The 109,396-nt window shown below is 41.1% G+C and overlaps 1 protein-coding gene across 3 annotated transcripts; it reads left to right on the top strand.

Moving 5' to 3' along the window:
* Positions 1-22,329: 22,329 nt before the first annotated feature.
* On the top strand, positions 22,330-80,818 carry efna3b (ephrin-A3b). 3 transcript variants are annotated; one of them, XM_028581245.1, is made up of 7 exons: positions 22,330-22,415; positions 23,055-23,190; positions 23,426-23,638; positions 69,589-69,881; positions 72,852-72,917; positions 73,989-74,066; positions 80,640-80,818. In XM_028581245.1, exons 3-7 carry the CDS (start codon positions 23,529-23,531, stop codon positions 80,756-80,758), a joined length of 666 nt encoding a protein of 221 aa, XP_028437046.1. In that variant the 5' UTR covers positions 22,330-22,415; positions 23,055-23,190; positions 23,426-23,528; the 3' UTR covers positions 80,759-80,818. The 3 variants fall into 3 exon arrangements, with proteins under 3 accessions (XP_028437046.1, XP_028437045.1, XP_028437047.1); XM_028581244.1 differs by having other exon boundaries at positions 22,336-22,419; XM_028581246.1 differs by lacking the exons at positions 22,330-22,415; positions 80,640-80,818 and adding an exon at positions 76,132-76,227 and having other exon boundaries at positions 22,489-23,190.
* Positions 80,819-109,396: the final 28,578 nt, after the last annotated feature.

Below are 109,396 nucleotides of genomic sequence, written 5' to 3'. Positions count from 1 at the left end.
ACACTCTTGAGATGTGAGCAATCCAATTGTGTCATCATCACAGACAGTGTCCAGTCTGCTTTTCTGTCTTTCTCTAATGGCTTTTTCTATTTTTCTGTTCAACATCTCTCAAAGCTGCTGAGCCTGTTCTCCTTATGTTCCCTCTCACCTCCCCCCTCGTTCTCTATCTTTGATGGAGGTTGGAATCAAACTTCAATACTTTTTGTACTGATGGAAGCACTGAGTATAGGAAACTGGCACGTACGCAAAGCTGGCTTACCTGTTTGCACAATTTTTTTCCTTAGCTTTTTCTTTGATCAGACAGGTACCTACTTAGTGTGACACTATGTAACTTTTGCTAAAGAGGGGCCATTGTGGCCATGCTGAAAAGTAGTGGAAGAGTAGCGCAAAATGACTCAGTGATGTCAGGTCACAGTGATATTAGCCTATATCCTTGACGTTCCACTTCCGGGATTACTCCGTTGCCACCGGAAAATCTACCGGATTTCACTGAGGCCGGATATCCGTTGCCTTGGGCTTCCTTTGTGTTGGCATTTTAAACTCCGGTCGATTTATGAGGACTATGGTTAACCTTTTCTCAGATCTCTGCAAGGTAAATCCAGACAGCTAGCTATCTGTGAGTTTTCTGTTGCATGACTAAAACAACTTTTAAACGTACACATGTTCCACCAAAACAAGTTCCTTCCGAGCGTATTTTGCAGCGGCACCACTGCTTACCACCGCCCAAGACGATTGTAACTGGTTTACAGAAATGGTTTAAAGAAATGCCAATAAACCAGAGCATGTTTTCCTCCCATCCCCGAATGCTATGTGGAGTAGGCAGACACTCCTCCAGCGTGCTTTGGAGGAGGGTCTGGCAAAGCGAGACTACAGTGATATTGATGTAAAGTTGTAAAGTGTGCATTTCATTTTTTATAAACTCAACAGAAGAAAGGATGAGTTATTTCTTCCTTCAAAAGTTACATAATCCTGATCAGAATTCTGCCAATTTTGATCAAATGTTCAACTTGATAGCTAAAGTATGTTCACACATGAAATAATTTGACTGGTTGTCAGGGGCCCAGGGCTCTCTATATACTTACACTGTACAGATACAAATAGACACAACTATAGAAAGACATCAAACAACAAAAAGGTTTAGTATTATGTCCCAGAAAGTAGGTCACATAATGAAAACTGACCCATCTGCAAACTCTATCCACTGATGATGAAGTTGGAATGTCCAGAAAAAGTTGGCAAGTGGATCTTGAGCTATTTGTTTTCATTTTGTTAAACTATTATTTCCAGTGTCAAGAACCAACGTTATCACTCAATATATAGTATAAATATAGTATCTATATACAGGTTAAATTGTAACTGAAAACTGTATAATATACACTGGATTATTTCACAAAGCCAATATTTTCTGAAAACATGAAAAGTTGACATTTTGGAGATACATGGGACAGTGATGATATACCGTTATAGTATATAGTATATCACACAGGGTTGCAGTCTTGTTTGTAATGTGCTGTTTGTGCAAAAATGCAGTGCAAAGAATGTTTAATCCTCTTTAATTATTGCACAATGACTCTTTAATGCTCATATAATATGTATATATAAGGTATTACAGGGTGTTTTTGTGTGTAAGATTTTGGCTTTTGGTAAATGGAAAAAAAAAAAGAGTTTTTTTTGAGAAGAACATTTTTATATTCCTCAATATGAGGTATCAAAAAAAGTTAGTGTCATCTCGGCACTATCACAAACTTCCCCAATCCTTGTCTTGTGTGTATCCCACTTTAATCCTCATTCTGTTTCCATAATGTTCCTCTTTCTTTCCTGTTACCTACTTTCTGTCTCACCTGTCCCCCTCCCCTCTCACAGCATTTGTGGATGATTAGTAGAGTCAGATGGAAGCAAGAAGAGGACACGCAGCCCGCTCTGCATATTCATCTGTCCTTCTGTTCCTTCTATACATATATCATCCCCTCTCTGCGGTCTCTCTCTGCTCTCTGTCCACTTTCTCTCCGTCCTCCCTGCATGCCAGCAGCCATCCTCTCCCCCCGAACACCTTCACAATTTATCCTCTCCTCTCCCTTTCTGTCCCCTACTATACTGTGTCTCCCTCTGCTCCTCCTGTCCATTCCAGATGGACTGAGTGAACCCTCTGTGGTAAAATTAACTTTGAGATGAACGAGGCTATGGCTGTTTGCGTGCGCAGTTTGATATTCTGCCAAAAAAATGTAGTGTAGGTTATGTCTTGATCTATTTACTGTCAAGACACTCCACTTTTGTGACAATTCTTCCTGGTGCCAAAAAAGAGAATTAAATACAGCCAAGCAGGAGGCAGCAAGGCAGTCCACCGGTTGAAGTGACTGTCCCATTACAACACATTGAGGTTTCAACCCCATCAAAGTGCCTTTGAGGAGGACACAAATCCCTCACCTCCTCAGTCATGTGGCTCTGAATGAGATAAGAGAATAATTGAATAGCAGCTGTGTGCTTTGACGAGAGAGGCCAACACATACAAGCCCGCAAATGTCATTTTGTCTGTTTTGATGAATGCTTGCTTTGGATACCAATATAGAAAAGCCAAAATGGTGACAGCTTTGATGTAAAGTCATAATAGTACATATCTCATATCTATGTTTTCCAGTTTGTATCCAGTCTGTATTTTTTTGTGGGCAGCGAGCGATCTGATGGGGATTTGGCAGACATGCTTTTGTGGTAGGAACTAAAAGCAAGTTAATTGTTCCCTGAGGAAACGTTCAAACAGGCCGGACCACTTAGAATTATGAGCTGAAGATAAAAACGCAGATTTTCTTTTTTTCCCCCCCTCTGTCAATGACTTTTTTTCCTCATCAACGATTTTTCCTCTGAGTTATTACTGCGGAATCAGACACTAGCTGTGTGTGTGTGTGTGTGTGTGTGTGTGTGTGTGTGTGTGTGTGTGTGTGTGTGTGTGTGTGTGTGTGTGTGTGTGTGTGTGTGTGTGTGTGTGTGTGTGTGTGTGGAGATCTGGGTGTCATAAAAATGCCTCCTTTCTGCTGTTCTTACATCACAATGTTTGACAGGTTTACAATGAATACTTACAAAAATTTAATTAAATGGGTACTGCGCGCATGGTTTACAATAATCCCACTTCATGCACTGTAATTAACTCTGTATACATTTTAACTTAATTGCTCTAGGAGACCTGGTGTAAACGAACAAACAATATACTCAGCCTAGAAGACTACATCTATTACCTTAATCAGATAGATTTACCTCCAATGCAGACACAGAAAACTAAATGAACAAGAGCGTAACGTTTCTGTTCACAGGTTTTGTGACTCCCATGTGTTTGTTTTCCTCTGCTGGTTTGTGATTTGAATTATTAATTGCTAGTTATTGTCTTATTGCTCGAGGATATGGACTGTATCTGTCTGCTGTGGCGTTCTTCCCCTCCTCAGAAGATGGGTGAAAGTGATATCTTCTAATGATTACCCTCTCATTCTCCCCTCGCGCCCTCTCCCTCGCTGTCTTTCAGTAAATGAGTGAAAGTGATATGGTTCTCTAATGACCAGTGTGAATAATCGCCATCTAAATAAAGGCTCTGTTTGGTGCTAGAAATCTCCCAGTCTGTCTCTCACTATCTTTCTCATTCTCTCTGGCCCATTGGCTGATGAACATACTTCTCCAGCCTTGTCTCTGTCTCTGTTGATTTCACACCTCTATCTGTACTTTTTCTTATTATCTTTCATCACTCTTTCATCACTCTTTCATCATTGATCTTCTGGTTAAAGTTTTTTTTTTTTTTTTTGTTTTGTTCCGATGCTTCCCTTTACCATTAACCAGATGGTCCATCTTTTATGTGCTGGTCAGTTTTCACATTCCCAGTCCATTACAGCTGTTGGGTGTGTACGTGCATGTATTTTTCTCTCTCTACAGATCACAGAGGAGCTCAAATTGACATCCATTCCGGCTGCACGTTTAGCTTTTATATCCTCAGCCAAAGTGAACAGTGAGAGGAACCGGAAGACATGAAAGAGTAGGAGAGTGCCGGGGAGATAAAAGAAAAGCACTAGAAAAACCTTGCTGTCTGTCTGCACGTTTATTTTGTGCTTACTAAAGTTCTTCTTCTCGCACTTTCTCTCTCTCTTCATCCGGGTGAGTAGGAGCTGAGTTATTAAAACGCCAACCTTTCCAACAAGAGGCAATAAATCAAACTAAATATCCAGGGGAGGGAGGGAGAGGGAGAGGGAGAGAGAGAGAGAGAGAGAGAGAGAGAGAGAGAGAGAGAGAGAGAGAGAGAGAGAGAGAGAGAGAGAGAGAGAGAGAGAGAAAAAATAGGGAATGGATAAGTCTAGGAGGGGGATTTGATGAGCTGAAGGCTTGGGAAAGAGGAAGAGGAGACGCAATGAGCGAGCGGTATTATAAATTGATGTAGGGGATGAGAGGAGAAGAAAGTAGCGAGGAAAATAATGAGTCTCATCCGGCCGGTCTGATGCCTGCCCTTGCCTCATTCACTTTGATGACAGACAGACAGGCTGGCCAATCAGGGTTATTTTAACATTACTGTAAATCAGTCAGTCAGTGGACGACTGATTTTCAAGGAACTATAAATGTTTTCCAAAAACTGACAAAACAACAACCGAGTAATGGTGACAAAAGAGTTGGTGAATGGATGGATGTCAAGCCTTACAGCGTGATGATGATGAACAGATGATCAGTGAGGAGCTGGATATGAAGCCTCAGCATAACCCTCACACCATCTGAACCAGGAACATTTTAGCCAAAGGAAAATAAAAGTACATTAACTCGTGGACATCTACTCTAAAAAACTCCAAAAATAAAATGCTGGACGGTGGACACAGCTAGACCTGGCAACCCAGAGAAAACAAATGCTAAGTCCTAAATCCATACACTTATAGTATATGGTTTGTACGTAGTACTATATATTCATTTTTACAGTAAACTTTTTAGTAGTATACCAGAAATCAACATACATTGCCATTTTATACCAACAGGAAGTAATGCATTTTGCAATCCAACTATGACTTTGGAATCACACTGCCAGTTTAACTTTTAAAAAAGAAACCAAAATGTTTTTACAAAGATTGAATACTTGTTTGTTGTTTGTTTTATAAGATCTTTCTGGAGATGTCTCACCACACTGTAATTTCTTTCAAAGTTGTGAAGCTGTGATTAGCTCCTGTGCATCAACGGCAACATCACACTCAACAATCTGGCATTTTTCAGTGTCCATACCTGCTTAGAATTAGTATATATGATGGACTTGGGACATGGCTTTATTGTGTCAGTTTTGCCAACAACAATAGGTAAAGATGGAGCAACACTTCCAGCTACACTTCAGCCTGTGTAAAGACATGAGAGCTAACTTCTTTACCAAAAATAAAACGCCAACCAAAATTCAATGTTAAGTTCCGAAATAACTAACTTTGTCATAGAATCAGCAAAATACTTCAAAGCATGTCACAGCCTGAAGAACAATCAGCAGTTTTCATAAAAGAAGTCTACCTCCTCCCTTTGACTGTTTTCCTCTATTGTTCTCAACATACACTGCCATTACATTCAATTAAATAATACATCTCATCCTATCACATATACTCTTCTAGTTGTATGCTCACAATGATTTTCTTTTCTTTCAGTATAGTATACTGTGTAGCATATTATTCTAGTGTTGTATAGTAGAGCTGGAACGATTAGTCGATTTAATAGATTTTTGGAAACGTCCGTTGTCAAAACAATCTCACAACAAGGTCCATTTAGTAGCTTTTCTTGAGCTTTCGGTCGTATCACAGGATTTTCCTTAGCAGATGGAGTTTACTCAGTTGTCATGAAATTGTAGCTGTTCAAAAACATTTTAAACATTTCAAAGTTGAGATCCAAAGGTTATTTTATGCTAAAGAAAGAATCTATTAATCGATCTTCAGAAAATTAACGATATACATAACAATATAAATAAAGGATAAATTGTTAATTGTTGTTGTTTCATATCACTGTAAATTTTATTGAAATGGGACATTTTGCTAGACATTTTTCACAACATTTTATAGACTAAACAATAAATAAATCAAAAACATAATTGATAGCATTATGCATAATACAAATAAATAGTTGCAGCCCACAAAAATACAAAGCAGTTGTATCCCAAATCATTAGAGTGCATTGTACACCTTGTACAACATGATCATGGCAATAAAGTAGCTTTGAATTAGAGACGGAGGCGGTATAGAGGAGACACGGGACAGAGGAGGCCGTTTGAGCGTGACATTGAGAGGGCTGCAAGGTTAAGTGGTTAAATGGTTTAGGCCCTCTTAAGTTCCAGTTTTTTCCTCCTTCATCCTGTGCTCCCTCTTTTTACCCCATTCCTCTTTAAATGCCTAATATGAGAGGAGATACATCAATCATAACTCAGACACACTCAGAAGCATACACACACAATCATTATTCCTTTCCACATGCTGTAAATTACATAGTGTCCTGTGTGTGTGTGTGTGTGTGTGTGTGTGTGTGTGTGTGTGTGTGTGTGTGTGTTTAGAGATTCAGGAGACTTCCAGGGTAATCGAGAGATTCAGGGAGCGTGAAAGAGAGATGGAGCAATAAAGAGTAACACTCTTGTTCTCTCTCCTCCATCTCTTCCCCCACTGGACCATGAGATGGGCTGTATTTCACTACATGCATTTTTAAATAGAAAAAGCCATTATTGTTTGCCAAGTCTGAGAATAATTATGTAATTTTTAACAAGCGTTCTCTAAGGACAGTGTTTTGTATTTTGAAAGTGTTTGACTTTATAATGTATAAAAAAAATAGAATTTAGGAATCTCCCTGCTGAGAGCTAATTTAAGTTATAAGTTATAAAAAAAGAACCCAGCTGATCAAGACTAGGTTGGTTGTCTGAAAACTTTCAGAAGTCACAGATTTGACAGCTTGTCTCCTTTATTAACTTATAAAATGTTAGTCTTAAATTAGACTTCAGTCACAAGGACTACTATCTACCTGACTAATACAAGGTTTAACACCTACTCTGGCTTAATAAAATATTATTAATGTTCATCTTTTAACTGAAAGCCTGAGTAGTCATCTCTCTTTTTGAAATCCTGAGGAATTGGTTTGGCCTTTAGCTCAGCCAGTAAGAGTGTTTGCCCCATGTTGGCTGAATCCTGCAGTGGTGCAGGTTCAATTCCGGCCTGCTGCCTTTTGCTGTGTGTCATCCTCCATCTCTCTCCCCCTTTCATGTCTATTCACTGTCACTGTACAATAAAGGGAAAAGCCCCCCAAAATAAAAATAAATCCTGAGGAATAAAAATCAGACAAAATGTTCACCGCTTGTACCCTTCAGTTAGAGAGCACTTTTTGGGTCTTCTGTTTGTATGTTCAGACTTCAGTGTCTGAGGCAAGAGTTGACCCTTAGAAACACACTTTAAAGACGGTGGCATCATCCTTCTGCTGTGAGCATGGAAAACAACTGTGAGCGCACAAAAACAACATGATGAATAATGGAAAAGCATACAGCGAGAACATTAGCCTGAAACTACAGTTAGGCTATTGTTTGCTCTTCTATCAATTTTTGAGGTTGTATTTTCTGTGTTTAAAATGCAAAAATCCCATATTTTGATTCAGTATTTTTGCCATCAGAATCTTAATTTACTAGGTAGCGTTATATTTTACATTTGACTGTGTATATCTCTGGGCTTTTCTCTTCAGCATGTACATGTGTGCCTCTTCATGCTCAAGGATCTGAAAGTGATGTGGGAGAGGGCCCTATATTTATTGAATGGACTTAGTTCAGCTTTGTACTTTCAGTACACACACACACACACACACACACACACACACACACACACACACACACACACACACACACACACACACTACCATGTCATCCACAGGAGGTAACGGGCACTATATGCTGCTACTAATTGAATCACGTATTACATTTCCTGGAGGATTAGTTTAGCCGGAGAGACTGGTGACTGCATTGGGCTGCAAGACAGTTGGTGTTTGTGCATCTGTGTGTATACTGTGTATTCATTGGGGTGGAGAACCTACATATCAATTATTCATCTTGTGTGCTGCTCAATCAGATACTCAGGAATCCATCTCTCCCTCTTTCTCACCTGCAGGGATTATAGGAGGTGCAGTGATGGGACAAACTGGTTTCACAGTAAATTAGCATGCTGCTGTTGTGCTGGCCAGGAGGTATGTGCCACAATGGTTACTGATGGAGTGCATGAGACGCTCATAATACTGGTTTGTACTGGGTGATCTGCTGTTGCAATAGAGACCCACACTGACTCTGGATAACTGAAGGAATTTCAACCTCCATGACCTCGGAGGGGGCGCATAAATAATAAAACTAACTTGTGAAGGGTATTGCAAACTGCCAAGGAAGTATTGAACAATAATGCAAGCTTTGTTAGCTGATTTAAAAAAAAAAGATTTAGGATCAATCAGAAAGGTTTTAGTTTTAGAACAGGATCCGGCTAAGTGGGGCCAACAGATGGAAATTCCTCATGCAAGTGTCACTCAAACACATATACTTTACACATGGAGCAGAGTGGCAATCGGGAGAGTCGGGACTTTTCCCGGTGGGCTGGTAGTGTTACGAGGCTGCGAGGGCAGGGGCCCGTTTCAGGAAGGAGGTTTAACAAACTCTGAGTCTAACCCTGATCTCTGAGTTGATTTACCCTGAGATGGGAAACTCTGAGTTTTTGGTTCCAGAACAGCTGATTTGAGTTGGTTCAATCAACTCGGAGTAGGTTCACTCAGAGTTAAGCGCGTGCACCACCACTATAAAAAGGCAGCATGAATGGAGCCATGATACTACAATTCACTATGGTAACAATCACAAACAAAAATACAAACGGAAATACTCATGCGCACATACAGCGAGTTTGAACATATATTTCGTTAAAAAAGCAACACAGCGGCTGCTGCAAAAGAGAGAGAATTTGCGTGGGATAAAATTGTTGCAAGAGTAAATGCGTAAGTTCCAATATAGTGTATTAATATCCTATTTAATCATAAGTATAATATTACTGGTGAAATGGTATTGAACCTATAATTTATTTCATTTAGGTGCAATCCTGCAATCCTGCTGGCGAAAAAGTCCTAGGCCTACTAATCCCATTCTGAGGCTGCAACACCATCATTAACAGGATTATAATTCATAATCTTTTATTTCAAAGGATTTACATGATTCACATGCAATACTGTGGAACTCCTTTTTAATGGCTCTTACTGGTTTGTGTCCAAGGAACACTACAAAAAACGTTTAAAACACGTTTCGGAGCGAGTCACATTCTTCTGACTGCGCTTTGCTATACAGTGGCTTTACTAATATGCTTCGCATCATTAATGTTGTAAAGAATGTTGTTCCATCTGCACACAAAAAAACCGTGATGCGACACAAAGAATCTGTTGGGATGTAAGAGCATGTCCACGATGGGTGACGGTAGTGATATGAGGACGGATAAGGTTATGTATGCTACATAACTGATAGACTGGGAAGAAAAACCGATACCGCTCAAATAGGTAGGCTAGTATCTGGAAATGAAAATGCATCTATAGTCGGGACCTTAATATCATCTTCCAACGTATGTTTATGTTTAACTCAGAGTTAAAGACGTTAAATCTTTACCATAAGATTTTCTTCTTCCTGTTCTTTTTTTTCCATTCATGCATGTTATGAATAGTAGATGTTAAAATATTTCACCAAATTAGTGAAAACTTTGATCTGCTGGCGGCACTAGGGGAAAAGGATCACCAAAGTCATACACTGTATCCTATAGGGACCTTAAATTTATAGCAAATGTTATTGCAATCCATCCAACACTCAAGATATTTTACTCTGAACCACAATTGTCAAACTCATACTGTAGCAGCGCTAGAGGAAAAGTCAGGGGATCAACAAAGTCATTGAGGATTCTTCCCCTGAGGACTATGAACATCTGTACTAAATGTCATGGCGATCCATACTTAAACGTTGATGAAATATTTCAGTCTGAACCAAAGTTGCAGACTGACCGACAGACTGACAGACTGACATTCTTAGAGCCATAAAGATTATAGACAAATCTATAACATCTAGGAAGAATACTTCAAATTGCTTGTTTCTGAAATTCTTCCTCTGTGGAACCTTTGAATCAGCCTGACATGACTTACATTTCTCCAGTGTTTTGGTAGCTTCTGTTTTGTTTATGTTGTTGTAAGTGTAGCTGGTTCATTCCCATGCTATACAGGTGCTTTGGGGTCATCTAGACATGATGGGCAGGTAGACAGCAGCTTGTTAGTAGCACGTTGTGACCTTTGTCCTGAGTGTGGAGCTGTAAACTGTTGAGAGTTCTCCACTCTGTCTGTCTGTGACCCTGCAGCAAGAAGTTCACACAAAGTTCAGGCCTGGGTCAAAGGTCAGGCAGCAAGAAGTAAATGTAAATGTTGACTGCTTTTACCTCACCACTGCTGGTGGTTAAACAGATAACAGTAGCACCTCGCACACTCCCAAAAAATCTGTATCTTCTACTGTAATTATTTTTTTTTTGTGGGGGGCGGGGGGGCATTTTAGGCCTTTTATTTATAGGACAGCTAAAGACATGAAAGAGGAGAGAGAGAGAGAGGGGGAATGACATGCAGCAAAGTGCCGCAGGTTGGCGTCATACCCGCGGCCGCTGTGTCAAGGAGTAAACCTCTGTATATGGGCGCACACTCTACCAGGTGAGCTGCCAAGCGCCCTTCTACTGTAATCATTCGCTTTCATGTAGTATTAATCTACAGATCGCTTGTTGAGTCCAACATGGCAGAACAAGGCGTGAGTGTCTCTGTGTATTTGACGAGATGCATACATTTACTGCAAAGCCCCCCCCTTAGCTTGTGGTCTTTGCTGTCAGGGACAACACAGTGAGAGCCCAAGATGCTCTTTTTTTCTGTCCTTTGCAGTACGAGAGAAATAACATGTTCTTCTTTCTGTTGTGTAGAGTTAAAACTTTGCAGGTTTTAAACCGTAGTCTTTCAGTGTGTGACATTTTTAAATCCAGAGGTGATCTCCTATAATGATGCAAAATGTTTTGCTAATTGCTACTACACTTGGATGTTTGAGCTTCACTGTGCAGAAGAATGAACGGACTGAGTTTAACACCAGAAGGCATTTTCATGTTCATCTGCTGAAAGTTTCTCTGTGTTCCCCTTAAATCTCAGTTTAACATAGAGCTTAGATCGGGCCCAAAAAATCAAGCCCGACACTACCCGAGCCCATGCACATTGTGTCCGAGCCCGGCCCAGCCCGAGACATGTAATTGTAACTGTAATTATGAGCCCGAGCCCGATTTAAACCTGACATTTCTTTTTATACGTGGGCCGTTATAGCTGATGTTCTCAACTAGGCCTACAATTCCGAGTTGATTGAACTGCAGAAATCTGTTTAGAAGGGGTATGCTTGGAGAAGTAACAAAAGAGGACATTGAAGGATGACTATCATCTTTTCTGCCATGGCAAGCCTGCTTCATGTGTCTGTTCATCGTCCCCGTTTTTTTGCTGCCATAGGCGAGCAGCGTGCCACGCTTAATGCACTCGACAAAGCCAACACATATGTTGTCACTGCCCACGACTTGTTTAAAATGGCTTTTTTTCTTTACATCTTCAAGCTCCATGTTGCACTTAAGTTACACCATACAGCACAGCAGGCCCGGTGTGATGCGTGCGAGTGGAGGAGACGCTGCGCATGATTATGGCATAGCTTTCTCCCCACCCAATTAGGCTAATGAAGTAATGTTTAAAAAAACACAAATGCTTGATCAAGGGCCCGGCCCTGCCCGGCCCAAGGGTAGTGGTAATGTCAGCTCCAGTCGGGTCCAGCTCGGGCTCGGGCAGAGAATCTAACCTCTAGTTTAACACATGCGAGTACCAGCAGGATTGTGTGACATCACAACTGGTTTGGAAGTCCTGGTGAAACACAAGTTTGATGAGGAAGCATGAAGGCTCATAAACTTATAATGAACTTTCAGTGAAGTTGTAGGAGACATCTCATGTCCAGCAGTTAAACTTTCAAAATGAAAAATATTGAATAGTAATTATTAATATATTTATAGATTATTGTTTTATAAATAAGGGAGGATAAGTAATATATGGTAGTGATATGTAAGACACGCCTCTCTTTAAAGAAATACATTGTGATGGTGCGCTCTGGTTTGAGTCGGACCTGGGACCTTTGTTGCAAATTTGTTCTCCATCTCATCTCTCTCTTCCCCCTAATTTTCTGTCGTCTCTCTACTTTTAACTCCCCAAAAGAGGAACAGTATCCCCCAACATAAAAACAAAAATAAGGTAACTAAATCACTAAACCACAGCTGGCTGTAAGATAGAAAATCAATGTACTGTAAATATGTTTTTATTTGGATCCCCCACCTCTACAAAAAACCTGAGCAATGCCCTTGAACCTTGGTCATCAGATTTACAGTGCAAGGTCAGAAACCTAGGTGTTCTCTTTGACAGCTCTCTTAATTTTGATAAACAAGTCAGCTCTGTTGTTAAAGGTAGTTTTTACCAGCTTAGAACAGTAGCTAAGCTGAAATACTTTTTACCTAAGAACGATCTTGAGACAATCATTCATGCCTTTATTACCTCACATTTAGACTACTGCAATTCACTATACACAGGCCTAACCCAATATAATTTAAACAGACTCCAATTAGTTCAGAATGCTGCTGCAAGACTCCTCACTGGCACCAAAAAGTATGACCACATAACTTCTGTTTTAGCTGAGCTTCAATGGTTTCCAGTGAAATTCAGAATCGATTTTAAAGTTTTACTTTTTGTTTTTAAAGCACTCCATGGTCAAGCCCCTCTGTATATTTCCGATCTCCTGTCTACTTACTCTGCCGCCATGGCACTCAGGTGCACAAACCAACAACTCCTTGTCCTCCCCCGGACATGCCTAAAAACCAGAGGGGGCCGAGCCTTCTCTGCAGTGGCCCCCAAACTCTGGAATTCCCTCCCACCCCATATCAAATCATCAATTGCTAGTTTTAAATCAAATCTGAAGACGCATTTTTACTCTCTTGCTTTTAACTCCCTTTGATTCCTAATGTTTGTTTTTTTTGTTTGTTTTTTAAGATTCAGAGCTATGAACTGAACTCAACTTTTTCTTATCTTTTTGTATTTACAAACGTTCCATTGTTGTTTTATTCTATGTTACATTATTTGATTTTACCTTTGCCTAACTATATTCATAGTACCTTGCACACTTGATTATGTATCTTTAAGGCATACTGTTTCTGCCTTCCCTGCACTACCTGTAAAGCACTTTGGGTCAACTGTTGTTTGTTTAAATGTGCTATACAAATAAAATGACTTGACTTGACAATGTGAGTAAATCGGTTGATAATAGGCTAAACTTGTAAAATCAGTAAATACTTGACTCATTTAACGACATTATTGCACTCACTTGCATTGTGACCACACAATGCATATGGTATTCTTTTGCTTTATGCGGTGCATGTGTATGTCTACAAATGTCAGAAACAAGAACTGGCATGGACCACCCTGAGCTCCATTATCCCTCATTATTCCCTCCATTCCTGTAGTCTCATGAGGGGCCAAGGATGCAGACGACAACAGTGACAGGCTGATCTGCTCCTCAGTAAGAGCAGGAAATGAGGGATGAGCCAGAGGAGGACAGTGACATGATAAAGAGGACAAGAGTAGTGCTCAGAGCCTCTGTGTAAAAAAGAGAGAGAAGAGGAGAGAACGCAAGATAAGAAGAGGTAAGTGGTTTACAGTGCTGTGTATACTGTAAGTAGGAGGAGTGGAGCAGGAGCAGCAAGACTAGAGGAGGCATTGACTGGCTTGGCGAAACAATAAAAATAATGCTGACATGGTACAGTTAATGTGTGTGTGTTTGTCAGCACATATACAGGGAAATGGGAGAGGGAAAGTGGAGATGAAATCCTTCCCAGAGCACTAATAAAAACAGAAGTAATGATGTGACAACAAAGAATAAAAGTCAAAGTGGAGGAAAGGGAGAGCACAGGTTGCTTCGATTACGATTCCAGATGTTGAATCACACCTATTTAGTTAACTGCTGACGGGATCGATGGGGGAAAATTGAGAAGGCAAAGGGAAGATGGAGGGAGGAAAGTGTGATGAAAAGTGGCAGAGGAGGACCGGAGACAGTGGCGGGGGGCATGTGAGGAGAATCGTGAGAGGAAATATCGTTGCCATGCAAAAAGAGCAGTGAAGAACAGAGGCAAAGAAGGAGGGAGAAAAGAGGGATGGAGGGTTGCGATGATGGATGTGCTGCTCTCGTTTCGTGCCCCCTAACGAAGACTCTAATTAGTGTTTGTGTAATTCCACACTGTCTCCTCCGCCTGCTCATCTTAATTAACTACATTCATCTTCCCCTCCCTCCATCCATCCCTTTCTCTCGCCCTCCCTTTCTCTGCCCTCCTAAAATAACATACTGACTGTCTGAACCCCACCTGGACCAGACCTGCTTTTACTTACTCACTATCTCTCTTTTCCTCCCTCTCCTCCCTGCCACTTGCTTTTACTCCCCCTTTCTCTCCATCCTTTCACTGTATTCATCTGATGTCTCTCTCCCTCCGTTTTTTTTTCCACCTCACCTTGAAAAAAACTCTCTAGTCCTCTTCTTTTTTTGCTCTGTCTCTCTTGCAGCTGAGTGTGTTAGTGCTTGCCCGGCGTAAAAGCCTGCCCACCCCTGAGAGTCTCCAGAGCCATGTATTGTGACGGCTCATTTAGTCATTCTGGTCATTAATTTCATCAATAGGCTCAAGAAGTAGCAGCGACACCACCAGAAATACTTGGCAACTCCAAGTTAGTCATACATTAAAGCCAAATGACATTCCCCTCCGACCAAAACAGCAAGCCAATAAATTCAGCAGTAACTCTAAAACAAATTGAGGATGACACGAGGCAAACAAAACAAGGAAACCGGAGAAAAGGAGCCACACAAATGATTTCACTGAATATGGGTCTACTTCAGCTATATGAGGACCAATTGGGTTTAGGGGAGAGTTACACAAGTGTTTGAATGGCAGTCAGAGGAGGAGGAGAGATGGAGGGGGCTGTGTGAAGTGCATTTACAGATGAAGATGACAGGGCTGTTGATGACTGGTCTGTATTGTGTTATTGTAGCGAGCTGCAGATGGATCGGAGTACCTGCCATCACTTAGCTCCACAGCCTGAAATGGCTTTCCTGCTTTCAGCCTTTCAGCAGTCAGTCAGTGTGACAAAGGACTGCTGGGAGTCAGAGCCTCAGTTTCACAGCACCCTATCTCTGCACAAACGCACACGTGTGCATGCACACATGCATACACAGTCGTAAATATTCTTCCCACATGGCTACCCATACACAAAAACCCAATCAGACGAGCTGCAGAGTAGGGTCCTTAGCACTCACTGTTGCACAAATCAGGTGGCATTCTAAGTCGGTACAAGAGAAAACAACATTTTATTTATGTCTTGTGTTCTATATGTGTGTGTATGTGTGTGTGTTAACATGTTTGTGTATATGTGCTGATGCTCTGGACACAGCATTAAGCTCCAGTTTGCTGAGAACAGCAGAAATGTTTTTTCATCCTCTTTGGCATGGACACCAAAGACCCACACACCATCACAACCCAGAATGCATTTTACCCTTTAAATTTGCTGGCTGCCTGTGCTGGCCCAGATAGCCATCATACTGCCCAAATGGAGAAAAGACACACAAATGCTCAACCTACACCCACGCACATGCTACATTGATAGCAATTACAAGCCAATCGGTCTCACCTCCTGCTGCGGGTCAGAGGTTAATCTATCAGGGTTTCACTTGACAGAACTTCCTCGCAGCGGCCGAGCAAAAGGAAGAGAGAGAGGCCGAGAGCAACGGGCAAATAGAGATAGAGCGAGGAAGGAGGAAGCCAGGAGCAATAGGGCGACAGAGATAGCAGTGGAGACAGAAATAAGGGGATTGAGATAGAATGACAAAGAGGAGGCTACTGTAAAGGCAAGAGAGGAAGAAATGGAGAAATAGAAAAAGAGAAGAATGAGTAACAGATACACGCGTAGAGGACACCTACTGTCTACAAATCGTGCCCAAAATGGGCAATAATCTCCCCATTGGCTTTCAGCTTCCTTCACAGATGTGATGTCACCATAAGAAGCTCCAAGGAGCCATCCTTGAGGCTGGAAGAGTGCCTTTAGGCATTGATCTTGGATCAGCTTAGCCACTGGAATACCTAACCTTTAACAATAAAAGGAAAATGCAAATCTGACCTTAGATGACAGTGTAAGTTAAACCTTTTTAACTCTCGTAATCTCGGTGCCCACTGGGCTCGGCGTCACCTGTGCTGCTGCTGCTGCTGCTGTGGCTGATGAAATGTAGATGTTACAAAGAACGTGTGGCAGCTGGCTTTTTCAACCTGCACCTGTTCCTTTTCCATGTGTGTGCATGTGTGTCTGTCTGTGTACCCATAGGGGAGGGGTGTTCTTGTGTATGTATTTGTCCCTCCGTGTGCATACCTGCTGTATTCAGTGTTTCTGTGCTGTCGGCAGAAGTACACATGCGGGTGCTAATACAGTGCTGAGACTTGTGATATATGAGGCTTCAGGAACATTTGTCTAAATAGCCCCAAAGCCCAACCACTCTTATACACAAGCTTGCAGCAGTACACATACTTGCTAGTAGAGACACACACACACACACACACGCACACATTTACATTCTTGCCACTCTTGACGTAATTTGTACAAATGGATAACAGAAGAAAGAGAAAAACATGAATAAACTAGTATAGAAACATAAAAATGCTTACAGATTTACTGCATAATACAATTAAGCAATCAACATTCTATCATGCAATAAATTACTGAGCAAGTATAGACAGATTTTGGGTCAAGAGTAAAAAATCGTATTGACTTCATTCCGTGATGAATTTCTGATGGAAGTGGTTGCTTCCAGGGTGACATAGCTGACATTTAGGTAATGATTGGTTACAGTCAATGTACAAGTCATACAGCAGTGAAGAGCCAATACAATATTTTATATTTAGTTGATTAGACATAATGTAGAATATTTTCTTGAAGTAAGATGCACATTTAGTTCATTTTGTTGATGTTAACACTAAGTTCTCTTCGTCTTTAAGTTAAATTGGATTTTATTTTGCAACTGTAAAGTTGTTGTTTTTCATAGTAAATATGAAGTTGTTTGCAAACCGTCTGTCTAATTGGTTATTTGTACTCCTGTGTATCATTCAGTTAGATCTGTTTATTTAAGTCAGTTTTGTTTTTCTGTGCCAAGTAGCTTTTTGCAGCTCATGGTTGCCCAACACCTAAGAAAATTGATGTTGTTTTTTTCCCCTTTAACATGTCACCCATGTCTACATGTGTGGTGCATATGGTGTGATCTATCACAGTTTCTCTTCTGAGCTTAATTACATAATGGAGAGGACTCTTTCCTTCTGTGACACAAATTGTATTACTGGTATTGCAGTGGTAAATTAAAAGTATGAGCTATGAACTACAAAATGATGTCAGCCATTTTGAGTAAGTGAATAATCACCTCAGTGCCCAAAATAACTGTGTGCTAATTTCTTTCAAAAAATGCTGTCAATCATTTATCGCTTCAACATTTTGTATTCATGCGCTAAAAATAAAGATTTGTATTATTTTTAAAAAGATGTGAAAACTCACAATACCATTTAGAATGTAAGTCATCTGTTTGTTACTTTTTAGCACAGTACATCCCAAGTTATTAATGCGACCCAACTTCTTCCTCATTTTCTTTCCTCTTCAACCACTGTTAACTCATCTCTCCCTTCACTGATGCGCTCTATCTGATTTATGTCAAGATCTGGTTAGAAAAAGCAGAGGAAGTGAATGCAGGTCTTTGTGTGTGAGTGTGATAGTGGGAGAGTGGGGGGGAAGATTGTGTGTCATTCTCTGTGTGCGATATAGTCAGATATTTCTATCAATGCAATTGTTAAAATGTCTTAGCTGGAGATTACACTTCCCTACAGATCTGCACAGCCTGAATCAATTAAAAAATACATTTATTTATCCAGAAAGAAACATAAAACATCATCCCAACACTTTAATAGCAAATGACGGAGGCAGAGGGAGAGTTGACTCATCACCTTGAGCGTGGATTTGTATGTGTGAAGTGTCTTCTTAAACCATCTAAACTTTTCCCTATTTTTTTCGTTTCATTTTTCAAACAAATTGCTCATGTGCTTTCCTCAGAATCAATCAACAGTGGTTCCCTGCGTTAAAAATAATGTCTGAGATGGGAAACTCAACTGATTCCAGATTTTCTTGATCAGTGCCGGTCTCCTCTTGTTGAAATTTGGGATCATCCTCTCGTCGCTGACACTGACTTCTGAAGTTAAATAAATAAAATCATTTCTCCATGGTAATTTTCGTCAAACCTGCCAAATGCAGCCTAAATATTTGACATGGAAGGAGAGAAGATCAGTGAGAAGTGAGATCAAAGGAGGGGGGGAGGAGGGGTGTGTGAATGCGTGCGAGAGTGTGTGAGTGTGTGTTGGGATGGTGCAAGTATTGATGGAACGTACTCTGCAGTGATATTTTCAACACCATCAAATTCCGCTCCATCTCCTCCACACATGGGAGTAATCTAAACTCGAAGCAACGTTACTGTGTGTGTGTGTGTGTGTGTGTGCGCGTGTGTTGGTCTGCAACCAGGAGCAACTATTCTTCATATTACTGTCACTTCTTCTTCTCTCTCATCTTCCTCTGTCTCCAAAACAACAACACACACACACAAAACGATTGTATTTGTCTTTATCAGTCTCTCCATTTTCCTCGCCTTCCTTGTGTTCGGTCTCCTTCGTTCAATATTTCATGCTGTTGAGAGCGCATCTATTCTGAGCTCTCTCTCTCTCTCTCTCCTCTCTCTATACACACCCTCTCCTCCTTCTCTTCCTCCATCTCTCCCGTCTTCTTAAAAAAAATACTCTCTCTCCACACATCATTCTTGCTGTCCTCTCCCTCCTTCTGTGCCTCTATAAATCTCTCTCTCCCTCACTCTTTATATCTCATTTCACTCGTAATGTTCTGTGCCCCATCTAACTCTTTCTCCCAACTCTGACTTACATTCTCTTCCACCCTTTCATTTCCTTTTCCTCCCCCGCCCCTATCCTCCGTCCCCTCTGCTGGCTCAGTTTGCGTGACTGTTCAAAAGTATCAGCTCCTCTTCTCCTTCCCTTAACCCCTCTCTCCTCTCTCCCCATTGGATTCCTCTCCAACCAAAACACAGAGAAAGCCCTGTTCTCTCTTTTTGCACCTATTTCGTTTCTTGCATCCCCTCCCCTCCTCCCTCCCCCTCGTTGTTCTCCTTCTCCCATCCAATCTTAGCGGCACCTCTCCTCATCCTCCTCCCTCTTTTTTCCTCCTCTGACGCTCTGTCGTACTCAGCCCCATCTCCATCCTTCTCCCCCCACTCTCCTCCTTGCTCTTAGCCTGTACCAGTGTTGTTTTAGGCACAGCAGTGAAAGGTAAACAGAGAGATTGAAAATTCGTGTCAGTCAGTCGGGTGAGAGAGGGACAGGGAGGGAGGGAGAGCAGCAGAGGTGGCAAGGGAGCGAGAGGAGGCGGGGGGAGTGTCAGTACAATTTACTAACACAACAGTGAACAGCGAAGCAGGCCAAGACACAGAGCGAGCGGGAGGCGGAGTGAGAAAGAGACTCCCAGTTCAAGAATGCCATTGAAATGCAGCACACATACAAGTTACAAAAAATATAAATTGACTGTATATTTACATGATGTTTGTGTACATGCAAGGGTCCTGCTATATTAATATTTGCATTGTTTACTTCCTGGGGCCCCAGAGAGGGATGTGAGTCCTAAAGGGGACTAATATCCAATTAGTGCTATGAGAAAGCTCCGATTAGATTTTGAGGTTGCAGAAAGGAGCACTTGACAGATGTGTTGTTGGCCGGCTCTGGGTTGGAAATGTCATAAGAACCTTGGTGTCACAACATGCAGTCAGCCCCGAGGTCGTTTCTCATAATAACCCCAATACAAAAGTAATCCAATAGCACTGCAACCCACGCCTGAAAAATCCAACATGGATGATTAGAATTGACAGTGGCGTTTGCTGAAACAGAACATGTCAGCGTCTGTTTCAAAGAAACCAAACGGAAAAGTGAGAAGTGGATTCTTTTCTTATTCAAAAAAGTAGCAAATCTAAGCTTCCACTGGTGTTCAATTTCCAACTTTGCCTTCTGGCACTTGATTTACAGTTTCCTTTCAAATGTAGCCATACAATATATTTACAACCAGCCCCAGTCTTTGCCATACAGTCAATTGTTCATGCTCTATAGGCTGGAATTTAAAGAGTCAGTTCACCTAAATGGCGAAAACACATTTCCTCACTTAATAAGGGGTATCTAGCCATGCAAGTAGTTTCACTTTAATTTGCACAGACATTTAAAGGAACACGCAGACTTATTGGGACTTTAGCTTATTCACCGTATCCCCCAGAGTTAGATAGGTCCATACATACCCTTCTCATCTCTGTGCGTGTTGTAACTCTGTCTGGCCGCTAGCCTAGCTTAGCACAGATCCGGGAGGTAACCGGCTCCAACTAGCCTACAGCTTCCAATAAGTGACAAAATAACGCTAACATTTTCCTATTTACATGTTGTGATTTGTAGAGTCACAGGGTGTACAAATAACAAGGTCACATGAGACACAGCCATCTTCTAACCGTATACAAACTGGGAACTATATTCTCAGAAGGCGAAGCACTGCTACTTGGGCGGAGTGATTAGTGCAACACCTGAAAAGCACCGTTGTTACTCTCTGCTCGGGGCTTTGTGTGCTGCGAGCAAATCACTCCGCCCAAGTAGCAGAAGTAGCAGTGGTTCGCCTTCTGAGAATATAGTTCCCAGTATGTATACGGTTAGAAGATGGCTGTGTATCATGTGACTTTGTTATTTGTACACGCTGTGACTATACAAATCACAACATGTAAATAAAAAAAGTTGTCACTTATTGGATAACATTTGATCAATGTCAGTAATGAATCTTCTGATGATTCTGGAAAGTGATGTTTCTCTTAAAAGAATAATTTGACAGCATAGCACTAGGCTAGCTGTTACCCCCTGTTTCCATTCTTTATGCTAAGCTAAGCTAACTGTAGCTTCATATATAATGGGCTGACATGAGAGTGTTATCAATCTTCTCATCTAATGCTCTGCAAGAAAGCAAATAAGAGTAATTCCCAAAATGATAAACTATTTTATTCATCTTTTAATGTTTTGACCAACAAAAGTGATATTCCATTTATGGCACTGTATTGGGTCGGACCCAAAACTATCTGCATGGACACCACTAATCATAAAATATGTGTACACGTTTATGTGTACGTGCATATATTTGAGCATGTAAATTTAATTGTAGCAGGTGTGTGACTTTGTTGCTGTGATACTACACAATGCAGTGATACTACACAACAGTGTAGCGATAAACAGAGATAGGCCTACAACACGGAGAGACTAAAAAGAAATGATTGACAGAGGAGCGAGGAGAGGTGGCAAAGGAGGAGTGCTCATTAAAAAGTTGCATGCCTGCTGTAACGGAAAGAGATGGAGAGAGGCAGAGGCAGAGAAGACAGGTAGACCACCAGAGACAAAGCTAACAAAAGACAGAGGCAAAATAGCAGAGCCATGTATCAGGGATCGCAGAGTCAGTGGAGAAAGTTTGAATTGGAAATGGGAGAATAAGGTAAGGAGAAGAGGAAGAGGAGGAGAGAGACGGGGGGGATTAAATGGACAGCTCATGAGAGAGGTGGAAGGACTCGAGAAGACAGAGGGATTCCCCGATGGCTTCTCATCTCACTCTCTTTCTTGCTCTCCTTCTCCCTATTTCCCTCCTTTTTCTCCCAATAAATCATTCTGACTTCTCCTTAACCAACTCATTCCCAGCAGGCGGCAAGAAAACTGTAACAATCTTTTTCCTATCTGCTATCTCTCTCTTTTACTCTCTCCCTCCTCCTGTCTCTTTCCCTGTCTGGCCTGTTCTTCTGTCTCTTTCTCTCTCTCTCTCTCTCTCTCTCCCACACACATTTCTTGCATGAAAAGAACTAAATTATAATTTAATAGGCTACATTTTAGATGTGAAATTTCATTTACGGGATAATTTGCAAAATAAAACAGCAAGCCATTTCTGTTTGATCAAAACTTAGATAAAGTCACTATAACATCACTGTGAACATAGCCTACAGTAGCCTATATTATTCAGTTTGTATATTGTCTTTATGGTGGATCACGTGAGAGGACATGCGTGTGTGTGTGCGCGTGAGAATGCGTGTTATTAATGTGCAGCTATAAGAGGATCGTACACGATATTAGTGCTGTATTAAACTGACTAACAGTGTCTAGTGGATCCAAACAAGGAGGGGAGAATATAAGGGCGTGCGTGAGTTTATTGAAGTGTTTAGCCTTTGTTATAAAAATGCAAAAGTGTGTGTGTGTGTGTGTGTGTGTGTGTGTGTGTGTGTGTGTGTGGCTGGGGAGGAGAAGGGGGTGTTAACGTTAAAAAATAGGCTGCATAGGGTTGCTGCAGACGTATCTGGTAGATGGGGGATTCAAAGCTTTCTACTTTTACACTAGCAGTGGAGGTCGAATAGTTGACAAAAAACTTCCAAGTCGCAGTGATGCCTGATGTGCTGCGACTCGGCCACAATATTGGAGGAATGCGCTTTGGTCGCTCGCAGTGGGTGGAGTTAGAAAGTGAACGAGCGCTGCCTACCAAACAGAGAGAGGAGAAGGAGGAGAGAGAGAAAAAGGAAAGAGACGGGTGGGCAGGCTGCTCACCGTAAACGATGGTTGTCGGATAGAGTCTTGAAGACCTAATGAAACTGGCTGGTTGAATTGTTTGCTGCGATTATAGAGCTCCGTAGCCCGGCGTGCTCTACACCTCTCGGATCCCTGGATGGAAAAACTGCAGCAGCACGCAGATACAGAGTTTAAAAAAGAAGAATAAGAGGACTTGCTTAAAACCTATATATTATTTTACTATCGTTTTTTTTCACTCTCCATTTTACCTTACAGTAAGCCTTTTCACGTCAGCAGCAACTCTTTCGCAGCGGACAGGACCGTTTCATGTTCGGAGCAAGACCAACCTCCAGCTTGGACCCAATACCGGCCTCCCGCACTCTTCTGGCGGGCTCAGAAGCTGCAGTTCCCGGTGAGAAGAGAGGACCAGGCGCAGCTCAGTCGTTAGGATTTCCCCCAGGATTTGTTGGGGGGGGGGTTCGCAGTCTGGTTTGTGGGGGAAGGTGGGGGACCTTAGTCACTTGACACCACAATAGACTTTTACAACAGTTATCAACCAGAGCAAGTCTTAATATATCCTAGTCTTTGAACGTATCCGTTTGTATGCATGTATGAAGCTTTTGTTTTCCCCTTCTCCCGTCTGTTAGGCATTTGCTGGGATGTTTGAGTCGCGTTGTTTGGTGGGGTGAAGGGACCGAGAGAGTGGCCGGAGAGACCAAAGGGACGGAGGCCGAGAGAGGAGCCGAGAGCATGGCTCTGGTAGTGCTGTCTCTCTGGGTGCTAACGAGTCTCACCTGGGCGGACGTGGTCCCGGTGTCAGCCAACAGGCATTCCGTTTACTGGAACAGCTCCAACATACAGTAAGACCCTCATTCCCCAATGCTTATTAGAGTGCGTGTGCGTGTGTGGTTATATGCCATCTCTTTTGATCTCTCTATTCTCCACCTGTTAAAGGAAAAAGAAAAATGTCCTGATTTGCACTCCGTGTGCTGTCAGGTTCACACCATCACGCTTGTAGTTCATCAGTGGTTTATTGCTGTTGCTTGGCTTCATTGTGTCCCTCTAATGCTTTCTCATGTTTGTAGCAGCCCCCTTCCTAGTCTGTATCTTTCTTTTCTTTTCAAAAGTGGAAGAAATGATATAGATCCACACAAGCTATTTAAGCAGGCCTCTCATGTTTTCTCTGCACGGGGAAGCAATTTTTGAGTCTCAAACTGCTCTGTCAGACCCCTACTGTGAAGTCGAGGTGGCTCCAAACCATCTTTTCAACACCTCCACTTGCACAACTAGCCGGACATATTTAGTTTCTGTTCCTCAGTCCAACCGCATTGTGTACATGCTACTATTTATTCAGTGACTCCTCTTCTTTTCTCTCCTCTCTCCTTTACCTTCAGCCATGCATGGCCGAGGAGTAGAAAGAAAAGGAGAGAGATTTACATGTGATTCTTTCTCCTTTCTCCCTTCGTCATGTGTCTCTCCTCTCTCAGCCTCTTAGGGCTCTTTCTCTGCCTTCTCCTCTATCTGGTTCAATTAGGAGCACTTCTTCATCCCGACCCCATTGTGTTGTAGCAGTGTCACTATTCAATCTCTCCTTCTCGCTCCCTCGCCAACTTGCTTTCTCTTACAATCCCTTTCTAACCCCCTTTCTTGTTTACACTTAGTCCGTTGGCCTTTTTTTTGTCCTCCTAATCCCTCGCTCCTCGCCCCTATCTGGATACAAGTAAAAACGCTTTCCCCTCCTTCCTTTCTCTTTTTTTTGAAAGCTGTCTTTTTAATACTATCCTTGTGAGTCCATGGATCTGCTGCTGGATCCTTAAGAATGTACCGTCAGTCTGCTGCAACACACTAGGCTTATCTCTCTACAGTAAAATCTGGTTTCAAGTTTATGTTGTATTAACTGCATTTCCACATCTGTACATCCACATTCCTTCTCTTCTGCCCAAATATGCAGATACAAATATTGTTGATTTGCAACTGAATGGCAGATTTTAAACAAAATATTGGCCAATTTTCAAGATTCCCTTTAATGAGCAATTCTGCAAGCTGTGTGATCTAATGTATTTTGATTTTTTTCCTCGACAACAATCCACCTAAATTGTAGGTATCAGAGGTGCACAAGCACGCATGTCACACACTAACACACACCTTCATTTCTGTTCTCCATCTTGCAGTGAATCCTGTCCATGTGTAAACTATATTTCGGCTACCAGGCGGCCCTTAAATCATCTCAGTTTGTGGTATTTACCTCTTCAGCAGAATTTACTAGGCCCCTAAGATGAGCAGTCATATATACAGTGACTCACATTTTATGACTGCACTTATTAAAGACATAAACAAAATAAAAACTCATAAAATACACTGTTGTTTTTGCAGGAGGGGGATCGATGATTCTGTCCGCCGATAATATCTCCAGGCTGAGGATTTTAGTTTACAGCGTGAAAAAAACTACAAGAGGCAAGTGAATATAGGCCTCACAACAGAATAACTATACATTAAGTACTGCGTAAAGTAAAAGGAGCGGAAAACATACGATTATTTGTTGTGGTACAATAATGTAAACAATATTAGTTTTCCTGAATGCGAGAAAATTATTTTTTGGCAAATCTTTTTGAGAAACTAATATTGCTTGCACATTTGCTGCTAATGCATTTCAGCTGATATTTTTCTCTCAATGTTGAGGGTGCTCATTTTCAATTTCCATACTTTTTCTCTCTCTAACGATTTGATAATAAATGCTAATGAAATTCCACCTTAGGTTTCCATATCAGAGACAGAAGTTGATTTAGATAAAATGTGGAAAGAAAACGCTTAAAGGCTTAAAGAAAAAAAGGGAAGACGTGAACCCGGGACCTCGGTACAAGCAGCTCGTCGTGACATGAGCAGCCTTGACCTTGGTAAAATGTTTTAAGTAATTTGTCAGCTGCTTCTTGCTCTATACTCATGCTATTTGTAAAGTGAAAAACAAGCTGCAGTTAATTTTTCAGACAAAGACAGTGGGAGAACGAAAGCAGTCTGGAGCAGCCTAACCTTTAACCTGACTGTACAGGACCTGAGTACTGCAGAGCCCCGCAGTCTCTCCTCTCTCTCTCTCTCTCTCTCTCTCTCTCTCTCTCTCTCTCTCTCTCTCTCTCTCTCTCTCTCTCTCTCTCTCTCTTTTTCTCTCCCCACACTGCCAATATGCTTTTTATCCCAGCGGCAGAATATTCTTAGCCCCTGCAGTGTGAGTCTTAGTGTGTGTGTCTTTTATAAAAGACTGTGGTTAATTAAAGAACACTTCATCTCAGTGGACCTGCCGCATCCCTGATCTTCCCATCTCTATCTCTCTCTCTCTTCCTCAGTGAGTGGAAACCTACACAATGACAATGTATGAGCAGTGAGTGGGGATAACTTTTTAAATTCACCCTACTTATTGAATTAGAAGACAAAGGGGCCATGGACAGTACCACACAAAAGACAGATAAACTGCAAGATAACCTGTCTAATCCACTCTTTCATACACTTCCTAGCAAATTTTAAACGACACAGATCCCATTCCCAGCATTTATTTTAATCTCTGCACTCAACACCGCAACATCCCACATTTGTCGGGTTGGCTGGCGTGTCTCTAGCCGTTGGCAATCGGCCTCTCTGGAGTTTCTGTAACTCACAGTGTAGTGCGGAGGTTTAGAAGGCCAATAATAAGCTGTAGTATAGCTGTCAGTTTGAGTGGTAAACACATTGTAAAGCCTGAGGACCCTGCAGTTTCTCAACCAGCTTCTGACCCCGAGCCACTCATCAACCACAAGAGACAAGCTGAGACTGTTACCAAGGATTAACCGCTTCACACACAAACACAAACATGTGCATGCATGCTTATGAGTCTCACATATATCTATGATTATGGGAGTACGCACAAACGCACACACGTCCCCGCTGTGTACTTTTTTAACTTTGAGAAGATGGATCATTTCCTGCGTTCGTGTCTTGCGCAATGGCTGTTGCCACTGCCTATCTGTCATTTGTCACTGATATCCCTGGGCATGGACGTGTGTATAATGGTGTGCGTTTGTGTGTGTCTGTGAGAACCCGCGCATCTGTGTGTTTGCCCTGTTACAGATGTCTCTGCTCATTGATGGGTGACCAAAACAAAAACAAGTCCATCAGTCCGTTAAATCACACATTATCTTCCACCACCTGGCAATTAACCACTGCTGTGAGTGTGCTTGTGTGTGCTAACGAGTGTGTGCATGCGTATATATGTGTATGTGTGTAATCTGATGCAGCAGTTAACTGGTTTGCATAATAGATACCTGGTGATATCTCTTAATTTATCGGTTGTGTATTGCGGAATGCAATTATGTTGCAAATAAACAAATGCGTATTCATTTCTAGATAGTAGCTTTGTGTGTGTGTTTGCATACGTGTGCGTGTGTGTATCAATGACACTGTCACCTCAACGCATGCCACGGCAATAAAGCCAGCTATCACAAGCAGAATTTGCTTCTCATATGAATGCACATGCATGTGTGTGATAATCGATGCCGAGGTGGAACTTGTTTTATATTCATCCAGCTCGTCGGAGTGCAGAGACACGTCACGCAGGGCAGGAGAGAAATAATGCAACAATATGAGAAGAGAGAGACAGTGAGAGAGAAATGCTGTGTAACTGGTTAGAGGAGAGGGGAAGTCAGGAAGAATACAGATGGATTTTCTGTTGAATTATAATAGAGCAGGGGGAGGAGGGTCATCATAATAATGATAATAATGCTTGGCCAGTGCCCTGATCCACACACTGAGTTCTCACATTAGACACCATAAGACCATAAGGCCTAGTTTATGTGTGTGTGTGTGTGTGAGAGAGAGAGAGAGAGAGAGAGAAACACAGACTAGAGGATTAAGCAGGCCAATCAACCAACCCCTTGACAGCAACACAAAACTATCTGTCTCCCAGCCCCACTTAGGACAACAACATTTACATTTATGAATATCTGCACAAAGGAGTGTATTACTCACTCACTATCACAAGGCGCACATCCCGCCTGTGTGTGTGCTCGTGTGTGTGTGTGTGCATGTGTGTACAACCCATTCATCATAGGCGTTCGCGCCGTCGCTACATATGTCAGCTACCGCTGTGATGTGTGTTTGCACACATGCACACACAAAAATAAAACCTCACACACAGGCTCAGTGATCATCATAACAGTTATATAGACACACAGTGATCAGGCTGTTCATTATCAACGAATAATAAGGCCACATAGTGTACGGGTGAATGGATTCTGGTTTGCGTAGCGACGTGTGGGTGTGAGAGTGTGTGTGGCGTGCAGACGCTCGCATATAGACGTCATTAATTAAAAGCAATAGGGAACACCTGTATGATGGATGAGTACTATATGCATAATAAGATCCAGTGGTTCCCCCCCTCACTCTCTCACTCTCTCTCCCTCTGTGTGCATGCATAGGATTTAATACATTTTTTTGATTGGATGGGTATTGTCTGGTAGGTGAGCCGAGCAATAAGGGACATGTACAAGATAGGGGAAAAGAAATGAATTATTTTCTCGTCCTTTACCTTTTTTTTCCTCTTTGGTGATGAGCTAGATTTCAGGAGTGTGCACCTACCTCTCTGTTTTTCTCTCATCCTCCAATTGCCTGATGGAAAAGCACTCTTGGGGAGGGGGGGGGTTTGGGAGCTATGTGGTTTAATGTGAATGTTGTGAGACTCTTTCTCTGTCAAATTAACTTGGACTAAATCTTTCTAGTGCTAGAACATATGTTGCCTTGTTTTGATGTCTGGTTTTCCTTCACCTCACCTCACCCACACTTTCATTTTCTTTCCACTCACTTCTCTCTTGTTACACACTTTGAGATTTTGACCAAAGCCACCTTCAAACACACCTCCTTGCAGATCCTATGAATTTACACATACACACACACACACACACACACACACACACACACACACACACACACACACACACACACAAAAAAAAACTCCCAGTGATCTTTAGAAAAAGACAAGCCTGAAATATTGAGCACACCAAGTTTTTTTCTACATCTCCTGATTGGCTCTTTCATTTCCTCAAACGCTGTCCTGCTTACATGATCAATTAATCGGAAGCATTGCTGTGAAAATTAAAGTATTGATGTTTTGCGTTCACGCTTGCTCCGTCTTGGATCAAACACAAACTGGTCACTGTAATGGTTTGGATTCAAAGACAGCAGGTTCTTAGGGATTTTAGAGATGTAATTCTGCTAAGACCAAGCCTATATGAGAGTCGCACCAAGTTGAGCCTTTCTGATCCAGCCTGACATAAAGTAAAGGTCTTCTAGGTGTAAATGCCTGGCCCAGGATTGGGTTTGATTTAAGTGACTGCTGATTCTATGTTGGGGGCTCAGTGACGCTTTGCAGGCTGTGTTTATCAAGACTTTCATTGCTAGAAATCACACTGAATGGTTGTCTAGAACTGGTGTTTTTTCCATGAAATGTCTGACACAAACATAGCAAGGAAAAGACGTCACCATTTACAACAATAATAATCATAAAGATAAATTAATGGTGATTTTTAAGTTAATCTTAAGTTTCTACGTGGATTTAACACATTCACAACAACGGCCAGATATGATTTAGGTGCAGTAAGTCGATGCAGGAAAGATAAAATAAAATACAGTAAATAGCACATCACTAGTGCTAGTGTTTCCCACGGGTTGAGAATTTATTTTGGGTAGTCAACTTCAAGGGAGATGGAAGTGTAGCGTGGTGGGCTGCAGTGAATTCACATAAGTACATGAATGCTGTGTTCTGGCGGACTTTTCCGTCAATGCTCAATTTTTGTTCGCATTTTCACACAAACTTCAACGATGGAAGATTAAAAATACATCTGTGTGAGTGGGTCACACAAATACATTTTATGTACAGAAAGTGTTGACTTTTATGACAATGTACTCATGCTCAAGTAAAGGCTTTTTCTTGGACAGGAATTATAATGGTTTACACCATTTGACACTGCATACCTTTTTTCTTTTTGTAAGAACTCCTTTTAAATGTTAATGTCCAGTGGTTGCAGTGGCCTGTTTTTATGGTCTGAGCATGTCTGTGTGTCATTTGGCTAAAACATCAAGGATAATGCATGCAGAACAAATATGTGTTCATAATGTAATATGGAATTATTTGGAATGTGTCCTTATCAATGCCTGGACAGGTTATTTATGACACTGACAAATCACAGAAAGCCACAAATGTACACAATTTTGTGTACATTTGTGGCTTTACATGTGTGGTATTGGAGGTTGAGACGATGAGTGCATTCACAGTTGTTATGTCCCATGTAATGGCTGTATTTCTTTGTTTTCAACAAAGCTTAAATGGCATGTTTGGCGCATTATATCCCACACAAAATCTAAATTATTGAATAGTCAGTATCTTTGAATTTCTTTAATAGCTTGTTGCTTAAAATACAATTTTCAGATTTTAATATTATCACATTTGCCGAAACGTGCATGTTTATCATATCAAATGCCACCTGCTGGGAGCCCCTAATAGCTCCTAAGAGCAGCTCTGCAGCTAAATGTTTCTCAGTTAAAAAAGATGATAAAATGGCTTTATCGCTATGCCTAAAGCGATAGCCAAATATGCCCTAAATCTGAGACTATTGGGCCAGTTAGGACTAGTTTCCCAATCAGAGATGGTTGATAAATATGTTTAAAAAATGTGGTTCTTGTGGAGTTCCCTATTCCACCTGCTTCCAACAACATGCGATCAGTTTGATCGGACAGTCTAAATTACCCAACGGTGTGTCTGAGACTGTGAGTGATTGCTCTTCTTGCTGTTCTTTGTGTTGCAGCCACTCTCTTTCAGAAGTGCTGTTTAGACAGTCTGAAAATGATGAAAGGCACCTTTCAGGCGTTTGGACAATGCGTGCCTGAGTTTCCCAATTATTGTAACTTTCCAAAAACCGACAAGCTGGCACACCTGCGTCCTGGCCAGGTGTGCACAGGTGTGAAAATGGGGTTGAGCTCCAAATGTGGCGCAAATTCTTTACCGGTCGCTTCCATGTTGGCAACAGCAGAAAGGCTGTGTGCTTTTAGAGAAAAGTCGTGAGGATTGCAAACAAAATTGGGATCAGCATCTGAACGACAACCGGCACAGATATGAGTCGGTAATACAGACTCTCCCTTCACCTCCACTGTACACTACCAGATGCCCATTCTAAAGCTTTGTGGGACCACACCATTGTTTTTAACAGTAGCTACAGAACAGAGATCAATGTGTTCACTCGGAAGGAATCACTTCACATGGGTAGGCACTTCTAATTTTTTTTTCGACATTTCGAACATGTTAAAGGAGAAATCCGGGCAGGTTTTACGTTAATCTTGATCGCTATACCTATGTGAGTACTGTCGATAGCAAAAAAAACGAGCCGAATCGGTGGTAGCAAAACGGAGCTGCTGCAGCTAAATCCGAGAGCTCCCACTTAGCTAGAACAGCAGTTTTGGGGGCATAAGATAAAGAGTGCCTTTGTGCCTCTTAACAGACACAAAATGCAATTACACTGTCTGTGCAACATGAACAGGGCCCTTACATGACAACAAGATGTGTTTAGCAACTTAGCCATTATTTAAATTTACCTACCCTGTTAGCTGCTAGCTGCCGTCTGGGATAAGTGAGTGTGTTCAGCCAGGCTTCGGTAATAATAATCACGAAGCAGTTCCGTGTGTATTTGTAGCATATGTATCTTGCATATATATTTTGTGTGTGATCCATCTGGCATTGGTGAGTAGGAGTCTTGTCAGTGTCGATCGTTTTGGTTTCCTTAGCCGGGCTTGCAGGCCCGGCCGGCGTCCTTGCTTCTGCTTCCTGGAGGGATATTATTACCATTAGCAGGAGGATAACACGGCGTAGGCAGCACCGATTGTTTTCGTTTTTCTCGCTACTGACAGCACTCAAAAACAAACAACAAGAGCTACGTGTTAAAATCGACCGTAATTCTCCTTTAAGTGACTTTTGATCGCACAAAGACATGGAAGGGTTCACACAAAGTCAAACACACCAATATTGGCTTCTCCATTGGTGATTTCAAGATCTTTGGTGGTCTGTGTTCACTGTTCTGCATATAACCTGGAGGTTATCCCGGGACAGTGTCTGTTTGAGTAATATAACAGCATATAAAGAAAATGTAGAGCTCACTAATAGATTAAATAGTGACAGTAAAGTGACTTAACAGATGTTTTCAGGACAGTTATCTTAAAGATGAATTCTCAAAAATCACATTGGAATTAACAGGAGGAGCTGTGTCCGAGTCACACAGTTCTTGTGTTGATTTAAGTTCATACGCTGCCGTCTGAGGCTGATGAATAGCTTTTTTCCCTAGACAGCCAAATGACTGAATGAACGTCTTTCCACGTTATCTCTTTAGAGTTTAGGTAAAACGCAGGGCCAAACTAGAATTTATCTTTCCCACTCATGTGTTAAATTTGAACAAATTGTCCACAGAGAACAAATCCCACAGCGATTGGCTAGAGGCAATACACAAAATCACTCAAATACACACACACTCAGATGCACACACTCGATGTTGTTGTTGATATTAACATTATTCTCTGAGCCGACGCCTAAGCTCCAGCAGTGTAATCAGGTGCTAATAACAAGGCTGTGATGTTTACAAGCTGTTTCAAAGCGCTTTATGTATCTGTGTGTGTGTGTGTGTGTGTGTGTGTGTGTGTGTGTGTGTGTGTGTGAGTAACTGTGTGATGTCTACTCTATTCTTCGCCAGCGCTCTTGGGGCTTTTGTGGGGCGGGAGGGAGAGGGGGTGGGGGGGGTACTAATAATGTAGTCTGTCAGCTCCTGCACATACACACACACACACACACCAGATGCTCGTCTGGTGTGTTTGTGATGTGGCTAATGATAGCAGCGTAGTGGCAGTCTGAGGCCATATGCTGAGCCTGATCACAACAGAGCAGAGTGGTCTAGCGTTAATAAACTCTACCGACATGACAATTAGCAATCCTCCGCATTAAGACAATACAGTCACATGTGAAAATGCAGCTGTTTTCATCAAACACACTGGGAATCAACTGTCACCGGCCAGGACAGGACAGAGAAGCAGCAGGGAGGAGAGCCACTGCATTTACAGGAAGAGTGTATATTGTCACCGCTCGCTGGGCAGAATGATGCTTATTGCTGAGCTTTGATCATAAATATTGTTATCGGCTCGTCAAGCCGTAAACAACTTCAGAGGTTTTATTCCGATGGCTTTTTATAAGAAACAATTATGGCGAGATATGCAAAAGTCCTGACTGAGAAGGTTTGATTTAGCAGCCAGGGGAGAGAAAAAGGCAAGGCTAGGTCCTCACTTCAACAAACTGCAGAGGACACAGAATTATGCTTATTCCATCCACAGAGAAAGCGCGGCACAGAGGGAGAGAGTCTTTAATTGAGGTTTTATCCATTTAAGCTGTCACTAAGAGGCCAACTCTGAAACCTTTTAACCACTCTCCTCTCAGTAATGACACAAATCAGAGAGGAAATGTGTTCGTGTCTGAGCGTCGGTGCGAATGTGTGCGGGTGCGTGTGTGTCCGCGCATGTTAGTGTTCGTGAAGCAGGAGGGTAATTATGCGGAAATTGGGAAATGGCTAAGTGAATTATGACCTTGTTTCAGCAGAAGGCTTTAATCAGTCCCAGCCTAGGCCAGGGAGGGAAGCAGAAATGTTCACTACACAAGCACTCTGCTCCTGATGGCAACAGCAACCAGTCAGTGAAACTGTCAACCAGCCTGATGTGTTAGTGGAAACCAGCCAGTCAGCCAGTCATTTGTATGGTGATGGGCTTATTTAAAAGCCATTCTGTAAATGCATGTATGATCATCAAATAGAGGCTGACGTAGTTTTAGAGTTATATTCTATTGATTTTGTTTTAGTCGTCCGTTGTGTATTGTATCTGCGTGTGTGTGTGTGGCTGAGCAATACTTCAGAATCATCACAGTATATTGACTTTTTGTTTAGTCATATTGTAACAAAAAGAACATTAGGGCTGCAACTAACGATTATTTACATTATCAATTAATCTACAGATTATTTCTCAATTAATCTATAAAATGTCAGAAAATAGAGGAAATTACCCATAGCAACTTACCAGAGCCCAAGGTGACAGCTTCAGATTGCCTGTTTTGTCCAACTAACAGATTGAAATCCCCAAAATATTTAGTTTACAATGATATAAAACGGAGAGAAGCATTTTGAGAGGCTGGAACCAGCCTATTGATTAGCAAAATTGCTGCTAATTGTCCGTTGAAAATTACAAAACGCTCTTGCCCAAATGAATCATTCCATGCAAATTAGATCAGTAAATCAGTTATCCATGTTTTTGAAGAGTTCTGTCTGATGAAATGCATGCAGAACTTGCACAGAAAATTACTTTTTTTGTGATATACAGCAGTAGCCTGGAAACAAGAAAAATCTGCAAGCTCATGTTTCATTGAAACAGTAGGTTAATGTCAGAAAAAATATTTGCTTAAATGCCATGATTTTACAGCCCAGTCCTTTTCATGTGCATGACTTATTCACTGTGTCTGAATCTGCTGACAGTTGTCTACAGATTTTGTCCTGTTTCTAAAATGCACCTACCGGTACAGTGGAAACACACAAAAAACTTCAGCAAAAATTCAAACTTCTGTCCCTACGGACCAATGCATGTTTACTCACGTGTGGTCTGTTCGCTGCAGGAAACTTCATGCCTGATGGGTAGAGGACTCACAAATTATTGGATTAGGTATTAGAAAAGTTACATTTTGTCTTTATAATTCCTGCTGGGGGTTTACGCGCGTTTACAAGTGAATACATTTATGTAAATGTAAGTGCACCAATTGTCTCACAACCCCAGTAAGTCTAGCCTTAGACAGCTAAACTGCTTCATCTTAAAGGTAAAAAAGAAAAGAAAAAATGTAGCCCAATGGACACCAAAATGAAAATTGCAACTCATTTAATGTTGTTGACTGATTGCAGGAGATGTTGCACAGAACGGCATTGTTCAAAGAATTTAGAATGGTTTGGCCAAACAAATGCGCACACTGTTGTGATCGATGCCTGTGCAACATGTGGCTGGCTATTACCTGTGAAATTTACAATTTTGTTGTAACACTTTTCTACCTTTAATGTCCATGTGTGTGTGCATGACTGCTTATGTGTGGATGGCCAGTGTGTTGGCTTGTTCATGTATGAATAGCTCCTGCTGTGCAGATGTGTAATACGGGCAGCAGCACTGCTGTGTGTTAGTGTGTCTCCGAGTGCCTTTGTCGGTTCTGGTCTGGCTGTCTATTTCTGTCAGTGTTGGATCGATGGCGTCCCACAGACACTGCACTCTCCTGGATGTTTCAGCCTGTTCCTCCTCTCTCTCTCTCGCCATTTATCTGTCGCTCTGCCCTCCCCTTCCGCCCTCTGCCTCTCCGTCTCTCCCGCTGCCTCTCCCGTTGGCTCGGGAGAGAGTTGTTCTCTGCATCACTTCTTCTTCTCCTGCTCATTGTTCTCCTCTGCATCACCATACTCCTCTCGAGTCGCTCTTCAGATCAGACAATGAGCTCTCAGTGTGTGTGTGTGTGTGTGTGTGTGTGTGTGTGGGAGTTTTTGTCTAGTTTGTGTTGATGTGCTGAACGCAGCTCTTCTATGGTTTTTAAGAAATATGTATGTGTGTGTGAGCAGAGTCTGTAGCAATCAGTTGATACATTTATGATACCAAAATGAATTGACAATAATCATTTTAAGCAAAATGCCAAATATTCATTGGTTCAAGTTTCTCTAATATAACGACTTGCTGCTTTTATCAGTTTATATTGTTTTATGTCGAACATGTTAGGGTTTCAGACAGAACATGATATTTTAAGGGGTCATCTTGAGCTGTGGGGAAAGGCTTTTTTCATTAAACAATTATGGTAATCATTTGATCAAGGTGAAAAAATATAAGTGATGATGATAGATAATGATAATAATATTCATTAGTTGTGGCTCTACTGTGACTAGAAGATGGTAATACAATCTTTTATCATAGTACACTGTAAGTAATAGGTTAAAACAATAAGTTGATTTATTGATATTATTAGTCAATGGGCGACAACAACTATTTTTATAAAGTGATATATTGTTTAGGTAATTTATCAGGCTAAAATGCCAAACAGAAGCTTTCCAAATGTGAGAATTTGTTACCTCTGTTTTATATAATTCAAAATGGGACATGTATACATTTTTGATGGCTGGATAAACAAATAATAATCTTGTAAGTATGCTTTTAAGGTATCACCCTGATTTATTGATATACATAAAATAATCATGATTTGCAAATGTCATTTTAACTTGCAAGATGGATATAGATATCATCATACAGATTTCTTTGAGGAAAATTCCTTTTGAAAGTACCAAAACAAAATTCAAGTCTAAACATCATTACATAATAAAGTGAGTGAGTTCAAGGGATCAACTGTGTGCACGAGTTTTTGGTATGACAGGGATGCATCTGTCGATACAATTTTCTAGTATACAAGAACTTTGTAATAGCTGTGGTAATTGTTACCTTCTGGAAATTCTATTGAGAAATCATTTGTAGATGAAATAATCAAATGGAAAGTCTGTTTTTGTCTTTTCCACTTAATTAAATACCTGACAAATCCAGATACTTTATTATTGTTATGTAAAAATCCAATACTTAAAGCAGTCCTTGAAATTGATTTGTAACGTTGCCTGCAATGGCAATTGACAAATTTCTATATATTGTCTATTCATCCAACATTATCTAAGGTAGAGTGTGTGTGTGTGTGTGTGTGTGTGTGTGTGTGTGTGTGTGTGTGTGTGTGTGTGTGTGTGTGTGTGTGTGTGTGTGTGTGTGTGTGTGTGTGTGTGTGTGTGTGTGTGTGTGTGTGTGTGTGTGTGTGTGTGTGTGTGTTTGTGTGTGCAGGATTTTAAGCATACCCTTGTGTTTATTACACGAGGGACAGCTGTGTCTTTGTGTGTACATGTGTGGGCACGGAGCAGAGTCAATGGTTGTCAATGGAGGGAGATAGAAAGAGGATGGCTGTCCTCAGTGCTTACACCCACGCTGTCTGTAGGCTCTGCTTTCCCTTCCTACGCTCTGAGGCACAGGAAATTTGTGCTAGCACTGCTGTAGTAAGGCCGCATATGAATGAGTGTTTACCACCTCTCTCAGCCAACTCCTCTCTCCTGTTTTTAATGAAAGCGTAAAGTCCAGGGCGGCTGCTGGAGGTGGATATGCACACGTCTTTATTTCACTTGTGTTATAGGGAGGGGGTGAATGTAGAGGATAGAGGGGAGTAGTGGGTAAAGGGGGGAAGGGGTGAATGAAGGATGTGGGAGTTGCAGGGTTGTTGTAATGAATGTACTGCAGTTAAAAAGAATTCTGTGTCACTTCCCGGGAGAGAGAGAGAGAGAAATAAAGGTGGTGGAGGGGGAGAGGGAGATGTGGGAGGAGATGTTGAGAAATAGGATGTGTTGTGTTGATGGAGCAGAGTTCTTCGCATCCAGGCAAACTCTCCTCCCATCCTAGTATGTGTGTGTGTGGGGGGGTGGGGGGCACAGCCTACAAGCATACCACCCACACACATTACCCACATGTATTAGACCCATACATATGCATAATCTTCACTATCCACCTCCTCTATCTCTCTTTCCATGTCCCCCCTCTGTTTTCATACATGCGCACACACACACACACACACACACACACACACACACACACATGCAGGCAAAACTCGTTTCACAGGGACAATATCTGTTGTTACCTCCCACAGCTTCCTTAAGGGAGTACATTGTTATTTTCTTCCAGCCCTGATCAAATAAAGTGGAGCAAAGAGAGAACACACACACACACACACACACACACACACACACACACACACGCACTCCACGTCACACAAAGATGTAGAATTACAACCATACATACCACACTCCTATGTTTGCTAAACCATGATTGAATAAAACACAGAATGAAGACACCCACCCGCCCACTCGTTGTGTGTGTTGTAAATTTTTGCTCACATGCTGAGTGTTTTACCCCCTAGAGTTGAATTGTAAATCTGAGCATATGTATTGCATCACAGGTTGCAATTTTCTACTGTAACAGTTCAGATAATCAAAGGCTCCAAAGAGCCGATAGGGCTGCAGAGATGGCGGTGGATAGGCAGAGAGACCAGTTCAACTCTGCCATATCTGTGGGCCTCTGTTTGTGCTGGAAAGTGGAAGAAAGACAGAGAGAGCACAAAAAAAAAGACCAGACAGAGAAGAAAAAAAATCATTGATGGAGGGCGAAAGGGAAGGAGGGGAGGGCACAGAAGAATAGAGAAAGGAGGGCCCTGCAGAACAGTACTGCCAAAACCGAGGTCAATTGTGATGAAAATGGCCGTTCACATGACCACAATAGCAGCTGAGTGACAGCACTAAAGCAGCATGGATGGGCTTATCCTGATCACTCAGGGCCTTGACTGGGGAAATCACAATGCCCTGGAGATCTGTCCTTTTTGGGCTTGGAGGATCACAGAGCGCCCACGGTCCCAAGCTTTGGCCCTGAAACGTTCCTGACATTACCATATCAATGCCGCCTCGGCTATTCCGCCAAGGAGCAGGGCGGATAGCGATAGTGCCTCCCGGTTAGCGTCGCCCTGTGCCTTCACAAGGCTATTCAGCGGGGAGTCAATGCTAACTCAATGCTAAATGTGAATGGGAAGAAGTGTACGCTCACTCCTGTAGCGTGAACCCATGTCTGGCGGTCCATTCAAGCCGGTGTTTGTGTGTATTTCAGCTTCTCTGTGTATGTCTCCTTTATCTCTCTGCCCCATTTTATTTTTCACATTTTAAATTGTTACCATGTTTATCTGTACTTCTGTACATTTTTGGTGCTAACAAAACTGCGTCCGTAGAGTATTGAATATTTAAAAAAAACGAAAAGTTCCTTGCGTTTCTTCACTTCTAAATCATCATCAAGTTCCTCTACAGCAATGAAAACGTTTAACATTTGAGTTTGAGACATTTGGCTTCTTTTATTACATTATAGAAAAATTGATTTATCTACTAAATGAATGGGTAAGTCTGTAGCTCTGTCCACCTGAAAGCAATCAACACTGGAAACAGGAAGTCAGTAGCACCACGAGCTGTAGCATAACATACAAAAAAAGTTTTAGGATGCCAAACAATATATTAAACTTAACTGACAATCCGTTGTAAATGTAAACTTTGTTTCATTTCTATATGATTACTTATACGTAGTAATATGTGTTTAGAGATGGTAGTATTTATACAGTTTAGATAGAGTGGGATATATCCGATCTAAGCTAACACGCACTAATTTGACTTTTACTTTTTAGGAAATGTAATTTAATATCTTCCCAGTTTAGATCAATATTTATCGTATTTTGATCATGTCACATATGTTGACCATTGATATTCCAATACCTTTTTTTCTTCTTCAGTCTAAATGGGTCGTATTATTAGCAAGCAAATGTCAGCATTGTCTGTTGGTTCAATTAGCTACGTAACAGTTATTCTTGGCAAATAGAATATGTACATTTTTAGTAATAATAATAGGCGGCTCCTGCTGATCTAGATGATATGGTATTAAAGCTAAAGAACAGCTACTACATGGACCTTGTGGTGAGATGTTTTTTTATCAGTACTCAGATATCCTATCTCTTCAAGTATCTATCCTCCACAACCTTGTACCACTTCCCTCAAATAGAAAACAACTAAAACAGCAGAGTTGAGGGTGTGTAAGAGAGTATGGTGTGAGAACAGGTTACAACCTTCCCGTGTTGTAAGGATACATGACACTCACAGTAGATGGCCTTTGATATTATTACAATGCAATTAGAGATATTAGACAGTAAGAGTACAAGCCACAATGCGGTGTTAACCTCATTATTACGCCATGGGAAGGAAATGGATGATCTGGAGAAGAACGGCTGCTTTTTCAATGATGCAAAAGAGATAGAGAGAGTGAGGAAGGAAGAAACGAAGGAAGGAGAAAATCGATGGCTAAAAGTAAAGGATGCAAAACTAAAAGTGCAATGAAGAGAGGAAGACAGGTGAGATATTGGCCATAAAATATTGCTTTGTCATTGGGAATCAGAGCTGTAGGGCAGGACTCGGTTTGATTTTGTTGTTCTTGTTTTAATCTGTCAGTCAGTGTGCGCACACACACACACACACACACACACACACACAGCCAGATAGCCTCCAGTCTGCCACTGAGTATCGGCAGAGAGCTGAGAGGTTATCATGCGTCGTCAGGTGCCAGACTCTTGGTAGCAGGTTTGTCATTTGTAATTAGAGAGTAAAGGAGAGCTGGCTTGTTTTTCCTCACCTCTCTCTCCTATTCTCTGGCTGAAGGCTGTCTCTGGGTATCGACAGACGATAGTGATGGGACACACACACACACACACACACACACACACACACACACACACACACACACACACACACACACACACACACACACACACACACACACACACACACACACACACAAATACATGCACTGACACACGTTTGATGGGCCAAGTTTGATTCCATTAAGTGGAGTTTGTCAGTTAGTCAGTGAAGTGTTGGGATGAATGCTGATGACCAGACAGCGAATCCCACAGAGCTAAACGGGATCTAAAGCAGCCTGTTCAGACACTCACAACACTGAGGGTGACTGAGCAGTGGCAGGCCTAACTATGATTATTTTATGTCAGTCACACACACCCACACACACACACACACACACACACACACACACACACACACACACACACACACACACACACACACTATCTGGTGTTGTATGGCTATGTGGTCACGGTCCATGCGGCTCGGAGTTCTGGTCACGGTTTAAAAGGCTTCCTTCTGGAGAGGAGGGGGCGAGTGGAGTCTTAAGACGGAGAAGGAGATGGGGGGGAGGGGGGAATAAGAGGGGGAATAAGAGGAGCAGGAGATAATAGGAGAGGGCTAACAGTGGGGGTGGAGGGCTGGGATGGACCAAAGAGGGAGTGAAAAGGGGAAGATAGAGGCTGAAGGTGGGTTTTCCGAGTATGAAAGCCTGCGTGCCTCCATTCCTGTGCCATTGATGTATTCTAATGCTAAGTGTGTAAGGCCGGGCCTCGACTGGTCTCTGGGAGAGACGAGCCTTTGATAGGCACAACCAAGCTCTGGGACAGACCCCTCGCATGCCATTCATATGCATATCTTTCTGTGTGTGTGTGTATCTGTGTGTGCATGTACACACTGAGTTTTGCTATTTAAGTAACTGTTTTTTAGCCATTTGCGCCAGTGGTAGATTGGTCTAATTTCCATATCAATGTGGCAGTGTTTTAGGTTGTTTTCAGCATAGCATACACTAACACAAAATTAGTTTTTATGATCTGGCATTCTATGATTCTGTGTGTGAATTTTTCATGGCGCTTGAACATGCAGTGTTTCGTGGGTGGCCGCGGTGTAACGGACCACATCTGATCATGTAATTGGCCATCTGCAGAAGAGGGCAAAGTGCAGAATCTCAAAGAGAACTACATCTCACCAGCCTGTTCAGAAGGTGTGTGTGTGAGTGTGTGTGTGTGTGTGTGTGTGTGTGTGTGTGTGTGTGTGTGTGTGTGTGTGTGTGTGTGTGTGTGTGTGTGTGTGTGCACCCTATAAACTATGTGTGTGAAGAGATGGCGCGCTGTTGTACCGATTGCTTTGTTTGCCGTGTGTTCCGGTCCCTGACCGATTATAGCATGAAATTCCACACACATTGTATAGCAATGGGGAGTCTCACATGTGGACAGGCACACACAAACACAATAACACACCAAAGCGAGAAGTCAGAGAGGGCTGTTAATGACTGTCGGGGACAGAAAGGGAGCGGGACTGTGGTGGTGTCAAGGCTTTGTGACAGATGCTGGTTGTAAAATGCCTTGCTCACAGGTTTATTGTTATGAAAAAAGTAGCGGTCAGATTCAGCGAGATTGATGCCATTCCTGCTTTCTTTCTCTTTTTTTTCACACACACACACACACCCACACACACAAACACACACACACACCCTGTGTCCTAATCCCTCTTCTGAGCCCTGGTGAGTCTCTCCCATCACTGACCCTTGTGTCTCTCCCTCCCCTTCCTACTCAGATTTGTTCTTCTACTTCAACCTCCTCTCCTGCTTGTTCATCTTACTTCACCTCCTCTCACCCGCATACTTCGCGGATTGCTATGTATCTATCTGTGTGCGCGTGCGCTGTGCATGTGAGCATATGTGTGTTTTTGCGAGAGATAGGAAGGTGGGGGAGTGTGTCAAAGAGTGCTCATCTTTACACTTTCATTGCCTCTCTCTTTCTGCTCAAGAATATGATGGATGTTTCAAAACAGAGCGAAGCCTGAATATCAGTGCCAGCCACTGATGTTGCTTTCAACTCTGAGTGTGTGTGCGTGTAGGTGTGTGTGTGCTTAGAGGCACTGGAGGTTATTTGATCTCATTGTGTTGTTGGAGAGGATGCTGCTCTCTTGCTTTATGACCGTCGCTGTAGGGAGATATTCAGCTTCACCTGCCTCTCCTCAACAATCCATCATCCCTCTCTCAGCAGACAAACGCACTCCACTCATCTTATTACTTCCTCTCACACTCTCAGAAACATTTAAGACTTTCTCTCGCTAGCTCGCACTTACACATGCCGTAATGTATGCACATATTCTCAGACTCCACCGTTTTTCCCATAAGCTGAGAGAAACGAGCAAACTGTCTGTGTGTTTGTGTACAAATGAGTGACAAAGTGAGTGTGTGCTATAATTCTGATAGTGTTTCTGCAAGTGATTATAAGCCGATGCAGTGTGAAAGCAATGCAGCTCCTTCGTTAAGATGTTAAGTGTGTGGTAAACTGAACAGGGACGAGGACTTGGCTAATGACTGTTTCTGCACACTTCATCAGATTGCTCGCCCGCGATATTGCCTCATATCACTCTCTGGCACCATTGGCGCTTAATAGTGTGTGTGCGTTTGATAGTGTTTGCGTGCGCATGTGTACGTCTGATCACGACGTATATTGCTTTGTAGAGCCATTACAGTTTAATAGGCGTAGTGGAATGCACGGTGCGTTAATGCTCCAGCAACATGGAGTAATGACACAATAAAACAATTAAATATGGTGGAGGAGAATTACTTTTCGAACAAGCCGCACCTAGAAACAATTTGGACTGAGACGGAATAAACAGAAAGTACAGATTAGGCTTATTAAGCTCTACCTCTCTCTTTCTCACTCTCTCTTCATTGGCTTCCAAATCTCTGTCAGTATGACTGTCTATCTGCTAATTCACAGACTGATGAAGCAAAGAGAAATTCTCCTTGGAATTAGAGAGAGGTGATTTCTGAGTGATTATGTGCATATGTACGTGAGCGTGTTGTAATGGGAGGTAATGGGTTGCCCGAGAACACATTACACTTTTCAAATTGAGAGCTATATCCATTATTGATCAGTCGTTCGATTATTCTTTTAGATAAATTGTTTAGTCTATAAGGTGTCCGAAGATTGTGAAAAATGACCATGACAATTTCTCAGACTTCTTTAAATTGATTTTTTTTTTTTTTTTTTTGATGGAGAGTCCAAAGCCCAAATATATTCAATCACAGTGATATGAAGTAGGGGAAAAGCTCATCTTTAGCTGGAAGCAGCAGATGTGTGGCATTTTTCTTGATAAATGATGAATTGATATCTGAATCGAAGAAAGATTTCTATCAATTGACCAATCGTTACAGCGATATTCAGATAATCTTTTTTGGGTAAAAAATCTTAAAATCAAATCATATCAGTAGTTCAGCAGTGTTGCATTAAATCATTTAAAAAACAACAACTATTCTTTTTGTCCTTCTGTGTGGAGCTTACAAGTTCTCCGAGCGTATGTGTGGGTTTCCCTTTGGTGCTCTGGTTTCCTCAGCAGTCCAAAATCCTTCATGTTGGAACTTGTAGTTGGGCCTATAGTTGTGAATGTCCTAACCTGGGTGTACCCTGCCTCCTGCACATTTTATTTATGTTTTTGCTGGGATAGACTCCAGTCCCCGCCACCTTGCAGTGGAAAAAATGTATTTAAAAAATAGATGGATGACTCAATGTTAGTTTTTTTTCAATTCAATTTTTTATTGTTTTAGCTTGTTACGATCATTGTATTGTAAGCTACGGGAGAAGCTTTTGTACAAATCTTACCTTGATTAATTACAAGTTATTCCTCTTATTCAACATGAAGCCGTCAATAAGGAAACACCACTGTTGGGATCTTTTTTCACATTTTCCCAAAATGTTGTCAAATTGATGTTCCATAACGGGAGTACCAGACAGTCTCAATTTTGAGATGTTGAACCAAACACATTCATGAAACAAACTGTAATTTGCTGTGTGGTATTATTTCTCTCTTATGCATGTTAGTGTCTTCTATTTGCCTAATAGACAAAACACATTGTAATGAGTTTTACTTTGGAGGAGTAACTTTGCAGTATAAATACAGTAGTTAATAATTTTGACAGATACCTAATTAAAGTAACAAGTTAATTTGAAAGTAAGTGTGTGTGTGTGTGTGTGTGTGTGTGTGTTTCTCTCCTGGAGCACTGAAGCACGTAGCAAGAGTTTTTAAGGTGAGGTACCAGTTACAAACAAGGCAACAGTTAGCAGTACACTTCTCTCACAGCCAGTCAGTATTAAACAGTTCCCTTTTGCATGTCTGTGCAATTTTGAAAATGCTCTAACACACATATGAGACGCATCATTTCCAAGGTTAATCTAAATCACATCAGTGGTGTCTGGAGTAAATTTAAAAAAAGAAATGACACAAATGAGCATTGCAATCTTTTCCCAAAGCGAACTAACAGACTAACAAACGGAGAGGAGAACAATTAAGGTCAGACCTCCAACCATATTCAGTGTGGGCGACAGCCATATGTGTATATCCGTGTTTAAATGCTGAACTGTTTATGTGTTGGTAAGTGTGGGAGTCAGTGTGACTGTAAATTCTCTGACTCACCGACCAGACTGCAAATCACCGGGAAATTCGTCAAATTTTATGTAGGTGTTCGTCTAAGAGTCTCCCTTCCTCTTCTTCTTCTTCTTCTTCTTCCTCTTCGTCTCTATTTGTCCTCTCTCACACGTGTCTTTATGTAATCGTTTAAAGGGATCTGTTGAGAATTAGAGATCGAAAACCCATTTACAGAGGTTACCTGCGTAAAGTCAGCCTATGTCTGCTGTGAAATCGAAACCTTACCCTCTGCCACTCTCTCCCTTTCTCCCTCTCTTTTTTTCCCCACTCTCAAACAGTGTCTCCCTCAACCTCTCTCTCAGAGGGGTCACGAGTGCACAATGCAGGAGCGATAAAAGCAGAGATAAGATGATTGGGAAGAAATGAGGGAATTTGTTAAAGAGAGAAGGTTGGACAGAGAGGTCGTTAGTGAGGAATAAAGAGGAGACAGTGGTGAGGTGAAGCCACATTTGATGGGGGATGAAGAGCAAGGCCACCTAAAGGTGTGTTTAGTTTTTATTGTACCACACCAAGCAGATGATTTTCACCCTAAAAACAAAGCTTTTTGGAAATGCTCTCAAAAATGGATACATTTGAAAACAATACATTTGGCCTTAAAAACATTTGAGTGCCACTTTTTAGAGATGCAGGCAAGGCCTGCGAGATAACTTAATTCAATTGTTATTGATACTGAATTCGATTTTTGAGATATTGCGGTTCTAATGTCGGCATGATAACATTTGATGAAATTTGTCAGTGTGAGATATTTATTGAAAATAAATATAGTGCAGTGTATTTACTGCCCGCCATTGTATTTGGGTGTTTGAGTGTGAAATGTAAGTTAATAGCACCCTAAAACATTCCCAAAATGGAGTGAAATGTATTGTCCATGTCCATGGCACTATCAATCACACAATGTAATGTGTCACATTTTATGGGTGCTAAAAAAAAAAGAGTCTTCTGTCAGTGATAACACAAAATGATGATTCATAATTATCCAAAATGTCATTTTACTGCTCACTATAAAGTAAACCACTGAGTGATTATTATAGAGAGTAATGACTAAATAAACATGAGAGTTATTTCAGACACAACCCAAGATCTAGTTTAAGTGAATCATCCTATGTGGACTCTCAACACAATTACTGGTGTTGTATTCATCGCAATAATAATTTGATCCATATCAGCACTACATCAGACACGCAGGCAGCAACATTAAGCATCAGAGTCTCTGTGACCGTTCATTTTTGTAAGCAGACATAGCTGAGGATGCAAAACAGGTGTGTTATTGAAACATATTTACATTCATGTTGTCAGATGATACACAAAATAAAATAGTGTGATTTGATTGAGGGTGTCATTAAAGCTGCACTGGAATCACCAAACCCTAACCCTAACTCATGCCTTGGTAGCAACAGGTAGCATTTATGACCTTCGATCACTGCTAAGTATTACCTTGAAAACAAGACGATAAAGTGGAGGAACAATTTGGTGTTTGCCAACTGAAAGAGACAGATGAAGAACAGATTTAGATGTGTCCCCCCCCCCCCCCCTCCAATTTACATGGCAAAGTTTTACAAAAAAGACTTGAAAAATGCAAGTCTGGATGGAAGCCTGTTTGGCACCAAAACAATACTATATCTGCATGCGTTTGGTCATGGCTAAAGTGAATTAGATAGATAGGAAAAGATGGGTCGGAGGGCGGGGTGAGAGTGTGTTTTTAAATGATGCTTGGCGACCAAAAGGGGGATTGCGGTTTGGGGATTTATGGTGAGAAATAACATGATGTGAGTGTGAGAAAAGAGAGGAGAGCACGAAATGATGGAATACAGGAAAATGCTATGGGGAAGTGGTTTGGGCCTGTAGCAAGAAGAACTGTGAGTGAGTAAAGTGACAGAGAGGGCCATTGTACGAACGTGAGAGCGAGAAAGAGTGAGAGAAGGAAGAGAGAAGAGGCATAAATGAGTCACGATAGTGATAAACTGGAGCTGGGCGAAGGAGCACGACGGAGATGTGTTAGGGAGAGGGGCGAGGCAACGAAGGGAGAGAGAAGCAGAGGAGGGAGACAGAAAGTCAGTGTAACTGTAACAGAGTCTGACACAAAGCTCCGACCTAAGCTAATAGGCTGTCTATTAATATCTCTTGCTAATGACTGCCACTCTCCGTCACAGAATGGCAGAGAGCGTAATCCTTATTCATCAGCTTTTTACTTTTACTTCGTGAATAATGATCCTGATAAACTCTTTAAATATGGAGGAGAACAGAGCGACCTGCTGAGTGATAATCATTTTTTTTAAATGACATAGGAGCTGCAGTAACCTAGGCTGAGTGAGAAGAGACTGGCTTTAAGGCTGGAGGGTTGCTGGTTTGAGTCTCTAGTCCGACAATTAGTAGGGGACAGTGATTGACTAACCAGCGACCAAAAACAGCACCGCGTTAACGGAATAGTTTCACATTTTGGGATTAGGGATTTTCTTGCTGAGAGATGAATGAGAAGATTGATACTACTCATTTTGAAACTACTAGCGCTAGGAAACTGCTAGCCTGCCCGTTTCCGAAGGTAACAAACTAGCACCTCTAAAGCTCTTTAACATGCTAGATCTGATTTGTTTAATCTGTGCAAAAACACAATACATAACATGTTGTTACTTTTGGACAGGGCTAGGCTAGCAGCTACCTGTTTTGGATTTCTTCACTCAGAGCTAATGTTGGTCTAAACACAGCCTTATGGCCTTCTCTCACTTGGCAAACGCTGCTTTTATGCCCTTCAGCAAGGCACTTAAAGTGTGATTCCAATGTGGTGGGAGTTTTTTTTTCTATTTCTCATTTTTCATCCATTTATTGTTAATTCTGTTTTAATACGCATAGTTAAATACATTTTTAAGTACTTCTTGCAATACCTCTCAAGCTCATTAATTCCCATTCAAACTTTAATTACAAACAGCACAGAAATCCTTAGAGACGTCTAATTCAGTCAGTGAAGGTAATCAGTCAGTGTAAATAAGAAGCCAAATAATTGTGTTGCATCAGCACACTGACACCAGGCAACACAGATTTGCTTCAGAGAATATCAACACTACACTGCAAAAACAGAACATCTGAACTGAAGTTTGTGTTTTATTATTAGTCTGATTTCCTCTCTTTCTTCTCTTTAAAAAAGATGGTGGACCTCAATTTATTGCAGGGCCACTGGCAGGGGGAAGGAAGATGGAGAAGGCAAGGATGCATAAATTGCAAATTAAGAAAAAAAACAAATGGTTTAAATGTACAGCTTAAAACACATCTCTGTACTGTAATATTTATTCAGTGTTTGTTTTGGAATGTTAAAGCTATTCCATTGAAGGAAAAAGAGAATGTGTTACATTACACCCCACATTCCACACAAATGGAATCTGGAGTTTAAGGTGTTGCTAGACAGGGGAAGCCTAAGATCAACTAAGCTGCAACCACCTACGTTACAAAAGCACTGAAAAGCAATCACAAGTATTGCAAGAGACTACAGAAAATGAGAAATGTGCAAACAAGATGGAATTTTCCTTTTAAACCTGTGTGGATCCCATCAACGTGCTCGGTTACCAGCAGAAGACTCTCACTGGAGAATAGTGATAGATCGATTTTATTACGCTGATTTATCAGCGTTTTTACGTGTATCAGCATCGGCCGATATGCGGCATTATTTACAGACAGGCATCCACAGGCAGCTCTGTGTTGCTGGAGACACAATTAAATTAAATTAAATTAAATTAGTCTTGAATTACAAATCAAGCACTTTATTTCAATGGCTACTTTTCAGGTTTATTGTTTTCTTAAATTCTTTAAATGTGTTGACAAAGGACATGTTGTGATGACCTGATTATATCTGTCTTATAATATGTCAGCAAGCAATGCCTCATCAAGGCTGTGTTGGAGATTTTGATGAAAGCCTTTTACCCTTGCACAGTTAACCATATGCAGTGCACCCATCCATATGATGCACATTGTACACATAATTTGGGTGATATGAATGTAAGATGATTGCAGAAGTGACACTGATCTGTGTTTTTGTTTATTATTTTTAAAGAAATGGCAGAGCAGATTCCGAAAACAAATCCAGTGTGGCAGGGTTTACATTTTTATGATGTAAATTGAGGGAGCAAAAGCAGTATCGGCTCCAAATATCGGCTCAAGAAAATCGGCAGCCCGTATCGGTCATTGGCTAAGGCTGATAGAAAAAAATCGGTATCGGCATCGGCACTAAAAAAATCCATATCGGTCGATCCCTAATGGAGAATAAAATAAAAATGGACCATGTGCAAAATTTTAAATTGCACATGGTCCAATGAAAGGGACAATGCTAATAAACAGTAACCAATTACACTATACCCACCACCTCCCTTCTCTCCGCTGCTTGTCTTTCATTGGGTTCTTTTTAATTCCCACTTAATGCTGCCAAACTTCCTTCACCTGCATCCTTTCCTTTCTCCTTGGTTCCTCCCACTTACAAGGCCAGGAAGAGATGTAAAGTTACAAAGTGAGACAGTGGAGTCAGTGCAACACATATTTTTGTTAAGTGGGATGTCTTTGCTCAGCCAAGCATTGTTGTATGCGACACACATTCCAATTAATGACGTCCACACAGGATGCAGTTGTGTGTCTATCTCATTGGGCTGCTCTGGAAAGCTTTACCCTCTGAGAACCAGTTGAAATGTCCTTGATAACCGAGGGTCTTGATTGGTTTTCAGCACACCAGCTGGATGTTGGAGTGTGGCAGAGGTCAAAAACCAAATCGCTCGTTCCTCTGCTTCTTTCTACAGACTGCTTGTCCGCCTCTCTCCTCTTCTTCAGCATATTTTTGCCTTAAAACATCTCCCCGTCCTTTTGACCCTTGACACAGACAAAGAAATAAGGGTATGCAAAAGCCAAAACACACACACACAGACACACACACACACTGTAATAGTTCAGTTTTCTCTCTGGTTGCCCCAGTTTGCTCCTTGCACCGTGGTTATGTAAAGACAGGACAAGTGTGTTCTCACTGCTAACACACACACACACACACACCCACACACACACACACACACACACACACACACACACACACAAAATACTATACATACTGTATAGTAGCATTGTCACGTCATTGTTAAATGGTGCATTAAGAGCTCTGTAACGGGCGGCGAGAGAAGCAGTGAGATGTATAAACGACATCATATAGGCACAGTTGCGCCGGGAAGACATGATGGCATGACATCATTCTCCCTCTCTGCCATAACGGCCGCGCAGGGAGGGAGGCGTGGAGCGAAGGGGGGGGAGAAAGGGAGGAAAAAGTGTGAGGTAGTAAGAGAGGAAAGTTGAGAAAGAGAGATGCGAGAGACAAGGGGGGTAATAAAGGGAAGGCAGAGACATGAAGGCTGACACTGCACATTCATACTCAGTGGGAGGTCCAAAGTGAGTTTTTTACACCTCTGAAGTTTCTTTGTCTATTATTAGTCTCTCATAAGACAACACTGTGTGTGTGTGTGTGTGTGTGTGTGTGTGTGTGTGTGTGTGTGTGTGTGTGTGTGTGACACGTATCTGGACCATCTGCTGCTGCATTAACTTGCATGTAGAAGACCTTTAGAGTCACCAGGGTAGTACAACACACATACACACACACACACACACACACACACACACACACACAATGCCTGCTACATATAAATGAACATCAATCTGTTCCTTGTTAAAGCTCATATGAGTCACTGTAACGGAGCATTGCCTCAGTCACAGGTCCAGACGCACACGCGCACACATACAGCACATTAGCCAAGCCCCCCCCCCCCCCCCCCGCTTCATTGCCTCTCTGTCTTTTTCTCCCTCCCTGACCACCCTTACTTCCTCTCTCCATCTCTCGCTCCTTTGTTTCACACGTCACTCACCCTTGCTCCTTTTTTTGCCAATTTCACCACCAGCATCCGCGCAGGAACATATAACTCAGGATCTGTTTTTGCAATCAGCACACAAACCGATACAACAACAGTGACATGGTGGCATGTGCACAAGCAGACACACAACATAAACAAGGATTTAATTTGTGTGTTTATGCAAAGCCAGCATTTGCTATTCAAACCAGCCGACCACGACCAATTACAACCAATCCAATTACTTTCTACATGCAACACTTGATATCAAGAAAAGGTCTGCTTAGACCTCAGTGAACAATGCTGCGATTCAAACAAGCACATGCGGATGATTGTGTGTGCATGGGTGTGTGTGTGCATGGGTGTGTGTGTTAGCTGACCTGCAGGTTATTCCCTGGTTGGCTCATCGTCATTTCTGATTGGCTGACTGCCGGTTTCATCACATTGCACCAGAGACAGAAAAAGACCTCATGGCCTCTCACCCACAGGTCTCTCTCTCTCTCTCTCTCTCTCTCTCTCTCTCTCTCTCTCTCTCTCTCTCTCTCTCTCTCTCTGTCTCTCGTCCAATGTTGGCTGACTTTGGTTTTGTCTGGCAGGCCAAGCTGTAGGGAAGCACTTTGATTAAAGAGACAGAACAAAAGCTCACACTGCCATCTTTGAAGCAGCTGTCCTGCGCATGACAGTCTCACGCACACAACAAATTTGCGTGGATACACAAACCAACACACATACTCGTAGGCATACACATATGAGGACAAGTCAGCCTGCAGGAGCACACACACACACACACACACACACACACACACACACACACACACACACACACACACACACACACACACACACTTCATTAACAGCTAATGTAGCTTCATCTTTCAATTGTTCCAATTTTAGAAGGTGTTCAGAGCAGACAGTCCTTAAAAATTACGTTCCCATACAACGTTCACATATAACTATTACGTTTTTGGGGGAAACATATTTTTGTCCCGGGTTTTGTGTGTCTAATCAAAGTCTGCGTAGGGAGGAGGTCAAGGTGATGATTCAATTCAATTCAATTCAAATTGCTTTATTGGCATGAATGTCAGAAATAACAATATTGCCAAAGCTTCAAGGATAATAATGAAGAAATACATACACATGATATGTCAAACAAACTTACTAACATGCTTAAGTTAATTTACGTAACGCACTAAATTTACGCAACATACGTTACATACTTAATTTACATATGTAACTTAACTAACTTCACAAACGTACAAATTGTAATCCAAATCATGATCTTTTCCTAAACCTAACAAAGTAGTTTTGTTTCAATTCACCATGTGTTTCAAACTGCGACCGTTTTACAGCGTGTACAGTGTTTGCTTGGAATATGACTTGTAATTCATCGATTAATAAAAATATTTGCAAATTCATTTCTTCGATGGATTTAAAAAAAATATATATATATTTCTATTCATATTTTAGAATAAACTTGATAGTAATGGGTTATGATGTGGGGATCGCAACACTCAAATCACCTCAGTCACATTACTGTAACGCAAAGACCAGGCACAGTTTGATGAACCAAATTTTAGATAATATCGGATCTTAAAAGGTAATGTTGACAACACTGTCACTGTACATGCACACCACATTCAACAAATGTTGACCATCATCATTGCCTCTTCTCGTTGTGTCTGATTCACATTGCTGTACCTCTGACTAGAAAAAGAAAGGGAAAATGATGGCATGAACACATTGCAGCAGAAAATGTGAGACAGGAAAATAGATGGAGGTGGCAGAGGGAGAGGAAGGAGCACAGATGCCTCGGTTAGGGGAGCTAAATGCACGTGTGTTGAAGCATTTAGAGTGAGTTAACTCTGCCTCAGAGAGACTAAGTTCAGAGCTGCCGCTGCTGTTCGCTCAGTGGCAATGATAAACATTACAGCAAACTAATGGATGGACGAGTCGGCCGCCGCTGCCTCTGATGTTCCTTTATCTTCTCTCAGAACACCCAACACCAGATTGCTCACAACCTCCACGGCCTCGGAAAGGAACGTGTGCTAAGCAAATCGCCGACCGCACGGACCGACAAATAAAGCTTGGGTTTGAATTTCAATCAGCCCGTGACCGGGAGGAGGTATGGAAAGATGGATGCAGGCCGGCAGAAGGAGGGTGCTGATCAGAGGAGGAGAGATAGAAGGATGGAGGGAAAGAGGGGCGAGATGAAGGGGTCAGCCCAGTGAGATAAGGGAGGGCAGGGAATGAAAAATGGGAGTATGAAAGTGAAAGCAGATGGAGATATTTTACATAGAGGCAGATAGATGGATGACAGGGGGTGCGACGAGGGGACAGAGCGGAGAGATAATTACTAAGATAGAGAGGGAAGTAAACGACAGGAGAGAAAGAGGGAAAGGGATTACGACTTTACGCTGGATAGATTGGCAGGGGCCGACCGAGCGAGAGAGAGGGAGGACGGAGAGGTGCAGGAGACGGGAGGAACAGGTGATGTCAAACAGAGGCACAAAAGACTGAAAATCAAGTAGTGTTTGAAGGGAAGTAAGGACATTGAGCGAGGGAGAAAGTCCTTGCCAGAGGGGACGAAAATGTCAAAAAGCAAAACACTGTTGATTCATTTCTCTTATGTGTTTTTTTGTAATGTCAGCTTTGCCCGTTTGTGTTCTTGTCACACTCACATACATCTGTGAAGGTGTACACACACATGCTCATCGACTCATACTGCATCAATCCTTAGCCAGCTGTACACACACACACACACACACACACACACACACACACACACATACACATACACATACACACACACTGCCATTCACAAAGGCACAACAACAGCCTCCCAAGACATGACAGCATGTTTTCATATTCCTCAAATTGGCTGAATCAAAGTGCTGTTAACAAGGCAGGGAGTCGGTTTGTCAAAAGAGCTCCACAGCAGCTGAGGTGAGCAGGTGGCACATCTGTTTTCAAAAGAGATATTTTTAAATCTCAAACCAGGAGGCAGCGATATACCAACGACAGTCCCTGAGTATTCCTGCATTCATATTTTGGGCAGTATCCAGTACACCGGAGCGTATACTGGAGCACACTGGAGGTGTATTGTATCCCAGAGGAGAACTCTGTGAAATAGAGTTGTGTAGTAGGAGGAGATATTTTGGTCGTCCAGGTTTCCAGAGGTAGAAGTCCTATTATTTTATGCAAGAAAATGTTAGGTGACGAGCAGCTTGGGTGGGCTTGAATCTCTTGAATCCTCAGTACAAAACATGAACACTAAGTTAGAAAATATCTGGTAAACCTAACAGCCTTTGTACATGAAATTGTCAGGAGACAAAGTCAACTACGACTTCCAATATCCAATTGTTATTCCAATGTCATCGAGCTTGAAATGTAGCCGTGCACATTGCTAATGAGGAGGCTAATGATTAATTCAGACAGAAATGAAAAGCGAATTTTAGTTGGTTCTTTGCAGGGAGGCAAATATTTTCTTTTGCTTTCTGCCTAAAATTACATTCAGTTGTTTACTTTTACTTTCTGGATCAATTTTAGGTAGAATTGGCTACTGTGGTGCAGTAGTCAAAGCTTTCTGACTACATGCCTCTGACTGGCTTCTTCTCCATAGCAACAGCAGATGAGGCTCATGGGTACTGTAGTATTTAGAGCCATACCAAATTGATGAAAAAAACATGATTTCTCAGCTGTTGGCCATAATAATAAACATATTCTATTGTTAAATTATCCAGGACACTACATGTAGGAAATGGGAATCGTCAGTGGAGAAAAATACTCACCTGTAAAAAAATAAATAAAACACCTGTAGGTAAAGATTGAATTTCCCCAACTTCTGCCCCTCTGAAGGTGAAAACAAGGTGGCAGTCGGAAAAACCTGAAGAGTACACACATACTGCACGTTTTTTGTTTGATATATGTGAGCTTTTCACCAACTGGAATGGGCTTTTTAGGCCACAGTGTGAACTAACAAGAGAGTAGTGCCCATTAGCAGATTGATGTTGGCTGAACCTGGGCTGACTAGTTTTAGGGGAAGTGGGATGGAGGGATGAGGATAGAAGGGCTGAAGGAGTAAAGAGATAAGATAAAGACGAAGCCTGTCTTGTAGCTGTCCTGTTTGCGTGTGCTCCTGTCTCTGTCTGCATGGATGATAGAATATGACGCTGACTTAGTGTCAGACTCCTTGCTGACACATAGTGCAGTTAGAAAGAGATTAGAGAGATGTGAGAGAAAGGAGGGGAGGGGGGAGGAAGAGAGAGAGAGGGTGAGGGATGGAAAGAAAGAGATGAAAGAGTGCAGATGCCTCACCTACATAGTGGAAGTCTGAGTTTTAAGTTGTCATTTCTGTATAATCTGAGTGAATGAGAATTTACTCTCTTCCTGGGCCATTTTGTTTTTTTCCCTTTATATCCACCTTTTTCTTCTTCTTCTTCTTCATCTTCATGTCTCACCTTCACTTTTTGTCCATCCCTTCATCCCTTCCTCCTTTGTTTTGCTGCACTGTTAACAGTTTCCCTCACTTTGCTCTGTATCTGTGCATTTGTTGTGTGCAAAACCAACTGGCCATGAGTCGGTCTTTTTCTGATTTACTGTCACTGTGACTTTGACTCTCTCTCTATCTGTCGATCTCTCTCTCTCTCTCTCTCTCTCTTTCTTTCACTCTCTCAGTGTGAGTCTGGTATTAAATTTTAATACCCTGCAGTGGAGGGCCAGAGAGCCTGATAGTGACAGAGCCTGACAGAGGCATGGTAAAGGAAATATAGACAAAGTGACAGCATGGAGGTGTGGCACTTGTGCGTTTTTCTGTGTGTGTGTGTGTGTGTGTGTGTGTGTGTGTGTGTGTGTGTGTGCGCGCATGTTAGATAGAGAGGAAAAAAGACATATGTTCATGTTTCCCTGTGTGTCGACTATTTTTCACTGTTATTATTATGTGGCAACTGCTTGTAACGTATTTAGATTAAGACTAGAAATGTGAAGTGAGCAAATGTACACAAATGTTAACTCTCTTCTCTTTCCTAAATGTGCATTTGCGTGTGTGTCCGTTTGAGTGCGTGCCTGTTATTGTGTGTGCTCTGTCAGCAGAAAGTTGGCACTGAAACTGATAAACCATTATGCACAACGTGGGAGTGCATGTTTATGTGCCATTTTGTGTGTACATTTGTGTGTGAGCCAGCCTGTGTGTGTTAGCTTTAATGATCTTTTTTGATGGTTTGGTGTAGCGGATATTGAGATGGATGGTCCATATGCTCTTTATGGTCCATGTATATTTCATATTTCAGGAGCAAAGCAGAACAGAGCAGGCATTGCTTATATGGCCAGGATGTTGCACTGGGACGTGGGCTGACTTTATGAGAGCTCATATACACATCCCACTGCTTTGTCCCCTTTGAATAAATGCCCAAGTACAAAAAATACAACACATTTCAAAACCCATCCCGAAAGACAACTACAAATCCAAAAACCTTAAATCTACATTGTGTAATAATTTCTCCCATCTAGCGGTTCAATTGTATATGACAACCAACTTAATATTACTTTCTAGCCCTTCCTCCTACGGTGGCCGAACCCGAAATTAGCTCTCTCCATCGTTTACATGCAGCTGTTCTAGCCACTCCAATATTAACTTTGGTCTTGCTGCTTTGCCTGTCGCGTTGTCATTTTAATTAACTTTTTCGCTTCCCTGGCGAGTAATCTCCCCATTGCATTTGTCACGGTGCCAATAGGTGTAAGAGGGCGATATGCGGAGATATGCACCTCTTTGGCTAATGTATTTTAAAGATGGAGGCGCTACATGGCTGCCGTCATTCGAGCGAGTCGCTCTGAAGGATTCTGAATGGCCGATTCTACGCTTACGAGAATACTTTGATTAGTTGGTGGAAGTAATTACATGTGAATGAGTACATAAGAACAAAGTTTTTTTTTGCTAAGAATCAACTCAAAAAATTACACAATGTAGGTTTAATGTCCCACATGGAATGTCAGATTTTAAATGGACCCATGTGGCCACCCGCTGAATGATTCACTGCTGTTGTCACTGGTGCATGTCACTCAGTGCTACGGACAGTTAATAACCTGCGGTATCCTTATAGATATAAATGCTAACTTTGCTTCTTTCCATTTATAAACCACAATAGTGATTCAGCCGATACCTTTTTCATTTCCTGTTCTTTCTTAAGAAATACCCCTAGGCACACAGAAAGTGATGTCTTTTATGCTTCCGGCAGCAGCAGCAGTTTGTTTTGGAATAAACAGATGAATAGTTCAACAGTTAGAATGAAATAAAAGAGTGAAACCTACAAAAGAGTCAAACTTTATTAAAAGAGAGTGCAATAAAAAAAAGGCATCACGGCGTTTCATATTTTGGTGCAATATTTCAGTAAAAGGATCATGTTTATTTAGTTTGAGATGCAGGGCAAAAGCACCTACGGTAAGCAAGAAGGTTAGCGCAGAAGACGTTGCCAAAATAAAAAAAATAAAGGTCTATGTGAATTACCACCTAAATTAAAGCAGTAAGTCACAGTGAAGGTGCAGCGTGAGCACAGACACATGCAGTAGCCTACACCCACACACAAACAGAATAATATCCTTTTTTGGCATAGTGGAATTGCTTTGTCAAGTCCATGATACACTTTGTCAGAGTTGGTTTGTCACCTTCAACTGACTCATTTCACATGCACAAATTCACGGAACTGCTTAGAGGTACACATCAAATGTATGTATTTGTGAGTGGCTTGTTTGCTTGTGAACATGAAAAAAATTAGATATATTATTTCAGGTATCTGTGCACATTTCCTTTCCCTCTGAATGATAATTGGATGGATGACAACAATGGTATTTTTTTTACTACACATGTTCTCAGATGCATTTGGAAAAAGCCCCATCCACAGGGTCCACATGAATGCACATTTTGCTGACAGTCTTATAATGATTGACAGGTCGCCACCACATGGGGAGACATTTTAACTTCATGAGAGAGAGAGAGAGGGCGGGGACGACAGATTGACAGGCCAGTAGAGGAAGACAGAAAGGGAGGGAGAGGTGTTGTCGGGGGAGGAGTGAGAGGACGTCAAAAAGATTGAACCTGAAATGAAAAATTGAACAAGAGACGGATGGAAGGACACTGATAAGGATGGAGAGACAGTGGAGGAGAGTAGGGCAGAGCGAGTGATAGTGGGGGAGAAACAGACAGAGAGAGAGAGGGGAGGGAAACGGGAGAGGGGTGTTCCACTGATAGACTGTTGAGTCTGACAGAGTCTGCTCATGTTCAGTGGAGAGCGTCAGCCACATCATGAAATACTGACACCCACAAACACAAACAGATACACAAGCTTGTAGAATCAACAGGATCCATTTCCTTAAACTACACCTCCCTTTACTTACATTTTAATTGCCCTGCAAGGATCTAGCATTTGTTCTGTTGTTGCCTAGCCTCGAGCTAAATACGTGTCTTTGCAAATTATTCCGTTTTCATCATTGTCCTCCATTTTTATGTTTGATTGTTTGTATTGACTCTCACAGGCTTTACAGAGTTGTACGTTTCTGACAGGTAATTTGCTGGAGTGTGAGGGAGATATTATGCAGCGGGCCGGGCTGACTCTGGAAACATTTCTCAGGCCTGGATAAGAGGAATAATTGAAGATAGCAGGGCTAATACTTACTAATACTACTAGGAGCGATGCACAAACTGAAAGTTTTTGTTGCCACTCTGAGTGCATCACCACAAGTCACTTGTAAGCCTATTGTATGCTGAGTGAAAATGTGGCATTGATAGATTTTTTTGCTCATTCATCACCCAACACAATCTTTTTTGTTTCTGTTATCACTTTGGCCTGCGCACTGTGGAAGGTCTTGCACTGAAACGTCTGTGCTGTGCTCGTCTTTTATGTTCTGTTTTGATGAAGAATAAAAATAGAAAACTCTCAACATGAAGTGAGGCTGAACATTGTTTTTTTTGTGTGCAGGTTTGTTTTATTTTTTTTATCCAAGTTTCATTGTTTTACTCCATTGATTCCACGCAGCAGAGTTATTTTCCTAAATGGGGAATGGAGAACTTTTCGCTTAGATTAGCATTGTGTCTCAATCGGCATGCTTTAATTTCAGGCCTTTGTGATTGAGTATATGTGTATACATTGATTTAATTCTCCACAGCACAGTGTATTAATAGAACCTCCATAATGCTTGAGATATTCAAGTTCAATGTCATCGTCTATCTGACAAGAATACCCAGACGCATTTAAACACTTAAAGATTTCATATTGATGCCTGCTTGTCCTACCAAGTCTGCTATTTTCCTTGCTGCACTTTTGTGTGTGTGTGTGTGTGTGTGTGTGTGTGTGTGTGTGTGTGTGTGTGTGTGTGTGTGTGTGTGTGTGTGTGTGTGTGTGTGTGTGTGTGTGTGTGTGTGTGTGTGTGTGTGTGTGTGTGTGTGTGTGTGTGTGTGTGTGTGTGTGTTTATCCATCTGTTGTACACTGAGAGCATAGCTTCTATTTGCCCTGAAAACGTAAGTGCTTGCTTGTTTTCTGCCCTTGTTGTGTGTTTTATCTCTTTCTCAGCAAATTAAAAGGTTTAAGAGATGAATTATAAGCATGCAGCTTGTCATTTGGTTAGTTGGTAGAAGAATTTCAGAATGATGCTTCTTTTTTAATGTAACTGATGTAACAGGATATACACTTTAATAAAATATTCTCCTCAGTCCTTATTTTACCTTTGGATGTCCCCTCTAGTATCCACATGAAGTCTCACAGCCCTGAAGGTCTAGCTGGTCGTACAGTACATGACCAATCCAAATTTTGCCTGTAGCCCTTAGTAACACACCCCTGCTTTCCCCCTCTGCTTTTAGCCTTAACTCTCTGCTCGTTTTGCAGCCAAACTGAGATGACACAAAAGACAATCTCCTCCTGAAAACGGTGTGAAATAGAATTTCCCCCAGTAATGGCTGATTATTTGTGATAATGTTGAATAGTAACAAGTGGTACTTAATTAGCCATTAGAGAGACAGAGGGGAGATGGTGGATAAAGAGGGGATAGATGGGGTTTTGCACAAAGCAATGAACCCCTGTAGCCCCTTTTTTTGCTACAATAGCTCCATAGCTAGGGCTTCTTCTGTCGTTATGGAGACTAATGTTGAAAGCCAGCTGTGGTTTTGTCTTGGAAGCCCATTAGGCTGGAGCTCAGTTGGCACTCCTCTCTGTCTCGCTTTTCTTTTTGGCTTCGCCTCCTTGGACTCACAATGGCGAAAATATCCTCTCCGTGTTGAACTTGTCTGTGATATTGAACATGGGTCAAATAGCGGTTGCAAATCATTCAGCGCTTTTGTTTTATCCTGTTTGAAGTGCTTAATAGAGGATTTTGTTTCTTACATTAGCCAAGTTGGCCACGCACACACACAGTTGGCTACAGCACAGACAAAAAGATAGTGATTTTTAAATAGTCTCCTTTAGTAGCTTGCAGTAGGTTAGAGTAGGTTGAAACAAGTGCAAACAGATACCATTTGCTAATAGTTCTTTATTAGCAAACGGTATCTGACCCAGGTCTGCTTGATGGATGGCACTACTACGCTTGTGGTGGCACATGGATCGGGGTTGCGGGTGCTGCCATGGTCCTGCTCGGTGCCCACTGCTAATACTACTATTATTATTATTATTATTATTAGTAGTAGTAGTTGTAGTAGTAATTTTTCTACTATCTTGACGGTTACTATAATTGGCACTGTTCATCATGTCATTCCGTTCTACCCACTGCTATAATTATTATGAGACATATTTCTATAATTGTTATAGGTTAGGTATACAATACATTGTAGTTGTCAATCTCTCTCTCTCTTTCGCTCCTTCTCTCTCTCTCTCTCCCCCTTCCTTTAACCAGTCGAGGCAGATGGCGGCCCACCTAAAGCCAGGTTCTGTCCGAGGTTTCTGCCTGTTAAAAGGAGGTTTTTCCTCGCTGCTGTGGCACCAAATGCATGCTCTTGGGGGAGTGTGGTCTAGATCTACTCTATCTGTGAAGTTTCCTGAGATAACTTCTGTTATAATTTGACACTATAAATAAAGAATTGAATTCAAGTCTTTCCACATTATCCTTCTGTCTGGCGAGCACTGTTTTCTTGCCCCGGATCCCTTATTTAATGTGGCTCAGGAGAGAGATCTGAGTAATGTTGTTGTTGTTGTTGTTGAGAACGGTTTATCCCAGCTCTAGAGCTCTTTTCCCCGCAGCCCTGATATTCAAGCCTCCAGACCCTGACCCAAACACATCAGTCAGCGGGACACGGGTGCCATGTGACTTGGCCAGGAAGTGGGCTGAGGCAGGCAGGGAGAATGATTGTTATGCAGCAGATTGATCAGGTTTCACAGGACACCGCCAAACTATCAATCTATAGGACTGTACACACAGACAAGTGTGTGTGTGTGTGTGTGTGTGTGTGTGTGTGTGTGTGTGGGGGGTTGTTTGGTTTTTGTGCAAGCAGGGTTAGGACTAGTGTTGTGTGTTTGGGGCAGCGAACGCAGAGAATCAATAGCTGGGTCAGAGGGTAATGTCTCACTGAGTGCTGAGTCTATACACAGCCATCAGACAGGATCACTATCAATCATGGGAGAGCTTAGGGAACATACACTCTCTTTCTCTTCTGTGGGTGTCTCTTTGCCTCTGCTGGCCCAGTGTCTGATGGGATCACTATTGCTCATGTAAGGGCTTTGGGAACAGAGACAGCAGGAGATGCTGGGAAACAGAGAGATAGAGCAGCCCAGGAAGGATTGATGGAACAAAGTGATAGAATAAGAGGGAGAGATTGGTTGGTATTGGCAGATACTTGGTGAACGACACTTGAGAGGTAGAAGAAGCCTTAAAGTGAAGAAACCCTTTGGAGCGTAAAATAGGCTGAGTGGGATAGTTGTGAAATGGACGATGAATTAAAGTTGAAAACAAAATCAATAGACACGCAAATTAAGGTAAAGACCACAAGTCCCGGTCTCATTCACAGGTTGAACAACATTTTTCTTAATCGAAGTGCACTGTCTTTCCTCCTTCCCACTCTTGTCGTTCATCCTTTTATCCGCCCACGTCTCTGATCTCCTCTTCTTCTTCTTGCTTTTTTTCCCTTTGTCTCCGTATTCTGCATGTGTTCCAACATCTGTTGTTTCATGCAGTTGTTCATTGTAATTTCCTCACATTCATCCATCTGTATCACGTGTGTTTGGACTAAAAAAAAGCATGAATGATTGATTGCAAACATGTATGCATAGGAGAACATGCCTGTCGTACACATAATGGGTTAGGTGTGTGTCAGTAAAACGAGGCTCTGTGTAAAAACGAGACAGCTCAGTTCAAAGGACTAATAACGCCTGCCATTAGGTTTTTGTGCTGCCGGAGCACTCTTTCTCTCACACCACATAGTCAATATCCACAGGCAGAGAGAGGAAAGGAGGAAGAGAGAGGGAGAAGATGATGGATGGAGGAAGGAGAGGAGGAAAGGAAAGAGAAAGAGTGCTTAAGAGTTCGAGAGAAGCGAGACAAGAGCAGAAAAAGGGAGCAAACGAGGTAGATGATGCTTGAAAAGGGGGGAAAAAGAGAACGAGCGATTTGGAGAATGCTGCTCGTGTTAAGGGATCATGTCAGTGCTGTGTGTGAGGCCGCTTGGCAAGAAACCCTGTTAGCTGTAATACTTTGATCAATTACCAATGATGAACCATCACTCTGCAGGGCAGGACTGTGTGTGTGTGTGTGTGTGTGTGTGTGTGTGTGTGGGGGGGGGGGGGGGGGCCTTGAGAGAAGGCAGCATATTCCAGTCTGTTGGACACACTCTAGACAGGTATTGATTTCAATGGGGAGAATTTAGAACCCACCTAACTACTACACCCTATCAGACCCCTCCCACCACACACACACACACACACACACACACACACACACACACACCAACAGGCATGTTCCATGATGGAGAAGAAAAGCATAAAATAGGCTGATGATGATAAAAGAGAAGGATGGTATTCTTATTCACCAGCAGTCACACATGTCAATATATTTAATGTCAACCACTATTGAAATAGAAGGCATCACTAAGGGGCATGTATATACACACAACTTGTGACAATTTCTTTTTAGAAATACTATTGTCTGCATGCTTCCTCTCAGGTGAAAGCCAAACTTAGACAGGAACAGAGAGAGTGAGAAGAAATGGAGGTAAGGAGACAAAAGAGAGGGGCAGAGCAGAGGGAGTGGGAAGTGGATACAGTAGGAAGGACTCCTGCCTGTGTTTGACGAGGGCCTCATTGATGCTTCAGATCTCTGGGAGTCTCCATTCAACGGGGGAGCCATTCAATTATACCTGCCGCTCTGCTGGCTGATTGGAGTCCTCCCACACAATGTTAGCATCTCTGTACCGAACTGAGATGGGATTAAGAATTCTGTTCTTGAGAAGCAGAGTGGCTTTTAAATCCTGATTGGCAATCATTTGTAACGTTGCTGGACAAGTTTTAATCCAGCCCTACCTTGTACCCATCAGTAGTGTCTCCTTTGATTTTTTTAACCTTGGCATGCATGTTTTTTTGGCACCCTCGTAACCCAATCAGCCACCCGTGGTTCTCTACTTTTCATCATTGTGCAGTTAGTAATTGGAAAAAAAAAATCTGTATGTCCATGCGTACCCTGGCTTCTCAGATGTTCAATGCTAACATGTTAGCATTCACTGTTGACAGCTAGAGACAAAGATGACAAAGTAATTGAGAAGGTCAAGTATCTCTGAGGAATATTTTGTATTTTTAAGTCTTAAATGACTTAATATAAGTCTTACAAGGTTATGTCAGGTCAGATAGCATTAGACAATCTTACTTGGGTGAATGAAACACACATCATCCAGTAGGGGTGGGGGAAAAAATCAATACAGCATAGTATCGCAATATTTTTTGTGGCAATACTGTATCGATACACAGACACCAAGTATGGATCTTTTAATATATATGTGTTGGTCAGTCTGTCTGCTTGACAATCTCATTTTGCAGCAATAAAATTGAAGTGAGATGAACAGACTATCTTTTTAGATAAAACAGATGTTAACAAAGTTTTCTTTTGGGGACATCATTTGAAATTGGGAAAAATTTGAAGTTGGAAAAAAGGTAATACATTGCGATATATCGCAGAATATTGCAATATGTTTAAAATCGCAATCATATTGTATCGTGACATAAGTATCGTGATGATATCGTATCGTGAGGCCTCTGGTGATTCCCACCCCTATCATCCAGCACAGTGTCAGAAGTAATGTAATAGATAAAAGGTAAATAAATAAATAAAGGCAAATGAGCAGAATATTCATCATAATTGGCGATTAAACACCTACACCTTACAAAGCATCTATATATGGAACTCTTGTGATTTATGTTGTTATGTAAGCTACCCTTATGAAGGTTATTTGGATTGACATGTTATATTAAATACATAAACCAGCAGTAGGTGAGACAAGTAACAACTTCCACTGAGTATGTGAGGAAATCATGGCTGCTCATTTGGAACTGCTCTAAAAAAAAAAAAACTTGCATTCCTTTATAATGAAAAATGAATTAGGTATTTTAAGTAGGAAAAGCTGATAACATTAACGATGGCCCTGTTCATTTCAAGTGTAGCCATGACAGGCAGTGAGCCAGCATGAACAGTACCAGGACCCTGAAACTGAAGAAGCTAAGTGGACTCGGCCATTATTCATGTTGTTATTTACACGTCATGTCAAAATGGCTATTGTGAAAAAGCTCTTATAAATGAAACTATGCGAATCCACAGATGACGTGATAAAACAATTTACAGAAAGTTCAAACTTCTTATTTAGATTGATGGTAGCTAAGTCTCTTATTGGCTGATTGTTGTGTTATGCATTTCCCTCTGGTTTCCGTGGCAACTGATTTTTTGTTGCAAGATTTGCTGCCCTGTCATAACAAGAGGTTTTAACAAGCCATGTGCAAAATGTGCCTAAATAAGTAACATTTCCCAGCTGAGAATATTAAGCTAGAGCACCAGATTCAATTCAACAATTCTGATTGGTTCAAACAATTCAAACAACTTTTGTTTGCACAGAATCACAGATTGACCACCACCACGTAAATAACACACATGGATGATTTTGACGTTGTCATGCTTAGTTGTTATATCGACCTATAAATATAGAACAGTATCTATGTATCGACCAACGTGCTATTGTTGCAAAAACATGTTATGTATTCAGTGTAATACCATGCTACGACTCTGTCATGGTGGAAGGGAAAACTACACTCGCTTGCTTAAATCTTTGAGCTTCCAGCCCGCCTCAGGGTCCCCCCTTCTCTACAGGGTCAGCCATCTTACCAACAGAGAACAGCGGAGTAATCTGGTCCTCCAAGCTCTTGTTACAAAAAGGGATGATTGCTCTTACTGTCAAAGTGTTTTATTGATGTACGGTGCTCCAACAGGCCAGCCAGATAATAGGCAAGCAGGGGGTAACTCTGTGGCATTATGTTGCCCACGACTGATTTATATCGGCAACATACTCTCTCTCTCCCTCTCTCTCACACTCTCCTATGTGATTTTACAGTAGTGACATTGATCCAGGCTCACTTTGATCTTGCTCTTAGCTGTTGCTCCCTCCCGCTACCACCCTCCGCTCCCTGGTGGCCAGACTTTGCATCTTTTAACCCCGACTACCCCTCGTCTCATCCTATCAACCCTCCCATCTTTCTCTCCAACCTTCCATTTTGCTCATCGAAGCCTCTGCTTGAGTTTTATTGTCGACGAAACATCCCGCTCCATCTCTCGGCTCTCCCTGCTATCAGCTTCAACTAACCAGGTGTCACGTACAAAGGAGGAAATTAGTGGTGATCCAACACAAAATGAAAGGGAGGCATCAGGAGAGAGCAGAGGAAAGCAACACATCATGACATTTCATAAGTTACTCCACCTCTTACTTTCTGTATCACTGTGTCTTTCCATCGCTCTTTATTTGGAATTTTCAGGGAGCATTACTATCCAATAAACTCCAATATAATAAAAGGGAATACAATAGGGTCGACGTTTTGAAATAAAATGAGAATCATGGTTTCATCAATCAGAGTGGATTATCTCTGACGATTCTTAGGGAAACCAGTTTTTAAAAATTACAATATTTATTGCATTCTCTTTTTTTCTTGAAGAATACGATCGTGACTGGTATGGGGCTGTCACACCAGCTTTGCACAACGAAAAGGGCACATTCACAACAGACAGTTTGTAGCCCACTGCTTCACTTAAGTTCATGGTTCTTTTATTCTTTTTATCATTGTCACAGAGCCTATTTTTTTTTCTCTATAGCATAATTCTCTCTGTACACATCAGCATGTGTACCATTGTGGTTGAAAACATTAGGAGTAAAACCATGTTGACCAGAAAAAAGCCCATCTACAATGAAACACAATACAATGCCAGGAGAGTAAATATTACTTGACTATATAACTGACTGTGACTCTACTTTTTGAATTGGACTGCATTATATTGAAAAGTTAGCTGTCACTCATTCAGACACTTAGATTCTGCATAGTGGCCAATACTAACTGCCAATCCAATACCAGGGCTCTTTTTTTAAAATCTGTGTATCTGACTGTGTGGAACTGATTGGGATATTTCCGCTAATTTAATATGAACGTTTAACAACACATAATTCTCAACTTTAAGTGAGAACATTTATACGCCAACATTCTTCACTCCTCATTCCTTAACTGAATTTAACGTGGATCTACCATAAGGTCAGTACAGATTATTTCAGAAGGGTGCACAAAGTCACAAAGTCAGCCCAGGACTGTTGTATTGGATTATATGTTGTTCAACATTTCTGGTCACTTAATGCACATGCAATATGTCATTGTAGACAAATGAGACATCACAGGAATTATTCAAATCATGCTTTTAATACCATTAAGTCTCCAAAACATGCTCTCTTCAACGCAAACTCACTCTCACTCTATTTTCTGATATTTCTGAAATTAAAGCATAATGTGGTCGTATGCTGTATTTCCACTGCATGGTACGCCACATCTCTGCTCAACTTGACTTGCTTGCATAAGTTGTAGATAGTACCTGGTACCTGCTTATTTTGTTGGTAGTGCCACCTCTGCGAGATTCCAAGCGAGCTGAGCTGATACTAGAAGGTGGAGTTAAAACTCAGCAGAACACTGATTGGTCAGACAGAATTGTCACAAGCACGACACGGGACATTTTGCACAAACCCGCCATTTTTAATATATATAGCGACTGCAATTTTCTCATTCACTTGCCCCAGATTTTACAAAATGATAGCCTGCAAAACTACGCCGTACAATTGACGGAGTGCAGTGTTTGCTGTTAAGACATACTTGTGGTGAATCACCCCTTCTTTGTATTTTATCTGTGTACATGTGTGTATGTCAGAGACACACCCCCTAAATAAGTCACTCCATCAAATATAAAAGGTTGGCAGGTCACACATAGAAATGCATACACACACCAAAGCAGGTGCACGTGCAGCCATAGACAGACATATGCACGTATACACAGTGGGAATCCTAAAGCCAGCTTTTATCTTAGAGAAGTGATTTACTTTCAGATTACTCAAGATGCTCCGAGTTGCCCTCTCCCTTACTTTATTTTCTGCCATTATCCCTTCATCTCTGAGAACTTGCATTTATTTTGTTGCGTAAAACTCTCCAACCGCCTCTTTTTTACTGTCAATTTGCATTCACACCTCCCTGGTGGAACCAAACTCATCCCTCACTTGTGTTCTTTCACTCTCTCTCTCTCTCTTTGTTGCATTCACTATAAATATAGTTCCCTTGAAGCATTTTACGCTTTTTTCATACCAGTAATATCCTCTATAGGCTAGTAAATGATGTAATGAGAGAAAGGGAGGAGTGGAGAGGAGGGGAGGAAGAGAGCAAAGGATGAACGTTGAGCAATTAATCTTCCGTTCATGTTAGTCTGAAAGAAAGAGATGAGAGAAATGGAGAGCAGGGGGAGAAAGACAAATTCAGGAAAGATTTGAAGAGAGCGGTAAGAAGTGATGGAGAGAGGGAGACGCTGGGAACAGTGTTTCGATCTTCATTTAATAATTGAATAATAATCCCCCTTGAGACATGACCTAGAACTGGCAAAGAGAGAGGCAACACCAGGCTGAGGATGACACACTGCTGCCCCCTTGTGATTTTATGATGTCACCACTATAACGTGTGTGTGTGTGTGTGTGTGTGTGTGTGTGTGTGTGTGTGTGTGTGTGTGTGTGTGTGTGTGTGTGTGCGTGCGCGTGCGTGTGCGTGTGTATGATTTACAACTGCAACCTGTCTCTGTCACACAGATATGGGCCCGTGTCTGTGATTGGGAGAAAAAGGGGGCTTTTGGATGTCAGGAAAGAATCTATTTCACTTTGTCACACAACCTACACACACATACACAGACACAGATTCAAACCTTATCTTCCTGTCAAGCAGTCTTTTTTGGGGTTGACGCTGATATATGAGCTTTTGGGGGGTGTGGCGAAGATGTTGACGGCTGACGTGAGCGCAACGTTGCGCTCAGGTTGATGTACGAGCACTGGGGTTAGGGGACAACGCTGCGCTGACACCAGGAGAAGGAGCTGTGGCCCTGGGGCCTTCAGTCCATACTGAAGAGCCAGCTCCGCAGTCTCTGCATGCAGAAGCCCTGCAGCCACAAATACACACACTCTTACACACACCTGCTTTGTGTTATTAATAACTCAATAACTCTCACGCAAAGATTTGTTTGACCTCAGGTGAACATTCAAGCTAAAATGCATCCACATCACAGCATAGCTTACAATGATGTGAGGTGTTATGTTGTCTTTGCAGTGAGTATGTGAGTGTTGTGTAAAGGCCCAGAAATGTTGCACACACAATTGGGAATTAGAGCCAGTTAACAGTGTTCATGCTAAATGTGGAACTTCATGCTAACTATGATAAAATACAACAAATAGTGTGTGTGTGTGTGTGTGTGTGTGTGTGTGTGTGTGTGTGTGTGTGTGTGCGTGCATGCGTGCGTGCGCACGCTACTCTGTAAACATATTTAAATATGTGTGCTAGTATTTAGTTGAAAATATTGAGTGTAATATGTGTGTAGTTAGGGCTGGGCTATATGGAGAAAGATATCACCATATTCTTGACCAAATACCTCGAAATCGATATTGCGGAGATATTCTAGGGTTGACAATTGGGGCTTAAATATCCAATTTTTTTTGGGATAAATAATCATCAGTAATGTGGACATAATGTCTAAGTGGGAAAAAGGCAAAAAATAGAACAGCTAGAACAGTCTGGTACAGAAAAGTACATCACTTTACTGTAATGCAGCTCGCAAAACCAGTAAAAGACAACACTTGTGTCATATTACAATATCCAAAATCTAATACGATATCTAGTATTAGATCGATATCAATATATTGATATAATATCGATATATTGCCCAGCCCTATGTGGAGTACTAATAGTTTTCACTTTTGAAATGACCTGGGTTTTAAATGTACTATTAAAAGAATATGGATACTGTTTGTCATGGGTTGCACATAAAAGTAGTGCATTTTATTGTTGTTCATGTTAATTTAATTTGTTTGTGTGTTTCTAAGCACCGTGAGCAGCAGCATCCATTGCATGAGTTGCACTATATAAATAAGTTTCAAGGTGCAGTTTAGACATAATACTAAAAATCTCATTGGCAGGCCAAAGCAGTTTTTCCCCCTTCAAATTCTGTGAATTTTTTTTTCTATTGGTAGGGAAACAATCAAGAGTCCAATAATGATGTGTTCACTGTAGTTATTTTGAATGTGCCTGTGAAGATTCATAAAATGCAATTATTTTTATTGTCTAAAAAAAAAAAAACTTTAATTAGTATAGTAATAATTAATATAATGTGTATTGTGCAGCTTTGTTATTATGCTCCTTCTGACGGTTTACACTTTCTCTCTGTGTGTCCAGTCTGCGTAGGGAGGGCTACACAATGCAGGTGAACGTCAACGACTACCTGGACATCTACTGCCCTCATTACAATGACAGCCAGCGCATGGTGGGCACCGGCGAGCAATACGTCCTCTACATGGTCAGTTACCGCGGTTACAGGAACTGCGACCCCCAGCTGGGCTTCAAGAGGTGGGAGTGTAACCGACCCCACGCCCCCCACGCGCCCATCAAGTTCTCTGAGAAGTTCCAGCGCTACAGCGCCTTCTCGCTCGGCTACGAGTTCCACGTTGGACAGGAGTACTACTACATCTGTGAGTGGAATCAAACCAATTTCATGTTAATACACATCACTATTAAGTGCTTGTTTATGTCCTCGAAATACATTTGAACACTATAAATCCTAGTAAACGCTTGCGAGACTAGAGCTGTAATGTGACAAACACTCCCTGTAAGATGAAACATGTTATTCTTTTATTGTTAAGTAGATCTGATGATTAATTCATTTTAGTCCATCCTCAGGTAATTTCAGGATAACAAATTGCTGTTTCACATCTAATCATATCACCCTGCAGCAGTCAAGCAAAGCTCATCCATTTTGTTGATTGCTAATCAAATTAACTTGCAACACCTTGAGCCGATATGACAATGTATAAATGATTTTATTTATTTTTTTGGCTTGTCATAACACAATTTAAAAAAGAAATATTTCAGGCCAAGGATAAACATCGTATGCATTCAATGGCTATATGATGAGTGCAGCACTCATTTAACCTCCATTACTCTACGGGAGACGTCCCTGTGAAGTTTTTGTTTTGTTCTGCAGCAACAGCAGAGCTGCTCTGTGCTTCACTTCGTCTATGCTTCAAAGAGACGCCTCCTTGTGTTTTGGTCTTTTGGAGGCTGGTGTTTGCAAAAACTCAAAACTGTCTTTCAATTATCAAATCCAAGGGTTATATCAATTTTAAACTTGTATGAATTTGGACACAACTGGCTGGTTATAATATTTAAATTAAAGACATTAGAATTTGGGAAACGTTTGACAATTTGTATGCTTTTTTTTGTGCACAAAGGCCTTTTTAACGGCAGACATTTTGTCATAGAAGTGAAGGCGCAGGTGTTACTGATAACATTAGTAATGGCTCTGTTCTACTCAAGTGCTGTGTGTGGAATAATCAATGTAGACAACACGTTGTTGGCCACACCACTGAACAAATGAACATTTTTGTGTTTTGTGTTTTTCATTTTGGGGGCAAAGGAAGAGATAAATGTGATGTGCCAAACACTTTCAAGCCAGTTTTGCGATCCAAATTCACAATTAAGAACCTGCAGTTAAACCACACTGTTTTAGGCCCTGTCTACACGAATATGATTGTGGGTGAAAACGTAAAAATATTTTATCAGATATCGTTTAGATGGCGACGGCGTTTTGGGGGCTTAAAAACGCAAAAAAGTGAAACCACCCTCCAGAGTGGTAATCTTAAAAAACGTTCCACCGTCACGTTCCATCTAAAGGGTAAAAACGCACTGTGTGTGTGTGTGTGTCGTGTGTGTGTGTGTGTGTCGTGTGTGTGTGTCTACCTCCTCGTCTGTCCAGACAAAATTGTCAGCTTTTGTTGTTCGCTTCGCTCGACTAAAGAGAGAAGTAGAAGGAAGGTTCTACACAGGGGCGCGGACTTGGTGGTGTTGTGCGGCAGTGCTTCACACTACCACCTAGCCGCCAGGTGTGCATACTACATCGAAGTTCACACACTTTGGGATCACCATATGCATGCAGATTTCCCCCCCAAAATGCTCGTCTAAACGCGGAATAAAAAGTAAGAACGCAACGCCACTTTTGCGTTTTATCTTCAGATCGTTTCCATCTAAACATAGCCTTAGACAAGTGCCCTTAGAGCTGAATGCATCATTTCACTCTGCAGTAATCAGATGTAACTGTATTGTAAATGTACAATACAGTTAAGGTCTGACTAGCTTTAGTAAATGCAGTTGTAACAATAATAATGACTTTATTCAGGACAACATTTACAAAATATAGCAATAAATATATAGTACAATTCATATAAATTAATAAAAAGGTCAACAACCTTCACCTGTAATATACAAACAAGAGCGCCGATGTCTCCACAGTCTAGATGTATACCTGACAGAGCTAAAATCAATGTGGGCTAAAGCTTGTTAATTCTGTTTTCTGAGACTGACATGCTACACATATATCGATAAATACGATTTCTTATTAAGGCAGAACAGGTAGGCACACCAACACTAACAAACATTTGGCTAGCACTACACCATCTTGGTTGTTTTAGAAGCAGTCTCATGTCATCATTATACGTCTCTGAACGTTCCTTTTTCTGTAAGACCGCCGCAAGTGGGTATATAGTGGTGTACAGAATGCTTTAAATAAAGCTACCGTAACATTAACAGAACACATGCCAAATTTACGTGCAAGCATATTAGCTTGAGCATACATCTTGTGACACTGTCTGTTGATGTCCTTATCATCTGATAAATCATTAACAATATGATGGCCGAGATATTTTATCCCATCACACACATTAAGGGCCGTACCAGATAAAAAGATCAGGATATACTAATTTCCTGTCTTCTTTACTACTAACAATCATAATATTGCTCTTCTTTGCTTGCATTATATTTTAAATTGAAATCCACACCGTACTGAGAACAAACCTTCAAAAGTTGTTGTAAACCAGCACTATATGGGCAAAGGATTACCAAATCATCTGCATACATAAAGTGATTAATGAGAGTATAGCCTATCATACATCCTGTATTGCATGCATTTAACTGCTTGTGACAAATCATCCATATACACACTAAAAAGGAAAGGAGACAAAATGTATGAACTCTGTTACCAACCAAAAATGGTTCTGATACAGAACCCCCCCCATTTCATAAGTTACAAACAGTAGCTGTATTATGGTAGCTGGTCATTGTGAGCTCCAGTGCAGTGCATCCTACGTGAAAATAAATAAGTGTAGTGATACACATAATGTTTTATGCTTTGTTTAAAATTGTACGTTAACTGTGTTTCATGTGGAGCAATCACGTCTGGCTGATATGTAATCTGTTTCATAAGGTCAGTGTCAGCGCTCATACTGACCACAGCTTTGGATTGGCACATTACTTTTGATATGTTGCTCACATTTGAAGCAGCAAAACCCAACTTTGGTCAGTTTTTATTTAGGAATACCACATCATTCAAAGCCTTAAATGCCTGTTAATACACATGTTGATCTATTGTGCATTTTATGTTTTTACAGCCACGCCCACCCACCATCACGGCCGCAGCTGTCTGAGACTACGAGTGTACGTCTGCTGCTCCACGGGTAAGTCTTTCACTTTGTGTGTGTGACCTGTAATGCAATGCTTGGACCTGTTTGCAGACTCTACCTGCACCCATCTGGCAGGCACTGGGCTCCCCCCCCCCCCCCCCAACCCCCCACCCCCCCCCCCACACACATATATACAATGGCTGCATACAGATGCATACATAATCTAAATACAGTCTAAAACAGGCAGAGCTATTAATACTCCTGCTGAGTTTCCCCTGCAGCATTTTCACTCACAGCAAAGAACCCTCCTTGCTCCTCTTTTTCTTTGCTTCTCTCTCTCTTTTTCTGTCTCTTTCTTCTTTCTCTTCCTGCTCTTCCTTCACAGCAGCAGAGTGGAGCAGCTCCAGCTTTGAAGGCCCTCACCCCCGCCTCCTTCCTCTCTTCCCCTCCTCTCTGCTCCCTCTTTCCTTCTCTTTCACCCCTCCTCCCTCGCTCCCCGTCAAAATCAATTTATTGCTGTGTGCGGTCAGTGGGTGGCTATGTATATATAGTGTTAACCTCTCTCGCTTGCTCTCCTGCCTTCGTTCAACCTCTCGGCCCTGTCTCACTCACACACACACACACACACACACACACACACACACACACACACACACACACACACACACACACACACACACACACACACACACAGACTTTGATCCCTGGCCTGTCCGGTCCTTTTAACTTCCACAGCCCTGTAGTATTAACCTCTCCTCCTTTTCGCCACCCCCACCGCTCTCCTTTCCTTTTCACACACTGCCTCTCTTCAGTTTGATCTGCCTCTCCTCATCTTCCCTTTTCTCTCTTTCTCTCTCTCTCTCTCTCTTTCTCTCTCTCTCAGGACTTCTGGTGATGTTGTGGCTTGTCAGTCTGTCTGCTCCAGGGGATTTTCTTAACCCCTACACCCTTTGCTTGTCGCTCTCTCGCATCTTTCTCTCAAGATGTCAAGTTGAATCTAATTAAAATCTTGGGTTGGAGCGATGGTTTAACCTATGCTCTCTCACCCTCTCCCGCCCTATTTTTCTGTCTCACTCAATTTTTCTCTCTCTCTCTCTCTCTCTCTACTCTCTCTCTCTCTCTCAGCCTCTGACGTGGATGATGAGCCAGAGCCTACAGAACCAGACTACACGCTTAGACCAGGCCTAAAAATTGACGATATTGGTGAGTCATGCAAACAGTCACTGAAACATATCCACACATGTTGAGGTGTGGAGAGCAGTCATCTGGGCCGTCTGGATTCATAAAAACAGACATAGACTCATGTTTGTCATTCAGATCACATCAGCCTCAAATCAAGGAAATCATATGATTCACACTTTTCAAGCTGCCATATTGAAGTTAAAGTATAATTTTTTTTAAATCTTATTTTCAACAAATTCCATAAACAGACAACAATGTGTTGGCCCATCTCTCAATACTTTCTGATTTCCATAACCTGTCTGTGGCACTAAAGATGTTCATTAAGAAACAAGTCACAAATATATTGCTTCATTCAACAACAAAAAAAAGGCTTAGCAATTTCCTCAAACAGCTGGACACTGCACTTTTTTAGCAAAAGTTACTCAAAAGGGAGTAAATGGTGCATTTGTTATTTTCAGTGGCAAATTAATACACATTTGGTGCCTAATTACAGCTACAGGATGGACGCAAAATAAACTACAGTGCTTGTGCAATACAAATGTATAAACAACAATATTTGTTAGAGGGATAGATTTATTGTTGAAACAATAAAGAATAAAACAGAATACTTATATCAACTTAGTGAACAACAATTTGTGATAAAAGTGGTTTTATAATAATGGTAGTTTAAAAAATTATTTTGAAATATAATTATTGATACCTGAATATTATATTTAGATTAATGTATACAGATCTGAAAAATAAAAATAATATATTTGCATCTTTAATCAAATAGCTATGCTTTGCCCTTTACTGCCTTATCTTTGATTAATGATTATTTTGCCATCTTTTTATGAGAATATTGTGTCTTCACATTGTCACATGTAAAGACTGCATTTGACTCCAACTAGAGCCGCCAATCAGAGTAGTCAGGACAACCTGAGCATATATTAATATTTTTTTTTTTATTGACTCAAAGCTTCTCTCATTTGTGATATGAAAGCTGGACAATAAGAGGGCACTGAGTGGAGATATTGTAGTGAGTCACTCTTACTGTAAAGCTTTAAAAATAGAAAATGGAAAAATGAACCCCCAACCTCAGTGGAAATGACACACTTGTCATTTTATGGGATTTGTTGACAATAACAACAATATAGAATATCACTAGCCTTATCCATTAAATCATGACAGCTTATTGATTATTTATATTTGATGGCATTTCATTGACCATGCAGCATCAGAAGTGGCCAGCTAAAGTGAAATGTGCTGTTTTCAAAAGAGACCTTTAGCACAGTTAACTTCACAGCACCAGCTGGCTCGGCATGCTGCTGATCCTGCTAAACAACTACATGCATATTCATTTCACACTTGCCGTTTTCACCCGGATATGCAAAGAACACAGAGTTTCATGGTGAGTTACAAAAAATAACTCAATTCAGATTTCCTGTAGTAACTTCTAGATCTTGGAAAGTGCTCCCACTTTGCTCTCAAGTTGCTCTCGTCAGGATTACACAACTGGTTAAATCATGTTAATCACGCTAAATATGTTAGCACTGGAACTGAATGATATTTGGCAGCCATGTAAGGGCGAAGCTGAGCAGTAAATCAATAAGTGACAGACTTCAAAATAATCTCTCAGATGTTCATGGGGTTGCTTCTCAGTGTTATGAGCAGCACAATAACAACATGTACAGCTAGTTTGGCCTAGCTAGCTGTACACCAGTTACACAACCACACATCATATCAATCATCACCCTGTCTTGCTTTCACACTCCTCTCCAAGGTAGCCTGGAAAATATGATGCTGTGTTGTTGTTAATCTGTGTGTGTGTGTGTGTGTGTGTGTGTGTGTGTGTGTGTGTGCGTGCTCGCATGCCTGCCTTTGCGTAATAAATCAGTCTGTACTCATACAGTAACTGTCATAAGAAATCTCATCACTGGCTGCGGCGAATGGCTGCATGTCATACGAGTTTGTTGAGCTACCTCTCCCTCACTTCTTTTTCCTCCCTCCATCATCCTTTCATCTCGTTTTTCTCCCTCATTCCATCCCTTTCTCCATGTCCTCATCCTCCCGCTCTTTAATTCCCATCCTCCATTTCTCCTCCCAGAGCACAAGTGGAAATGCAGTGGAGGGGAAAGCCACCACAACTCAGTTTATTCACCTTTTGATGTGTGAAATTGAGTTTTTCCATCTTTTAACTTGTTTGTCCCCCCCAATACGATATTAATCTTAGGGCTATAGTATGCATTAAAATGCTATCACAGTGATGTAAGCTATAATAAAATAGAGAAAATATTCTATTCCAAACTAAATATTGTGTTCTTGTTGTTTTTTTAGCTTTCGGTAAGCACAGAATGGAGTTAGTTCACCCATACAACACTTTTTTTTTTTTTTGCCACTACATTACTGAGCAATCATATACATTCTCATCACGTATCATCACCACTTGTTCACCTTTCCTGCAACTATTTGTAAACACATAGTAAATGCATAAGATGCTCATTCCAATAACAGAAAATGTACACTTTTATTTATAATCACACATTGCATACTTAATTATAAGTTACAGAGAAGAATATACTGAAAAGATTAATTATTTATTATTTATTTCCACAGAAGAATTGTTGTATTGGTGTACTTAAACAGATAAGTAATGTGAACTACATGAAAATATTTGACCAAACAGCTGTAACAATAGCAGAGCACAAAATTAATGACCCCAGCTCCTATGGGTCAATATCACCTGTAGTGCTGTGTTGCCAATTAAATAAATAGGATAGCTCAAGTGGTGCAAGAGGAAGTGAGGAAATCAGCAGGGAGCAGTGAAATGAACTGAAAACAAAGAAGCAGTACAGTTTCCTTTTCCCCTCCCTCATACTCCGTCGTCCTGACTGCCGATTAGACTCATCAGATCCTAGTTTTAATTACGGTTATTCAAAGTTAACATCAGCACATTCAAGGAGACGCTCAAACTGCTCGGTTCAAATCTGCCTGATTACCGTGTCTGAAAATGTTTAACTAAGCTGAAAGTTGCAGGCTCATAATGTAAACCACCCGCCTCTCTCTCCCCTTCACTGCTCACAGTTTATTTCCTGGGCGCTGCCCCTTTCAATCAGTGTCTACAGCTCAACAGTGGTTCCCTCCTGAATACAGCTTCTAGTATTAGATTTCATTTAGATCTCATTTACAACACAGATGGAATGGTGCTAGCAGCTCCCGTGCAGCCATGTGATTACTGATGGCTTTCAGTGGGAGGATACTCATTTACCAACCCTGTTGGCTCAGGTTACTGCATCTGACAATCAGGTCCGGCCATTAGAGGAGCAAATCAGAAGCTCTTTCTTTAATGGGATTTATTGTAGCAATTAGCACTCCTTTAAGCGACAGCGTGCTTGGGTTACCTTGCCAGCAACATCAAACACAGCACAAACTGTATGTCGCCTCTGTTTTTATAACATTTGTAGAAACAAATGTTTTAATTTTCATTCTAAATATTCCATATCAAATTCTGGGAATCATATATGTAGTAAACTATATAACTTAAGGATAAAAAATTGTGTATTTTATCTGATATCTATTATCACCATTTATACAGATTCCATACATTGTACAAATATATACATGTTAATTTAATACCACATTAAGAAACAAGTGGATTCACTGATATTTAAAACGTATTTGAGTAGAGTTACTTAAAAAAAGGACATGGTTTCCGTTTCACTTTAAAAGCACCAGGAAGAAGTATCATCAGCTCATTAATACCAGGTGCCGGCTGATTGCTCAGCCTGAGCAGCTCAGGTGCATTAATTAAGCTGATGATGTCACAACCTTAAAGTGCTTCTGAGATTGACCATCAACACACAGCAATACAAACCAACACCCGATGCGCTCAACAACATGCAATCCACTTCACTTCCTTAGATGCTATTAAACCGCCGTTAAAGGATGGTTTATATCTGCTAGTGGCAAATGCTGCTTCTTTTTCTTTTTGTTCTCTCCCTGATGCTTATTGGGTATGTGACTTAGCACAATGTTTAACAATACAAAAATATGACAATATGCATCATGGGGCTTTAAAAAGAAGGACTGCAGTATCAACTTAACAGTTATGCTTCTATAATGGTGCTCATTCTTTTTGCTTACGTACAGTCATACACCAGAGGGTGCCTTTCAATTCCATATATGAACACTGTAAACTGTCAGATGACTGAACATTTTTTTATTTCTTTTATTATGATTAGGCAACCATCGTTTATCCAACTAAGTTTAGACATTTGCTGTTTATCTAACAATGGCACTAATTTTACATGTTAAAGTTAATTTACCTAAACCTAAATCTTTTTTCTAGATGAAAATCTAGAAAATAGCTGTGTATTGTCTTCTGTGGCTCTGTAGGAGCTTTGTTAAGGTTTGATCAGTCAGGAAGGGTCTAATGAAATATGCCTTTGTATCAATTATGTCTCCAAAGTCTCTGAACTGTATGGAGTTGCAATGCTAAATCTCTGGAGTGACCCTTTTATGAGAACATTCTGATCTTGGCACACCACAAATTATAACGCCTAAGATCACCACATAGTTGAAACAACACCTCTCTGACAACTACAATTAAAGATTTTCATTATGTATTTGTTACCAGACTCATGAATTGCGTAACAATGGTCAGGGGGTTCTACTTTTCAGGTCAATCATTAAACATAAAATACATGAAGCAATGTCTGGGGTATTAAATTGCCATATTTAAAGCTTTAGTGCGTAACTTTTTGATAATAATGAACTGAACGTCCGTTACATTCAAGCCATTGCCAAATGAGTGGCTACAAAGCTAATTAAGACTCCACACAACTCTCTCTGTATTTCTCAGTATGGCTATGTTCAGAAGATTGTGCTGAAAATCGAGCGAAGATAATGACCTCTTCTGAAGAAGGTCATGGAAGGCTTGTATCATGTGGACACGCCGACACTTTTGTTGTCATTACTTTATACAATTTCTCATTGTATATAGTATGTCACTATGTTGTACGCTAAATTACAATTCTAAAATATTTTATTTACACAATCTACTAATATAGTATCATATATACTTTTATATTTTAGCTCGGACAGAAACAACTACAGGTGATGACGGCGACGTCTCTGTCTCGTTCCTTTTGCCAAATAGGTGTTTGAGAAATGAACCGTGGTCGGTGATTTTGGTGTCCTTCACTCAGACAATGACAAACCAAACATGCGTAGACTCCCTATGCGACTACGAATTGAAAAGGCAAATAAACTTTGTACATAGACCGTACTGACACACACACATTCACCTCACACACAGACAGTTACTCTCACAAACACAATCAGAGACTAAGATATCTCCTTGTTCTTGTCAACATGACAATGAAATGCATCGACGCCTGTCGGTGTCTGAGCTTCCTAATTATCAGGCGGGTGTTGCCTGCTCTTCTGCTCCAAAATGTGGCATGCACGCGCACACACACGCACACACGCACGCACACACACACACACACACACACACACACACACACACACACACACACACACACACACACACACACACACACACACAAACAAACAGCTTCCTCGTGCAAACTGATGTTTGGCTCGAGAACATGTCGGAATGTCATGCTGCACGTCACATGAGCCCTGCACAAACATCATGCTGATATTGTGTTTATCTATGACAGTTAGTGAGAGACAGTGTGTACGTGTGTGTGGATGTGTTATGACGAGAACCAGTTTTGCGAGATGCTCCACAGTCTGTTGTTTGTGTCTTCAAAAGCACATTCCTCTGTCAGTCAGCGCCAATGTGTCCCGAACCCTCGGCTGCATGCTCGGTTACAGAGCGGTCAAAGCATTTAACCTGAGCTCCACTGCTGCATAGACCTCATTAGATTGGCCAGAAGAGCATACCAGAAGAGATCATCTCTAAAATCAGGTGTCAGCCAGTCATTACTTTGCTGTCTGACCCACAGAGCAGCTGGAAATATTCTGGAGCTAGATATGATGACCGTTAACACAATAGCTCCTCATCAGCATCAGCCGTCCTGTGTACAGACAGAAAATTGTGCTTCTGTCTGGCCTCCAGTCCTATTAATCAAGTGACTGCAGAGGGTGTGTCTGGCTGCACGTGTGTCTCATAAGTGTAGGCCTGCAGCGAACTGTGGTGTTTTTGACTAGACATCAACGCTCTTAGCCCACTATAAAAGACCACAAACTATTTTTAGGACATCGCCAGGTGTACCTGCAGGGGGATTGGGGTGGTTACACTATGTACAGTGTGTCTGTGTGCAAAGGTATGTGTGACTGGGAATGTGTTACTTTATCAGAACAATAAGAGCTCTCTGATAACAGCTGCAGCACTCTGCCATTGCACTGCTGTTGTGTTGTCTTATTAGAGAACTTACACCATTTTAGTGGGAGTGAGACTGTGCTGTAAGCTGCCTTTTTTTCTGTTCCATTAAAAAAGTGTTTTAGTAAAAGCCGTGCTGTGTAAGCAGATTATAGCTCAATTAGAAGCACAGATGAACTAGAAAGAAAAACTCTGCTAGCACTGCAATGAGTTGATATGAAGACTTCACTCTGCTTTCTTTCTCTCTGTTTCTGTTTTTCCAGATGAATTTAACCCTTTTGTTCCCAAGCTGGAGAAGAGCGTCAGCGGAAGCAGCCCAACCAGGGATCGCCTTCTCCTCACCGTGACGATGCTCCTTTTGGCCGCTCTCTTCATCTCCTAGCAACGGCCATCCCATCAGCATCACCATGCCAACTAGCCTTGGGAGGGCGTACAGTATCAGTGGGTGGGAGAGTTGAGGGGGTGGGTGTGGAGGGGGGGGGGGGTAGTCAGGAGGAGAGGAGAGTTAAGATACAACAAGAGCAGCAGAAGGCAAGAGGATCAAGAAATGAGAGTTTTCAAGAATCTGTGTGTGTGTGTGTGTGTGTGTGTGTGTGTGTGTGTGTGTGTGTGTGTGTGTGTGTGTGTGTGTGTGTGTGTGTGTGTGTGTGTGTGTGTGTGTGTGTGTGTGTGTGTTTGTACAGCTGTGTGTTTGAGGGAGTGAGGTTCTGGGGGAGTTGAAAGACCTTCAGGCAGTCGGTGACAGACTGAACTGTATATTACATTAAAGTCAGCCTGTGCATACAGTTGCAGGTGTGTGTGTGTGTGTGTGTGTGTGTGTGTGTGTGTGTGTGTGTGTGTGTGTGTGTGTGTGTGTGTGTGTGTGTGTGTGTGTGTCTGTCTGTGTGTGTGTGTGTCTGTCCACGCCACAGGTTGAGCTGGTTGAATCATGCATACCACACTAAGCATTTATACACTAGGAGAGGCAGGACTGAAATCCTAGTAAAAAGAAGAAAAAAATCAAATCATCAAATCTGCCCACACTTTCGGAAACCATTTGAAGACTTTCCCCTGGATCTGATTGGCTGAAACACTTCCATTCGTGCTAGTCGCCATAGTTTCTTGCAACAAGAATTAAACTGAACTCAAATTAACTGAATCAGATAGATTTAATCAGAACTGAACTGCAATTGCCTTTTGTTGTTGTTGTTGTTGTTGATGATGTTGATGATCTTGATGCTGGGAGCTTGTCCCAGTCCACAGAGGAGAAAAAAAAGGAACCTTCTGACGAACTGTGCAGGTCCTGTGTAGGATACTAGTCAAAGTAGCTGATAGTTCATAAACGCACCCTGGGACTCCAGACACCAGTGTTTTAGTTGTCATCTCCTCTCTGTCTGCTGTGTCATCCTGTGTTCACCATCAGTCTCCAGCAAGTCTCTGAGGAAGGCAACGGGACTGGACGGGGTCACGGGGAAATATAGAGCATTTAAACAATGAATGAATCATTCACTTAAACAAAATTAGGGGGATTTACTGTAGATGTGCTATTGACACTGCAACTGCAAGGGTTTGTTGATGTTATAAGTTGCTGTGTTACTTTTGTGTCCTGTCTTTGAAGTACCCGGTTAGTCCTCTGTCATCTCTGAGGTTAAAGAAGCACACAATGGCTACGGACTGGAGCAGCCATGGATCCACTCAGCAATACTGCCCTCCTCTCAACCCACTGCAGCTGTTTGGAAGAGAACAAGAGGAGCAAGGAGGAGGGATGACGGAGGAAGGGCAGTCATTTACACAAACATCTATGAACAGGTCCAGTCCCGGACAATAAGGAGCTCTCCACTGATCAATGTTGGTGTAGCAGCCCGCTCTACCAATCTCATCTCTGTAAACCCATTCATCAGATGCTACATGTAAACGTTTTTTTTGTTTCTGTTTGAGTGTGATTGAAAGACAAAACGTGTGTGTGTGTGTGTGTGTGTGTGTGTGTGTGTGTGTGTGTGTGTGTGTGTGTGTGTGTGTGTGTGTGTGTGTGTGTGTGTGTGTGTGTGTGTGTGTGTGTGTGTGTGTGTGTGTGTGTGTGTGTGTGTGTGTGTGTGTGTGTGTGTGTGTGTGTGTGTGTGTGTGTGTGTGTGTGTGTGTGTGTGTGTGTGTGTGTGAGACTATTTCAAATGGTACTAACAGCCTGAAAATACATCCACATACTGTACATCTTATAAGTATAAAAATGCAAAAAAAAATAAATAAATAAAAACACAAACTAAAGCAACAAGTAATACATACAAACCAAGTGCTTTGGTAGGGAGGTACGCCAATTCAAAACTCAAACTGTACCAGTTAGTTGCTTCAGAATAACGTTTCCAAGCAAGCAACTAGCACCTTATTCACCGTGGTTATCCCACCCTGCCAATGATGGACTCTAGTAGGGCATGGCTTACCATAGTAGCTGATAACAATGATGAAGGTGAAGATTATAATGATAATGAAGATGATGATGGACTGCGAGCTGACTGTTGGCCGACCAGGTCACGCAGCGGCTCACCCACCGGCATGTGAGGCGTTCAAGTACTCGTGTAAATGTCACAACAGACAAAGAATGGAATAACAATGTCTTGAAATTTGCCAAGGTGAAATGTGATGTAAGCATTTTTACAAACTTGAAGCTCAGTTTTCTTGTGGTTGTTTTTTTTATGTTTTTATTATTATTTTGTTGAGTGTGCTGTGGTGTATTTCTTGATTTATCTTAAGGGGGAAGACGGGTTAAAAGTTGGAGAATTGGGTGGGTTGAGCCATATGTAAACTTGGGCTGCCCCGTGTGAGTCTTTTAACCAACATTAAGGTTTTCTTGTGGAGTATGATTTCCAGAAAGATCAATATTGACACATCATATATAGCTTTTTTTTTGTCTTTTGACCCATTTAAAGGACACTGCACCACTTATACACATTAGGATGGGTTTACTAGAATTTACAAAGAATTATTTTCAAACTCAGTTGTAAAATGTCTCCTGCGGTTTTGAAGGGAGTTTTTTTTTTCAATCTGAGAAATTAACCCTTATGATGTCACTAGGGTTAGTTTGGATTGGAGTCGAGTTCAACAAAGGGATTGTTATACTTCCTGAACAGGTGAAGTTATCCAGTAATTCTCAAGAAAAACTGGAAAGGTTAGAAAAAAATCTGAAATCATAAAAAGGATTTTGTGTAATAGAAATTCTTTATTCTGCTTAACCATCTCATGACGTGTCAGATTTGTGTTGCAGCCCCTCAGGGGTTCCAGTCCACTAGGTTAGGAACCACTGATATATATATATATACCGTATATATATATATATATATATATATATATATATATATATATATATATATATATATATATATATATATATATATAAACTGTAGACAGCCCTCAAGTAAACAACAAAATGACACATTTTGCCCACATTACATAGAAATGTAATAGCTCTTGTCACCCAGAGATTACCTGTGGAAACAAGGATCATGTAGTTTTGGAGCATTGTACAATACATAATAATTCAGTGTACGAACCAACCCAAGTGTACATATGGCTCTTGGTGGGAGGGGGGGGGGGGGGGGGCAAGGTAGGAAGGGTTGTGGGTCCTGGTGTGGAGTGGGAGGGTTGAAGAGGTTTGCAAGAGGGTAAATCACTCTTCAAGAAGTTGCACTTAAGAACTTAGACACGAGTGTAAGACAGTGTGCGTTGGTTTGCCCGTCTGAATGTGTGTGTGTGTGTGTGTGTGTGTGTCAGGGAGAGTAAGAATCAGAGCTCATTTCTGTTAATCACTTCATGTCTGTGTGCAGGAGCTTTAGCGTGAGATGCTGTGTGTGTGTGTGTGTGTGTGTGTGAAAAAATGGGTTAGTGAGTGAGTCTCTTTGTTTCTGCTCTTCCCTTGTGCATATGAGCGAGAGGGTGTGACCGATTGTTGTCTGGCAAAAGAAAAAAAAAGCATTTAATAGTGTTGGAAACAACAGTTACAATCATGTTTACCTTCGACTGGAATGACTTTAAATGAACTTGAAAATAAACTGTAAACTGAACAAACCATAACAGAGGTTATAACAATGATCATGATAACAAAATAATAAGCTTACAAATCTTACTTTTAACAAGATTGTGTGTTCGGCTCTTTATTTTCCTCCCTTTTCTAATCCCCCCACCCCTCTTGCCCTCCCTGCTCTCTCTGTCTTTGAGGATCTGGAAAAAGGGAAGAAACATGGAGCTAATCCAAGACAACAGATGGAGGGGTCGCAGGAAAGGTTTTCCCTGGTATATTCAGTTCTCTGTAGATAATGTTGTTTGGGAGCGCACAGATGTGATTTCCCATATCAAAGTTGGTGTGGCGACGCTCTCCCTCAGCAGTAATACCTTTACACGCTCCGATTAGGAAACATAATCACTTCAATCACCCGCCCCAACATTTGAATGACAATATGACAGGCCAGAAGTGTGTACCTATATGTCTGGACTGGCTGATGGAGGGATAAAGCTGCTGCTGCTGCTGCTGTCAGAGCGCAGCCAGGCTCGCTGTCTGGGATCTTATGCAACAAGTCTTTGTTATACAGGAGATATATTCTCCACTGGGTGACAGGACAGCACGACGAAGAAGATCAACAGATAGAGGTCAGCACTTACGTAGATGTTGTGGTAAGAAGATAGTGGTTGATGAAAGAGAAGTACAGTTATGTTCAGACAATCTGCTGGCAGCAGAGTCATGCAAGTTGAGGTTTGGGTTTTGGAAGGAAAATAACTAAAAGCTGATGTGAAACAAAAGTGGTACTCTACAAAAATCAATTTTTATATATATCTTACACTCAACCTGTGTAGCCTGTAACCTGTGGCTGTAAAAAAGTATCCATTGTAACCTCTCAAGCTATTCCCGCAACATTAGCCGCTTCTCTGTGGACCATATGTGTGGTTCCAATCTAAAATGATTAGCCAATGAATTGATCGATAATCAACAGAAAGTTAATCAGCAACTATTTTGTCTTTTAACCGTTTCAGTAAGCAAATTGCCAAATATTCACCAGTTCATGCTTCTATGATTGTGAGAATTGTTTTTGCTTTGGAAATTGCGACTGTGAAAACATGTTATTTTCACTGGTTTATATGTAAGAAAGGATCTACAAGGACTGTTTCCTACTCAACAAATGGAATGTCACTTTATTGAGATACAATCACAAAGTTCTAGTTTTGGCTCCAATTGATAAGGGAAGGATACATTTAAGATGTGGTCCATTGTTTGCTTTATTAACACTCAATCAGTGGACTGTACTCTCAAATGTTTCCTTTAAAACATTTTTCTCCTTATTACATTTGGAAAAAAAGTACAATGTTTTGATCACATATTCATCAGGTAGATACAGTGGTATATGGTCCAGTTATCTGCTTTATTAACACTGAAATAAGGTGTCCTTATAGTCCTACTGATCAAATGTGTGTGGTGGGGGGGGCAGACACATCAGGAGCCCAGTGGAAGAGGATCCAGGCAATGAGTCACACATCATAGCATTTGAGAAGTGAACTTGATAGATGAATGCTATGACTGGCACTATCCAACAAACCATATTCTGGCAACATTAAGTCTGCTTTTCTGAGAATAAGCCTGACTCACTTCAGGGTGACATCAAGCTTCCAGACATTGTAGCTGAATTACACTCCATGTCATAACACTCCCTCCCTTATTCATGTCAGGCTATTGATCTTCACTATGGTTGCTATTGTCATTGTGTTAAAATCCAACTTATTAGGAATTAACACATTCACATAATTAGCCGATAATAGAACTTAATTTAGATAAAAGCCTTCTTGTTCTTGTATCCCCATGTTAAAGTTGATGCAGCCAGTTACACAAAGATGTGAATGATCAAAGCTTGAAAAACAAATTGGGTTAAAGGGTCAAAGTTTTTCAGCATAAACATTTGTGAATTCACATGGGTCTCACAAATATTTTACATGTCAGCTTTGCAGTAACCAGTACTAATCACTTGTTGCCGCTGTTCAGTCACATCTTTGGTAAGTAGAGATGCTGCTCCTTAATGCCCCTGCCTTGTAATCCTTTATCTGAATATATAAATCCATTAAAACCACAATGGCCATTGTGTAACTGGAGTCATTGGGATTAAACATGCAGATTTATTTTACTGGGTTATGATGTAACCGTGTATGCAGCATTGTTAAAGCAGGTAAGTTCCCGGAAAGGGTTTTCTGTGGCACCCAAAGGTGGGAATGTGACAGGGACTTGTACTCCTGCATACCAACCATTGAAAAATTATGCAACAACTACTGTATGCATCCGAGGGTTCTGCAAATGACTGTTCAAACTCACAGTCTTCGAGTCACGGATGTCAAGGCAGCGTTTCCGTCTGAATTCATTTATCACAAGGAGTCAGACTAAAGAGAAAATGTTCTGCTTCGTCTGTGTTTGTTTAACAGAGAAACCAATGTTATGCATGGGCAGGCTCGTAAATATGGAGCTGTTTGCGATAGGCTTGTTCTACAAATATCTGAAACACACATGCACAAAATGTTACTCTTTTGTGAGGACCTCTGACATTACAATTAACTGTCTCCACTGCATGTTCAACCTGAATGTCTTAAAGAAGTAAGAATTATTAAGCTTAATATATAGCTCTGTGTAAAAGAGTTATGGCTGGCACATGAAGATGTCATAGCTACGCTGTAGCTCATGTGGGCCTCCTCAAAAGTCTACAAACATAAGGATTCAAAGGAAACCCATGATTTATTACAACTTGGGTTTTATTTTTGTAGCTCAGGCCATCTATCTATTGGTTATGATAACATTGTACCCACCAAAGTATTTGCTGAGCTCACAAATGCAAAAACAGACAACTATACAGGTTGTAAACAGACCAACAGTTTTGACAGATGAGCTACCACTTTATTTGAAGGTAAAATCACAGTGAGCAGACCCACAGTGATGCTAATAATGCCTTATTACATACAGAAATAAGTATGGCGAGTATGTTAAGTCAAAGTTGAACCACAAAGTTTGTCTGAAAGTTTTGGTGGAAGTTTGATGTCTGAGTTCGGCTGTATTTAAAAAAAATAATAATAATTTGGATAACCTAGGGTTGTTTGTTTACATGTATGATCATCTGACCATGTATGCTTGTTGCTCAGTTGTAGGCTACATATTTTGATGTGTGACCACAGTCTGAGATCTCAACTTTGGTGAGTAGGCCTAATTGTGTTATCAATAGAACCAATGGCCTGAGCTACAAAAATAAAAACAAATTGTAATAAACTGCAATTTCCGTTTTACATAATGGTCTTGACCATTTAGAAATCATCAGCCTCCCCACACCCATCCATCTACCCACAAGACTCTAACACCCAAAGACGCATTCGCAGAAAGAAAGACCACGCCACATATGAAACAGATTATTCCCACGTGTTGACACACGCCCTGCTCCCCATGCTCTCTTAGTCATGTCTGCGTGGTGATTGGCCTTGGCGACACGGCAGAAGAAGCCTTCCTACTCTGCCTTATGGCTTCTTCTTACAAAACCTGCTCCTCGGACCTTAACTACGTCAATAAGCCTTCAATAATGTGTGCAATTCAATCAACATATATATACACAAGTTGCTCATGTCTGTGGTGAGCATGTAGCATGCGTGTATTAGTGATGCAGCATCATTCCAGAGCCACAGAAGGTGTACGAGTCACTGAAGTCACGCTGTGACACGCTGTGGTCACATTCAGAAAACCCTCTCACCCACCTGCTTGAGCATCAAGTCAGTGTGGGGATTGAACTCAGGTGTGGTTGATCAAGCTTTTAATGGAAGGTGAAGCCTCCCCTTGGCACATCAGGGTTCGCTCCAAAAGTTTTCGAAGAGCCTTCTAAAGAAAAGTTGACATTTAACTACTTTGGAGCTTTTCCGTGTTTTTAAAAAGCAAATGTCTAAAACCTTGTACTTTTTTTCAACCTCACACATGTTTAAGAAATCCCCACACAGGGGAACCCAGGGCCCATAATTTCAGTTACAGCCCTGCCTGGTTGACGCCAAAACAGCTCTCACAGTGCTCCAGAGGAATCCCACCGGGTTTTAACGATGCAATTTCATCACTGATCACTGATGCCGATCATTCCATTTCTCAAACCTCATGGTAAAAGCCTTAAGGTTGAAGCAATAATCTGTGTCATTTTCATATAAATACATTCCTGATTTTCTATGCCATATTAAATCACCTCATAAGCTGTTTGCAGAACATTTCACATTATATTTAACCTTGGACGTTTCCTGGGAAATGTTTTTGAGAACAGGAAGTGATTTGTCTTTGTTTAGCAAGTAGCAACAGTGAGCTCTTTCGAGTAAATAGAGGAAAACTAAGAAATGATCAAGAGTGTTGAAAGCCACCATGGCCAGGCAGCTACTGAAAAGAAGGCCATCGAGAGGAACTCAAACTGCAGCTCAAAATATCCAAAGGAAAAGAAAGAGATGCAGAATTGCAGCTTGTTAGCTCTACACACAATGCATTGTTTTTTACTGTAAACAAACTTGACAACTTTTGACATTACTTTTCAGTATTTGTTTGTCATTTCACAAAATGTGTTTTACATGCTTTAAAGGTATTACAATATGCAGACATCTTCACTCTTTCACAGTAACACTGTGAGCTGTGGAACAGTGGAATTCCGACGACATGTGAAACGCCCACAAGCTTCTTGGCTGAGAGTTTGGACACAGTTGAACTTTTCATGCCATCAGCCATGAAAAGGCAATCAGTCTCTGTAGCTCCTTGCATTTCTACCAATGTAATGTCTTGTCTCCGCCTGACAAGCGCAAAACAGACAAGCTTTTGATTATAGCTTCTCAAAGACGAAAATATATTCAGTAAAATTAATTTTGTTTGCATACACTCAGACAGATATGAGCACATGTCCTCTCTTTAGACCAACAAGCACCCTGACTTTATTACACAGTGGGTATTTTTAACCAACTGTATCTAAGGCTTTGATGATATGTTATGACAGTGTTGAACGTTACAAATTTCTCTCTTTACATCTTCAGTCTATCTCGCCCCGTCGTCTTTATTTGTACATTTTCCTTCTCCCCGATTCCTCATCCCTCACATGGATAAGTTTAGCACTAATCCTCTATTTCTGAGACAGTATATGTACAGCCTGAAACAGATGGGAGGGTTATATTTACTCTGTCTGACACACACATCCATACGATACACACACACACACTTTAATACTGCACAGACATTTAAATACACTGGTGATGAAAGACTCATTAATTAAACTCTTGAGACTGGAGAGTGAATGTGTCAGTTGAAAGTGTAATTTGAGCTGTGTGGTTTGTCAGACATATGTTATATTATATATACTGTTTATATATGATGCACCATCACACATGTGACAGTGTTTTCTACGTTCTCATTTAAAGTGCTCATATTATGCTTTTTGGCTTTTTCCCTTTCCTTTATTGTGTTAGATATCTTTTTGTGCACGTTTTCAGTTTAAAAAGTGAAAAAGTCCACCCCAAAGGGACTTACCATCTCCAACAGAAAACACTGTTCACAAACTGTTCCAAACAGCTCTGTTGTAGTCCAGCCTTTACTTCCGTGACGAATGTGCGTCACTTTGTAACACACGTTATAATGCTCGCCTAGCTGACTAGCTAGCAGTACTTACTGCGCATGTGCAACTCCCAACAAAGATGGAACAGAAGTGAGATGCCTCACTCTGGAGCTAAAACAGAGAGCTCAACACACAGGGTGAAAAGAGGAGCTGCAGCAATGTGCAGTACAACAAATATATGGTGTTTTCTGAAAATTAAACCACATAAACCTATTCTGGTACAACCTCCAAATACAATTAGGAACCTGAAAATTTGTATAATATGAGCACTTTAACATAGTGTTTGTACTCGTCTGTGTATCATATCTTGGAAATGGTCTTTAGGTCAGACAAGATATCAGATAGACTTAATGGATTTAGATCTAATTGATTAATCAGAGCGGTGGAGCTGTGTGGTTTAACTGTACCTTTAACCAGTCACGTTCTCTTTTCTTATCATTTAATTACCAGAGTATCTGCCCAAGGATTTCCAGAGTGACTGTCTCTGGAGTTTTTGTATTTCTGACAACAACATCATCATCATCAACAACAACAACAAAAACAACAACAACTTGTTCTGGCTGTTTAAGCGACATATGCGCGGTGGAGCCCACACAATACTCCCGATCTATGACATACTGTATGACGTCTGAACAGAGGTGTCAAGTAACGAAGTACAAATACTTCGTTACCTTACTTAAGTAGAAATTTTGGGTATCTATACTTTACTGGAGTAATTATTTTACAGCATACTTTTTACTTCTACTCCTTACATTTTCACGGAATTATCTGTACTTTCTACTCCTTACATTTTAAAAATAGCCTCGTTACTCATATTTCAGTTTGGCTTGTTTTTGCTCGTCATCGTTCAAAAAAACACACACAAAAAAACCCTATCCAAATCGCTCCATCCGGAGAGAGTGAATGTGATTGTGGTTGGATGAGAAGTATAAACATAGTCATTCCGACACCCTATTGGTTTGTACGCGATCCATCAAACCTGCACAGACCAGGTGCCTTAACGACCGTTATCTACCGGACCGAATAGCAACGTGGATTTCGGTGTCTTATTTAGGTGCCACTTATATGCCTGCGCTACTCTCTGATGCTCCGAAAACGGACGTTAGAGGGAACTGAAACATCGCCGCACGGGACGCTAGTTAACACTACAGTTGGCAGCAGCTAACGTTAGCCTACGGTTAGCTAGCAGCTGGAGTAAACACGGTTAAAATGTTGAGAGCTAAACGTTGTAAAGTGTGTCTGTATTTCACTGGAGAGGATTGTAACACCAGACTGTAGCTGCCGTTGTCTGATAAACACAGAAGAGATGTGTCATCTTTTTCAGCCCTTCTGAGTTTGCAGGTATGATTTTAATATTACATTATTATAGTCATATGATTTTGTCCTAACGTTTTAGAGTTAAGCTGTTGTCCATGGCATTGTTTCCCCCTTACATCAGGGGTCTTCAACGTTTTTTAAGCCAAGGATCCCTTTACTTAAAGTGAGATGTAGCAGGGACCCCCTACTACATATTGTATGAAATTAAGTTGCATATTAAACTGGGCCTACAATAACAGTTAGGGCAACTTAAAGCATTCTTACATACCCTTATATAATAAGCTATTAAAATATTAATGGTTGGCATGATTTTATAAGTCATATTTTAATGTTACATACTGTATGTGACATACTGTATGTGGCACAGTAAATCTAGGATTAACTGTATCTGTGGGCTGATATCTTAGGGACTACCTTACCTATAGGCCAGTAAGCTTATCATCAGTGGGAATTTATGTTTGCTAATATGTTGGAATTATGTTAAGGCATTTTAATTTTAAAAGACTCAAAGATAATAAAAAGACTCAAAAATTTACAATAATTTGGAGAGCCCCTGCAATGACTTTGAGGACCCCTTGTTGAAGATCTCTGCCTTACATTACTTTTACTTTTATACTTTAAGTAGTTTTGAAACCAGTACTTGTACACTTTTACTTAAGTAAAAAGCTTGAGTTGATACTTCAACTTCTACAAAAGTCTTTTCAAACCCTAGTATCTATACTTCTACTTGAGTAATGAATGTGAATACTTTTGACACCTCTGCGTCTGAATATTTTCTTACGTGTTTTACCTGAGATTGATAGTTGGCAATGTTAGAGCCATCACAGACCTTGCCCCCCACCATTGTCAATGACACCAATCACCCTCTGTATCCACACTTTACACTACTGCCATCTGGCCGCAGATACAGCACTCTGAGGTATAGAAGGAATTGCTTTGGCAGAAGTTTTGTCGCTTCTGCCATAGCACTGCTGAACAAACTCTCTCGCTGACTTTGTATAAATCCGGTGTCGCTGTTGTAAATGTGGTTGTTTCTATGTGTCTATATACCTGTCTTTATGTTATCTGTTGATGTATTTGTCCGTGTATATTGCCATGCGCATGAAAGAGACTATGAAAACAAATCTCCCTCATGGGACAATATCTATCTATCTATCTATCTATCTATCTATCTATCTATCTGTCTATATATCTATTAAAGAATATAAAATGTTAATCATTATTTAAAGCCACAGCCTGTGATCCAAATGTAAACAAAAGAGGCAACCTACAGTGAGACCAAAATCACTCCCAAACTGATTTGGTGCTCTTTTAATACAAAAACTATCACTAGATAAAATCTAAAGCTAACTAAATTTTAAAGTTATTACTTTTGAACAAAAAATAAATCCCAGCTCATGGTCCACTTCTTGTTTTTTTCTAGAGCTTCCAACCACATGGTCTTCATCAGTGTATGGAGCTCAGGCTTAACTTTAGGCCAACAGGACAAAATCATAACAGCTACTGAACCACACCAACAGATACATCTCCATGACAACTTGCGTTGGGATTGTTTAGTTAAAATACTATTTTTATTCATTTCTAATAAATCAATCAATTAATTGTATATGCAAAATGACCTTTAATTAATACATACAATACAAATTACAAATTTTAAATTTGACCTTCAGCTAACAAAACTTAGAAGAAATATATGGCCAGTACAGGAAATAACCATTTCTAAAATCTTGAGACGTACTTTGAACTTTTTAAAGTTTGAATGATTTCTGTAAATAACCCACACATGACACTGGCACCATTAAGTGACATGTGTGGTGAGTGAGACATATGTGACGAGCTTGTCTGAATCATCTCTGTCGTCAAAAACATGACACATGTATGCACATTTACAGTACACGCCTTCACACAACCTCAAACTGTAAGTGTAACACACACACACACACACACACACACACACACACACACACACACACACACATATGCACACAGACAAAATACATATTTTAAGTGTCAAATACTCCATCCCCGTGGACTTGAAAGATGGCTTTAATACATTTTTAATTTCCGTATTTGCAATGTAGGAAAGCTTTTTGCACACCTCTTTTGTCGGGCAGGTGCGTTGGATGTGACCAAAGGTCGCAGATCAGGAGCTTAGAAAGAATCCCGCACACTGACAGTCCAAAGTTCACAAAGACTCCTACCAGCACCTCTACAGCTCACTAATTAACACAAGTTATGTCTTGTTTATTTAACCTACAACTCGTTATTATTACATTTCAGTTCCTTCCAGCTCCTTTTTTTCAATGAATTTCTGTGAATCCACATGTGCTTCTGAAAAAATGAACTTGTTTACATGCCAATGAATCATCTGGAAATGAGGAACAAAATAAAAGGCTTAATACTCTACTGTAGTTGTTGTTTGGCAAAGTTGAGCTTTGAAAACCCATGGGGTGCACATAAGTGCAAGCTTGGCTGAAGCAGTGGATAATGGGCCATGGGACATATGGTGTCGTCTAGCTGCTGTTTTGTCCTTAGAGTTCCTCTTTATCTCTTATGTTTCTCGTTTTGACTCTGTCTACTTTTCTGTCCTTTTTTTTACTCTAAGAGTCCCATTTCCACTTTTATCCAAACAAGTCCCTCAAATGCCCAACAACTTTGAAACAAACAGCTAAGCCATCTGCCCAACACACACACACACACACACACACACACACACACACACACACAAGCTGCTGAGCACGACTGAAGCTGTGTGAGCATGTTATAACTTGCTGAGTACTGCTTTGACCAAATAGAGGAATTAATAAGGGGAAAAATAACTGTAGTGGGACACTGTGACAATGTGGATTGTGTGGCCTGACATATAATACATATCTAAGACTGCAGAGTGTTTTCTACTGCATTGGACTTTTATTTGATGTTGTTTCATTGCTGTTGGGTTTGATTTACAGCAACTGTCCTACATTGGCCTTATTCTGAATTACATAAGTCACCTAAAACTTTGACCTTTGCATTCATAGTCTGGTTGGATGATTATCTGATGTGGAATGACATCATACGGAAAATACATGTACAATCACATACTAAATATGAAACTAACCTGAAAATCAATCATTTAACATTCCTAATTTTCCTGAGACAATGTTATGCTGTCAAATTGTAATAAGTTTTTTAAATCAACCCCAGGTCTTATGAGTTAATTAGAATACCTTATCAGTTTCTGCCAAGGAGTGATTTCAGTGCACAAGCTCTGCTTCTTTTAATGTGGTTTCACATATCCAACCCTCTCATTCATGCTTAATTCAATCCAGCAAGTTTAAAATTCACTTGTTTGCCAGTTCAGTTTTGAGGAGACAACACTGACAATACAGTCATTTTGCCCCTCATTTGTCATTTTGGCCTCAGCTCTCCTCTTTGTCTGTCTTCTATTCTTCATTTGTCTCTCTGTGTCTCTTCAAATCTATTGTTTACTGCATCATTTCTTGTTGTTCCAAATGTCTCAGCTGCAGTAATATTGGAAATCAGATCTGAACTCAAAAGCCTTCTGGTTTACTCAGTATAAGCTCTCTCTCTCAGTATCACTCACTAACACACACTCAGACACTGATTACTAAACATATCCGAGGCTGCAACTTGCATTGTGACAATGTAGGTTATTGTAAAATAACATTTTGTCAACGTGTCATTACACGTGCACATGCTTATGTGTGTTTGTCTGTATGCTTAATTACACGTGTATTTGTTAGCACACAGAAGCACAGAGATACGGAGGGAGGAATCCTCCCTTGTCCCCGATGCTCTGAACAGTGCAGTGGTCTAAGCCTGTAAAATGAGTTTATCATCCCGTGCCCCCTGGAACACAAATAACCTCTCTCATTTAGTCAAGACATGCACTAAACCCCCACTCATCTTCTTATCTCATGTAATTACAAATCAGCAGTGGCTTAATGTTGCAGGAGCTCCATGTTGGGTTTCTCAAAGCTATTCTTCTTGTGTCCCAGACCACCCTTTCATTTTAAGGGGGTAAGCTACCTCAAATCAACAAGTTCAAGTTCTATATTTAAAATCTCTTTAGGATTTGGGGTTTATCTTGAGCTGTATCACACATAAGCTGTGCTCTTTGTACATACTGAAATAAAGTTGTGTTATCAAGGTCAACTTTTGGCATGTGAGAATAAAAAATGCCAGATGTTAGAAACCTATAATTTACAAAATGGAGATTTAATGTTTTTCTGGGATTGAGTTATTTCCACAAGTTACAGACATTTCAATACATTTAATGATCTGCATAAATCCTTTGACATGTTTATGCAAGTTGCTTCTTCATAATGGGATTTCATTGAAGCGCATGGCTCATTATGTTCCACTAGTTTCATAACTCAGACTGTGTGCTCTTTTCTCTGCTAAGCCCTGTTCTGCCCTGACCATTGACCTTTACATCAATCAGATGCCAGAAATACACCAACTGTTTTGATAATGACAATGAGAAGAGGGGTATTATGGCCATTGTATAACACATTAATTGTTATTATTGTGATAAATCTCTGTCTGTACAGTAGATGCAACCTCCATAGCCACAGGCGGCATTTAAGTCGCAGCATTTCATAATATAGATCACGCAAATCCTTATTATCTTGTCAGTACTGTCTCATTAACACAATGTGCTGCAATACAGTGCCACTAACACAGAGGTCAAATGTATATGGGACATTATGTGATGCAAAAACGCATTAGTAATGAACTGCATTGTATTGATGTTGTATCTACTGTTTTCCCCCTTCACAATCTGTCAAACGTAACCCCTATTTACATCTCTTGTATCCAGATAAGGCCTCAGGTCCCTCAATGCTCAACCTGCTGTACAATTTGGCCTCCTGGTTGTTCATTGTTCAAAGTGAAATGTTCCTCAGATACATCACTTTAAATGGGAATTTTGACAGCAACATCAGGTATATTTATCTTTTTTCCAAGTGATCTGCTTGCAATATTTTACTTTCCCTACAAGCTGCTTTTTCTAAAATATCTTCATAACTCACGACACTCACAAACGCACCCATTGAGTTCTCTATCTGTAATTGTGATTGTCACATATTCTACTAAAATGATGATGCAGTGTGCTCTGCTGCTGTTATGCAGTTTGCTGCGGATCAAAAGATGCGCTTCTGCTGATGCTTCCTTTCTGTTCTGGGCTTTAGGGCGCTGTTTGCATGCTAGTCACATATGAAATACAACAGTCTTTATACATGAGTAAAGTGGCAACTGTGTGAGGCAAAAGCAGATACTGTTCTGCCAGTACAAATGCCATATAATAACGGTTGTAAGGATTGCACTACCACTACAATTTCATAATCAAATATCCTTAATAATGCATGTGTCTCCTCCTTAAATCATGACACATATAAACCCTTTAAAACCACAGAAACAAAAATAAACCTTCAAAGATAATACTTTTACCAGCAGACATATGTCTATTGTGCTAGATATATGAGGCAATTCTTACTAATATTTCTTATCTACAACTGCTGACAGAATATGTAAAGATGTCCCTATTCGTAGCCTTCCAAAAGGCAGCAGCTGAAGGACAGGTACTGTATTCACTTGAATCTGCAACCTTTGATTTGAAATGCATTGTTATGTTTGCCTCATCCAGTGTTTGTCTTATAAAACCAGCACCAAAATATATATATATATATATATAAAAAATAATAAGGTACACAAAATGCTGTGTGGTGTTTTGTGGATACCAAGCTTCACTACTTCCACAAAGCTTCTGTTTTCCAGGGAGCTGACAGATGGTGATATCCAGGGGTCACACTGGGCACAGGGCACAGATGAGGGTTTCCCCTCATCCTCCATCCTGATGCAAAAATCCTGGGTTGCTGGAGGGGCATTAATTCAACAAGCCATCTCCTCCTTTAAACAACTACCCCAAAACACTAGCCTCCTTCAAATTCATACAAAAATGCCTACGGCTGCTACAGTATAGCACAAAGTGGTGGGCCACAATTTCATCTGTTCTCTCTTGAAAATGAAAATAAGTACTTCAGTCATGCAAACAGGAGGATTACTCTATGCTGAATTGCCATTTTATGTCAGTCATTTAAAGTGTTTAATCAGCTTATTGCCCTAGTTTTGTCATCAGTCACATTGTTGTGCACGTTAATGTAAACAAAGCCATTGACCAAATGCAGCCTATTTAATCAGGTATGTTACGCAAATCGCAGACAGCCTGCAAAATAATAAAACCACATTTTATGGCGCTGACACTTCAGATGGAACTGCACTAAAAGCCTGATGATGTGCATCATTACACTCAGGAAACATAGTGATCTATATTTTAGTATTTCCAGAAATGTGATTTCAGCTTACAGAAGTGTACGCTGAAAAGAATGTAGTCTGAGAGCATGTAGGCTATTTTTATGTTTTGGGCTCTGTTCATTCACATTTTTAAATTGGAGTGCTGCACACTGAGTTGCCAATTTATTAGGTACACCCACATTGTCAAATCCAATCCAATATAACTGCATTGATTGATGCCTGCTCCCATCGCATCTATCGATAATAATGTTCTCCCTGTCAACTTATTTTACAAGTAGCGCCACATTTTTGGTAATTAAATGACCCAAAAAAAAGTAAACTCATGGAGGACATTGTGTTTTCTCCTTGCGTAGCATGCTATTGGTTTATGAAAATGGGTCCCTAAACTTTTAAACTTTATCTGGCACACATAATAGTCATTTCAAAATATCTATTTTGGGTTGTGCATAAGGAACAGGTTAATTATACAAAACTTCTTGATGTGATCTAATGCACTAGGGGAGATTTGATCCCATGTTCTCCCTTAGGTCTTCACTAAGGACGAACACATTAGTTTGTGTAGCATACTCCCATCGACAGACCCAGATAAAATAACACAAGGCTAAGGCACACACACACACACACACACACACACACACACACACGTACACACACTGACACACATAGTACAGTACATTAAAATGTATTCAAACGCCTCATCAACACACGTCCTGCAGGCTTAATTGATTCATTTTGGCATCAACAGCATACATGTCTACTGGGGAGTTATACCATTCTAGTTTACAGGCTATAAATACACGCACGCCCTCCACAGAACAGTTGTATATGACAAGTCCAAAAATACCACTTGTATTGAGATGAAATTAAATGGCAAAAGGGATTGGCGGACAAATACATGATGAAGACATGTCCGAGGGGGAGTGAGAGAAAGGAGATAAAAGGTGGGGATTACACAAATCAACAGCAGTAAGTCAGTGGGGCAGGACAGAAGGGTGAAGGATGATGGATGATAGACAAATGGAGGGATAGAGAGGAAAATAACAATCTGGGAACATCTGGTCATGCCGGCACAGAGGTGGTGTCTTACACTGACAATCATGTACATCATACAGTGCACACCAACCGACTATCCCTTTTAGAATAAATCCTTTTTTATACATGACCCAAAGAAAAGATCTGGTTTTAGTTCTCCGCCTTGCAGTACTGTACTGGATATAGTTCACACTGTCGTTTTGTGTGTTAGTGTGGTAATGTTTTCCTGTGTCCTGCTGTAACTGCTTGTCTAATTCAACCTCAGTAAGTGATTTCTTACATTTCCCAGAACAACTTTCACCATCCCTCGGCAAACTTATCCAGCTATTGTTTATATGTAGGTGTAGACCGCAATGGTGATAGTATAGGTGATAATGATAGTAACAGCAAGACTCTTTTTGTGTCCAATACTCAAAACACACCATGTGTTTTTGGCTGGTTTGGCCAGACATTTTGACATTCCATAGCAAAAAAAAAAGCACAGATGTTACTAATAATATTAAAGGAGAATTCCGGCCAATTTTTACGTTAATCTTGATCGCTATAGCTACGCGAGTACTTTCGATAGAAAAAACCCCGACCCGAATCAGTGCAGGTAACACTGAGAAGCTGCAGCTACGTACTACAAGCGTCCCCTGAGCTAAAACGGCAGTGCTCGGGGCAAGTTTTAGAGTGCCTTTGTGCCTCTTAACAGACACAAAATGCAATTAATATGTCTGTGCCACAAGAACAGGGCCCTTACGTGTCAACAAGATGCGTTTTCTACTCAGACATTGTTTAAATTCACCTACCCTGGTCCCTGTCTCGATCCTGCCAGTAGCTAGCTTGCCCTGCTAGCTGATAGCCGTTAGCTGTTAGCTGCCGTTTGGTGAGTGTATTCAGACAGGCTTCTGTGATAATCATCCCAAAAACAATCCACGGAGCGGTGGTGGTGTGGCTATGTCCTCCAGAGGACATGTCATGTCATGTCTTGAAGTGTATTCCCCCCTAAAAAAAACAATAGTGCCCTAAAAAAAACAATAGTGCGGTAGTAGCTGTTAGCTGCTAGCTGCCCTCCGGTGAGTGTGTACAGCCAGATAGCTGTTAGCTGTTAGCCGTTAGCTGCTAGCTGCCGTCCGGAGAGTGTATTCAGCCAGGCATCTGTGCTAATCATCCCAATAAAAATCCACGGAGCGCCCGGTGGGTTGGTGGATATCCTGCATAGGACAGATCATGCCTTTGCAGTGAAAAGTTTAGATTATTTCCCCCTCAAAATAGGTAATTGAGCACTGTAGTGGTTTTGACCATATCAGTGACTATGTAACTACATGGAAACGGGATAAACGATGTCTGTGGCTTGCACAGTAATAGCGTTACTGAAGCCTAGCTGTTGCATCGCGCGGTCTCCTGGGAATTCAGTTGTAGCAGAAAAAGGTAAACAGTAATTTGCAGATTGGAGCGTAGTGTGTGTGAAGAGTGAAAATCGGAGTTGTTTATAACGGAAGAAGCTTGGAGTATGAAGAATATAGCAGATATGCAACACACGGAAGAGCCTTTTGCGTTTGATGGTCATCCTTATTTATTCGAACCAGAGTATACAGACGAAGAACTAGCCTCAAGAGTTGGAAAGAACGAGACTGACAGACAGAGGGAAACAGGCAGATGAACTTTCTGCTCCAAGCACAAGCTAAAGGTAGCCTTCAGTAACTGGGGACATAGCCACACCACCGGGCGCCCGTGGATTTTTATTGGGATGATTATCACAGATGCCTGGCTGAATACACTCACCGGACGGCAGCTAGCAGCTAACGGCTAACAGCTATCTGGCTGTACACACTCACCGGAGGGCAGCTAGCAGCTAACAGCTACTACAGCACTATTGTTTTTTAGGGGAATACACTTCAAGACGTGATATGACCTGTCCTCTGGAGGACATAGCCACACCACCACCGCCCCGTGGATTGTTATTGGGATGATTATCACAGAAGCCTGTCTGAATACACTCACCAAACGGCAGCTAACGGCTATCAGCTAGCAGGGCAAGCTAGCTACTGGCAGGATCGAGACAGGGACCAGGGTAGGTGAATTTAAACAATGTCTTAGTTGAAAACGCATCTTGTTGACACGTAAGGGCCCTGTTCATGTGGCACAGACATATTAATTGCATATTGTGTCTGTTAAGAGGCACAAAGGCACTCTAAAACTTGCCCCGAGCACTGCCATTTTAGCTCAGGGGACGCTTGTAGTACGTAGCTGCAGCTTCTCCGTGTTACCTGCACTGATTTGGGTCGGGGTTTTTTCTATCAAAAGTACTCGCGTAGCTATAGCGATCAAGATTAACGTAAAAATTGGCCGGAATTCTCCTTTAAGGATGGCAATGCAGACAAATGGCAGACAAATCACTTCCCCATCATCTGGAGAGACTCTGGACAAGACGCACAGACTAACTGTTATACTGATATCATATGAGGGTAATATCACAAACATCACTGTTGACTAGCCATATTTAGTATATTTAAGTAGTACAGTATTTTCAACTCATTGTAAGTTACTAACAGAGATATTATAGGAATAATATTATTCAGAGCTTAAAATGCTAAACCGTGAACCAGTGTTCTCAATTTCACAACTGTGTTTATGAACAATATTATACTATTCAGTAACTGAGGAAGAGGGCCCACAAACAAAGCTCTGTCCCCCCGCTGTAAGTTTGCCCCTGCTGTTGTCACGGTTCATTTGGCAATAACATAGTGTGAACGGATCTGAAGAACTGATTAGTACCATCAGTTCCATCACGTGTAACATCACATGCATATCATTTTTAATAACAAGTCATATTCTGTCATTTGTGTGTTCAAGTGTGTGTCTGTCTGTGATTGCTGACTCAAAAGACAAGGATTTTCAAACTGACCCAGGGATTAGCAAGGGTTCCGTAATCATTAAGCCCAAACAAACTTTCACCCTCTTTCTGTTTTGAATTCCTCCTACGTTTTCTTTCTCCCACATTATTTAGTCTCAAGTCTCTCTCTATTCTCCTTTTTTGCTTTATATCTTGTTTGGTCCTGTCTCAGTTCTAACAAATGGCCCGTTAATGAGTTTGTTTAGCGATGGCCTTGAATGCCTGCTCTTCTCACGTGGTACACACACCCAGCAACCCAAGCACACAAACACAAACACACATACACTGAACTAATTGTTTCCCTTTGGACACAAACAGAATTTTGTTCAGATCCATCACTAAGCAGAGACAAACAGAGTTTTGACACACACAGAGAGCTCTGTGGTACGAGGAAATGGCAAAGAAGCCAAACAGAGATTGGGTGATTGATGCAAGCGTGAAATGATGGGCAGGACGGGGGAAAGACGAGCAGGGCCTTTGATCTTCTCCAACCTAGAATCGAGAGGAGGGCCACACTAAACCCTGTACTGTCAGGCTTACAGTACATATATATATATATATATATATATATATATGTATATAAATGGATATATAGTACAACTCTTTATTCATACCCAAAAGGTTAGTAATTTTAGCTCTGTTTTCCTACCTTATTTATCATATATTGGAAATACACTTATTGCTTTCTTTTTGAGAGTTAGATAAGAAGATTGAACCACTGTCATGTCTGGAGAGTGGTATAAATCTTCTAAATCTAACTATCTGCAAGAAAGTTGACAAACACATTTCCCAATCTGTTAAACCTTTTCTTTACTTAGATTGGCAGTAGGCCTATATAATGCTTCACAAAAGGCAGAAACATAAAGCAACACGTGAGAAACGTGAAACCTTGGCTTACTTTTCAGTGCAAAATATAGGAAAGAATTTTATAATGGTAATGGTTTAGTGGAAAGAGTATTTCTATGCTGAAGTCATTTACAGCGCCCTTGGGTATTATGCCAAAAAGGTACAGTATGGTAAAATAAACGCTCACTTCTCAGTAAGATTCTGAGCACGAGATTAACTGCATTTCACTGTTCACTCAGCTCAGTCTGCTTGTCTCCTGAAACCAAATCAAACCTCAAGTAGAAAATGCATTTCCTGTAGAAAATGCTTGTGAATGCTGAAAATATAAATTGCTAAAGCTAAACTAAATTGCTGTCATAATTGCATAAGAAGAAGGTGAAATAATGAGAATAGTTGTAAAAGTGGGAATGGGAATGGTTTTAATTGTTACAAATTTCATTGAAATGTTGAATTATACCTATAATGTATTAAACATAAGTGGAATATTTCAGGTTTTGTATAAGAAAATTCATTGTATAGTATGTCAAAAAAAGCCATAAAAAGTCATAGTATAGTGTGCTGAAAAAAAGCCATTAAAAAGTCATAGTAATGTATGTCGAAAAATTCATCATGAAAAGGGCCAACCTGGACTGGGAATCGAACCTGGATCGAAGTCTAAAGTGACTACTTGCTGGTTGCCTGTTGGAGCAGTGCTAACCACTGAGCCACTGTGCCAAAAAAAAGTTATGTTGAAAACAGTCATAGTATAGTTTTCACATTGTTGTATTAAATAGCTATGAACAACAATCTTTTCTTCAAGTAAACAAAGCCCAACATGTGGTTGTAAAGCAACCAGAAACCAAGTCAAAAACACAGAACAGTCCAAAGTCCTCTGGAGAATGCAGGTCTACCACTACCACTCTACCATTTGAGCTAATTCCCCGGTGAAATTACAAATTGGGAATATTCAACTTTGACCGGCATTTAATAAAAGAAAATTTGTTTATACTTTTTTATGTAGTTTTTTACATGTTAAAAGGCTATTTTTATGCTTTTGTTATCCCAGTTCAAATGAGTATGTCCAAAGAAGGCAAAGTATAGTATGTTGAAAAAAGTTTTAAAAAAAGGTCATGGTATAGTATGTTGAAAATGTCATAGTATAGTATGTTGAAAAAAGAAAGGATTCTAAAGTCCTCTGGAGAATGCGGGAATCATTCCCTGTACCTCTTGCATGCTAAGCAAGCGCTCTACCATTTAATGTAATTTCCTGGTGAATGTAGAATCCATGTAGTTCTGTCCAGAACGTCTCTTCCTCCTCCCCTACATGCCGTGCTTTTGCAGATTTACCAGGCCTATACACACTCAGGGATGATCTGGATCAGACTTTTACTATGAAAACACGTCAAAGACGGACTACGTGGCAGAGTGGTTAATGCGATACACTGCTAACCCATTGTGCTCTGCACGCGTGTCATAGCGAAAGTTATAGTATGTCAGAAAAGGCATGGTATAGTATGTCAAAGTATAGTATGTTGAAAAAAGTCTGTAAATGATGTCAAAAATGTTCTAATGAACTTTGTTTGATGAGACGTTGGTTTTTGCTCATCTTCAGAGATGTTCCACTAGTGAAAGATGTCAGTCAGACTTCAGGAGATGTGGGTTTAATCCCCGCCTCAGGTACGCCACATGGAATGTTTGTGTTGAATGAATGTGTACCTTTCCAATCGTCTGTCTATCATTTAACATTGATTTACACTTGCGAATTTACAAATTTCACTTTGGGAATATCCAAATTTGACCAGCATTTTTTTTTTAAATATTTATGCATTTTTGTTATATAGTTTTTATATGTTAAAAGGCTATTTTTATGGTTTTGTTATTCCAGTTCAAATGAGTATGGACCCCGGCCCAGACCCGTTTTGTGTCCCCCAAAACTAAAACTAAAGTTACACCCTTGGTGGGAGGAGTAGCATTTAGAAGTGGAAGAAGCCTGAAGACAGTTTAAAGATCGCTTCATTAACTTTTAACTTAAAAAGAAAAAAGCTTAATATTCTAAAAACTATAAATGGTGGAGAAAAGTTGAAGCACAAGCACATGTCCTTAAAGAGCTAAACATTTTGATATGTGAATGGTTTTTGTAGCTGAAATTATGGAAAAGTAGTAGGCAACCAAAAACCATGCGGAAGAATTGGATAACAATGCTGTAAATGCTGCTGAATCAGCATTCACACAATTAACAAAGTCTAACCAAAACAGACAAGTTACAATTTGCAGGTACAAAATACTGGAGTGGTAATGCTAAACAGGTATCATAGACTAGTGCTGAGCAGAAGGTTTTGAGTTTTAGTGCCTGGAAGAAGGCTGACAACACCATAGCATCACAAAGAAGTGGAAAGAAACATGGAGCAGGTTGTGAGGTAAACGGGAGTAATGTTTTTGGATGATGTAAACAGTGTAGTATTAGTGACCCGCCTTTCCAGCAAGCTGATGTCACCTTGTTTAATGTGTGATAAGACAAAAGGCCACGGAGATCCACGTACCAGCTTGTTCTTTCTTTTCTTTCTTCCTTTCTACTATTATTTGTTTCTGGCTTTTTTCTGCTTTGGTATTGTGGGAAAAATATTTATCCAGAATATACTGTTAAAATTATGATTGCACTGTTTTAACATGACTTTTTAACATTTTTGGCAGGCCATCTCGCCATCAATTCAATGTGAAAATGTTTGATTTCTTTTTTCTTCCATTTTCACTCTGTTTCTCTGTATTTCTCTAGCTTTATACTCTCTCTGTTTCACATTTTCAGATCAATGCTTGTGTTGTTTTTGAGTCTACAGACCCCAAAGTCCATGAGCTCCCTCTGACATTCTGGCATGCCATCATTCACGCATACATAAACCCACATGCTTATACACACTAACAGATACCTTCCACACACTGGTGCACAAGGCAATAACTATGCACACGCATGCACACACAGAGACAATGGTGGTCTGAGGGAAGGGACAATAGTGCCTGTGTGAGCCTTAGTGAGTGTTGCTGTGCCTGTCTCTGTAGGAGTTAAATAGATTCAAGCCAGACACACAGAAAGAAAGGTTTCAGAGCCGAGTTTACCATTTGCATCGTCTGTTCGGCCAAAACAATCCAATTCAAAGTCCGCTCTTGAGAAACGGGTGAACTTTGCACATACACTTGTAAGATAAAAGTTTTATTGAATTATGATAACGAGTACAACCTTATTCTCCCTCTCATGTTTTATATCTCTTTCTCTCTGGCTTTCTTATCTGTCCTGGAACAAGGTGTGCACAAACACACACACACACACACACACACACACACACACAGGTAATAGTTCTCACAAATGTGGAGCTCGCCATGACCTAATGCACGTACGCTGACACGTGTGACTCAGCATGGCAATAGCGTCATGTTAACGTGACCATGCAGCGTGTGACAAATCACGTACCTGCTCCCTTCTATTAATCCTGCATGAAATATATATTGGCATATTTTTACTGTGTACTCATGAGTGTTTGTGTGTGTTGGCAGCTTGTACTACATGAGTAAATCTTAAATTCTACATCCCATAATACCACCCAGGCCATTGTTGCCAGAGGTAACCACGACTGACCAGCCAGTCGGGAGCAGGACCAAATTTCAATCTGCCACTCTTCGCTTCCCATCCCTACATCCATCCTTCTCCATCTGCATAAACCTGTCCTATCTTTTCATCTCTCTTAACAGAAACAAGAAAATGTGGCTTTTTTGATAAATATTTGAGACTGGGTGCTTACTGCTCTTTCTGTCTCTCAAGCATACGTCAATTAAATTTAGTTTGTCTGAATCCGTCTGATCCTCCTGACCCGCAGAGACCAAGTAGGCCAATCCAGGTTTGACTGTAATAACCAGTCCTTAATTTGCGGAGACTCAAGTGGACTGGATCTGGACTGGAGCCCAAAATACAGTTTGCCCTTTGACCATTTTTCTGCTTAATTCACACGAGTTAATGCACAGCCTTGATTTTCTCCGACAGCTGTATTAACACTGTACTAATGGCCCAGAACAAGAATCCTTTAAGCCGTAATAGGTGTTCGTAATGTTGTTCATAAGTAGGGCTTAGCCTACTGTTAGCAGTCTGAAACTATGCACAGTAAGATGTAGGTCAGGCCAGTATCTTTGGATGGACACTGACAAGTTGGACATACTTTATGTGTACATACACCCTTGTTTTCTTCAGGGGGTCAGACAGACAATCGAAGGGATGCTGGTCTTGTTTAGACTGCTGTATGTCCACACATGAAGTCATTCTCTGCAGAAAAGTCAACACCAATCCTAATAAAACGTTGACAGTGCCAACAAGCACACAGACGTAGTTCAGCAAGAGTCAAACACCTCATTGCTCAACCCCAAAGCACATGCACCCCACCCAAACACTCAGAAATAGACCACCCAGTCCCCAGAGACCACTATCATCCAGAACTTTGTATGCATTGGGTGTATACCTAAAAAACTATGATTTCACTGACATTTTCAATTGAAATCACCCATTTTTCGATGTACACATGATTTCTGTTAGCTGCCGAGTTACAGTAATTTCAGCTTTCTGTTGTCTTGCTGTCAATCATCTGTTTTATGTGGCAGGGCAATAACTGGGGCTGTCTTTGACTTCACCAAACCCTTCCTGACAAGCCAGCAGGCTATCTCAGTCCTCTCCTCTTTCACAGCTCTCTTCCTTGCTCCTACTGGTGTAATTGTGTCACTTATTTCTAATCTAACATTTTCTTTTCTCTTGTATCTCCTGAACCCCATCTACATATTTCAGACTCAGACGTTCTCCCCAGCCTTGTAGATCTGCGTAGTGACACAGAGCTGTTTCGGTTACCCTCTAAAATAAATCTGGCTTTATCAGGACAGAGATCAGGTTACCCCCTCCCTTTCACCCCTTCACCCTCACCCTACCCCTCTTTGCTTCTCTCGCTTTTCTCCTCCCTCTTTTTCTCTGTTTCTGCCTCTCTCTCTCTTTACAGTAAATGTTTTAAATCTCCCAATGTCCTTGTATCACTGGGAACATTTCCTCTCTTACCTATTTCCACCATTTTATTTCTGCCTTAAAATTTGCCCTCACGCTCATTTCCTGCACTGTCTGGTTCCCTTGTGGCAGTAAAATGAATGGCATAATTAGAATCACACACTCTTAATTGGCTCTTTCCTAGCTCCATTCATAAATAGTCTATTTAAAATCACACCCCTCTCAGGGTGCCTGGGTCTGTGTGTGTGTGCGTGTGTGCGTGTGTGTGTGTGTGTGTGTGTGTGTGGAGGCAAAAGTGTGAAGTTAAGCTCACCAGAATGCAGTAAAAGCAGTGAACTCTAGACATGAAGTGCGTGTGTGTGTGTGTGTGTGTGTGTGTGTGTGTGTGTGTGTGTGTGTGTGTGTGTGTGTGTCTGTGTGTGTGTGTGTGTGCGTGTGTGTGTGTGTGCACTCATTAGCCCATGTCTTCTAATGAGAGCCACGGTGGTTTCAACACCTCGGCCCTATAGACAGGGCCTCGCTATGCCAGGCTGAATCCAGCCTGATTGTAATTATGGCAGCCAGTCTGAACAGTGCATTAAAAGCCCCCTCTCTGCTGCGTCCTGTTCTGTAATTAGAAATGTCAGAGCTGACCTATTCCGTATCTTTGGCCATTTCTCTGCCCTGCTTTTACAGCCACATACAAGACAAACAGCTGGAGAGGGAATTGAACCGGCCACCCGATTGGCAGCCATTTGTAGTCAGGGAATACTTTCCAGTGCGGTCATGATAGAGTGGAGGCCAGCAAAGAGGTGATGCAAAACTAGAGGGATTGGTCCCATGACCGCGTGTGTGTGTGTGTGTGTGTGTGTGTGTGTGTGTGTGTGTGTGTGTGTGTGTGTGTGTGTGTGTGTGTGTGTTTGCATATGTGTGTAACAGAAAGGGAGAGTAGTGTGAGCACATGAGTCCAGCCCTGAACCACAGTGAGCTAACCACAGTAAAGGACTGCAATTAGGCCTTTTCTGAGAATAGTGAGAAAACAGGCAACTTCTTTACTGACCATAAAGCTTAAACAAACACAAACCTCAGTGCATGCTGCACATGCCAAGCTACACTCTTTCTCTCTTTTTAGATATGAAAAAATCCCACTCTGGAATTGCAAAGGCAGTTTACAGTTGACTCGCTTATCAGCAAACATACACAACTCACAGCATATGACAACCTTGAGAGAGCTTGATTTGAGAGCTTTTCCGAGCCGTTAGGGTTCACTGATTTATTCAGCATTCATAGCATCTGCCAAGCTTACTTTAATGAAATTTCAAGTTTGCTGCATTTTATTTCTAACAATTTTGTATCCCCCTTAAAATACACAGTGTGGAGTGGAGACCAGCAGTACAAATCAATTTCAAAAGTTGACATTTTATTGAAATCCATATCAGTGTTGCCTGGTAGATCCTATGAATGCTAAATGCACCTGTCGCTCCCAATGATTTGGAAATCCTCTTAAGCCAAGCAGGGTAACATTAAGCATTAATATTTTTGCAGTGAAGAATGATCATTTTATTTGTCCCAAAGTGAGACAGAATGGCACATTGCAAATATGAAAGAATAAGGAGACACAATCCTTACACAATCCAAGCCAAACACGTGTCTTACATTCATTAAATTACATTGTACACATAACCTAATTAATACCCCAAAATCTGAGTTCAAGTGTGTTTATGAAATGCACATACACATGATGTAAATGCAAACATACGTGCACACCCTCGGAACACACAAGCCTCAAGACAATACGTCTGATATGATGTTGATAAGGGAAGCTAGTTTTTTGCTTGCAGTAATCATTTCCAAATCTAACATCTTTCTTTGACTGATTCAGGCCAATGCACTCACATACTCCATAGTGCTTTCATACCAGAACACAATGTTGAGTGTGCTGAATTTACACACAGATTCACAAACACCCACACATCCCTGTGATAGGCATAGCCACTGACGTTTGACCACTTAAGTATAATATCCAATAATGGGATTAGATCC

Source organism: Perca flavescens, chromosome 6, assembly GCF_004354835.1.
Source record: "Perca flavescens isolate YP-PL-M2 chromosome 6, PFLA_1.0, whole genome shotgun sequence".
In the NCBI taxonomy this organism is placed as follows: domain Eukaryota; kingdom Metazoa; phylum Chordata; class Actinopteri; order Perciformes; family Percidae; genus Perca; species Perca flavescens.
Note: the sequence above shows the minus strand (reverse complement) of the source record. Positions and strands in the feature narration are given on the sequence as shown.

Coding starts and splice junctions, on each gene's coding strand:
- efna3b (XM_028581245.1), top strand. CDS start 23,529: ATGGCTCTGGTAGTGCTGTCTCTCTGGGTGCTAACGAGTCTCACCTGG. Junction 23,639..69,588: donor TGGAACAGCTCCAACATACA/GTAAGACCCTCA, acceptor CTGTGTGTCCAG/TCTGCGTAGGGAGGGCTACA. Junction 72,918..73,988: donor GTACGTCTGCTGCTCCACGG/GTAAGTCTTTCA, acceptor TCTCTCTCTCAG/CCTCTGACGTGGATGATGAG.